General features: G+C 42.0%; 3 protein-coding genes across 7 annotated transcripts; 2 read left to right on the top strand and 1 right to left on the bottom strand.

Annotated features, from left to right (window-relative positions):
* The first annotated feature begins 3045 nt into the window (after positions 1–3045).
* Positions 3046–14003, top strand: CCR6 (C-C motif chemokine receptor 6). Of its 5 annotated transcripts, none has more exons than XM_080388991.1 (4): positions 3046–3142; positions 7460–8509; positions 10113–10189; positions 11032–14003. In XM_080388991.1, the coding sequence occupies exons 3-4, from the start codon at positions 10181–10183 to the stop codon at positions 12115–12117; spliced, it is 1095 nt and encodes a 364-aa protein (XP_080245117.1). In that variant the 5' UTR covers positions 3046–3142; positions 7460–8509; positions 10113–10180; the 3' UTR covers positions 12118–14003. The 5 variants fall into 5 exon arrangements, with proteins under 5 accessions (XP_080245117.1, XP_080245115.1, XP_080245119.1 ...); XM_080388993.1 differs by lacking the exon at positions 3046–3142 and adding an exon at positions 6396–6537 and having other exon boundaries at positions 8101–8509; XM_080388990.1 differs by lacking the exon at positions 3046–3142 and adding an exon at positions 6404–6537.
* A 99-nt stretch (positions 14004–14102) lies between these two features.
* On the top strand, positions 14103–65551 carry LOC308064448 (uncharacterized protein). Its single transcript, XM_080388971.1, has 20 exons — positions 14103–27508; positions 28124–28724; positions 31254–31350; positions 34240–34485; positions 35718–35813; positions 36853–36994; positions 38742–38850; positions 39750–41172; positions 42328–42436; positions 46276–46441; positions 48856–49071; positions 50873–51019; positions 55920–56078; positions 56879–56993; positions 57429–57535; positions 58789–58887; positions 61334–61474; positions 62214–62298; positions 62667–62787; positions 63551–65551. Exons 2-20 carry the CDS (start codon positions 28272–28274, stop codon positions 63738–63740), a joined length of 4221 nt encoding a protein of 1406 aa, XP_080245097.1. The 5' UTR covers positions 14103–27508; positions 28124–28271; the 3' UTR covers positions 63741–65551.
* A 9687-nt stretch (positions 65552–75238) lies between these two features.
* UNC93A (unc-93 homolog A) lies at positions 75239–94936 on the bottom strand. The gene is made up of 8 exons (XM_080388979.1): positions 94161–94936; positions 91547–91728; positions 90522–90751; positions 87353–87478; positions 84260–84477; positions 82984–83119; positions 81272–81403; positions 75239–75745 (listed from the first exon to the last, which is right to left on the bottom strand). Exons 1-8 carry the CDS (start codon positions 94245–94247, stop codon positions 75480–75482), a joined length of 1377 nt encoding a protein of 458 aa, XP_080245105.1. The 5' UTR covers positions 94248–94936; the 3' UTR covers positions 75239–75479.
* Positions 94937–121896: the final 26960 nt, after the last annotated feature.

Genomic DNA, 121896 nt, shown 5'->3' with positions numbered 1-121896 from the left:
ATTGATAATATTCAGCTGCTTCACAGCAGTATTTTAGTATTGCAAAATATTAATATTAAAATATATTAGAATATTTTAGTATTCCAAAAATAGGCTGTTGTCTGAAAGGGATGCTAGAAGCTATTGCTAGTAGCAGAAGTGCTTGTTTGGGTATGTACTGCAATCATCACGGGCCAGGTTAGTGATCTGAAGTCTCATACATGTTTGTAAGGGAATTTCTACTTCTGTTACTCTTTATTTGCTGCTTACATGACTGCCATGATCTGGGTTTGTGTAATGAAGTTTGTAGTCTGCAACATGCAGATTCATCTCTTCAGTCCCAGAGTTATGAGAAAGAAGCACTTAAAAGGCCCACAAGGAAATGGACCAAAATGAAATATCAGCAATTTCCTTTACTGACATAGAATGTGCTTCTACTCTGAATTTGCTGTTTTTCACAAGATTTGAGCCCATGTTTCAAAATGTCAGACTCTGCGAGCAGGAATCTGTGGTTTGCTTCAGGCAGCATTTAGATAGAAAGTGAGTTCTTTGAAAACAGGATCTAGGCTGTCGTAGCATTGTCATTACAAAAAGTATATGCACCTCAGCTTATCAAGAGTAAATGTAGTGTTCCTTACAGCGCCTGAGGGACTAAAAATGATTTAAAAATTAAGCTTGTATTTTCTTTCCATGAAGGTCCAGAAAATACCTTATGAGCCTCATCTGAAGCCCAAATCAAGTTAATTGGATGGTTTCCTTCACTACATTTTGACATGCAAGTAACAGCAAGTTAGCAAAAGAGTGCAAAAATGCAGCTTAAAAAAGTAAAAGCCCCTCTTAGCAGAGGTTAAAAAGGTGACCTGAAAATGTGTGAAGTTTTAATGATGGAAATTGTTATGAATTATGAAATAAATAATACAGTGAAAAGAACTTCACTATTGTGATTAAGGATATCTGGAAAGATTCACAAGATCTGGGCACCTTGCCAAACATCTAAATGTAGAAAACCATAAAACAGTGCAATTGTTTAGCACCTTCCACAACATCATTGCTCACGCACCCTCCCTACTCACGCCCCTGCCTCTGTGCTGCCCTCTTACATTGATCAAAGCTCAGCTCTCCTTGCTCATCAGCATAGGCCAATTAAAACATAGGTGTTCTTCAGCAGCTGTGGCAAGTCACTGAATCTGGACTGCTTCAGACAGTTAAGATACATTGCAGAGCTTGGTGGCTGCTAAGAATACAAGAACTGTCCCACAGACCAAAAGTCCGTTCAGTGCCATGTCCTGCTTCTGAAGATAGCCAAAGGCAGACAACTGGAGAAAAGAACATCTGCCTCATGACTTGTTCTTTGATATCTTTGCAACTTTCAGGAATATGTCTTTTGACCATTACTTCACCCTTGGTCCTCTAACTGCAGCTGCTAGTTTGATTTATTAATAGAAACTTAAAATGGAGATAATATTAGTCGTCTGCTACAATTGCTTCTGTTGGCCTTCTGTCTTTACCTTTTTCTTCTCTGCCCTGAAACTCACACATCTTCTTTCCTCCATATAACTGGACTTTACCAAACCATATTTCCAATGCTCAACTACTTTATGGGTTTAATCATAACCTTCCCCAGATCTGTGATGACAGGGAACAGTTTAGTCCAAACAGTAATAAGGAAGCCAAATAAATCTTAGAGTGAGCTCATGGAAGTTATTGTAGTCACAATCCAGATAGATTTCATACTTTTTTTTTTTTTTGCTTTGCATGCATCAAACAGTGAAGACTGCTTTTCAGCAGCAACAATGAATCACTGCGTCCCCATATGCAGAAACACATAAGAAAAAAAACAGACTCATATTTCAGGATTTTAAAGTATTTCTGTGTTGTTCCATGCAAATATGTTGGGATTTTGTCATAGCTGAAGTCAAGGTCTTGGATCCTATGAAAATCATCTATCAAGAAAGTGAAAGTGCCTGTTTAAATGATTATGTACCATTACTTTAAATCTACTAGTCACATTTTGGCACTATCCAGCTTTTTTTGTTTCATTCACTGGGTACAGTTAGCAGAAAGCAGCACCATACTTAGGCTGCTAGGGAGCCCCTACTATTGTGATACACTCAGTTCTGAAAAAGACAAGCATGACACCTATCATACGGCAATTCTTTTAGACACAGCGTTCTGTTAATTTAATCATGCTTTACAAGGCTGCCTATATTAATGCCATCTGGTGTCTGTAATGAGAACACAAGCTGCAACGGAATGTTCACACACACAATTTCTAAAATAAATAAGTTTGAAGGGTTTTTTTACTAGTTTTTGGTTTTGCTGCTAATGCAAACATCTAAGTTGTCAGAAACTAAGGTTTGGAAAAGAAATATTTATAGCATTTAAAATTAAAAAAACACAAAATGAAACATTTTCATGTCTAGTTCCAACTGACTTTAGCAACAGACCTGAAGAGTGTGCACACAAACAGCAAATGTTTGTGCCAAACAGGCAAATACAATTGCATTTTCCTTCTTTACCTGGGCATGTGCATGTGTTGTGTCCACAGTTCAGGCAAAACATTTGGATAATGTCAGCCTTGAGACAGACCAGATTATTATTTTTTTCTTCAGAAAACAGCTATTACTCAGTTCAGTAATGAACACTTGTCTCAGTTTTGCAGTTCTACTCTAAGTGATCTTGTTGATTTAAATTATCAATGATTAAACTGCTCATCTGCATGACATTAAGTGCACCCTTTGCAAAAATAGGCCAAAATTCAAAATGTGTTCTGAGCACAGTGACAATTACCATCCTACTTTTTGTGATTCTAATGCTAGCTTGATTATTAAAAAATAGTATAATTACGTAGGTAGCCTAATTAGTAAATTATTTGCCTCCAGCTTGCATGTTTCCAGCATAGATAAGGTTAAATATTTTCCTTTGCATAAAAAAGCAGGTTGTTATTATTGCTCGTCAGGAGGAAGTGATGATTATTTCAATTGAGCCCTGTACCTTTAACTGATGCTGTTATTTCTTGGTTTTTGCATTAAAGTGTTTGCATTGGTTTTGCATTAAAGCCTCCTGTTGAGGCTGCTGGTAAATGTGCTTAAGGCAGCCACAAAAGAATGTAACAGAATCACACATCCTCTTTCACCTGCTCTTCAGAGAATTTGCAAATCTGGTAAGTACTAAAATAAAATAGGCAATCTATAATGTAAGTATGTGTGATGAATGTATTAAACTGAGCTCGTTAGTAGGAGTGTAGTTACAATGGTGGATAATACTTAAAAAATACCTATCAGTTCCTTCCAAGTACTGAGAATTTTTTTTCTTTATAGAAATATATCTTCTTCCTGAGTTATTTCTTTATCCATTATACTTTGCTTGTATAATTGAAATCATGATTTTGTATTCAAGTTTGTAGTTTAATCTTACTTTTGAGTACTCACACATTGCTTTCATAGTGAGAAGAAATATGATAATGTGGATCAAGTGAAAAAATAGCAAGCATAAAAATGCAAGGCTTATATATTTCATATTCAGAACATAAGCCTGTGTGTACATGCACAGACATGTGCCTATATGTAGTATATAAACAATGTTAGAACACACACCTGCCCCCTTATATATATGGAAATATATTTTCTATAATTAACTAATACCTTAATGTTAATTAAAGCCATAAATACGCAAGTTATAAATTATAAAGGTGCCTACTGAAAGACTCTTAAAAAGATTTACATTGAAAAGAAAATTGTGTTTATAGGAGTTGTGATTCAACTTCCTCTGCAGCCGGTGCATCTTCTTAATAACTTTGGTGAATACTGTTTCAAAGCCAGAAAAGGAAATCAGCTCAAGAGATTTAAATGATCCTCAATCTGATCTCTGCAATTCTGGTTTCAGTCTGAGTCTTTCTTGACTACTTTCATACCAGCCATCCTCAGGAAGCTTTTGCTGGACAATGGAAGTCCTTTTCTGAATAGAGTTGTGACTGGCGGTGCCTTTGTGAATTCCTGTAGCGTTAGGGAGGGTATGCAGTTCTTCCATGACGAACAGTTGTGGTTCCCTACAGCTTTCTGCTGAGCTAGTTTAAGAACTAGGGAGCCCTTCTTCTAGGGCTAATCTGAAGAGATCTCCTTTCTTAGCCCTCCTTGCAGGCTGTAGGAAACACCTGTGCTCCCTTTCTTCTAAATGCCCCCACCCTGTCTTGTTCCTTCTACACTGTCCTGGTTTCAGCTGGGACAGAGCAAATTTTCTTCCTAGTAGCTGGTGCAGTGCCGTGTTTTGGGTTTTGCGTGAGAACAGTGAGCACACTGATGTTTTTAGTTGTTGATAAATAATGTTTATACTAAGCCAAGGACCTTTCAGTTTCTTGGTCCCTGCCAGTGAGAGGGTTGGAGGGGCATGAGAAATTGGGAGGGGACCCAGCCAGGACAGCTGACCTGAACTGGCCAAAGGGGTGTTCCATCCCATAGAATGTCATGATGAGTATATAAACTGGGGGATGTTGGCCAGGGCCTCTGCTTGGGGGCTGGCTGGGCATCGGTCAGCGGGTGGTGAGCAACTGTATTGTGCATACTTGGTTAGGGGTTTTTTCCCTTCCTTTTGGATTTTATTCCTCTCCCCTTCTTGCTCCTTTTCATTACAATTGTTGTTATTATTATTATTTCAATTATTAAATTGTTCTTATCTCAATCCTTGGGTTTTACCTTATTCTTAATTCCCCTCCCCATCCTGCTCGGGGTGGGGGGGCAGTGAACGAGCGGCTGTATGGTACTTAGTTGCCAGCTGGGGCTAAACCATGACATACACGTTACACTAATGTTTGGGAGTGGCTTTGGCTAAATGGAATGAAGAGTGAATATTTTACAAAGAATATATGCTGTCAGGGTCTTTCTGTGTATTTTAGCCATGTATGTCCTAGAAAGATCTGACTGACAGATACCTAGAAAAGTATTTTTCTTGCAACAATAAAATAACAGTTTCTGGAATAGTACCTTAGACAGGTAGCCTTTCAGTGCTGTGTAACTGAAGAGTTACTGCAGTTGCAGCCAAGAGCAAAGGGTAACTGGAACACCAAGGAAGGTCATGAGTGTCTGACTGGATGTTATCAGGGGAGGGTAAAGCAGCAGATGGAGACTAGAGTTGCTCAAAGATGGTCTGGGGACCACAGCCCCAGCTGAACTGTACAGCTTACCTGCTTGCCTTATATATCTTTGCACTTCTGAGAGGCACTTTAAATGGTTTAAAGCTTTCTTCTGAAGGTGTTCAACTGCTTTCAGGCTGTCAAATTCCTACAGCTGCTAAAAATCAGCTTTGAAAAGCCAGCAGAGGAAGCTGGAGAGCTGGTTAAAGATTTATTTAAAGGGCAGGAAAGCCAGAGAAGCTGTCATGCTTAAGCAACATCATATAGTGTGGGTCTTTACCCATCTGCAGCCCTCTGCCATGAGTCAGAGAGAGTCTCATCCTCATTATGCTTTTGGAGAATGTTCAGTCCTTTCCCTCCCTCAGTTTCCCAGTTATGTCTGGACCACATCTGCCCCACTTTTACAGGTTATCTGTCTGTCTCTCTCTTTCAAAATTCAGGCAATTCCAGAGCAGGGGGCATTTGTTTATCTAGACCTAAAGTCTAAAGTTGCCATTCACAGCCTTTGCAAACATGGGACTTCATGCCACCCAGTCCCTGCAGTCACCGCAGTGCTGGGATGTGCTATTCCTGCGGAGCGGCTAAAGGAGAGGAGGGCTGAGCTCATGCCAGGGAATGCCGAGGAACCGAATCTCCTGCCTGTGGGTTCCTGTGCACGGTTAAACAAGTCATTTAAGCCCAGCTTTGTGCATGTGGCATCCAGAGGCATGTTCCCCATTTTATCTATCTGTGACTTTAGACTCTGTGGTCTGATTTGCAGAAGTCTGAGCCTGGCTGCAGCCAGAGTCAATGGCTTTCCTTTATGTAACTGAAATTCTTTATAACGCTAAATATGCTTAAAAGTGATGGTGGGGGGCACCCAAGCAGGCACGTACTGTATTGACTCAGAGCCCAGGCTCCTTCTCTGTAAAATAAAGGTAGTAACACCTTGTCACCCCAGGGTGTGGTGCAAATTAATTAATTACCATTTGTAAAACACGTAGTTATCAGAGCGATAAGTTGAGATGTTCTCTCAGCCTGTAACACACAGGCCCATGCACTGAACACATGCACCCCGGCGCTCTCCACCCGCCTCACGGGTGCGATACAACAGGGCAAGTGATGCGAAGTGAAAAGTGCTGAGATACAGAGTAAAAAAATAAAAAATAAAATAATAACGGCACAGGAAAGATTAAAGCGCCGCCAGGCGGGGGGGGGGCGCCGCCGGCGGGAGCTTCCAGCGCGCGGGAGCCGGAAGTAGCGCGCGGGCGGTCCCGGGGCGGGGGATCGCGGGGGGCGGGGGCGGCACCCCGGGGAAGGGCCCGAGGTCCCGGCGGGGTGGTGGGCGCTCGGCTCGGAGTTAAAGCCCATCCAGCCGGAGCTGGTGAGGAAGGAGACAGTACAGGTGGTGGGTCTAATGTGAGCGCCCTGACTCTTCTCCTGGGGAAAAGGTAAGTGCCTGGCGCAGGTGTGTGCGGGCTGGTACAACAGGCGGCCGAGTTGCAGGAAAAAGGCTGCCAGTATCAGAGGTCCGGGGCGGAGGTAGACAGGTGGTTTCAGAGCTGTGCTCCTGGAGCAGACACCACAGAGAATGAGGCACCTTGGACCCGGGTGACCCGCAAAAGCAGGACTCCGCTTCAGCGGCCACCCTCCTGCACCACAACCAGGAACAGATGGGAAGCTCAAACAGCTACAGACACCCACGAGCAAGGTCTGCGTGGAGATACTGCCCCAGCAGCACCGTGGTTACTGCAAAAAGAAACGTGGGGTGGGCGCAGTGGGTGCCTGTGTCACGGGGCGCTGAGGCGCCCATGCAGCCACGTCAGGTTTGCTGCCCCCCGGGAGCCAAGGTCCGAGATGGTGCCGAGAGGGTGCCGCAGCTTGTCAAGAGCGCAGACTGCCATGCGCTGCCACTCTTTCACCTGGGCACAAATGACACCATAAGCCGCAACCTGGGCAGAATCAAGGAAGCTTGAATACAAAACTCTGGGGATGCAAGTGGCTATGTACTTTTTAGGAAAGACGGGCCAGCAAGGCAAGGTGGTGGGGTTGCTCTTTATGTGAGGGAGCAACTGGGATGTATCGAGCTCTCCCGTGGGGTGGATGCAGAACAAGTCAAGAGCTTATGGATAAAGATTCAGAGACAGGCCAACACAGGGGATGCTGTTGTGGGTGTTTGCTACAGGCCACCCAATCAGGAAGAGGAAGCCAATGAGGCCTTTTACAGACAGTTGGAGGTAGCCCCACTGTCACAGGCCCTGGTTCACATGGGGGATTTCAACCACCCCCATATCTGCTGCAAAGACAACACAGCTAGGCACACACAGTCCAGGAGGCTCCTGCAGAGCATTGATGATAATTTTTTCAATGCAGGTGGTGGACAAGCTAACGAGACAAGGTGCACTCCTGGACCTTGTACTCACAAACAAAGAAGGACTGGTTGGGGGCAGTCTTGGCTGCAGTGACCATGAGATGGTGGAGTTCAGGTTCCTGTGTGGAGGAAGCAGGGCAACAAAGTAGGACTGCAGACCTGGACTACAGGAGAGCTAACTTTGGCCTCATCAAGGACCTCCTTGCAGGAATCCCATGGGTCAGGGCTCTAGGTGCAGGTGTCCAAGAGACCTGGCTAGCATTCAAGCATCTCTTCCTCCAAGCTCAAGATAGGTGCATCCCTATGAGTAAGATATTGAGCAAAGGGGACAGGAGGCCTGCATGGACAAGTAAGGAGCTTCTGGCAAACCTCAAATGGAAGAAGGAAGTTTATGGGATGTGGAAAAAGGGACAGGCCACTTGGGAGGAATATGGGGTGTGGTCAGAACATGCAGGGAGGTGACCAGCAAAGCTAAAGTCCATTTGGAATTAAATCTGGCAAGGGCAACAAGAAAGGCTTCCTCAAGTACATCAGTAGGAAAAGAATAACTAGGGAAAATGCGGCCCGCTGCTGAATGAGGTGGGTGCCATGGTGACAAAGGACACAGAGAAGGTGGAGTTACTGAATGCCATCTTTGCTTCAGTCTTTACTGCCAAGGCTGGCCCTCAGGTTTCCCAGAGTCTGGAGGCAAGAGAGGAAGTCTGAAGAAATGAAAACTTCCCCTTGGTCAAGGAGGATCATGTTGGAGGTCACTTAAGCAAACCTGACACCCACAAATCCATGGGCTCCAATGCGATGCACTCCCAAGTGCTGAGGGAGCTGGCAGATGTTATTGCCAAGCCATTCTTCATCATCTTTGAAAGGTCATGGGGAACAGGAGAGGTGCCTGAGGACTGGAGGAAAGCCAATGTCCCTCTAGTCTTCAAAAAGGGTAAGAAGGAAGACCCAGGAAACTACAGGCTGGTCAGCCTCACCTCCACCTCTGGAAAGGTGATGGAACAGCTCATCCTGAACATCATCTCAAAGCATGTGGAGGAAAAGAAGGTTATCAGGTATAATCAACATGGATTCACCAAGGTGAAATCACACCTGACCAACCTGATCGCCTTCTGTGATGGAATGAGTGGATGGGTTGATGAGGGGAGAGCAGTGGATGTTGTCTACCTTGACCTCTGAGAGGCTTTTGACACTGCCTCCCGTAACATCCTTGTAGGTGAGCTTTGGAGGTGTGGGGTAGATGAGTGGGCAGTGAGGTGGACTGAGAGCTGGCTGAATGGCAGAGCTCAGAGGGTTGTGATCAATGGCGCAGAGCCTGGCTGGAGGCCTGTAGCTAGTGGTGTTCCCCAGGGGTCACTACTGGGTCCAATCCTGTTCAGCTTACTGATCAATGACCTGGATGAGGGGACAGAGTGTACCCTCAGCAAGTTTGTTGGTAATACAAAACTACACCAGGAGGCTGCGCTGCCATTCAGTGAGACCTGGGCAGGCTGGAGAGTTGGGCAGAGAGGAACCTAATGGAGTTCAGGAAAGGCAAGTGTAGGGTCCTGCAGCTGGGGAGGAACAAGCCCACGCACCAGTACAGGCTGGGGACTGACCTGCTGGAAGGCAGCTCTGCTGAGAATGACCTGGGAGTTCTGGTGCACAGCAAGTTGCCCATGAGCCAGCAGTGTGCCCTGGTGGCCAAGAAGGCCAATGGGATCCTGGGGTGCATTAGGAATAGTGTGGCCAGCAGGTCAAGGGAGATGATCATCCCCCTCCACTCTGCCCTGGTGAGGCCCCATCTGGAGTGCTGGGTCCAGTTCTGGACTTCCCAGTTCAAGGGAGAGAGACAGGGAACTATTGGGAGGGTCCAGTGGAGGGCTGTGAAGACGATCAGGGGACTGGAGCATCTCCCTTATGAGGAAAGGCTGAGAGAGCTGGGCCTGTTCAGCCTGGACGAGAGGAGACTGAGAGGGGATCTTACCAATGTCCAGAAGTATCTTAAGGGTGAGTGTCAAGAGGATGGGGCCAGGCTCTTTTTAGTGGTACCCAGCGACAGGACAAGGGGCACCAGGCACAAACTGCAACATAAGAAGTTCCATCTGCTGCCCAGAGAGGCTGTGGAGTCTCCTTCTCTGTAGACATTCAAAACCTGCCTGGACACAATTCTGTGCAACCTGCTCTAGGTGAACCTGCTTTAGCAGGGGGTTGGACTAGATGATCTCCAGAGGTCCCTTCCAACCCTGGCCATTCTGTGATTACTGTTATGGAGTGTACTGAGGTAGTGCTGTCTATTTGCTTCGTATTTACCTCAATACACTGATTGCCATTGTCATACAGGATTTCTGAAAGTAAAACTTAATTTACTTTCATTTCTTGTGGTGCAATTTGTGAAGTAAAAGCCACTTATTGTCATATATTTTTATTAGCTGTATGAATAAACATTCCATATGTAAGATTGTGCTTTTAATGATACTGATACAAACCATCCACTTTCCCCAACTGCATTGCGCTGCAGAGGTGTGTGATTTGTTGAGATGCCCCTGTGTATTGTTGATATAGTTGAAGTGAATATATTTGAAATTCAAAGAATAAATGTTTTATTTCCAATTGTGTTTTTTCTGTTTGTTCACATTTCTTGTGCTGGTTTCCCAATCCACTTTATTTTCTTTTCAGAAACTCTTGGGAAAGCATTTTGAAGTTATTCTTCACATATTTTTCTTTCTGAGAAGTGTACCGCCAAAATGAGTTTTGTAAGTATTTAATAAACTATGTTAGCACATCAATAAAGCAATGAATCTGGAAGTCCCAGCTCTTTGCGGCTGCTGGTCCAAATGCCCTAATCTCAGGAGTGATTAGCTGAAGGGGGGGGTTCTGACAGCAGAGTTCACTGTCGAAGCACACTGTTTATTGTGTTTGCACTCACCAAATATAACTACAGGTTTGGTGTTTGTGGAGCAGGTAACTGTCTGAGGCTACCCATCCTGGATTGTCTGTCTAGCTGAGTGGAGAGAATTAATCATTTTTTGGGCTTAATTTAGCCAAGCTAAGTTAGTATCAGCTAGAAAGGCCTGTTCCTCTCCCTTGATGTTAAAGGAAGCCTAGACCCCCTACTTCAAATACAGACTTTTATACTGTAGAGTCTTTCACGAGGACAGACTAATCCTTTCTGCATAATGTATTTGAAGATGGAGACCTTTGGGCCATCCAAAAAGATTATCTCCGTGTTCATAACTTAATTAACATTTTATGAAGTTCCCTAGTTAGTTCTTACAAGTCTCCTCCACAGTGTTAAATGCATTTGTAATTGTGGTGTGTGTGGTCAGTGGAAACAGTGTAAAACACGTAGCGTGTGTGGTCTGTCTTGAGATGAGTTTGATACAGACTTGAAGCTGAGACATGGAAAGGACTGAACAGAAGTATTACAGTTATCATAAGGGAAATGTCGTTTCCATTTCAAGTCAGCAAGCCATATAATACTTGTATACTGATTTTTTTGAAAGATTTCCAAATGTATGACTTTGTTATCTATCATCTTTCTACTATATAGAAATTAGAGCACCTATGTGTTAACTGATGATCTTCTTTTTTACAGACAGAGCCTCGTACCACAGATTATCAATATTATTCAGACTATGCTTCTTTAATCACACAGCCTTGTTCTAAGTTGGAAGTCCGGAACTTCACAAAAGCATTTTTGCCAGTTGCGTATTCATTAATTTGTATCATCGGCCTAGTTGGTAACATCTTTGTAGTGATGACCTTTGCTTTATATGAAAGAACCAAGTCCATGACGGATGTGTACCTCTTGAACATGGCCATAGCAGACATACTGTTTGTTCTCACTCTCCCACTGTGGGCAGTGAATTATGCTGCTGACAAATGGATTTTTGGTGATTTCATTTGCAAAATGACAAGAGGTATCTATGCAATCAACTTCAGCTGTGGCATGCTGCTTTTGGCCTTTATCAGCGTGGACCGGTACATCGCTATCGTACAAGCAACAAAATCATTTAAACTCAGGGCAAGAACACTTGCATATAGTAAACTCATTTGTTTGGTTGTGTGGGCATCATCAATTTTAATCTCTAGTTCTTCTTTTCTATACAGTGAAAGTTACAGCTTCTCCGTCAATGAAACCAAACAGATTTGTGATCACAGATTTGACAGAATGTCTGAAAGCACGATGCTGAAATCACTGCTGCTGTGTCTACAAGTTGGATTTGGATTTTTTATACCTTTCATATTCATGATTTTTTGCTATACATTCATTGTCAGATCCTTACAACAAGCTCAGAATTCAAAAAAAACCAAAGCAATCCGTGTGATCATTTTAATTGTAGCTGTTTTCCTAGTTTGCCAGGTACCTTATAACATTGTTCTTCTTTTGACAGCTGTAAATATGGGCAAGATAGACAAATCTTGTGACAATGACAAGATAATGGCCTATGCAAAATACACCACTGAAGCCATAGCATTTTTACACTGTTGCATTAACCCTGTGCTCTATGCGTTTATTGGAGTGAAGTTCAGAAGTTATTTCATGAAGATAATGAAGGACCTATGGTGCATGAGAGACAAAATATACCATAAACGTTGTTCAAAGACAAACTCTGATATTTGTCATTCAAGACAGACTAGTGAAATTCTGACTGACAATGGATCTTCTTTTACTATGTAATACAATTTGAACTGTATTACTGAAGGACTCTTCCCACCGAGCAACCTAAACCAGTGTCACTGTGCCTGTGACAAGTCATTTGGGCTTCTCTGCAACTCTAAGGGAGCTCCAACTATCTACAACTTCTTTCAGGAAAAGAAATAAGATAAAAGAGTAACACTGTACTGTGGAAAACTGAAATCTTATTTACCTCTCTCAACATTCATGCTTTTCTAAAGTGCACTTTCTTAGAATTATCAGGAAAGTGAAGTTTACAGAGGAACCCTCCTTGTTTTCTAGGGAAAATTGCATCTCATCTGTCCTACATCACTGAAATATCCCTAAAGTACTACATAAATTAATCAAGTTATATCCAGGCTCATTCTGTTTACATTTATGTTATTTCTGTTAAATAGGATTTCCAGTAGCAGTAATTAAGTGTAGGTTTCCACTGTGCTTCTGTTACAGAAAGGTCACACTGTGACAATACTGACCTAAAGAGATGGCATTTTGAGCAAAGCACGTCAAGGAAAGCAAACACAGAAATGAAGAAACAGGGTTAAGGCAGCTGACAGAGCTGGGCTTAGGGGTTAGGTCTCGTGAGTCTTTGCCCAGTTCTACACTCCACCTGCTCATCAGGAGTTGCTTACACCAGGGATGAGGCTCGTCAAAGCCAACAGTGACAGGTCTACTAAACAGAAAATTAGAAAAAAAGAAAATTATTAATCAAAGAGAACACTGAAATATCTACTGAAATTATCTTCTGAACAGAGAACAGCGCTTTGCTTGAGAGATGCTTCTCTTCATTGGCACAGGATTCAGATGCTGGAATCCATCAAAGCTGATAAGCTGGTGAATATCTCTGTGAAAAGTTGTTTCTTTCTAGCTGAAATCTCTTCACACTCCGCTTTTAAAAAGGCAACAAACTGTACAGAACCGCAGTTATTCCAACACTTCTTGTTGGAACTTGATTGGTGACAAAACATGATGCATTTCTTGGTATTTAGCAGCCATTAGCAAAGTTTCCTTAGGAAAGGATTTTCTAGCACAAATCTGCATATATAAAATTTGCTTTATTTGCTTCAGAAATTATTAAGGACTATATCTAAAAATGAGACCATAATCTGCCTTAATTCAGACAGAATTTTTACTGAGTCAGCATTTGGCTCACTATGAATATAGAAATATTTATAATAAATGCCATTAGTTTTACCCAGCTGTGACTTTTCAGCAAATCCTCAGTGGATCTTCTACTCATTGAGTGAGCTTCACCACACTGTAGCAGTCATGATGGGATGGCAAGGTAGACAGGAGCAGGAGCTGGAGGGCAGAGGGGCAGGATGGATGAGGGAGGAAGAGCACCATCGTTTGTTGTCTGCTGAAGTACCTACCAGCCCTCTGGAGTTCTGCTGCAATGCAAGCGTAAGTCATGATGGTGTCTGCATTTGTTGTTGTGTGGGACATTACACTCCTACGGCTGTGTCAATTAATGCAATCTGCAGCTTGCTCTTTACCTTGGTGGTTTTGTTATTTTTAAAGTTCATGGCTGAAGAGACAGCAGAGCTGGGATCACTAACCATGTCATTCAGTGGCAACGCAAAAGGTCAAGAAACGACAGTGGTGGAGCTGAAGATCCCTTGAGGAAGGGCATTGATATGGCATGACACGAAACTAGTGCTGCCTTGGCAGGTGCAGTCCAGCCTTGTTTACAGTGCAGTGTGAGGTTTTTAAATATCAGCGCCAGGTGTGATAAGGATTGCATATATTTATCATGACTGAATAGCAACTTAGGCAAGAATATGATACAAAATTATGTAAGTGCAGATGCATGCATTTGCTGTATATAGCACTGATGATTTTCTGGAAGAGGATTTGGCAAATAAAAAATGAAACTGAAAAGGAAAAAATCCCCTCAGATCTAAGAGTTTCTTGCTACATTTATTGCCTTGAGACATTCTCTTATTCAGTGCAAAATCTCCCACACCTGAACAATGTAGCGTCTCTCCCTCAGAGGCTGTGTGAGGTGTGCCGTAGGGCGACATGTCCATGACTGGAGCTCACTGAGTGCTGTGGCGGCTCTTGGGCAGAGCCCCGCAAGGCTCAAAAGACACCCCCACCCTCCCACCGGTCCTGCTGCCGTGCCTGCACTGGCCTTCAGCCACTGAACACCTCAAGCACTGCCCTGATGGCTGCCGGGCTGGGGTTGAGGGGTGAGACGGTGGCCGAGGGGCAGTCCCTGCCCCTGTCACTGTCACCATCCCACCGGAGGGGGCTCACTGACAGACCCTGGGCAGAGAGGGAGGGCCCTGGGGCAGGGCGAGCACACCACAGCCTTCGTGGAGGGGTTCCTGGCAGAAAGGGCATCCTCCCTTGGGGTGAGGGAGCAGGGGGAAGATAGCAAAGCTCTGTCCCGCAGGCTGGGACCTTCCCCAGGGAGAGAGGCCCACCAGGCTGCCTCATGGGTCACCAGTCCCTGGCAGCTGTGAGGGACCCTAGAGATTTGGGAATGATGGTGGTGGGACACCTGCCTCATGCGGGAGGCAACACAGCCTGCCGGCTGCTGTCTCGTGGGAAGGCGAAATGCTCACTGGAAATGATGTTGAAAAGCAGAAAACATACCCAGCTGTTCCCTGATTCCCACGGGTGAGGAGTGTTGCTAAGAGAAGGGGAACACAGTGCTTCAGCTATGAGTTTTGTCAATGTCGAGGCCTCACTAAAAATCCTGCTTGAGGTACAGCCAGTGCAAATGATGGCCCTGTCTCTGGAGAAATGGGGTGAAGGACAGGACGGGCTCTCAAGGGGCTGCTGAGCAGGCAGAGCCTCAGCTCCCACCCACGGCATGCTGGCTTTCTTACTCCAATTTTGAGGGCAGCTACAGAATGGAAGTATGGGTGGCTACAAATGTAATTGACATTCAATACCTTCTTACCATTTTTTGTGAAATACACCATAAGGTAAAAGAGCAAGACCAGTTCAGAGCGAAAACAGCAGAGGAGAGCCCCACTGCTCAATGTGCAGCAGTGGATGGGGTGGCCACAGTGGCGGGTTGGCCAGTGGATGTTGCTGACGGGCCCCCAGATATTCTGTTTTCCTTGGGTGACCATGTCACCAGAACTGGCAGGTGAGCAGGGGTTGGTGTTGGGAGTTTAGGACATGAAAAGAGCACACATATATAGGAACTTGGGTGTTACTTTCACTGCTTATGAAGTAAGTTTTCAGAGCTTGCTATAGATGCTGCTTTTTATTATTATTTTCATGTTGTGGTAGCTGTGCAGTACACTGCATAGCAAATACGTAGTGAAATTTTCTTTTTTTGTTGCATGTATCCCATCTGCTGTTTTGAAGAAAATAGTCTTATTTTTATATAAGTCCTCATTTCCTACCACATTTAAAGAAAGAAAGATACATGCTGCGCTGTGTTGTGTTGCACACACAGAAGATGTGGCTATAAGCTTCGAGAAGACAATGCATATCTTCTTCCTCCACCTGGGGACTGCGTTGTGGTAGTGGCTGCACGTACAAGGTCTCTGCTTGTTAGTGGGTTCCATTCTGCTTTTGATGGCTCCGTGGTGGCCCTGCTTGACCCTTTGCATTCAAGCAGTTCAGAAGGAGGTGGGTCATCAGTACATGGTGTTAAATAAAGGCATAATATCTCAATGCAGACAGCCTAAAGCTAATCCTGTTTTCTGACACATATCATCTGGAAAATGGACCTAAGTTATTATTTAGCTCCCCATAAAAAGTGGCAACTTGCTTCCCTTTAAATTTCATGTGCTATCTTTTCTATTTATGTATTAGTTTTCTTATAATAATAATTACTATGAGCTGGTGAACCTGCAAAAGAGTCACAGTGAGCACAGGAGATCAAAGTAATTTTGGGCTTGCTACGAGCAAGGAAAGGCAGAAGAAAGAAAATGAAAACTATATACAAAAATAAGTAACAGTTGGAGATGATGAGTGAAAACTGAAGAGAAACACAAAAAACCAGTCTAGAGAGGAACATTTTTGTGATGGAAGGTTATTGATAATGATAATGATTAAGTACATAACAGGTATAACTTGGATTTTATTATTTAGACCAAACGCTACTTTAGATCTTTGTAGGGTGATCTTGTTGATGAGAACTGTGAAATTGTGTGTGTGTCGTTGCTACAAAAGCAGCAAGAAGATGGTACTTGAAGCTTTCAGAACTTTTTCAGGTTTGGAAAAAATAGTTTTAGATTAAGTGCAAATGATAACATTTTAAAAATGTCAGAACAGTTTGTCTCAGGAAACATCTAAACTGTTCTGACATTTCTGCTTAGTTTTCAGATAATATAATAAAAGCCAAGGAAATGATTTTACGAAACCACTGAAAGAGGCTCATAATCTGTTTTTTTATGTTGCTGCTGCTGAGCAATCAGACTATTCCCTCCTACCACCTCCTGTGGTAGGAGGCACCACCTCCTGCCACCACCTATGGATTAGGAGCTCATACCCTCTTTGAAGCAGCCTATGTAAAGTACAGCTCCAAAACAAAAAAAAAAAAAGATGTTTCAGCCTTAATTTAGCTCTTAATTCTGTTCTGGGCAGTGTAGTTGCAGGTCCTGCAGGCTGAAGAGGGAATTCAATGGCATTTCTTCTATTATGGGTGAATGAGATTAGACCTGGTGGTAGTGACGTGATCGCTAACCAAGGAATTGTTTCTGTGGGCAGCTTTGAGCATAGTCAAGTTCCTTTTATGAGAAGTTCCTTAAAAGAAATTCTCCATTTTTGGTTGAATGAACTCCATTATCCAACCTAAGTTGACAAGTGTCTGGTTATTATTTAGTCAAGAGCACAAAACATGCTCATTAAAAACTTAATTTGATGGTGAAAGTTCTTACCCACCAGGTTGGGATCCCTTTTCCTACAGGCTGAAAAGCCTGTTGCTTGTACAGTGTTCTAGCTGATATCTATAGACAGTTTTCTTTAGATTGATAGTATTATGTAACCCAACTGTGTATCCTGATCCACCATTCGTATTTTTAATGAAAACACCATCTTCCATTTATTTTCATTGCCTTTTTATTAGAAATACACATTGAATTACTGCATTCTCAATTTGATCTGTACATATAAAAGCTGAGCTAAACCAGTTGAATTAATACCCGTCTGCAGAGGAATGAAGCTGGGTTAATTAGCATTGATAATATACAGCTGTGGGCTGGCTTCAGGGGTGGTGGGTTGGCTGATGTGGATAATGTGCAGCTCTGGCTGGTTCCTGCTAAGTAGTTAAATAGCCCTAAGGAGTATGGAAGAGAAGTACTGAATGAAGAGAGACTAGAAGAAGCAGAGGGACTGGCCTGAAGAGTACAAACAGCAGGACAGTAGAATCTGACCGACAGTAAAAGCCTTATTGCAGCCTACTAGTTTGTGCTGTAACACCCTTCTATCAAAATATTTTAAAGCTCGAACTCAGTTTTAGTATAGCTTTGTCATTCCTAGACATTTCTTTTAGTTAATACAAATTAACTTAATAAAATACATTTAATCTGTAGTAACTGAAACATTTATAAACTTGTGATTCACTGGGGGCTGGGGAAGTAGGGAACACTCAGCTCCTTCAGGAAAAAAACAATGGCTGGACACCAAAGTAAGAGCTTCTCTTCAAAATAGAAAATATCTGTCATCTTGATTGACGTCGGGCATAGACAGCCCTGATACTTTAGTACAAAACATGTTAGTTTTATTTGTGAAGGATTTGTGCTTAGTCCTATCTAGTGGTTATGAATTATAAAGGAAAAAAGCTACCTAATGACCAGAAAGCTGGTGATTATTTTTTTGTTTGTTTCTTAGCCTGCAAAGGATCATCCAGCTATGGTTTTATTGTGATTTCTGGTCCAGTTTCTGAAAAGCTTTTACAAAGGTGTGGAGCCATTAGAGTAGATACAAGTGGAACTCTACCTGCTGTCCTTGATTTTCTCTGCTTGTCTTTTATTAGTATTCAGTTTTTAACCTATGAATTTCTGGTAGGTATCAGATCAAGTTTTGCCTCTAGTCAACGTAATTTGTTATTGTTTTTTGCTAGTATCAAGTATGTTTTTTAAAAAAACAATTTCTAGGTTCTGTATTCCATTACAAAAATACAGAAGAGAAAAAGGTATAGAAAATGTACTGTTAAAATGTGTGAATGATTGTGTATTTATGATGCATGGTTTGATTTCTAAGAGAAACCTATTTATGAAAGTTAAAATAGTCTTATTAATGTATCGTTGGTGAATTACGATATGTTATAATCTGTCTCTAGAATTTTAATAGAAAAATGTAGACACCTTTGTATTTATTTTTCTGATTGAGAGTTAAAACAGATTCCACTCATAACAACAGTAATAAAAATATCGCTGTTTTCAGAGGCTTTTTTCAGTTTATGGTGGTTTTAGACCAGTGGATATATATGTTGATTTTACACTTCAGAAGCAACTGCTAGTAATAAAGGACAGTATCAGCAGGAACGCAAAAAATTAAAACAGATTGAAGAACCTGGTGTACCTTTTACATTGTAGTAATTTGATATGAACACAGTGTTTGCTAATGAAAGTATTAGGTGCTCTGGGACTGTCATAAACCTAAGATTTTTTTTAATAGGTTGATCAATGCAGGAAACATTTGTTTTGTCTTCATTAACCTCTCTTGTTCTTACCTTAGGCTGCATGCGGCTGGGTTCATTACAAGTATTTCTAACCACTATTGCTCTCGACAGTTTTCTTCTTTCTCAAGTTTTCTATAAATACATGTTGTTCTGTAACTTAACTTTAAAATACATTATTGAAGAAATCCATAGAAGTAATGGTTTTAAGATGGTTTTATTGTTTTTACTCCTTTTCACTTTGTTCCTTTTCACTTTTTTCTGGTTTTTGCCTTTATTTCCATAAGGATACAAATTATTGTTTTGTGGTAATGACACAACACTACAGAAACATGTTAACTTGCATAGAATTCTTGCTAAAGTTGCAAAATATTGGACAGAAAACCTCAGTGATAGCTAATTCTACTCACTTGATTTTTGTGTGAGGTAGTATCTAGAACACTTGCTTATTTCAACTTGAACAACATTTAAAATATTCATGCTGAGATTATCCTGAACTGACTTTCTATCTCTTAAATCTCTATAGATATAAGGCCCAAAGACATGCTTTTAATCACTTAGTTTAGCCTTATAATATAATGATTGTATGTTATAACTATATAATGAATTACATATGTCCATTTTAAGCTTTCCCTTGTTGCTTTCCTCAAACCTAAGGTCTGTGGCTAAACTGGAACTGTGTGAGCTTGTTGCCTGTTCTCTCCCCCAGTGCACCTTCTGAGGGGGTGGTTGCTGCTTCTTGTCAGTGAAGGAGGAAGTGAAGAACCTCCTTTTCTCCAAAAATAGGTTTCTTCCTTTCAATCTTTAAGTATTTTTTATCTGATCTTACTAAGTTTATAATGGCGAGCTTTTACTTTACCATGAAACAATCACTGGCGAGTGGGATTATGTCTGAAGGGACAACAGCTACTCCTGTGCAGAATCGGGTGCAGTTATGCCTCATTGGGGTCTCAATAATTATGAGGGTTAGGCTGTGTGCTTATTGTGCGATTTCAACAAGTATTTTTGCTGGCTTTGCTTATGAAACACTCAAACAAAGCTAGATGAGTAATTTTTGTTGGATTTGCAAAACTTAGTTGTAACAGTGCATTATTGTTTCGCACCAGGAAGTGCTGGTTTGTTATGATCCCTGTAAGAAAGGCATTCAGACTCTGTAAAGTATCATTTAAAATGCTGTTTTATTAGAGCTAACGCAACAAGGAGAGAAGAACATAGACATAAAATAAGAAATCCTCGGCTGCACAAGCAAACAGATCTTTGAAAAATCGCACTGTATTATTTATTATAAAGGCATCTATTTGATATGTTTACAGATGAAAACTGTGAATGACCTAGACATATCAATAGATAACATACATTATGGTACACATTTACCCTTCTTTGAGGAGGGTGCTGGACTAGATGATGTCCAGAAGTCTCAATGGTCAAACTTAACCATCTGTTCTATGACTCTACTGATGGAAATAAGCAGGTTGCTTAGCTATCTTCTATTTGGAAGACTATGTAATATGGAAAACACCATCTGTCTTTGTTAACTGTGCACCAGATTTTTCTTAGTAAGTCAGATCATTTTTAAGATAGTGTCTTATCTTAGACTTAAATCAGTCTAATGGCTGGTGCTTAGCAGCTGAATGTCTGTTGGTTTTACTGCATGTAACTACACATTTAGGTGATTTTTCTCTGTATTATACTATTCTATGCTGTTGCAATTCTGAAAATCTGTATCAACAGATTGTTGTAGGTACTGATTGGCACTTTGTCGCTATCTCACTTAGATGGTTACTGAAATCAAAGAGGCTTTGTCCACTAAATTCAGTCCCTGCTCAGCTTGTTACAGTAAGTTTCTAGTCTATATCTATGTATTTTCAATTCCCAAAGTTATTTAATTTAATGAAACAGCATAGTTCCACAAGGAAGGAAGAAAAAACATGAATAGTGCCATAAAAACTCAGCTTCTCTTGTCAGAAACTTCTCTCTCTGGCTTCCCAGTTGATTGCATTATAGGAGAATATTGAAAGACAATTTCTTACGCATTTCAGAGTCTTGCAGCCAGAGCAATTTGTAATATTCACTAAGGGCGAAAACACTCAAGACACTTAAATGAAGATACAGCACAGGTAGAATGAAAATATTGGTGGAGAATATAAAAAAAGTTCTGTATTTTGCTGCTTTATTATATAGTGTGTGATCTCTAATAAAGTAATGGTTATTTGGTGGGGAATGCAGTGAATTAAGGTGGAGTGGTTTTTTTTATTTGTTTGGCCTTTAAGTAAAAATATATTTTTGTGTAAAAAATTCTCTCAAATAATGCTTCATTGCAGAAATGTTCATAGCAGTTTTATCTAAATGTTATGTTTTCATAACAAAGGTTACAGTAACTGGTTTTAAGGGAAAAGGGAGAAGAAGGTAAAATAAAGGCAAAAAAAGGGCCCAGTCTGGACTGAAGTACAAAATCCAAGTTACAGACATTCTTAGAGCTTTGTGAAGGACTCGCAGCAAACCTCAAACCCAACATCTCTTTGGAGGATTCTGCCTGGATGCTGTGGTTGTAAAGAGTCTGTGAGCTTTCTGTCACTGCTTTTGATCATCTGAGAAAAAATGGCATTTATTGTTAGGGCTATAAAACCAGGTTTTTAGGAAACCTTCTTGACTCCAGTTTCTCTTCTGACTTCTACCCCACAAGACAACTTTTGGGAATGCAGTTATCAGAAATGAATATTCCTCAAAACCTGCTTCCTCCTACAAAGGCAGCTAACATAACTAAGACATGGACAAGCTGTTGGGTACTCCAGAGTGCCAGAAAAACTCTCGAGTTATCTCCAGCAGATAACTGGAGCATACAGGAATCCTGTTAGATATGGACTCATTCATATCCTCCTTGCCTCAGGATAGGTGTCGAAGCATCTGAGTGGGCTGAAATGATAAACAGAAGCTACCAGATCACAGTGCAGGATATAGGATCTGACAGCTACAAACATACTGGGTAATGATTTTAGCATATGTTTGTATATGACTCTTCCCATGGACCTTAATATCCTATAGAACCAGGCATCGGGGAAAACCTCATGGGCAAAATGCTAAAAGGAAACATCAGTTTTTATAGGATCTGACATCAACGGAGACACACTCATATTTACGGGGTTCTTGTTGCAGAGAGGTTTATGCTCCCAGATGCCCAAATATTGACTGTCACTATCAGATGCATCTTGTTTGTTTGGGGAAGTTTATCCAGAAGAACTCTGCATGAAAGGAACTTACAGTGAGATTTTAAAATATCTTTACTTAATTAAAAACCAAAGACTCAGCTGTCAAAATAATACTGCTCCTGAAAAGCTGTCTTGCAAAGGAAGTAGAGGTTAGTGATAAGTGGCAGAAAGCTGGTTTTGTTGGTGTAAGCTGTACCCACTTATTGTTGCTAGGGTCTCTCATAGCCAGTGTAGCTCCATTGGCAAAGTGGCCTTCTGTGGACTTTGCTCAAGGTGGGCTGGTAACTCCAGCTGGAAAAGTGGGTGTCACAGTATAAACAGACTGAGTTAATTATGTGGTGTCACCTAGTTCAGAAATAGAGCAGTACTCCGATTTAAAAAGTGTCTGCAAATCATCGCTACTGTCTTCTTGACACGAGTGTGGAGGCTTGGATGTGTTTGGAAACTTTGGGCTTTTAATCAGTCTGAGTTTAATAGCCAGTAGGTTATAAAAAAATGCCACTGTTCATTGATTATGAATTTTTGAATTTTCACGCTTAATATGAACATGTTGTGAGACAATCATAACATGTTGTGAGACACTGATACTATCCTAAGGATCCCTTAAGATTACTTCAGAAAGCACGTGTTTCTTTTAGGTGTAAAATTATTTTCATTTTTACATTTTAAAAAATCACCGGTGTGCTTTGATTTTTGTCTGTTTACTCACTCAGTGCAAGATTTCCCTCTAGTGGGTAAAACCCATACAAATTCTCTGAAAGTATGAGGTAGTGTCTGTACTATCTAGCTTTTGTAATTTTACATCGCAAAAGATGCACAGGAATGTCAGACTTGAAATAGATGTTATTCCTTTCTAGATGTAATCAAAGTTTCTTTGCAGACTGAATGAACAGAAAACACAGCCTCGACCCTTCCTCCAAACGTCTGCCAAAATGTAAGGGAGAGAACTGGGTCTAAGTTCCCCAGTCACAGGTCTCTTCTCTGACATTTTGCCTTTTTTTTCCTTGCATTTGTTCATTCTTTCCGTTCTCTTACAGAGCTGTTTGCTTGTTTTGCATCTCTGTAGTACTACCTGAGTTGGCCTTGCAGCAGACAGGAGAAGGAACCAAAGGATCTGTCATGTAAAGGGAGCTGCGTGCCAAACAGACGTTCTTTCTTCGGTGACTTTTACTCAGCTCCAGCAGTGCAGAGCACTCCTGAGCAAGCCAAACAAGGCAGCTGTTTCAGTGCTTCTTTCCTTCTCTGATTTCTCTCTCATTCCCTCTTCTGGCCCTGCGAGGAGCAGGGAAGCAGGGGTTGCCACTTTGTCTTGGCTGGAAGAGCTGCCTGCCACATGGCACACCGCAGTGGCCCTTTCTAGTCTGTTGTTTCATGTGCAGCCTTACAGAGCTTCTGCTATGTATTTTCTATCTGTTTAATATCCCAGGATATCTGTAGGAAAAAAAAAAAAAAAGAGGGAGAAAAGAATTATTAAGATGCCTTTGAATTGCATCTTCGGAATGTTGAGCAGATTTAACTTTACCATCCTACATTTAACAGAGATCTTATTCTATATGGCATGGTGTGTAAATGAGAAAGAAAAAACCAAACAAACCCTGACCCAAGCTGATTTGGAAGTTTTCAACTGTGACAATAATTCTGCCGTAGTGAAACTTGAATGAGCAATATGCAAGGCAACAGAAATCTCTCCTGGGGAGTCTTTACAGAGGCCAAGATAAATGATATGCAATTCAAGCACCCTGGGACATCCTAAATGGTAGATAGTAAATGAGCTGTGCTTAAATGAGAGTAATTCATGTCAATGACATTATTACGCTGAATTGTGGCTACTGTTACTAAGCTGCTAGCAGTGTACACTCAAAGCTGGTAAACAAACCACACTAACAAGTTACTGGTTCAGGAAGAGGAAGCCCTCACATTAGGCTGTTGCAGCTGGGTCCTGGGGGAAGTCATGAGCTGTCTGAAACTGCTTATCCAAAAAAGCAATAGGAGCAAGTACCAAAAAGCTGAGCAAGGAGGTCACACTGCTGCCACGTGCTTGCAGGCTGTCTGGGGCAGACGGCTGCCCATGTTGCCAGCACCTGGGTGAAAAGGAGAGATTTTAAAAACATAGAAAAATGAGTCTATGCTCTACATTTTGGCTGCTTTTAAAGATTCCAGCTTGCTAGTGAGGCAGCTGGCAGCATCTTGCTGGGAGGACACTGGCACCCATTTGGAAAAAGAAGGGAAAATGCTAGAAATGTCAATATTGAGGTACACAAACTTCACAGAAAATCGTTGCTGCAGCAGAGGCAGCAGGCCAGCTGGGGCTGAGAAGCAGCATCGCTCCACTGCACGGAAGGGCTTCAGCACTGCTCCTTGTGACTACAGTGGCATGAACGATGGTCCAGTGGCAAATACTGAGACAACATGTGTGGAATTAGCCATAGATTAGAAATAATTTGCCTGTGTTTGGTGTCAGTGCTCACAGTAATGAGTTTATCAGTTGTCAAATAACAGCTTTCAAATGTATCAACAATTGTGGTCATATATAACAAGTAACCACTTAATACAAATAAATGGCTATGTTCCTCACCTTAATTAAATGTATGGTTTCCTATTACATCATCAAACAATTGTATACTGCACAAGAAGAATAAATCTCAAAGTATAACGAAAAGCAAGTGTAAACATATCACAAAGCCGTTAAAAACTTAAAAAACCTGCGATCATCCAACACACCATCTAAATGTATTTCTCAGCACATCTCTTAGAACAAAAGACTTGAAGATTATGATTAAATCCTAATTATCACTAGGAACTATCTGGAAACTCCATTTTGTTTAGGTTGATACCAGTCTTGCTTTTCTCTTGAATCACTCTGAGGTGTGAAGAGTTAGATATGGCTCTGGTATTACTGATAGTTTGGTTTTCCCCTATGAAATTCGTTGGTTAGCTAAGTATTTTTGGAAATTATTCAGTACCTTTAAAGAAAAAAAAATGAATGGATTGTTTGTGTTGATGTATCGTAGTTTTCGCTACATCAGTTTAGACATATTCCAAAGCATACAGAAGTTAATGGGAATTAATGGACCAACTTAATCCTTTTTATGTTATTATTGCTTTTTACATTGTATATTTATGTTTACAGAGGCCCAATATAAGCCTGAAGCAGCTGCACACTTATCTGAATAAGCAGATTATAAAAGAAAGTGTCATTTTGTTATGGGGTTGAACTATTCCCAGAAGAGAAGGATCGAGCTCTGCACCTGGGATTGTTAGGTATCAAGCAGTGCAGATACAGAACAATAAAAAATTCATCAGATTTTGGAGAATGCACGGTAAGTCCAGCTTTTTCCATGCTTATTGAATATTTTATATGCTGTGCTGCTTAAAAGAAAATTATCAGCACTGATTTGTGTGTTCTTATTCTGTTTTTCTGTAAGCATCAGGTTTGTGGCTGTTGCTCCATCTTGTTGCTATCTCCAATAAGGAGACAGCTGGAGAAATTCTCCAGGGTTTAGGAAGATTCTTCTCCCAAAAGTCTTTCAGGAAGAGGGCTTGCCTGGGGTGGCTTCATGCTGACAGCTCTTGCGGTGTTGTGTGTCTGGCTCCGAGGCTCTGGCCGAGGCTGGCATACCAGAGTGGCCATAGATAACTTCCTAACGCTCTTTTGGGGAACCTTATTAAAGCTGTCATGGCTTTCAGTTACATTTCTACTTGTTTTCAGGGGAATTTGTGAGGATTTAGCGGTGTTAAAGATCAGGTCACATCTGTGTAAGCATACTGACTTTATGCAAGTAGTTAACACAATAGAGTGTCTTAAAATGACATGGGTGGAAGGCTCTGTGAAAGTGCAAAGCATTTTACTTATTCATTTTGACCAGTATATACTGGAAAACTACCTGAGACAAAACACATTAGTCTATATAGCAGTTTTAAAGTGAAAACAATCTGCAAAAAACAGAGAATCCCCACAAATGCTTTACAAGGCAACCGTCAGCCTGTGCTGTGCTTCCCTGTTTGCTCCTGCCAATGCCAAGGTGCTCAGTGCAAAAGTATTTCTGCCTCACACGGACTGCTTTTGACCTCTTTGGCCATATTTACTGAGGAACTACTCTGCCTGCTGGAGAAGGGGAGGCTTCGTGTGGCTTTGATTGAGTGTTGCAGTCCAGGAAGAATGGCAGGGATCAGGGCTGTGGGTGGGAGCTTCTGTTTACTCACCGATTCCCTGGCAATTCACAGCAACAAGGAAGCAAACATTGGAAAGGTTTGTGGTGCAGCAAGTTTTAGTGTTCAGTTCTTACCCAAACTAAAGTCAGCTACCAGCCTAGCTGGTTGTTGTTGACTTTTATAAACAAATTCTTACCTATGAAACCTCATCCATTAAGACTACACCCCCATGCCTTTCTGAGATTACAGGATACTAAACTGATGGAGAAGATCAACTATGATGGACAGTTGTTGGAATTTTTATTTTTAGTGGGATAAAATCTGATACTGTCAAGTTAGTCACTCGGAGATCTCCTTATCAGCGTCAAAGTTGGAATATCTTCTTGCTGTTGGTGTCAGGGAGTTTTTCTCACAAAATCCAGTTCTTCATGGTTCCTTACCTGCTGTGCAGCGGGTGCAGTGCCTAAAGCGAAGTATGTGTTTGGAGAGACTCTTGGCAAATGTCACCTGTTTCCAAATCGCACCATTCTTAGTCTTCAGATTATATTTCTCTTATTTGTATTTTGGATGAAGCATGACCAGGACAAGGAGTTTCCATGCTCCTGGTGCAAAATGTGGTGTTGGTGGGACAGGCCACCAACAGCCTTTTTGTTGCCCCAGTACTCAGTAGTAACTGAGAGTAACCTTCATGCTGCTCAGCATTTGAACTTTGTACCCTATGAATAACTAAGTGATTTTTATGGGCGCGTGTTGTTTCCTAGGTTTAAAAAAAAAAAAAATCAAACAAAAAAACCCCAACTGACTTGCATATAGCATTATACTCAGAAAAATCATTGGCAGGTTGGAAGTTTTACCTGTTTGACCTGAGGTGGGGAGGCCCAGGAATGTGGTGTTCCCTTTTAAGCTTTGGAAGGAATTGCAATGTAGGGTCGTGGGCTCTACTCTTTTCTTTAAATGTGATTTCTTAGCCCATACTTTCTGATCTGTCCCTGCCCAGTCAGTCCTCTGCCTTCACTATACCACCTTGCTTTGGTGGTTTTTTCACTCCTATTGAAGATTCGTTCTGTAGGGTTCTTATTTTAGCGTACAAGCACCTGCCCAGACAGCCCAGACTTCTGTTGTTTTACATTTGTAGATTTCCAAAAAGTTTCCAGTGGAAGTGCAGATTACTTTAAAGGGAGTTTAAACCTGCAAACAACATGTTTCCTAGCTACACATAATGTATCTGTCAAAGCAGGTATCGAACGTGGTAGGGTGTGTATACATCTTATGCAATCCACTTACATTAAAGTAGGAAGAAGACATTAAATAATTTTCCTGCTTGCGAATGAAGATCTTGGAGACTCTGCATTCCTCAAAGAATGTGAATAAACTACCATAGAAGACAAGATGGGGGAGCTCACTAGCTTCAGCTGCTGAAATATACCCCCCACCCCAATTTTTTAAGGTAAGTAGCAAATGCCTGCCCCCTGCCTCAGAAAGACCTAAAGTGTCCAAGTGCCTAAACAGGCGAAGCAGAATGTTTGTGTTGTGCAGCTGTCTCTGCCATACCGCTCTCAGGGAGAACAGATGCAAGCTGTAGCAGTGTTAGTCTATCTTTCTGAAATAAACATTCTTGTGAGCTACTTAAACATCAGGCGGTTTTCTAGCAATGTTTTCCTTTGTGGTTTTTTTTCCACTTGCCATTTGTTTTCTCTTGTTTCCTCCTGTTATCCCCATTCCTTGCTTTTTGCAGTCATCTTTGCACATTAGGCACTTTCTCTGAATTTAGAGGCTGAAGATTTAACTGAAAGACAGGGTCAGGACACTTTGGCAAATGCTTCTAGTGGTAAACAGGTTTTGGTTTGTGTTGTAACAGAGCCTTACATCTGTTACTGTTTGTCTGAAAGTTTAGGATTTAATACTGAGAGAGCAGGCAGCACATCTGAGCCATTTCAGCTGGCAGAAGTATTGTGATTTTGTAGGTTTTTTGTATTGCATGTAACCTAACAGTATTTTCATGTGTGTATATTTATGTATACTTTTCTCTGTACATAAATAGATATATATGTATGTTTTACAGTTACTGAAGTTGGAAGATACTCTACATTCAGCCTGGGCTAAAAAAATAATCTCTTGCATGGAAAAAAAAGAAGGCAAAGCACAGGATTTACTATGTCAGTATGACATGACACATTTGTTCATGGTGGGTTTTATTGCACATCTCTAACATGGATTGCAGAAAGCAGGGCATGGAAGCAGATGCTTTTAAGGAGGAAGACCATATGTCACAGCAGACAGCCAGTGATCTGGCAAACACAGTGCCATCTTCCAAAATAATAATAGAGAAGGTCATGCCTCCTTTATCCCTGCGTTGGGTTGACAATACAAATGAGTCCTCTAGCAAGGAGCGTCCACTTTTATACAATTCAGAAGCCAGTGGTATGATAGGCAACAGTAATGTCTCCACAGATAACTTGGGCCACAACCAAGCTTTTCAGCATGCAAGGCAATTGTATTCTCCAGCCAGCTCTGATATTTTTCCTCAGAAGTTGACTCCCAGTGTAGCCCAGGATGGAATTCATGATGCAAGTGACACCTTGGAAATGTTCACTCCTCCTCTGCTCCCTGCCTCAGAACCTGGGATGAACCACTGTGCTCCTACCTACAAAAACATGGAACAGGTTAGTTTGCTTTATACAATCATTGAATTTATAACTGCATATTATACATTTCTGATAGTTGTACAGCCACTTCAGGAAGAAAGGGCCTGTAACTTTTGTGTCTGTCTATAGGCAGGAAGCCTTACTGGCAAGCCCTGGGAAGTTCATCATAACCTGGTGTCTGATGCTGTTGCTCTAATGCAGGCGTCCTCAAACTACAGCCCGCGGGCTGGATACGGCCCCCCAGGGTCCTCAATGCGGCCCCCGGTATTTACAGAACCCCCCCGCCGGGGGTTGAGGAGGGAAACCAAGCAGCTGCAGATGGCCTCCTGCCACTTCATCCGCGCACCGGCCCCCTGGTTAAAAAGTTTGAGGACCCCTGGCCTAATGCATCTACGCAGTAAAGTGCTTTTCCCAAGAGGCAATTAAACAATTTTCTTTTGTTTCTCTTGTTTGATAGTTAGCATTACGTACCTCCCTCTGGTGAAAAAGATTGCATGTTCTGGCTCCATGTTCTCATGTGGGTAATGGTTGTGGGGCATGTTCATGTTCTTTTTTCCGTATGTCTTTCTATCAGTTCTCTTCTCATGCTCCATCTCCTTTTTTATCTTTTTTTCCATTTCTTTTTCATTTTCTTCTTAGTTTTGACAAAGTGATGGACAGGCATAACTCCACAGTAACTCTTCCACTGAGTGCTCTATGTTTTTCCCATAAGACAGGAAACAATACAGTGCTTTAGTTGCATATTTTAAAGAAATTTACTTTTTCCAATACAGTTGAAATTATTATTTAGGATGTGTCTATGATGCCAGTCCTCAACACTTCCTCCACTGGAAGTCTATCATCAATTTAATATTTTTTGATGATGGCAAAATCAGAAGTACCTGCGCTAACAAGTCTGCATCGTCTGCCTCTTGCCCTGAGCCCACTTCGCCTCAGGGCTTCTTTTCTTGACACCGTTGGTACCACCTCTGCACAATAGACAAGAGTTAGGAAAACTGTTGTTCTTCAGTCATATGTTGGGAGACCTGCAGCTGGGCTGTGCCAGTGCAGTGCCTCCCAACCATCTAAATGTCCTGTAGCTGAGGAGTGCCAAGGGGGGCATGGAGGCTGCCCTGCAGTTCCCCACTGAGCTTCTCAAGGGGATATTTAGGACCCTGTCAGGAGTCCTCACCACCTTCAGCTTTTCTCTAGTGAAGACTTTAGTACTTTACACATAGGGACAGGAAACTTGTTATTCCTTGATTGCTGGGAAATTATTAGTGTAGGTAAGGCTGCAGTTGCAGATGACTTCTTGTGAGTCCGAGGACTCTGCTGCTTCTTTTCTTGGGTGACATAAACTGGATCATTAAGTTTAATGACCAGAATGTATCCTGTGATACCCTAAACTGTCAACAGCGGGTCATAAAACCTGATACTTGGTCTTGGGCATTCTTTGTTCTTTGGTGGCTTCTGGCATCTGCCTATGTGAATTATGTGAAATGTTCTCAAAAGATTCTGGTAAACAAAAAGTGAATTTGGGGTTTGCTTTGTTACATGGTGCTCCTCAAGTGGTACCAGACAGAGAGGCAGTAGAGGTAAAATGATGCTTCCAGTCAAACTGCTGGGAAGCTCCTGGCACCAACAACATGAGGATGTCTTCATGCTGTAAGTTTTAGTTCTGTAACAGATCTGGTACTTCACAATAGATTAAAAAAAAAAAAAAAAAAGACAGAAAAAAAGACTTGTCTCTTGCACTACTGATCTCTGGTTGTTTAGGTTGTTCTGGTTGACAGGACAGAAGAAACAGATGAGTGGGAGGAGGAGTCGAATAAAGATAAACTCAGAAAAGCAGAAGGCCAAGGGAAGCTGGATAGATGTGTACCTGCAGGGAGGCATGGGGGAGTGCCTGGCCTGCAACAGGACTGAGGAACTAGTGGCAGCAATGTAGTCAGAAACAGAGTCAGTCCTTTCTCTGCCTTAGTGAAGATTTCTGTGGAGGCAAAGGTTGGACTTATTCTTCTCTCCTTTCATCCCTTATTTTAGACAATGCTCGTATTTCCTCTTAATTGCATCTGTACTTTGTGGATATTGACTTTTGAAAGCTGCTTTTCATTGATGATGACACTGGTAATTTCCATTTATCAGATCGTTCAACAAACAATGAAATGTTAGGTCCTGGTACATTTTGAAGTTGTACAGTGAAGCCTGGCTTGAGGGTAGCATCTACTCTGATGTTGTTCTAACATCTTCTCAGTGCAAAACTTCTCTCCCTTTTGTGCTTTATCTTCTGTGGTAAGGAGATCCCAGCACATAGACCAGAAGAAAATGCAGGCTGATGTGAGGCTGAGTAGCAAAACCTGGCAAGGCATGGATTGCCTGCACGCTGTCAGTGTACCCTTTGAGCTGTAAAACGGCAAAAGAGTTTTAAATGCAAATGTCAACATTCTTTATTAACAGTAATACACACTTTAAGAAATACCTACCCCAAAATATGGATATGGTGATTCTTTCTGATTAAAAACCATCCAGAAATATAGTTTAATACTCTTATCTTCATGGTATTTTCAGACTCCAGGGCAGCAGGACCAGGTGATGAGGCAGCAGATGGAGCAGCTGCAAAGGCTGGTGGCTGAACAGCAGAAAATCATTGCACTTTACAACCCAGGTACTCAGGGAATCCCTCCTGGTGCTGCGGCACCCTCACTTGCTAATGTTTGCACTCTAGCAGTGAAATGCGGCAGTTTCTTAAAGAGATTTGATAGTTATTTTCGGGGGGGATCTTTCTCTGAAAGTTGGACTGAAACATTCATTTCTTTACGCACATTACACACAAGCTGTAAACCCCAGAAAACACTTATTTCCAGCTTTGTATATTAAAATTCCAGGAGAACTATGAGGAGTCGTCCTTTATGTTTAATAACAGACCTGTACAGACTTCTGTTGACGTACAGATTTGAATGGTACGGCAGAAAATTATAGTATAGTGGTGAGCATTACAGAAAAGCTGAAATATCCTTTTTTTCTGTACCTATATATAAAAGTCACAGCTTTTACCTAGAAATAGGAAGAGGAAGAAAGTCAACACACCATGTTTCTGTTAATAGACTCTTACCTTTAATAGTACAGCCTGTTCCTCACAGCATGATACAACTCCTTGAACAGCTTCATTTTACCAGTGGCATTGCCAGAAAATGCCATCTGCTCAGCAAATAAAAAAAGAGGAGCCCTCCCTCCCCTTCCTACCCTCTATCCACAGCAGTAGCACATCCTCCTCCGTATGTGACCCCATGGTGAAAGTGCAATTAAGGGAAATCCTGTAGACTTGTGACAGCATTGTCCTGGCTTTAGCAGGGCTGCTTGTGCATAACATCAGGCAGGGAGCATCCATAAAGGCATAGGAAGGCCGGGTGATCCTTGGATTGCTGCTGCTCCTCATATGACCTTCTGGGGAGGCAGCTTCACCTAACCCATGTGGCAGGAGCCAAAGCAGCCGAAGGCATCCCCTGACTGCATCTGTACAGTGATGTGGCATGAGTTTTCTCAGTCTGATTTCAAGCTTCTTTGCTCAGTGGAGGACCTGCAGGGGGTCTCATTCTACTAAGATCTCAGAGGATAGTCAGAAGAACTAGGAGATGGTGTGCTAGAGTTCAGTGTAGCCTGATGGGATCTTGCAAATAGCTTTTTAGAGCTAAAAAGCTACATATTTGTTCAGCACTTTCTTCCTGTGCTCTAACCATATATAGTGTGAAGAAGTCCTCTCAGTTAAAGACAGCCATGTCTTTTGCTGTCCATCCATGCATATATAAAAATACTTCATAGCATACATAGTTTGACTGATTTGGACAGAATCATTTATAAACAAAATTCTACTTCAGTTGCCATATAAGGAATATCTACTGTCAATGGTCAGCTCAAAACAATAGACATTACTTTAGACAGAGTTAATGATAATAATAAAATCATCAAGAATTTATGGTCTCCTGACTTCCCACTGTCCCCCACTCTGGAAACTCTAGGATTTGCCACTTATTAGTTGGCTTTAGGGAAACATGGCCTTACATTATTGCTGCCATAAAAGAAATAGAAATTTTAGCAAGTTTTATCTACCTCACTGATGTATATAATAGCAGTTATTAGCCAACAAAATAAAAGGGTTTAGAAAAGTGGAATTAAACAACATTGGCCAGGTAAATCCTTGCAGGCTTTTAACTTCCCTCTCCTCCCAGTGTAACAAAAATGTAAGAAAACAATAAACCCTAGTCTTTTTAATTTGTGTATATGTATGCATAATTAGATCTGTATAAACATACCATATGGTCTCTGCTAGCTTCAAGTGTCAGTGTTTTTGAAGAATATCTGAGCTCTGGGGCTTTGCTTCATTCAGTCTCAGCTGAATGGGGTCAGAAAACCTCCTGAAGGAATGACATATTTACATACCCAGATGCATTTAGCTAGCATCTAAAGCCACAAACAATATAGTTACTTGCATGATAACTGACAAAAATCTGAAAATTCTTATTTGTTAGTGGAGGCAGTGCAGGCTGAGGGTAGCAAAGGACGTTTCATAATTTGGTCCCATTAAGCTTTAAAGAGGTAAAATATGAAGAATTACTAGGGCTATGATTTATCTTATTATGATAAAGGCAATTGCTTTAATATTGCCATGCATTCAAAGACATAATACAGTGAGCAACAGTACAATCAAAACCTCATTGAACTACAGGTTGTCATTTCAATGTGTCATGATAACACAGACAGAAGTGGCTTAGCCTGCCCGCTAGCTGTGCGGTTAGAGCATCTCTCCAGAAGTAGTGAGTTGGGCTTTTTTTTGTGTCTGTGCCAGCCAGGATTTGAATCCAGAGATCAATCTTTTTCCAAAAAATGGCTCAAATGGGGGCTGAGGCAATATCAGTTGCAGTCACTCTCTTCTTCTTGTTGAAGTCAGATCACAGGACAGCAGGGAATCATGGTGTGGAGAAAAAAAAATAAGAAACAAACCTAGTTTTATAACCTTATAAAGGGGTCTCTTTCCTGGAAGTGGTGAGCCTGGCCTCTGGTCCCTATGCGGAACTGCTTATCTTTTCCACTTGGGAGTCTTCTAATAAAATATTAAATATTTTTTTATTTAAACATAAATATAAAAAAACCCCTAGCTATCCAAAGCTGAAAGGAAAACTTTCTCCTCTTTTGCACTGAGGAGTCCCTTAGAGATATTTTGCAACACTTCACTTTCACCTGCTAAGGGACGTAAGGAGTCCTAGGGGAAATATGTGTTTCACATGCTTAGGAGTACTTTGTAATTTCTTTTTAATTCAGCATCCCCATAATGTATGATACTTTCGGTTATGACAGATAGCTGTAGCAAGCATGTTTTAGAATTTAAATAAAATAACAAAAGCAAAATTTGATTATTTCACTCTAAACATGCAAAGCACCTGGGAACATGAAAGCAACAGTGTTTTTGTGCAATACCAGTTTAGCAAGAGATTTCTAGTTTCTGCAAAATATTTGCCTTAAGCTTCTCTAATTTTTCTTCTCTGCTAATTATTTTTAGGCTTTTCTGTTTCTCCTGGGATACCTTCCCACCTAGTAGCCACAATGCCACCCCTTCCATGCTTCCCGGTTGCTTTCACTCCTGTCCAGTTCCCATCAGAAAATTCTTCCCAAGTTGAGAGCCCGGAGTGGTTACAGACCTCTCCTTCGGCAATGCACTCTGCTTGGGAAAGCAGATCCACGCTGTTTGTTCCAAATGAAAGCAGTTCAGAAATCTCAGGAGAGCACATGCAGCTTTCAGATTCAGGTGGGTAAAAAGCACTGGAAATCTGAAGCTAAGGCTATTGTGCCACTCCTGTGAATTTTTGCTCTTGCTGGTGAGTGTTGCTGATGTTATTGCAGCTCAAGGGAAGGTGTTTTGTCTTTACAGTGGCTTGCTATAAAAGCTTTTAAAATATTTTAAGCTTGGTTTTGCTTTTTGAATCACAGTCCTGACTCTCATACTGACAGAGAAATTTGGCCTTCTAGATATAAACGGAGCAGAAAGTCATTGAACTGGAAAAACTAAGTTATATGAAGTAGGGAGTATGTTATACTTAAGGGGAGAAGCATAAAAAGTAGAAAGTGGATATAGCTTCCAAAGGTGAGAGAATAAGTTTCTTTAGCTAAGAAGGCCTGCTCTTTGTCAGCAATCTTGGTGTTTCTCACATTGATGCAGAGCGGCATTGTTTGGAGGAAAAGCAATGTAAGGTGCTACTTGGTATCTTGTCTTTGCTACACTTTGCCAGCCTTGTCATCTGTGGGAAGACATCAAGGGGCAAGAAAGAAGAAAGAGTGATTTGCAAGAAATCAAAAGTTGATTTCAGAATGAAGAGGAACAAAAAGGGGTGGGAATGAAACTGCTTAAAGGGGAAGATGATGTAAATCAGACCTGCATCCTGGATTCCTTTGAACTTTTATAGCAAGACCTGGCTGTGAAGCTGTTGAGACAGCCCTGTAGTACAATTGAGACTTTAATTTCATATTCTTCAAGCTAGCTCAGAACCAATACTCTCACTGAAAGTCTTGACTCCTTCTTCTGCCTTGCACTATGATTTTCTTGCTGGGTTAACCTGAACCTGGGTCAGTTGCCCAGTGATGTTTATCAGAGCTTCAGAAATACTTCTGCCAGCACAAACTGGGGAGGGGGGTGTGGGGTGCTGTCACATATGAGGACAGCAGAAATCTGTGAGCAAGAACACACTAGGACAGGGGGAGGTATGACTGCTTTTTTTTGGCAGCAGCGCTGACTTAGACCTGCTTCATGTGTGTAAAACTAAGGCGTGAAGGTGCAGAGGCCTTAGTACATCAGGTTAACTCCTGACTGGCAGCTGGTCAGTGCAGTTGCCTTTGAAATACGCTTCGCTTGAATGTGTGCTTGAGGACTGGGCTGAACTGAGACCTTCCTGACTGTTGTGATGAGCGTGGGCTTTTTACTGCTGGAAAAATAAACGTGAGTATACCAACAGCCTGAGTAACATGTCACATTCTTATTTAAAGGGATAAGCACTGAGCCATTGCTTCCGTGTACTGAGCGCCCCACAAAAAAACTTTCCAGACAAGATGCTCAAGAAGAGAACAGAAAAGAAAACAAAGGTGAATTACACAGCTGCTGAGACACATTGTTCTTGCCTTGCATTGGGAAGCGCTAGTCAAAAATTCCAGTGCTGGGACACGTCTCCTATTAGAGCATTCTGGAGACAGCATAGCCCCACACGTAAGGCTGTGCAGAGGCACACATGTGGTCTGTGTCCCTTGCTGCCATCAGCCTACTGTGTCACCTCTGCTTCCTCAGCAGTATTCTGACACAAGGCAGGTGAGAACTTTGCAGAAACGGCACTGCTTGTCTGCTGTCAGACTGGAGATTTTTGGTGTGTAGCTGGGAAAGGCTGAGGGAAGGATGGATTCCTGCTGTTGGACCAGAAAGCCCTTTCACTGTGTTGCAAAGTACTTCAGTAGCACTGGGTGCATTAATGTGACTGTGAGCTATATAGTTTCCAGCTACAGCAACAGTGTGTAGCACAAATGAGCCGGTAAAGGCTTTTTGCTGGAGTTGAAAGGCCAAACTTGAGCTAGAAAAGCAAGTCTCCATTAGCTGACACTTAGAAAAAAAGTTTAAATTAAGTGGGAGCCTTCTTGTTGTAGTGAACATAGACAGTAAGCTTCAATAGGAAGAAGTACAAATTTTCACTTTTGTGAAATGGAATAGGAAATGCTCAGTCAGAAACTTTCATATGTACAAATAGTCCTTGTTAAACTCTTCAGTGAACTGGCCTGCAGGTCACATAATTACAGACACATGAGTAGTTCTAGCAAAGTGTCTCCACTGCAGTGTTCTGCAGCGAACACATTAACCAAGCATTACAAATCTCTAGATGCAAGGAGTACAAATCATACCATTTGCCCTTTCCTTATTTCCAGCAACTAGACTTGAGGATCAGGAGCTTCTATTTTTCCTGGGTTGCACCCTTCCACCTACTTAATTCAATTGTGTTCTATAATGTGTTTTCAAAAACCAAAATCTTGCATGTGCTGTTGAAAAGATAAACATTTCTAATTTATTTTGTGATGTTTATTTTACATTTATTCATTCTATAAAGGCTTTGTTTTCATTGACCTTTTTTCTGCCGCTTAGATAACAGTCAATTAAAAGAAAGGAGTTCCCCTGAAACTTTTTCTGCTGTCAAAGAAGAACAAAGAGAACAAGTAAAGGAGGAGATTTCCCCATCTCCCTTTGGCATTGAGGGGAAGATGAAGACTAGAATCACAGAAGACAGGTGAGAAATTATCTTAGTCAGACAAGCTACAAAAGCATGTTTTCCTTGATTGTACACATACTGTATGTGTTATATTTGCAACACAAAGGCTCTTTCCTTTGCTTGAGAGTGGCAGGTATGCATGGGCAGAGATTTGACAGGTCTAGGGACTGGCAGCTGATCTACCTCTGTATAATAGGATGCTGGTTTAGCCAGTTTAGGTGAACTGGTTTTGCAACTATGATCTTCAAAGGCTAGAAGTAAAGCAGAAGTTGGCAGGGAGAGACAACATCTTTTGTTATGCCATCATTTCTTCTGCAGTGGCCATCAGTTTGTGATGGCAGCATCAGTCTGAGTAGCTCATTCATCCTTGTCCTTGCTCTACCTCTTCAGCTGTACCAAAACCAATGTTTATGTGCCTATATAGTGAACAGGTCAGTGAAGTGATCCTTCTTAAAATTATCTGGAGAGAGGAGATATGTAACTTTTAACTTGGATCAGTTCTCTGATCTAGTTCATCACTGCATTGCAGAAGGAGTTGTACCAGCACACTGAGGGGGTGCTCATGGCTAGGCAGGAATGGGTAGGTTGGATTGATGATGGAAGAAATTCTTGTAGAGTTGTTACCTTTCCTCAGCTGATGCAGATAGAAGTGGCAGCTTTTTTGGCACACTGAGCCTTCCATTAAGTATAAAAGAGAAGCAGCAAACTTCTAAAGAAGTATGGACTGAGAGTAACTGTTATGAGTGTGTTTTATTGCTTTAACCATGTGGGCATTGGGCAGAGAAGGAAAAGAGGGACCTCCAGAACAGAAGGCCGGGAAGAGGTGGCAGGACCATGAGCACCTCTGGGCAATTGGGCCTGTTCACATACACCTTTTTTGGATCAGCAGTGAGCTCCTGAAATCTGTCTCCCAGTCAGCCCCACTTGTGCTTTGGTTGACGTTGTGGTCTCAGCATGAGCCAGTTGACACTGAAGCCCAGAACGTACTCCAGCTCTTCATGACATTTTCGCTATGGGACCGGGCTGCAATTGATTTGAAGTAAATTTCCTTGAAATGTGTATTGCCTAACGTGTCCTCAGCAACATGTTTTGCTTTACAAATCTAATCCTATTAGGCCATGCCAGAGCCAGATTGACAAACAGAAAAGATTGCACATGGTGTTAGCTGTACGTGGGGTATAGAACGAACAGGAATGATGTGCTGCATAACCAGTACCTCTATTACACCCAGAACTTTTTAATATTCAGCAGAAATTATTAGTAAGTGACTAAATTAAGGCTCTAAGCACATTTCCGATGAAATATGTTAATGCATGCTGTATTATGCTTAATTTTGAATCAGCGTTCAATTTGTCCCTCCACAACATTATAGACATTATTTTTCTCCTCTATTACTCTTCACCACCTAATTCAAACCACTCTGTCAGAGAGACAGTGAGTTCTTTGTGACTGTAACCAGCTTTAGTTTGGAGAAAAAGTCTGAAATATTTTTCCTTTTGACAATTTTCTATTTTTAAGGAAAGACTGATACCAGTCAAAAAAATGTTACTACCTAAAAGCATAATTAATGTTTAGTCTAGACAGGATGTTTTAAAATTAGACTTAGATGTCACATAATAGTGGGGGTTTTACTAATATGCTTCACATTTGAAAAAAATTTCAGAGAACATGTCAGTTCTAAACTCAACATCAGCTCCACAAGAGTTATCAAAAGAAAATTAATTGGAGAATGTTACAAGTAAGCGCCTTCTTGTTCCTTGCCTAGACCAATCACACCAGCAGCTGGTATCAGACAGAAGACTTCTGAAGAATCTGTTGAAGAAGAACTCAAAGTAGACAATCATCTTATAGAAAAAGAGCAGAAGGAGCCACAGGTACTGTGCTATTGGTGCATTCACTTTGGTTTTGACAAGTTCTCATGGGCTTGGGTATTGTGTGGGCTCTGTTTTGGCTCATTATATGGCAGCACGTTTTTCCACTATTCTATCATGTGATACTGGAAGATTTTTCCCAAAAGTAAAACCACTGTATTACTCATTCCCAGTCACACTACCCACTGTTTCCCACTGGATTCCTCTCTTTTCACATACTTTCTGGGTCACAGTTTGTGCCTGAGTCTCAACACGCTTAGCTAAATTAGATCTTAAGGTTGATTCTGTTTATTTATTTCATAATAAATGGTCCATGTGGTCTCTTATGTGCCACTGATGCAACAATGGGAGCATTTCTGAATACAATTTTTATACAAGGATTGAGTACAGTAATACTGTTCTGCTTTTTGCCGTATGTACGGTTTGAAATGAGTTTGTCTGACACCTCTAGGTGTCAGACTCAGCACTTCGTTAGTCGTGTTGACTTGGAAGATGCACATTTTGTCACTCAGGGATTTTCTCTGTGCTCCCTGGCAAAATAGCATCTCAGGCTGATGCATTTATATATTTCTGTGTCACACTGTAAAAAACACTCACACTTCCTTTAAAAACAAAGAAAGAAAGAAAGAACTTTTTTCATCTTCTATCATATAAACACTTACCACCATTTTAACCATCTGACTCTACTAATGAATTGATGAAGGTGTCATATAGCGACTGCCTCTAAAAGTTCCTATACCTTCCCTGTAATCTCAGGGCTGTTACTTATGTACTCAGTTATCCACAGCCAGTGTCTTTAAGACTTCTGGTGTCTCAGGTTTTTCAATTAACATAAATATCTTCCTTTTTGGAGAATGATTCTCGAACTGTGATTGTCAGGATTTTTGGTGGTTTTTTTTCAGAGCAAGGCAAAAGTAACACCTCAGAAGGCTTTTCTGAAACGAAAAGAAGGTATGGCAAGGCTTAAAAAGAATAAACAGAAGCTTTTAAAAGAAGACAGCAAGCATTACAGAAGAGCTGGTTTGGATTGCTGTGGTCGTTTCTCCCAGCCTGGCCAAATGGATGCAGGTATACTGCAGCCAGGGGAATGCTCTCAGTTAAATCTGCACATCAGTAGCTCTGTGCAGATAGGTACACATGAAAAAAAAGCAGACTGTGCTTTAGCTGAGTGGGAGATCAAAGCTCAGGCTGACTATGAAGCAAAAGTAGTTGAGCAAAGTGCAGAAGAAAAAGAAGTGATTGGGAGAGATGAAGACACAAAAGAAAATGCTGTTGACTCACCGCAGAGAAGGTGGCCTGAAATCCTCCAGCCATGCCCTGAAACTGTAATAGAAATGAACCTACAAGTAGGTGAGGAAAGGGAAACTCATCATATGGATTCTCTAGGACAAGCAGACAGAACTGATGGAAGACCTGTGAAGGGCACCCCGCAAAAGGACCTCGGCAGTGTGGATCAGCCTCGGAAGGGTCATCTTAAAGAGGGAGAAAAAAACCCCTTGGAAGTCCTGCAAAAGCATTATCCACTTCAGGATTTAGAAGGACACTGCATCAAGGAGGGGGAGTGGAAGGCAGGCCCTGCGTTCACACAGCATCAGAGGTGGGTTCAGGTATGGCCACAGGAACTTGTTTCAGGGGACCAGAGCTCTGAAAGCAAAAGACAAATCCATACTGGGTTTAAGATGGTCAATGGTAAGATAGTAAAACTTACACGTAGCTCACCTGAGTCTGTGGGGGTGGGAAGCTCATCCTCAGCCTTGCAGCAAGAGTGGCAAAGGAAGGGGACAGCTGCCTTGACCTCGCACGTTGCATCTTTGCCCTGTGAGTCAAGCTGCTTGTCCTCCAACACTGAAGATGACCCGAGACCTCACCATGTTCAGTACTGCTCCCAGCACGAACTTCAGGGAGTCGATCACACTGACAGACATTTGGATCTCTCTGATGGTGATTATGCTAGTGATGAGCCCAGTGGAACTGAAAAAACATCTGTTAGAAGATACAGCAGATCACCCCCAAGGAAACAAGATATTCAAGCCATCTCAAGACAGCAAGGTCTCTCCTGCAGCACAAGCAGCAGCGATTCCAGTACTGGGGCTGTCAGGCTGAAAGGGAGCAAGGCTTGCTCTTCTCTTCAGCAGCCCCCGTTTCATCTCACAAGATTGAAAAGGAGAGAGCATGAGCCTGAGTCAAAGAACAAGAGTAGGACCAGGTGTGCTCAGAGCCCACATCTGCCATCCTCAACAGCGGCTGGTGAGATTCGTGCTTTCGAGATTAAAGAAATCCCTACAGTGGAGGAACCACAGAAAAAACTGTTTACAGACACATTAGGTAAGAGCTACCCAAGTTTTGATTTACAATTATTTTCTATAGGGGGAAAAATTTTCTCTTGGATTTATGATTCATTCTGCCTGTGCTCCCTAGATAACATTCACCTCTGTCAGTGTCTCTCAGTCCTAAACTGGGGGGAAAAAAGAAGAGGGGAGAGAGATATTTGCAAGCCCGCTGTTGTCACTAGACATTTTTCCTAAGTCTGTTGCTTGAGATGCACTTTCAGGTGCAGACTTTAAACCCACGAGATGAGTCAGAGGTTCAGAGAGTCCCTGGAGTCAGGAACTCCCCCGGAGTTCCTGGTACCTTAGGTATGTTCTTCCTACTAATGCCTTTACAGTGAGATGTTCATGTTTTCTATTTACCCTTCTCAGAGATAACATGACTTTAACAAAGGCGGGCAAAATAATTTCTCAAATTTGCATGTTTTGTTGCTAAGACACAGAGAGCCTCACATCAGTGGAAAATAATGACTGCCTAAGAAAATCTTCACTCACTTTGTCCTGAATGAGGTCCCGGCTCTTTCGTCAACCAAACTTTCTAGCTTTTTGGCCCAGATGGCAATGAAACAGTATCCTGCTTGAGCAAGATTTAGTCCTTTTTATTAAACTGTTTCTTGACTTTTCTTCTCTCTTGGTTTCCATTAAAGGTCTTCACCCACACTGGCTCCTCATCCCAAACCCACTGGCTGTCTCTTTACGTAGGATCAGTCAAAATCAGTTGTCCTGCCTGCAATAATCTCCGGGGCAGAAATACTCAGTTCTGATGGCTCTCAATTGCTCTTTCACAACTTGCTAAGCACACTCTGTGTCAGGCTGCTGTTAAAAAAGGGTTCCCGAGGCCTCTTTGAAAGTTATACTCAAAATAAGGTTGAACAATCACGTGACATTCACATTCCTGAAAAGGAATTTGGCTTCCGACACCAATATATCCCCAAATCCATTTCACTTATCACGCTTTGTAGGGCTTGGATTGCACTACTAAGAACTGTGCTAGGAATGGAATACTTGCACAATTAGGCAAAGATATATTAATTTTTTTTGATAGATTAAGCAATAAAGTTTAATGCGCTCATGCAGCCTGTGGTTTTAAATACACAGAGAGTGTTCACGTGTATTCACAAAGTTCAGTGTACTAACACAGATGTCTTTATAGAAGAAACTCAGAGCATCCTTACCAGCGGATTAGAGAATGGCATATATAGCAGAGGAACCCCTGCCCTGAACAGGGTGAGAGAACAAGAGAAAGGAGTGCATTTTCACAGGTAAATCTGTATACACCAGAAATTGATTTGTGTGTGCAGCGAGGCAAATATTTCCTTTAGGATCCTTAAAATCAGGTTGCTAATTCTTATTTATTAGCTAGCTTCTTTTTGAGGGCATCTATGTTGTTTCAGAACTCAAACGCTTATTTAGCTGTCTAGATTAAAAGTAAAGCACCTAACTGAAGGGGGCCAACTCTGAAAATACTAATGCAGTTTGCATCTCAAAGCTCAGTAATGCCAAATGCTTTTTGTAAGTTGCTGAACAACTTCAGACTACACTGAAATGAATAAGAACTCAGGATAAGTTGTTTTATGGCATTGTGCCTCTGATGGAGTAAAGGGTAAATATCTCATATTCTCATAACTCATTCACATGACATGCACCCATACTTCTGAGGTTAACAAAAAGTGTATAGCATATATCAATGACACAGCATTGTTATTTCAGGAATACCTGTCTTCAGACTAGAGGATGCATTTGGTACCATATAAATTAAGAACTTGAAAATTCAAGAGAGTTACTTTTGTAATTTGTAATTATTAAATGCTGAAAATTGGTTTGGTTTGGTTTGGTTTTACATCTTCATAGAAGTAAAATAGTTCCTTACCACAAAATCCCTGCAAGAAATAAGATTTGAATCTATGAGGTTTGAAATGGAAGTGCCTTCAGAACTGTAGCTACAGGTTATGCAAATGCCTCTACTAAAAATTGAGCATGCTCACAATAAAATCAAATGTGTATTTTTAATGTGATGAAATCTGCTAGAAATTACTAGGTACCATCTACTGTAAACACAGGAGAGATTATTTTCCTCTTTGCATTTCAAGCCTAGTTCTTAACTAGTGCCAAATTAGCATAATTTATTGATTTGGATTTTTGTTTTAATATGTAATGCAAAGTAAAAAAATATTTTTCACATCTGCTTGTCCATTCCTCTTAGTTTCAAAGACCATGGGATTAGTGCCAAAGGGTATTTCTGAATTACATTTATTGGTTTGTATAATTTCCTCTTATAGCTGCCTTTCAGCAAAATACTTTCAATGACTTAAGAATAAATAGTTTCATTAAGGATCCTTCTTGCTTGTGATCTTGCAAACATATTGAAAGATGATCTCCAACTGACTGTGATAAGTGTTCCAGATGTGAATATTTGTGGGATTTGGCAGTTCATAAAACTGCTAATGAAATTAGGTGCTGCTCTTACTTTTACTGGTGTAAATTTGAGCTGTGGAGTGATGTACTGGTGCAGAATTACTGCAGTGCTGCACTCTGCCAGCACTGCATTCTCTGCCTACTGACAGTGCTGCCTCACAGATGACATGGCTTTGATTTTTTTGTAATAGTGCAGCTTTTTTTAAGAGGTTTCCATGGATTTATTCATGTCATTAGCCATAGTAGCCCCTAGCATTTCCACACAGATGTTTATCCAAAAATGCCTGCTTGGTATAATGTATACATCTTTTTGCTCACTTTTTGTAATTTATGAACTAAAACTAATTGCAAAAGGCAGCTTATCCTCCTTGACTATATTGGCCCTGTGCTGAACCATGCAATCCAAGAATCTGCTTTGCATTTTTAAACCAGTAACCCTATCAGGAACACAAGATGTCCACCACATAGGTAGCATTTCATTTATGCCATGTTGGCAACTCGTGCTGGCTGGAAGCAACAAAAATGATTTTGAGAGAAGCATGGCATGCCTGGACCTGCCCAGTCTATCCATTCTTTTGTTTCCAAGCACTTTGTTTTCAGACCTCTGCAGGCACAAACAGTGTAGGCAAGATGGTGAAAGCTGTTGGGATGTAGTGTGTTGTGTGCATCTGGTGCCTAAAGGAGCCTGAGCAGTGCTCCAGGCAGCAGCCTGTGGCTCCAGCCTTGCAGCACTGAGGTAGTTGCTGCTGGCTCTTGGCATCAGTCAGAGGATTCAGTCTGGTTATTTCCTTGTCCCTTCAACAGGAACGGGCGGGTTGTTTGCCATTTTTAATACATAATTTCCTTTAGTATTGAACCTGTACTCTTTCTGGACAAACAGCAGTAGCCAACACGTTGGAGTTTTTTTCCCCTTCTACATTTCACTAAAAGACTTTGTCTTGGAACAAAGACTTTTGCCTCATGCGTGTTTTTGCCTCGCAGCCAGTATGCTGTGATGTGCCTCACAGAGGTGTGTCTGGGATGCATGCAAAAACCTGAGTTATCACAAAGTGCTTAGCCTTTTTAATGTATTTTAGATATCTGATGTGCATCTAGCTCCTATTTGTGTTTTAAAGCTGGGGCATGAATGGATTTTCAGAGGCTCCAAAGAAGTATGGTGTGTGCTCCCAGTGTCTTTGGTTATTACATTTCCTCAGGCCAGGATCTGTTTTCTAGCCTTGAGGCAAAGAGGCACAGCAGAACACCTCCAGATGACTAAGCTGTCTTACCCTGCAGACCAATGTGGTTGCATCCGAGCTGTCTGCTGGACCTGATCCCTGGCCTGCCCTAACCTCCAGACCTTGCTTGGCATGGCCCGGTGCAGTGCTGCATGGCCAGAGGTCATGCTAGCAAAATAGCGCTCTGCACTGTGCACCTGGGGTCATGCTCCAGCTCTCATTAGTTTATTTGTACAGATGTAAGTCTTGTGTGATTCCGAAGATGCTGGTATCAGCTGAGGATAGCTACCTGGATTTTATTTACAGGGTGCAAAAAACTTAAGACAGTACTTTTCAGTGGAAGGTGTTATGTATAGATCTTACACTTCTGTTCTGGATCATTGTATTTCAGGGCAACTGGTCTGGATATGGAGCAGTGGTAGGCTGGACTTAATCATGTGGGGGCTATATTGGCTAATTTAACTGTGTTAATGTGACAAGAATTAATACTTCTATAGACTACTGCTGAGTCTTTAGCATGCCTTAATGAGAATATTAGACAGGCTTATTTAGGATAAAAAACAACCAAAGGATAAAAATTAGATAATGAATTGTAAAGAGCAGTAGGGTATGGGGATTTCATTTATCCCTTAGTATTTTTGAGAACTTTCATGTTTGTCTGCTGAAGTGCTAAACTTTATCACTGAGAGGAACACATGAGGTCATGGCTGCCTCCTGCAGCTCGTGTTGCTTTTTGATTAATAGTGATGGCCAGACGGTGGCTGTAGGTCATGAAGTGAGCTGAAGTAGGAAGCTAACAAATAATTTAATATCATATTAAAACTGAACTAAGCTGTTAGATCATACTCATACAAATATACTTTGTTTGAGGATACATAAAGATTTATACTCTTCTCCTCTTGCTGAGTTTTTAAGTGCACTTCCAGACCACTCATGCCTTGAGCCATTGAGTTCAAAATCTCTTCTGTATGCTGAGCTCCAACATTTAACTCTTGGAATATATTTACCTATGGAAAGTAAAGTACTTTACCCCCTTTTGTTCAGGTCCATGGCTGTTCTGATTTGTAGTAATGATGGGGCTGCTGGAAATACAGCTCAGTCCCCAGCCTTGCATGATGAAGTGCTTCATAGGTGCAATGCCGGGGAACAAGCTGTGCCTTCTGCGGATCTGCCCTAATTTAGCGTTCTCTCTGAATAGAAAAGGTGTTTCAAAGCCTTGAAGTTCATGGTCATTATGTTGTCAGAAAATTCCAACACAAATTGTTTTCTTCTGCTCAATAGGATAAATTGCATGAGTGTTCCCAGTGATGAAGTACCTAGATTTTGACAGATGCTGATAACTTGTTGCCACTCCCAGCAGTATCAGCATATACGAGACATGCCCAAGCCCTCCAAAAATCATGCCCAAGAAGGGTCCTTCATTATAGTCTTTATGCCAACTCCATATTCTTTGTTTACCTTCTGAACAGAGCGCGAATGGACCAGCTTAAGACTGTCAGGAGCCAGGAGCTGACTCACTCTTTGGAATACAATAGCAATCCAATGCACCCACTGCAGAAAGAAAAAAATGCCCACAGCAAGTTCAAAGGGACAGCTACAGTCACTGGTGAAAATGTGAAATTGGAAGAAATACAAGTAAGCTGTCTTCTGTACAATAAATATGCAGTTCTCATCAATTAATATCCTTCCATGCAGGCACCTTATGGTAGTACCTGAATCCTTCCACTTGCCACAGATGGCCAATTATTCGTGCTACTTATTGAGGACAGCTGTATATACAATTGATGTTTTATGTTAACAGGACATTGCTTTGATTTGTGTTTTAAATGCACATCCAACTTTATTTAAGGAAAAAAAACCCAGGTTGTTCTTTCTATTTCTTAAGAAAGGTTGAGAAATTCCCCTTTTACTTATAATTCCTTGTGCTGATTTGCCCAGATCTGAGCTGCTCCTTGAAAAAGTTCCAACTTCTGCCACAGCGGGCTTTACATCTTCTTCATATAAGAAGCCATTGTGCCAGTGGCACAGAGGTATTGGCCATCATTCTCTATTCTCATCCCTGAGTTGGGAGTTTGTTGATTTTTTTCTTTAAACTATCCTGATCTTTGCCTTTGAGGTATTTTGATCATATCTAGCTGTGTATCTAACAACCTAACCTGCCTAATAACAACCCCGAGTCATTTATTGTGGTTTCCTTTTGGGGATTCTAGAGGTTTGAATCCTCTATTTCAGCCTTCTTAGTGATAAAGTAATCTCTCAATATCTCTAGCTATTATCCCTATTAAAAACAGCTAGACATAATATGACTAAGTAATTTTCTAGAGGAAACACTGATAAAGAGAAGAAAAAAAATGGTGAGCCATGTGAGGCAGCGATAAAGGAGTGGGGGCAGCTAGAAGCTATATTTTCATAGGATTAAAGGGTAGGCAATGGTAAGGCTCAGAAATGTCTGGAACAATGTTCTGCTGCAAAAGGATGTCTAAATCTGATATATTTGACAGCATACTGACAATTTCAATTATTTTCTTGACCAGAAAATTTTCAGAAAAAGTAAACCTAGCAAGATAGTACTTTGCTCAAACTTTCTATACTTTCTTTATTTTTCATTTGTATATTTTTGAAATACATGTTTTTGTACCATACACATTGTAAGTGTTTGCTCGTGTTCCATATTTCTCTAGAGGTAGCATTTACAACAGAAAATTATTAACTGTTTCAGTGAGGTCATTTTAGTATTTTGAATAAAAAAAAATTTAAATGTCCTCTCTGCACAATATTTTGAAACATCAGCTTTCTTTCCACCTGTGATTAAAAAAAACTTGTTAGAATTTCTACCAGGGAGTAACTGGTTCCTGACTAGGTCTTAGCCCTAGAGATGAAGTCTGATATTTGTTCCTACCTGACAACATGAGTGAGAGTGCAAAAATTTAATTTTCCACAAAACAATTACGAAACACTTTCTGAGTCACTTATCTGTGTGATTCTCAAGTTCAGAAGTCTGCTTCTTCTTGAAAATGGCTGATGGATGTGCCAAATTCTAACCAGGCAGCTCACAGCAAAGAAAGGATGGTGATTGGGTCACAAGTGGGCAGATACAGAAGTGAAGGGAAAGTTGGAAAGGGATGAATGTGACGATTCATTGATTACAGTGCAAGCTGCACATTTCTGGCTTAACTCCACCAATATTCCATTTGCAGTATCCAGCATGAGAGCTCTGAAGGAAAAGAACTCAGTGTTGGCTTCAGCATGGGTGAGGGAAGGAGAAGGGAGTAGAGAAATATAATGGAGATGCATGCATATGGAAAAGTCCTCTCCAAAATGCCTCAGATTTCATTACTTTCATTTTACTGAACTCAGTTGAAAATTACATATTTGAAATCCCCTGCTGTTTGTAAAGACCATTTAAATATTCAAGTACCTTTCTCACCACATGAAGTTCTGATGAACTGACACTTTTGCCATTACCCTGCATTCCTGCCTTGTTTTGAGAACATTTCCATTTAATGATGTTTGTTTGCATGATTAGTTTGCATTTCCTGATTTTCCTTCACACAGCAAGGACTTCTCTTGGCTCACTTTGTAACAACTGGTTTGTTTTAAATATAGGAGTTTAGAGGATAGTGGGGTTTTGTTGGTTTGGGAGGGTTTGGGGTTTTTTTTTGGGGGGGTTGTTTGTTTTTTTCTCTGAAGAAATAATTTCAAAGACATTCTTTTTATATTGCAAACCTTTATATCAACGACCTTTATACTGTAGGCCAGGGGTCCTCAAACTTTTTAACCAGGGGGCCGGCACGCGGATGAAGTGGCAGGAGGTCATCTGCGGCTGCTTGGTTTCCCCCCCCACCCCCCGGCGGGGGGGTTCTGTAAATACCGGGGGCTGGACTGAGGACCCTGGGGGGCTGTATCCAGCCCACGGGCTGTAGTTTGAGGACCCCTGCTGTAGACCTTTAATCAGAGCAAAACACTCCATGTTTCCTTCTGGATGGGTGAGGTGAGCATGCCTAGTGCAGAGCAGGGAATGACATCGCACACTTTTTTTCTACTGATAGATATTAAAACAGCAGATTGCTGGACTGCAGGAGGAGTTCAAGAGAAATGAGTCCTGCTGGCACGCTGCCTACGGCAAGCTGAGAGACCAGGTTGAGATGCTGACCAGACAGAACATGGAGCTTCGAGATGAGCTCAGTGTTTCAGGACATCAGAAACAAAAAGCAGAAAAAAACCCCAAAGCTGTGAATTTCATGGACAGAAAATCAGAGATCCTGGTACTGGAAGATATTATCTGTTTAATACTATCTGGAAAATGCAGGAGTAGTTTTTCTTTGGAGCTGGCATGTGTGAATACTGTTCCACCTTTTCTGCCATGCTTAGCCTGAAGGGGGAAAAATCAGCTCTGTAGTGAGCCATGTTAAATTACATTCTTTGTGTGATCCTCTACCACTTTGCCTTAGATATTTGTGTGGGGGACAAGTGATTCAGCCAAACTGTCTTAGACACATCAGGCCTGATGTCTCCCTCCACTACCTGGGGAGGAAGGCTAGATAACTAATTTACATTCAGTACCTAAATTAGACAACCAAAGTCCTCTGAAATGAATTCTACTATTTATGTGTGTGTGTATATATGTGTATATATATATATATATATATATATATATATATATATAATGCCATTCACATTTTCGATAAATCAGCTCTTCAGCTAGGTGCAGGCTGGTTTCTGGCAATAGATATAGTGGGACCTTTTCAATAGATATGGTAGGACCTTTTATTAAATCTCATTTCAGTTCTTTGTGCTGTAAACTTTCTGGGACAAAAATGCTGTCAGTGTCCTGCCTTACAAAGGCACAAGTTGGGATTCCTGAATGGGCATTACAGTGGGGTGAGCAGGGAGGATAATCGGGGTGGGAATTATAGCTGGCTAGTGTGAATGTCTCTGGTGACCTCCTGAAATCAAAATGGTTTAATCATAGGTTTGCAGGTTCTTTTGTAATTTCTCATTTGGTACCCAATTTTTTTATTATACTTGTAGGGTTACTTGTTACATTACTATGTAACTGAGTAACTTCATTTAAGGGAGTTAAAAGAAGGGAGAAGGATGCTGTTACCCATCTCTTTCACAGGAGACAGCAAGTCTTGGTGAAGTTAAATGGTTCAGACTAGAATTCAAAAGACAGAAGTCTAGTTTGACTGGGTCATTTAATTCCCTGTGTATTCAAGGATGGAAAATATGTGCCTTTAAAGAAGGATCAATTTCATCCTATGTGTGTCAAGGCGACTAGAACAAATAATTATCTTCTAGACGGTGCAGTCTGGTGAGATGAATCCTACTCTTCCACAGAGTGGCTCAACTCAGGAGAAAATAAAATTGAGCCATTTACTCCTAGGTATTTCCCTAATTTGCAAATCTAATTTCTGGTAATGTATCTTTAAAAGATGTTAGTACCACCAATTAACCTGTCCTTTGCTTTATGGAGTGAAGAAGTTTTGTTCTTTCTTTTTATTTGATTTTAATGTACTTGTTAATGAGATTTTCCACCTAACACTATTAAGTTCCATTGAAAATGTAATTTCAAGTCACATTTCACTTTATTCTTAGTTTTCCCAAACCTGCCTGTTCATATGGCTTATTCTTTTATAGATTGTGAAGGTCAGAAAAAAAGATTAGTCACATGTACAGAATGAAAAACCATAAAGATTCCAATAAAAGCAAGGATAAGAAAAAGCTAATTGACTTCTGCAGTAGGCCAGATTTCTGTATTATTTCTACTGCTTTGGGACACTCAGTGTTGTAGAACTACTGCTTAAGCCACTGAAGATTTCTGCTGTGTGAGAGTAATATTAGGATGCTGTATATAAAGATGCTAGGATGCCATATGCAAACATTCTTGTGTCTGATACTGGGGAGTTTCAGTCCCTAGCAGAACAAGATGTGGAATTTCATTCATTGTGTTTAAATATAATATTTTTTATTACAACAGAAAAGCAGGTGGCTTTTAGGGTTATATGACTCTACTAGCTGTGACTTGAACTTGAAATTATGTATTTATAACAAATTCTTCATTAGGCTGCAGAAGCTATTCTGCGAGAGACAACATCATCATCCAGACAGGAAGAAAGATCATGGAGAGATAATCCCAGGAGCCACAGTGTCTGTCATGTGGGGCCGAAGACATCTTTGCAAAAACACTTCTTTAGAGATATGAATAACAAAGTATGCATTCCTATTGCCAGAAGTCACTTTTCCACAGTTTCAACTATTTATTTAAGAGAATGTTCTTTGGAATCAAAATCTGTGCAAATGAAAGTATCTGTATAAGCATGGTCATAATTTCTTGCAGTGGGCTTGTGCTGTCACTCAGCACAATTTAGCTTGTAGGTTTTCTTCTGGTTTTGCAGTAGCAGGAAAAAAACAACTTCTCCTTTTCCAGACCTAACTGAATTGCCTGTTATTTGCATGTATGCTCTGAATTCATTATACCAGCCACTTCACAGATTGGTTTTAGAGGGAATCACCATACCCTGCCTCAGCAAACCATAAATCCAGTATTTTGTCATTAAGGGCTTTACTTGCCAATAAGCACTGGTGGCCTTCCACCTGATAAAGTCAGTGGGAAAATCACTTAGCTTTTTACAAATTGTGACAAGTTAACACATTATGTCAAGTGAGGTGCTTGTTTCTGGCTGGTATTTCTATGACTGTTTCTCCACAGCCGGTTTACCACATTTCTTACACATCTCATTGTTTAGAATCAATTGATATCTAAATATTTTGTTGTGCTTTCCTTTCTCTTGGCTTTGCATTTCTTGTTTCTTATTATGAACATCTTTAATATTACAAGTCTCCTTTCTTCCTTTTGTTCACATTTAGTTGAAATCTGTGCTTCAAGTGAACAGTCTCTGAAATTCCTCCTACTTACTGGAAACTAATCTGATTTCACTGGCTAAAGCAAAACTTAGCTCAGATACACACCACTCTCCCTGCCTGTTCAGGGATTGAAATCAAATGTAAAACTTGTCAGATGAGAAAGGAGGCAACTATTCCACTCTAGTGATCCTGACAGTGTGTGTTTTGAAAGTCGCTAGACAGCGGCTTTGGTGAATCCTGCATGGTGCCAGATATGAAAGAGAGATGATGATAAGAACAACTCTAAACTGAATATGCTTAAAAGAGCAGAATCAGTCATGTGTGAAATAGTGGCTTCAAACAGGCTCCAGATATTATGTGCCCGCCTTCAAGACTGGCTATATTTCTAAGCAATATATGTTGTTTGTAACTCAGAAGGTGCAGGGTTTCAACTGCAGGGAATTGTTTGGTTTGTTCTGTACTGATGTCGGATCTCCCCAGTCCCTTCCGCAGCTGGGATGTCTCCATTCCTCTGTTCTGCGGTGGGCAGAGTTACTAACCAGACAGGTAATGGGCAATATACTACCTGCAGTTGAAGGGGCCAGTAAAGTCAAAAAGCTGTCTTTGATAGCTTACCCTAGAAATTTTCAAGGTATGAAAGAGTTTGTTTCATCTGAACATCACAAGTATCCTTGTGAAATGAGTTAAAGCCAGAAACATTTATTCTACGTAGAGATTCCCTAAGACCCATTGAGTTAATTTTCATCCTGTGGCACACAGCCATGTGCAAAAAAATTGTGGCTTCAGCAACGGTTCTGAGAAGGGGGAAGATGAGGACAGCAGACTTTTGGGCTCACCATTCTCTCCACTTTCACCAGCCAGCCAACATTGGCTCCAATCCAACTGGAATCCAGCACAAGCATGAGCTAGACTGGTGGGCATAGTGCCCAGGTGTCCTGAGTGAACTCTGAAATGTTTGACAGAGACACATGTTCTGTACCTGGTCTGATGGCAGAAGGCAGCCTTGCGGTGAATACAGTAGGTGCCAATTGTTTGAATCCGAAATTGAAGGCTCAGGTAAATGGAACGTTAAACCGATGCCCAAAATCTGTGCCAGATCTGTACTTCACTAGCTCCTGTGACAAAGATAAAAAATAAGCTGGCATCCTCTGCTTTCTACCTGTTCTTCTAGTTATGAAGTTTTGCTTTGTAATTAAAATCCATTTGTTTTGTTGTCACCAGCTAATCAGCTGATTAATTTTTATTCTGTTTCCAGTGAAGATAAAACCCAGTTGATCTGCCTTGTGCATGTTTGGAGGCTGCTTCTTCCTCCGACCCTGCCAACCCTTTGTACCAAGGGCTTCCTTTACTGGCAACTCACATGTTTCTGAGGAAGAAAAGTAAAAAGATTTATTGAGATAATTTGATGACTTTGTTTATGAAAGTGATGGAATTGACAGAATCATTATCAAGAACCTCATCATGTGTGATTAACCCAAATACTTAGTACTTGAGTCTTTAAAAAATGTAGAGCTAAATTGCAGTGGTTGCCTGGGTTACAGTGATTGCTGTGATTTATGAAACAATCTCTTAGAATGACATCCATCTGTATGAAAACAGAGACCACATGTAATTCACTAAACCTGTCTTTATTCCTCTGACATTATTGCCTTAAAAATAGGTATGCTAGTGTATTTAAAAATGTGTAATCTATGTGATCCATAAAAAAATGAAATCAGTAGCTTTTACAGTGGCATATGTAGCAAGCTGAAGTACCTTTACTAACGCTGTTCTGCATGGAGGCTCACCCAACTCAGTTGGTTGTTCTTTAAATACATCATGACAAAACTTACCATGTTCATGGAAACACCTCTTCTTTCTTTCTGGCTTCATCCTTCTCCTTCGCTTTTGCAGTCCAATACATCCTGCTTCATGAGCTTGTTAGTTCTTGAAATTATAAAGAATGAGCACGTGCCTTTTCTCGTTATATTTTTAAGGTCTGTACAGGTTTCTGTCCCTTGGCTATGGCACCACCCATTGCATCAGTAAATGTTGACTTCTGGACACACTTTTCAGAGGGGGATTTTAGACAGCTGATGAGACCTCCTTTTCTGAAATAAGCTTTCTAGGCAGCTCTGTGTTAAAATTCTTGCCATAAAGTATTTCCTATTTACAAGTCTTGTGTAGGTAGCTCTTTAAAAGCTTGAATTGCAATGTTCTTTCTAAAACACACCACAGCAAAAAACAAATGCTGCCACATGTTAGTGTCTGGCTGAAGCTGATGGATATTTGAGCTGCTGTGGCCCTCTTGGCACTTTCTGATGACAGTGAGCTGGCTGGCTCAAAACCAACCAGGCTGAAAAATCAGCTCATTTTTGCCTGTTTCTACTTGCTGAGCCAGGTCAGTCCCCCACTGTGCTTCCTGGTGCCACTTAAAGGAAGGGCTAGAAATGTGGCAGGGGACAGAGGAAGAGAAGTGGGACTCCAGCAGTCTGGGCTGAGATTGGCTTGAACTGCTGTGAAACTGCAGCAATGGCTTTTCAAGTTCTTTTACATCACTTGGTAGTTTTAGTCTTGAGATCTTTAGCAACAAAATGATGTCTTAGGAGCTCTTTCCTTCTATTGTCTGCAATTTCTGAGATAATATCTCTTAATCAAAAATAGTTTTAAAAGTCTTTAGTACTATACCACTTGTCTCAAGCTGAAATGCCAGGCATATTTTGACAGTTTGCCTACTCGCTTGTATTTGAAATCATGATTATATTTGGAGAAGTCAGGCATATTCACAGTCTGCCTGCAGAAAACATCTCCACATTTAAAATAGAAATCATATTCCTTTTACAATGAATTCTATTGATTTCTGTACCTTTTAGCATCCTTGTCTGAAAGAGCTAACTAGTTGCCTATCTCCTGCTCAGAATGTTTTATGCTTAGAGGAAAATATTTAGCCTTTTAAAATTCTACAACTTTGTGGTGTTGCAATAGGTTTCCTTTCTTGGCTCATTCCTTGTAAGCACATCCATTTCATGGAATGTCATTTATTAACATAAATAAGAGATCACGATCCACAACAACAACAGATCCCCTAAATTTGTTTGATCAAATGGAGCAAATTTTACAGCTGTCAAAAAATGGCCATAGGGACTGTTATCAGAGAAGGAATTGTGCAGTCTTCCAGTCCTTGTGCCTTGTTAGTCCCCTGTCCCTTGAGCAATTGCTCATGGACTTGGCCAAATTATGCTGATGGTAAAAATATTCTTTCAATGGACTGCTCACACTTACCTTCCCAAGCAGCCACTCTCCAGTGTGCAACACATTTCAGGATCGGAGTACCTGATACCATTTCTATGTTGTTGTTTTTTTAATGTTTCTTTGTTTCTAAATGTCATGTGCTCACTGCCAGTCATTCACCAGCTCGATGCATTGTCTTCTGCTACCAGTTCTGGCAGGCACAGACATCATCTCTTGTCATGTCTGGAACGACTTCAACAATGTGGGCAGTGAGACGGTGCGTTTGTCTCGTGCTGCCAGGCATTTCTACATTAGGTTCAGTACCTTCAAAGTTTTGACTAGACAAGGGTGCAGCCTAAGTTTTCCTGTCATACCAATGTAATGTTTTCTTTGCAGCTTCCAACCCCTGGCAGTCATTGTATAAATCCCAAATACCTCCTGGGGTCATGCAGGAATAGTGTATGTTTTCTCTGTGCTCTGATCTAAGGTCTCCCAGAAAACGTGGGGAAGTGCTTTTGTGTAACTGTGGTCTTTCCAGTTAATCTGCTGTAGTTTGTTTGAAACTGTTTACATCTGATTTCCCTCCTGTGGCTTGCATCTGTCTTAGGGTCCTGCAAGGCTTGTGTCGGCTCTGATTGATGATGGCAAAATGTAAAAAGGGTGGACAACTGGCAAGTAAGAATGAACTTATGGGGGTCAGCTTAGTTGCAGGATCCCCGAGAGGGATATCTTTGCTGCTGTTGGCAGCGTAGTTGGGACTGAGGGATGAGAGCCTGAGAGTAGCTGTTGGCCTCTCACTGTGTGCCTTGGATTAACCTTGACTTACATCGTTGCCCAAGTAAAGAGAAAGGTGGGAAGGAAAAGAAGACCCCAAATAGAGAATTACATATGAAATATGCGTGTGTGTCTGTGTGTATGCCCACATACACAAATACTTTCATAAAAGTTTCTAACAATAGTGCACCTGTTGTAGGATTTTTAATGCTGTTTGAAGATGTTTATATCAGCTTAATATAAATGTATCCAAACCTTTCAGGCAACAAAAAGCTCTGTGCAAAGGGCTGATCCTTTGCAATCAGTGACAAAGGAACATCAAGAAAAGAAACCATCTAACTGCTCCCTTGGCAGAAGCTCAACACCAACTGGCAGGAGGACACCTCACCAGGGAAGACTGACACCTCTTGAACCAGAGAAAGTAAGGGGGTTTTTTTCTTTTCTTTTTTTCTTTTCTTTTTTCTTTTTTATTTTCTTTTTACAGCATTGTTTAGTAGCTGGATTGGGATCCTGGTCCACAAATAGCTGCTGCTGGTACTGTAGGGTTTTTGCCAGAAATGTTCAACACATTGAGCCAGACTATTCATACATTAAGATATTTAGGCATCTGCAGGCCAGGGCATGGGTGAATGCATTGAAACCTACACCCCTTGCCCTCAGAAAAAGTTCAGAGGTGATCACATGCACCAACACTGCATGGACCAGTGGCTCCCTGGGGTCCAGGGGCTGGGAGCATCAGGGGGTCCCATGGGGTCGGGCAGGGCAAGGCCCATCCCACAGGCCCAGCCAGGGAGGAGGGCAGGCTGGGGATGGAAGTCAGGGTCAGGCCAGGATCCCAATTGTCAAAGCCCATAGTGATAAGACAGGTCTAGGGTCACGACAGGGTCAGCCCACGGGCCAGGGTTAGGATCCAGATCCATGAGGTGCATGGCCAGGCACAGGTGTGGCCACAGTGCAACCCAACAAGGACCAAGAAATGCAGCTCTCAAGGGAAGAGTCGGGATGGGGGGTTGGGGGTGGCCCTCTCAGGCTTTTTCCAGCTCCTCCACCCATGTCTCTCCCTCCACAACAGTCTGACCCAAGATTAGACACCCATACCACATCAGCACACAGGCAGCTGAACTCCTAGGAAGGGGAAGTATGCTCTTGGCCATGTCATGGATAGATCCCATGTTACAGTGAAGCATGACTGTATGTCAGGGCTTTTCCATTTTGCTTCAGGTTGGACACCAACCCTCTCCTACTGGGAGAAGAACAGATGACAGGAAATCACCTGGAGCTGTCTTGTATCTGAGTACTGGTTTTAAGGAGCCTAACTCATCTTCCTATGTAAAAGGTAAGATTTGTGGGAACTTTCTGCTTGCTTAGAGTGGTCTGCAAATGACTTGGAGACACTGGTTCACAGCTCTTGGCTCACAGGCAATATGTTGTCACTAAAACTCTCCTGTGATTCTTAGAAGAATGATGAAATTTGTATTGAGAAGAAAAGGAGAGCAAATTGTGGTGTTGCCTGCTTACTCACTGAGTTTGTTGCCCTGGAAGCCCGGAAGATGGGAGAATGGATGTGGTCTGCACTTCACTTTAGTCCAGGACAAAGCACCTTCAGGAGGATGGAAAGCTGTTAGCAAACATTATCAGTATAAGAAGCAATGTGCTGCAAGAATCTGAGAGCTAGCATCTTTAAAAAACCTTCTGAGATAGGTACGGAAACATGTGATTCAGCAATTTTCATATGTTTTCAATGACCCCTTTTACTTTGCTTTTCTTATAGGTTGGTCTATGCCCGTTTCAGGTAGCTCAGAAGGCATGCCCCTGTCACATAACTACAGCAAGGACACTTGCAGCTTTGCACTCTGCAGTAAGAATGAAGAAACAGAGGTATTTCACCGTGTAACTCTGTACAATAACTCAGTGAGTCTGCTATCTTAGTTTTCATATACAGCATGCTAACTCCCATTCAGCTGGGGACAATACTACCCTGGCTTTATTTTCTTGCATCTACTCATGATAAGTAAAGTCTTAAAACAATATTGCAGTGGCTTACAAATGATATAGTAGATTTCTGTATCGAGAATTCCTGCACTACTGTTGGACATTAATAGAATTATGTTGCCAGTTAAAATTTTAATTTAGGTTCAGGAAGAAGAGATTCTTATTCTTAAAAAGACAGAAAAATTGCTAAAACCTCAGAATCAAGTGGCTTTTCTGACCACAAACAGAAGTGGTCATAACTGCATATGACAACAAAGTATCTACAGACAGTTCTGCTTTTCTGGATGCTGAAGCAAAGGTTTGAACAATTTACAATTCTGGCTCTTATGTGACCAGCAGCTGTCTTCTTTGCATTTGTGAACTAAAATAAAACACACTGAGAAAAAGAAAACCCTACATTCCCTTTCCTATGCTATGCAGCAGACACAGCGCTCTAGGGATGGATCTGGCAACATCAACAATTGTATTTGCAGCCTTTTACTGGAGCATATCATTGCCCTGTGGGAAGCAGTACTCTTGTTCCTTTGAATCCCACAATTCACATTACACCGTATCTTCAAACTGTAATTAACATCAGTTAGTAACTGTTCTGGATGCTATGTGCCAGATGTCAATTAACTTAAGGTTCTTTTGTGCTGCCAGACAGTGCAAAGAACACTCATTGTAACGATAAATTGGTAGTGTAACATCCTGAATAACCCTTAAGTTAGCATTACCTACAGCTAAGAACCATGTAATTTGTTTTGGAAGAGCGGGTCTGGCTAATACAGGTACTTTTCTTTGCAAATCAGTAACCCGATATTCAGAGACAGTTCTATTCTTTGTTCTTGTGTTTGTTTATTCTTTCCATTTCCTATAGTGTAGTTTTGCCAGAATGCACTTGTCACCTCATTTTTTTATTTTCTCTATTCTGCCTTTTGCTTTGCAAACTGAAGTTAATTGGAGTTAATGTGCAACATTTCTAGTTATGACTAAAAGATCAAAGTTCATTACAAATGCAAGGCAATACCAAAAAGAAGGGCAGCTTTCCCCTATGTGTATGAAGTAAATATGGGTTTTACACATTTGATTAAAATTAATGGCACTATCTTCAAAATTTCTGTTTATATAACACTGACTGTGATGTTTTCATAATGTAGCCTCCAAAATCGATATTGTCTAGAAGGTCAATGTTTCATCAAGAAAGAAGAAACAGTGAAGAAGAGGTGCAGGAAAAAATAGAGTATCGTGACGGAAAGGTGAGATAAAACAGGATGCAAAAATACTTGAAGAGATCCCCAGTAGGACTGCAGTATAGATGGGAATCACTGCTTCAAGTAGCCGTAGACAATTATGTCTCCCATTAAGTGTGTGTTCCTTAAAGGAGAGCTGAAGTGTAAAGTTCAGACTATGGAAGGTAAGAAATACGTATAGATGGGCTGGTAATCAAGTAACCGAGTTACTTTCTTATCTGCCACACAGATTTGCTCTATGACTTCCACCAAGTCCTTTTTCTTTCAGCCACCTCATTTGTGAACTGGGAGGAATATGTGTTAGTGGGGTAGTGCTGGTGTTTTTTAGTGCCAGATTACAGGCCACTCTTTCCTTGGAAGTTAATCTAATGGTAGTGAGCTGTGCCAGCAAAACGTCATCTGTGGGAGAAGTCTTTCATTATACACAGCTGGCTACACCTGGAGTAACATCAGTGGAGTTGGGCTCCATGCAGCCTGTCCAGTTTGCTCAAGCCACCTGTCAAAATCCTCAACGATTCCCCAGCTGCATCTGGAGATTACTCCCAGCTGCCCCTAGTCCTGGGAGTAGCTGGTTTCATCCCTTCCCTAGAAGTCCCTGTCTTCTAGGAGGGGATGAGTGGGCAATTCCTGCTGGCTTCCCATTGTGTTCCTTCAGTCCTCGCCACAACACTGGATAACACGTTACTCAGTGACCATGTCACCTTTTCCACCCAGCACCTCAGGAATGGTCTTGAAAGGCTGACTCTGTAGATGAGCCTAGGCATTGCAGATCTGGTGCGTTGCTGTTGGGAAAGGCTGTCAGCAAGGCGACTGAGCGAGCTGGTGCTAGTTTCACTGCTGACAAACAGGCACGCTTTCCAATGCTGTCACTGCTCAGCAGGGCCAGATCTGAACTCGGTCTCTTCAATTACACTGCTCCTAGCAGGCTTATCCTGTTGAAACATTCCCTTGATATTGACTGAGTTGCAACTCTGGATAAGGTTTTTAGCTAGATCAAGACAAGACAGTAATTCAGTTTATGCACCTGTTCAGTCCTGGGCTTCTCATCCCACCCTGCCCATACAGGTGTTGATTAATGAAACCATAAGCAGTCACAGAAATGGCTTCTGCAATATAACCGTTGTTCAGGGAATGTTGGTTTGAGATGCCAATTCCTTTATAGCTAATGCTGAGATGGGGCTCTGTGAAAGTTTCTGCCAATCGTGATTGCCTGTGGTAGAAATAGCAAAATGCAGTATCTATTGCTTTGATCCTCAACAGAAAAATAATTGTGAAAAAAGTTCACTCGCACATTTTTACCACTGGATTTAATTCATAAAATTGAGTGGTCAACTAGACTTTCTTGTACAACTAGAGAGAGGTCAAAATGGAGATTGATGCCTTTAGAAGAGATATTACTTCTCATTTGAACTATGTGGACTTCTTGTAGCAATGTCTTTTGTCATAAGTAGGTGTAAGACCATCTTCCCATTACTAACTAGTAATGTTTAAATGAAATAATTTCTAAAACCTAAAATCTTGTCCTCAGGAATCATTACAATGCCTGCTTGGGGAAATACCACATCTCTCTTTCCTTTCCCCAAGCATATTTATTCCATTATTTTCTTTTTTTGTGTTTTTTTTGGTGGGTTTTTTTTGGGGGTGGGTGGGAGGTGTTTTCCCATTTTGTGCAGAGTCTGTTAAAATTTGAGCCATATGGCAGAGCTATACCACATCTTCTGGTTGTCTTCTTCTTTAGACTTCACCAAATTATATTATGGGATTTGATATATGCTGAACAGAACCAGCCACCATAGTAAGTCCAGGAAAACTGATTAACCAGAGGCTATGCTAGGTATAAAGTCTTCTTTGACCAATGCATTGTTTCTAAAGCATGCTGATGGCATTATTGCCCCCTGTTGTTAAGAAGTCTTGAGCAATTTTGCAGATCTCCACATGCAGTCACATTTAATTCTGTAGTGCTGAATGTCCACACAGGGTTCTGTTACTTGAAATGAAATGGTGGTCAAGATAAGTCAGCAGTCTGTGTTGATACAAGTGGTTCAGTCCTTTGGGTTCACACAATTCAGAACCGGGATCTCTTCAGTGACCTGTGTGGAAAGTGTCCCAACAGATGTGAAATAAGTACAGACAGTAACGCACAGAAGTTGGTCAAGGAAAAACCCTATTGTCACAAGGCTGTGCACCTCACCTCTCTTAAGAGAAAAACAAGGTGATGGAGTGAGAACTTGGTCCAAGTGCTAGATGTAAGTTAATTTTGTGAAAAGAAAATTACTTTTAGCCTCTTTTACACACAGATAAGGCAAAAATAATGTATCTGTGCTGCAGAGATAGCTTTTGAAATACAAAGGCATAGCATAACTTACTTCAAGCTCCAATTTAACTGGAAGGCAGTGCAATATTACTCATTTCCTTTGATTTCATTTACATTAGATGCTTTATGTGTTTGAAGGTAGAAGAGGTGCTTACTGATGGACGTCGAATCATCACTTTCTGCAATGGTACTAAAAAAGAGATCAGTGCTGATAAAAGGATGACAACAATTAGCTTTTTTAATGGAGATGTAAAGAGGATCATGCCAGATCAGAGAGTGGTGTGTACTTTTTTTTTTTTTTTTTTTTAAACAAAATAATTCAGTGATTTTCCAGCAAGGTCCTATCATTTTTCTTGATATATGAATTATGGGAGAAATTGATGAGGAAGGGTGTTGGTTTAACAACCCTGAGCAGTGAAACTGCTTCATGTACAAGGACAAAAGTGGAAAGAGATGAAGGTAACAGTCAAAAGAGATGAAGGTAACTGTCAAGGCAACTGCCAAAGAAGGAACAAATGGGTAGCTGGCCAAGCAGATAAAAGAGAGTGAAAGAAGGCAAAGGACAGGGGCAGTCATCTGAAGCAAGGACTGGTTTTTACACATTTGCAGGGTAGTTAGCACAGGAGGTTCTTCCCTCTTGGCATTATGTAAATATAAATAGTTAATAAAGAGAGCTAGAGCAGAAAAAAGTGAAGCCTTGGCAGCAGTGGAACTATTTTAAATTAATAGTGCATGGGTGGGAGCCAAAGCGGAGGTGGGAAGATGACTTTCATGTGTGCACTGTTCTCTTGCATGCTGCAGAGATGAAAGTAGCATCATCTAGACACAGCCATGAGGAGGGGAGTGAATAAGAGAAAGGAACAGCAATGCAAACATAGCTACTTTTACGGATGGCAGATGCAGAAAATGACCTTGAAATGACTTTTTTAAGATGGCTTATTTTTAAGCACAATGTTATGGTTGAATCCGCTTATGCAAATATTGTGAGAATGCTGCAAACACTTCATTCTCCTTCCAGATTTATTATTATGCAGATGCACAGACAACCCACACCACATATCCAGATGGCCTGGAGGTGCTGCAGTTTCCTAATAATCAGATAGGTATGCAAGTGCTCGTAAATGTGAACTCTATGTGCAGGAAGGTTTCTGTTAAGAAAGTGTCGTCTGGTTCTGACACCAGCAGATCGGGTATTTTCTTCTCATTTTGCATTGTCTTTGCATTTCACTTCCAGTGTGCTCCATCACTTTACTGCTCAGTTTCCTCCTACAAAGCAAAGATAATAATGGGATGTAAATGTGTATTTCCTAATTTCGATTATCTGATTATTTGATTCTTTAATTTCTTTAGCAATATGCTAGATATTATTTCCACCCTCACTATGATATCCAAAAAAAGAAATCTGATCTAGCTTTATGTAAAATAACATGAAAGAACACTAGACAGACTTTTTACATCTTCTTTTCCACAGAAAAACATTACCCTGATGGCACACAAGAAATTGTATTCCCCGATCACACAGTGAAACACCTCTATAGTGATGGATTCAAGGAAACTTTTTTCCCAGATGGTACAGTAGTTAAAGTAGAAAAGTAAGTCTCATGTTAATGACAGGAACCAGGCATCTGACACAGGTACAATGATACTGACATTTCAAACTGGTTGGAATGTGCCTGGCTGGTAAATTTCCAGATGAAAGAAGACAGGAATTGTAAGATAAGGAGGGTTTTGCTACAATGAGGCCCTGAAAATTGTTCGCTTCCACCTTGGATGCTAGGTGACTGGTTAGCACTGGCAAAGTGACGGTGAATTATTCGTCATTTAGTTCCATGTAACTTCCCACTGGCCAGGCGGGAGATCACCAGCTGTCTGTGCGGGTACTAAAGGACTCAGGGTGAGGACTCCTGAGCTCCATTCTTAGCTTTTGGGTTCCCTTTCTGATCTCGGGCAAAGCATTTCATGTATTATATGTCTATTCCTTTATGCCAAATGAGGAAAAACAACAGCAGGACTTTGCCTCTTCTGGGCTTAGGGAAAATCCTGTTGTAAGACAGATTTCCTGCTTGCAAAATGCCTTGAGATGCCTCTGTGAAGAAGCCACGTACAATGCAGAGCTCACCAACCATTAGGTATTACGCTATGTGCTGCAGTACCTTTGTGTTGAAATCTCATTGTGAGATCGGATATCTAATGCCATCCTACGTAAATTCTGAGGTGAATTATAACCTGGCTGAGGAAGTTTCCTCTTGACATTATTTTCCTCTTTCATTGTGTCACATTAGACAGTTCAGTGAGACAGGTTAATAACAGACAGTGCCTTCTCGTGACTTCTTCATTCATTGCTATTTCTTTCAGGAATGGAGATAAAATAGTGGTGTTCAGTAATGGCCAAAAGGAGATTCGTACTATGCAGTTCAAGAGGCGGGAGTACCCTGACGGCACTGTAAAAACGGTGTACTGCAATGGCAGGCAGGAAACCAAGTACGCCACTGGAAGAGCTCGAATCAAAGATGAAGAGGGTAATATCATCCTAGACAAGAAGTGATTCCTCCCCTCAAAGGGCTCCAATGTACGTAAGTAGCTCAACCCATTTTCTTGGCTGATCAGAACTGTTAGGAAGATTTAAGCCTTGTGGAAATGAATGGATGGATCTGTAGGGCTGAAATTTACTTTGGCTCAGTGACTGGTGCTTAGTTTGGAATAAACTTACCTGAATGAAACGTCTCTTGAGTGAGACATAAAGGAGATGCAGTCAGGCTCTGTTTGTGTTTTTAACATTAAAATAAATGCCCCTAGTACTTCTCATCAAAGTGTTTGTTTCATGATACTGATCACACTTTCCCTTTTCTGCTAGTTAGTTACAGAAGTGACTATAATTAAGGAGCATGGCATAAGAACCTCAGATCTACAAAGCTTTTTGAATTTCAGTTCAGTGCTGCCTTATGCTGACTAAAACAAATCTACATGGCTTTTTTGTCTCAGTCGGCCATCATGAAAAATGTGGAAGTGATTAATGTTTGGTTGGGTTCTTTGAAGCAGAAGATCCCAGCATGTATCAGGCCTTACCGTGAACTGTATGTTAGACCAAAACTCCTGAGCAGGATTTGAGTGAACAGTCACAGCTCTGGATGCTCCTTCCAACCTAAATTATTCAATAATTATATGATCATAATCTAAGAACTCTGTCTTGGGCAATTGAAGCAAAAATGTAATGTTTATTCCATCCTGGTCATTATTCCAGATGAATCAGCCCTTTATTCTTCCTCCAGCAGTCTTTCCTCAGACCTCCTCTGTGTTGCTTTGTTTTTGAATTAACCTCTCCCACTACCGCCTTTATTCTTCCAGTAATACTTTCTGGGCAGTGAATCTCTCCAACTTTAAGGCTCTCCGGATGGCACATGATACCTAGGGGGATTAATCATTTATCAAACGCTGCTTTCAACTGCCTTCCCCGTAGACTGCCTGTCCATCATCTGTCTTGAATTTTTCCAAAGCACTGAAGCATTTCCCCTATACAGCTCAGCTCATTACCTGCCCATTGACTGGGAAGACCAGTTATCTCCTTATGGTCTTTGGATTCCTGTAGCAACAAGTGCACTTCAGTAGCGTGCTGCTTTAGCCTTTTCTCACACCTAAGTGCAAAATAATTGCAAGATTATGGAATTCGGTCTTTCTTCTCTTCAGTTTCCAATGGATCAGACTATCAGCAAATCACCATTCAAATTACAGACCATCTTTGGAAGAAATAGATTGAATAGAGCAAGAAGTGTTACTAATACTGATCGTACACATGCTTCAGTTTATTAATTTAATTATGATGCCATGAACATCCGTGCAGTTTGATGTTGGCTGGTGTGATAATAAAATTGCATTATTTTTCCTTTACTCCTGTATAACAAAGGAACAGTTTATAAGCCTGTGCTTTTCACTACTGAAATATTTACTGTATGTTTTGTAAAAGAAAACTCTAATTAAAAGAAATGCAAGATAGTGTTCTTTTCAATGTTTCACCAAGATTTTCAGTTGAGTGCTGCCTTACACTGACCAAAACCCACTATGTTGATTTTTTTTCTCAATTAAACATCATGAAAAAGGTGAATGTGATGAATGTTTTTAGTTTGGCTGGAAAACTAGATGTGATACTATCGTTTTCTAAAGGACCACTGTTTTTATTTGCAGGAATTCCTTTTAACAAAAGGTTCCTGTTCTCCAGTTAATACGCTGACATTCCTTTTGTTTCTATAGTAATACACAAAACAGGCTTTGTTTGCAAGCCTTAAAATGCTGTTTGCCAATCAATAATCTGTGCATATTATCCATTCTAATTGTAAATTAAATAAAAAATAATTTTATTTGTGTGCTGCTTGCTTCTTGCTTCATTAAGCATTCTTGACTGTACTTGCAGGAAGCATTTTGATCCTGAAATAATTTGTCCTACAGTCCTGCACAGGTGTAACAGATAGGGGATATGTGCAAGTCAGTCTCTAAAATTATGCATGCAGCGATGCATGTGTGCAAACACCTTGCTGATGTATGCATTCACCCTGCTGATGCATGCATTCACCTTGTTAGCACCTGCTTACGGGGAGGTTATAATGGTACCTAAGTATGGGCCTTGTTCTACTTTCTGGCAAATCAACGGCAAACCTTCCATTGGTGTAATCAAACGGTGGGACTACTGAGGATTTCACAGTATTTTTGCCAACCCCTCTCTGGCTACTGTTTTTACCAAGACATGTTTTTCAAGTAACATTTTATAATACAATAGCAAAGGGTTTATGAAAGTAAAGGCACAAATTTGGTTTGAAAAGGAGGAGACATAAAAACACCTACATAAATGAGAAGCTCTGTCAGGTGCTTTAACTTAGAATCCTTCACAGACCAGTTATGACACATGCCACATTATTTTTCACAGGCTGATTCTCACATCCTATCTCCTCCACCTTCCACTTGCATTAATTAGGTAACCAGAAGCAGTAATGGCTCTACCAGCTATAGTTCATAGTTGTAGGAACACAAATAATCCAAATTAAGTGTGACTGCATTTGGACTTAAACTGTAGTAATACACATACCTACTTTACTATCTTTTTTGTCCTAGAGGGTTTATAGTGAACAAATTCTTATGAATCCTTCAGGGATGTGGCACACAGCTGGTAAGCCCCACTGCTCATCTTTCTACAGGTTTTCTGGCATTAGTGAAAGCATGCTACAGCCAGCATTTAGCCTAAATTTTGATTCAAAATTAAAATAGTGACTTCTGAACAGTTACTCCCATTCAGACAGCTGGGGGCAGCAAAGATGTACAAGGGAAGGGCGGTATTTTGATCACCATCTCAAATGCTTCAGTTCAGTGTTAGTATTTTTCCGATGATCACCAGTTTTAGTGCAAGCAAAACAAAGCTGCCAAACCACTGTACCCATCAGGCGGCTAATGCAGTCTGTGAGACAGAGGTTTGATCCAGTCTTCTGAACATGATATTTGCAGTTTATATGCTGCCCTCTGATAATGAATTTCTCTGTTATCTTGGGAAGCCTAATTATTTCTTTATTCAGAGCTTATCTGAAACAAAATACTGGAGCAGTATATAGATTTTTTAAAAACTACTTTCCATATGAACTACTACAGAAACCTTCCAGTCATAAAATGAAAGTTATTTCATACTGTTGTTTCATACAATGCAAAATTAATTTCTGGAAATGATTGTTGGGAAGCTCACTGGATTCTTCAATGATAATTTTGTGTCATTCATATTATAATGCACCTTTGTAAACTGAGTGCGTGTTGAATGCTCCATGGTGTAAAGTGACCAGTTTTTCAAGTCATAAAGACCCCTTAGTCAGGAAAAGAAAAGAAGCAAAGATCACTAGGAAAAATAATTTCGAAAGACTGGCATTTCTGAGGATGTTTTGAGAAATGCAATTCTTTGTTTTTATTCTGGAATTAGTTTAATATTGCAAGAAATACTTTTAAAACCAGTACTTTAATTTTAATTTTTACATTGGGTATTGTTTGAGTTATCTCTATTTGTAATACAATTCCAGTGCACACCTGCCTCCTGCCAGCTAAAATTGTTGTTTATGATGTCTATATAACCTAACATCAACACAAAAGGTAAATAGCCTACCCTTTTCTTTGTGTTCTGCTGCTCTGATGTTAACTGTTTGCTCACTAATATTTCCTTTATGATGCTTCTGGGTAGTGGCTGTCTGCCATGGTTTAATGCTGTGGTGGTTTGTCACGCAGAAAGGTGAGTTCCAACAGTACAGGTTCCAGTCTGAGTCATCTTGCTCCTTTTTGTCAAATTCAGTCCAGCTGTGTTCCAGTAAAACCTCACAGGCTACTGCAGGGACATTCCCATGGAGATGGAACACCAATGGCCTCAAGATATCTTTTCTATCATAGTCCTCTGCCATCATCTCCACCTTATTAGCTGAAAGAAAACATCATCACCCGAAAGGAAGCAATGAAATTAATGCCACAGACTGTGCTAGCAGTCATCACCTTTGCTGTATTCTTAATACCTGTCACTCTCAACATATTCTCAAAGCATGTCGCCCCTGTGTGTTTCTATGGTCCACGACTGAGAAGTCAAAGGCTGTTTTAGCTGAAAGCTATGTAAAGGCCACTGATTCCAGACAGCTGTTAAGACAGCACAAAGCACTGACTGCTGCAAAGTTCTAGTCTCCACACTATTTACCTTGTTTTTGAGGTAGCTTACAACAGCAGTAGCTGTCCTAAAGCTTATAATTCTTGAATACTTAAGACTTTTTGGTTTTTGCAAATGCCTTCAGCCTAATGGCTGTAACTTTGCCTAGTAAAACTTACCTGACACTGCTGCATTACTGAGACATTCTACCAGCTTAGCATGTTGCCCTGCTCTGAGCAAACTCTCTTGATTAAGATTAAAAGCCCAATGCAAAACTGACGGGAGACAATAGGAAAATGCCTGTTGCTTCCAATGTTTTTTTCCTCCTCTGACATACGCTCATTTATCTCACTGATAATCTGCTGCTGCTCCTCCAGTGAGCTCCACCCCAGTTCCTGAAGAGCAGGGCACATTCTTGTCTCGCGACTTTCCTCTCAAGGCAAAAATGTTCCATAGAAAGGTATGTAGATTCTGAATGAAATACCATTTCTCACTATCTATAGTGGAAGTAGATGATGGTCCACATCTATTTTTATGGATAAAAAAATGTTTTTGGGGTTATTTTGGGCATAACAATTCTCAAACAGTCCATGAAGTATGCTTTTCCCTCCCCAGCTAGTTCAATATACACGAGACTCAAACTAAAACACCTGTCTTAGCCTGTCTGGTGGCATAGTGGACAAAAAGTGCCATGGATCTGTAGATTCGAAAGTGTTGCTGTTTCTCTCAGTTTTAATTTCCTGAAATCCTACAGACCTGCTCATTGAGGATTAGACTCCATGTTTGGAACAGAATGTCTTGGGTGAAAGAAGAATGTTTGTACTGAGGACCATTCTGACACGACATTACCATACAGACCTCCACCTGCTATCAGAAAGTAGCAAGCAAAAGAAATACAAAGTGAGTGGGACATATGCTAGACAAGACTCCTTCACATCCAAAGTGACATCCTTTCTTTCTTCTCAGGTTGAGTTTTAGACTCCAGAATGAGTAGCCTCTGCCTTCCAAACAACTACAGAAACCCAGGGAACATGTCACACCTGTAAGTACTGCAGGCAATATGCAGCTGATTTGGCCAGGGATGTGTCTTCTATGGAAAAATTACAATCTGTTGAAATGGAAAGCTTTTTTCCAGTGAACAAAAATAATCTTTTGCCAGCTTTTTATTTAATTTCAATTTTCTTGTTTTGAAATTTTCAGAATATCTTATTTTCATTTTTTTAAAAGACAATGTTTTAGAAAGTTTTTTAAAATGTTAATTTAGTTTTGAAACTAAAAGCCCAAATGTGAAATGAAATGCTTTACCATTATCAAAATGTAAGTTAACATAATTCAAAAGTTTTGCAAGTTGCAAAGCAGTTTAAAATTCTCATTATTTCATTTGTATGTGGAAAGCAATTTAAAAATTCATGCAGAGTGAAAAAGCATGTTTCTTTCTCCACTATGACATTTGGTATGATGTACCTACATCTTGGCTGTCTAATGCATTCTGCTGCTGCTAACAGGCTCTGAAGAGCTTGCAACTCTTCTACAAGCAGGGTTGTGGAGTCTGTAACAAGTGCGTTACAATGCAGAGAGAAAACCCAGAAGACTCTATGGGGACTTGATGGGAGGAGGGTTTTACAGAAGAGTTTGGGTGGTATTTCAGGGAGGCTGGGAAGCTGGACAGGGGTGTTGAAATATTTTTTTATACTTTTATACTTTACCATAGGACTGTCATGTGCAGGTTAAAAATGGCCCTGGACCATCTTATATCCTGAAGCGAGGGAATCATTGCCTAAAAATGAAAGGATTTGAAGCAAGCTTTGGTTCAGGATGTAAGGAAAAAAGCTTCCGTTCAAAAGGGACTTTAGGCCTCATTAATGGACTGACACTGTGGTCAAAATTTTAATATCTGCATATGATGACTTTCTATATTCCAAAGTAATATGTAATTCTATCTTCCGGCAGTAATATGTGTATTAATCTATGTAGTGATGTTTTACAGGCAGATTTGCAGTGCCCTTCCATTGCAGTTTAAGCTAGTGTTGGAAGGGAGCAACATCTAAACTGCACTGGGATTATTTCTCTGAATCCCCTCAGAGAGCAGAGGTTCCCTTCCTCTCAGACTGCAGCTGAATCCTCCTTATGAGAGCTTTCTTTGGTTGAGGAGTTTGTAGGGAACGGGAGAGAAACATGATGAGTAGGTACTGAAGTGTGGTCATGATGTAACAGGACTTACATAAAATACCATGAAGAGGAAAGTAGTCTTGCAGAGAGTGCTTCCTTTCAGACCCCAGGACGTTTGCTGCTGAGCTTGTGCACAAACCTAGTGTGGTGGCCCTAGGAAACTTTGCTTCCACTGTCATCTTTGTCATCTTTGCTTCCACTTTCTTTCCTGGGAGTTCTTTTTCCTGTCTGTTTATTAAACAGCATTATGTCACATGCTAAAACACAAAACAACAACAACAACAACAAAAAAACCAAACCAAACCAAAACACCTATACAAAACTAAACAAGTTTTATAGTAGCTGGTTTGATTCCTTGAGCAGATTATTAATTTAAGAAAAAAAAATGTGTAATTGAAAGTAGCCATGCTAAGCATTTGGATGAGTCAACTTACAGACTGCAGTTAGCTTTGTCTTTTCTGTACATCTCAACATTGCTATCAGCAGTGTTTCAGTGAAAGGCACTCTTGTACGTGAATCCAGCGTGTCATAAACTGTGCCATCACAGCCTCTACTAGGTAATCACGATTTAAGCTGTTAGTAATGTCTGAACAATGAAGCCTTCTTTGGTGTTTTGTTCATATAAGCTTGTATTAATGGAACACGTTTCATACCTCTGGCATTCCAGGAGTAGTTTGCAGGAAATTGGCCCACCAAACCTAGATATGACAAATGTCAGCTTCAAATTCCCTGGTAATTAACTGCAAAGAAAATCAAATATTGTAAGTAACAACAAACATGTACCCACTTTTAAGGAAGTCATATCACTTATAAGCAGAAGCTCTTGAAATGCAACGATGAAGCAGTAACTCTAGGATTAGGCATTAGTCTAAATGAATGAACACAAATTTAACTCACTTTGCTCTGTATAAACGTGTGTCCAGATGAACACCTATCTCTTCATAGCCTGCATCCCCAGAGGGCTCTGTGTTCAGCCCGTTCTCTAATAACTTGGAAACCCACCCACGTGTTTGCAGACACTGTTCCACAATGCAAAAACTGCTCGGGCTGTCTCTGACCACACTGGAACGTAACACCTGCCTACCCAGTGCTGGCATTCCCGGGGATGCACGCGTGTCACCTTGGGCTTCGTGCTGGCCACAGCTGCTTCCAGTTGCTCGGTTTTACACCTATGGGAGGAAATACAGTCCTTAACGGTCAGGCATTACAAGTGTGAGTTTGCTGGGTCAGGCACTACAGGCGTGTGTTTGCCAAGTCAGTGCAGAATGTCTCTGTAATTAAACTCGGCAGATGGACCAGCGGTCTTCCCTATCGCCTTTAAGGCGTTTGGGGATGGCAGCTTAATTTCAAGGGTCGGGGCATGGCAGCTTAGCTCTGCCACCTGCCCAGGGTGGACTCCTGCCCCCAGGATGGACCCCCACCCCCAGGATGGACCCCCACCCCCGTGGGTCATGGAGGGAGCCTGCTGCACAGCGCCATGAGGCAGGTGTAGATGTCCTGGCAGCTGCAAGTGTTGGTCAAGCCCCTCGACCTCCTGTGTGTGCATCTGAGACCCTCCAGCTGCCTGGACCTTTGGTTCATGCCTTAAGACACCACAGTATTATGTGCCTCATTACTTAATATATCATTATTAATTACTTGAACCTACCTTACATTGCACATGAAAACCATAATAAGTGGGCTCCCCGACACCTACATCCTCAGCAGAGATTGATGTATGGCCCAGCCTCAGTCCATGAAATCTCTGGAAGAAATGACTTGGCTGTCCTCTCTCAAGGCCTCTCTGGCATAGGTAGCCCCACTCAGTGTCCTCATTACCTTCATGTTCTCATGGTTCTCTTGTGTGCAGGCCTGACTCTCCTCCTATACCTCTAGGGAACCACAGTTTGGGACTGAGGATACCAGGGAACACAGGGCATTCTGTAGGTGAGCAATAGCAGGTTTATTACACGTTGCCTGGTTTAGAGCTCTGGAAGGTTTCAGGCATGTGTCTGGAGGGGGATTCATTTAGCTACAACTTCAAACCCTGAAGCCAGTGTCCATTGAGATGGCCATACCTGCTCTCATAAATATCAGACTGATAAAAGCTAGTGTTTCTTTGCAGGATGAACACTTGTTGCTGTGGGTGAGGTAAGAGCTTGTGTGGCAGTGAAACATGGGATGAAGAAGGATGAGTCCACCTACACCCTGCTGCTGAGTGAGATCTCAGCACAGACAGACCTATGCTGCTCACTGGCTGCCAGGCAGAAGCAGGCCCTGTGGGGTCTTCCTTGGCTGTAAAAGAGCAGAGGCCTCATGCCACAGCAACTTAACCATCATTTTGTTTCTTGCATTTCAGTGAAGAGGCGTTCCTAGCTGAACTTCTGACTGAAGTTTTTTTTATATACTATGCAGCAAAATCCCCATTGCCTCTATAGTAAAGAAAATCACATCAATTTTATAACTGTATACTATCCATGCATAATGATGTCCTAAATGGAAATTTCCATTTAGGTCATGTCCAAAACAGATGGGCATCTTTATCTTCACCCTTTCCCAGGAGTAACCATGTTCACTGCATCACCATGTGTAGCTGTGGTTTTCACTACCAAGGTACTGGAGTTTTTCCTCACGTTACCTGTGGGGTGGAAGAGTTGGATTTCCCCCTATTTTACAATTGGGGAAAAGACTGCAGTAAGGTTCTGTGACGAATCAAGAGTGGAAAACAGCTCCCCAAACCACAGGCCACAAAGTCCTGTCTCCCACGCTGACTCTATCTGTGATACTGAGGTTCTCTCCAAGGTCAGAGCACCTTTTTTTTGCTCCTTCGTAGCTCCTCACAGTTTTAGCTTGAATCTGTGGAGTGAGGACTCATTTTCTGGGCTGCCATTGCTAAATTCTACTGCAGACAAATCCTGGGCACACAGAGTACAATACAATTAAGGAGGTGTGCTGGGTGGCCCCTGGCCACCAAGAAAGCACCCACCTAGTTGCTTGCTCGCTCACCCCACTGATGGGATTGGGGTGGGGTGTGGGGGGAGAATCAGAAGAGCAAAAGTGATAGAACTCCTGGGTTGAGATAAAGACAGTTTAATGGATGAAGCAAAACTGCGTGTGCAAGCAAAGCATAATAAGGAACTCATTCACTACTTCCCATTGTCAGGCAGGTGTCCAGCCACTTCTTGCAAAGCAGCACCTCAGCACACGTAGTGGTTGCTTTGGAAGACAAACTCCATAGCCAGGAACACGCTCACTTCCTCCTCCTTTCCCACAGGCTTTTATTGCTGAGCATGGCATTGTGTGGTACGGGATATCCCTTTGGTCAATCTGTCTCAGCTGTCCTGGTTGTGTCACCTTCTAGTTTCTTGGCCACCCACAATCTATTTACTGAGGGGGCAGAGTGACAACCTGGAAGCTGGGAGCTGTACGGCTCAGCAACAGCCTAAACATTGGTGTGTTAGCAACACTGGTTTAGTTACAAAAAACCAAAACACAGCACCATATGGGCTGCTATGAAGAAAATGTACCCCACCCCAGCCAGACCTGGTACAGGAGTAAAGAGTAAAACTTATCAAGCTGTACATCCTCTGAGGAAAGGATCATATTTTTGTTCTATAGCATCTCATGTAGCGTGTCCCGATTTCTGTGTTGGGCTGTTACAAATAATAAATGATTACATTCACACAGATCAAATTTTCACTGATACTGATCTCAAAAATCCTCTTTGCTTCACTTGTCATTGAATATTGCTGTGTAAAAGAGAATCAGAGGAGGATTTGGAGATGAGTTTCACTGTTATCGAGATGAATTCAAGTTTCTGTATCAGATGGAAGCAGGACAGGGTGAGAATCAGCAGCAGCCTAGCGAATCCATCTGTAATCTCGGGGCAGCTGGGATACTGTCAGGATTCTGCAGCCACAGTAGTTATGCCATTTGTATTTCCAACAGAGAGATTAACAGCACGCCTTTGAGCTGACAGGACAAAGGCACTAGAGAAAGGTGGATCTGTGAGGGAGCCACCTGTCACCGCCTTTTCTGCAGGACGTAATGAACTCTTAATACTTAATTGTATGAGACCTGGAAAAGAAGGTTATCATTTGAAACTCCATGAATAAACACAGGTGAAGTCTGAAGGGGGAATCTAGGTGCTTGGGAACAAGAAATGTTAGATAGTAAATTAGCATGAAAGGTACAGTTATTTAAAAGCCCTAACAATTTGGGGATTTTTTTCCACATCAATTGTATTATTGATTTCTATCATGTTGTCACACCATATGGTGCCTCATCCTTCTGTTATGGTTAATAACTGAGAAGAAGTAGTTTCAAATGTTAGATTCATGGCATACAGCAACTTAACTAGCCATGTAGTTTATTTCCAGGGGCAGCACTCATCTTGGAGATGAACAGCATTTGTCTTCAATTCCTTTTCTGCTGTCTGCCTCCCACAGAGGGTCTGATCATAGTGTCATTACCAATAATGATCATGATACCTGTACAGTGCTTTCTCATCCAGATATAGGGACACTGGCAGTAATTGCACTGTAGCATTCTTCCTGCAGTAAACCCACAAAAATCCAAATCCGGAAACAATACAGTATGGATAAAACTATACAAAAGTTGAAATGAGATGAGGGAAATCCTCACCCGAGGCACTGCTAGATGCATATAGGTCACAAGCAGATACTATAGCATTGGCCCATCCTCCTTTTCTCCTTCTCGCTTTATGACTTTCACTGTTATCTGCATCCTTTTCATGGCTGTGTTCCCCAAGTAACATGCCCTGGCTGTTTATCTTGAAAACAGCTCTTTCCATGGATGGGTAAGTGGGAAAGTTCATAATGACTGAAGTGTTTGGTCATGTGGAAAGTATCTCTTTTGGGAGAAAGGTGCTGTAAGTGATGACAATAAAACTGGAGACAGAAAAACCAAAAGGGAAAGAGTGCTGGGATAGAGGGATAACATGGACTGAAACACAGTTGCTTGTTGTCTGCTGACAAGTTTACTTACAGCAAGTGTTAAAGAATGCAGGTTAAGAACAATGTAAATCTTTATAATTGGTGGTTCCACGAAATGTTTTGTATGGTCTGCAATCAACTGAACAACTCCAGTTGCTGTCATCTTCTGATTTCACATGCGGGCTTCAGTTTTGATTGTAAAGCTATGGTAATAGGTCTCATCCACAGATACAAAAATGCGAGGACTTTTAAGAGTCTTGTTTGCATTTATCAACATTTTATTGATTAAAAAAAAAAAAAAGAGAAAACTTTTAGTAGGTCATCTGTATGAAAGGGTGAAGTCACGTAATCTTCCTTTATAAAGCTGAGATGTCAAAAGGTATTTGTACTCCTAAGACATTTGCATTACACTGGCCTTGAAATCTGTTCCTTTACCACCTTTCTGGAGACAGCACACATTGGAAGACCCTTGGAGACATGTCTGTAGGAGCTGGCCAGTTTGCTTTGCCTCCATTGCTCTGACCCTGTTGGATTACATGTGTGTTTCCTGGACGAGGGGTCCCACATTTCCCTTCTTTGTAGCAGTACCTGTCCCAAGGGAGCTCTTGGCTTTGAGGTATTCAACCACTCCATACATCACCATAGACAACACAAGCACAGACAATAAAATGTACAGTTTGATGTAGACTTGCAGTTTGGTGCTATAACCAAAGGCAATGACAAATCCAACTGATTCCCAGAGACGGTAATTTGCAAAGGCAGCCTCCTTGTGTTTCTCAAATAAAGTGCCATAGAGTGCTGGAAGGAAGGAGAGACACACCTTGTGAAGATTAAGTCTACAACCATGTATTTTCTGCAAAGGGAATAAATAGACCACAGTGGGGAAGATAGACCCTCCCTCAGGAATGTCCAAGAAAGGAAAATACAAGCTTTGTCTTAAAACATTTTTATGCTCCTGTGACTTGTTTCAAGTGAAATAACAGACCAAAAAAGATAAAATAGAGACTATCAGAGAAAAAAGGAAGAAAATGAGAGGAAGGAAGAAAGGACGGGCTCTGTTGCAGTTGAGATGGCAGGAAGTTTATTTTTCAAACTATCAGCCACAAAAAAAGATGGTTCTGGCACTGACAAGTGAGTAAGTCAGAAGGAAGAGGAGATGGCCAGAAATGGTCCTTGACACTATAGAGTCTCCATGTGTAACCATTGAGAAGGTTATACCAAGTCCTTACAGGCTTTCACAGAACAGGTGGTTTTGTCTAGGGACAACATGGTTCTCAGGGACCAAATTGCTCTTTCACCGTGGAGCAGAAAGGGTAAAGAACAATAGGGATGTCCCTGCTGCCATCCTTCAACATTTTTTGGGCAACCTGCAAGGACCCTGCATGCACCTGTTCTTCAAGCTGTTTCTTTCACCTACCTAAGAACATGCAGAGACTGTTCATGTAAAATGCATGTTCTTTGTTTTCACCAGAACTTGGCCTCAGGGCCCTCCTAGGTGCAGCTAGCACAGTGTTGCTGATGGTAGTAATGTGTGCTATTCATGCTTGCCGAGTTAAGGGACGTGAACTTACCCAAAACACTGAAATCAGAAAGTTGAGGAGAGTGCTACAACTGGGCTCAGATTTAATATGCGGAGGAGGTTTACCTCTCTGAGATAACTAGGTTTTCAGATTTTCAGCTCCTGGATGGTCTGGCAAAAGAATATCCTTGATGCATACAGAACCTCTGGGCAGCAACTGGAAAACTTGCTTGACATAGAGATATAGTTAAAATGATAATCCTAACGCAGTCATGTTCGGTGGGAAGCTCCCACTGTGTTCAGTCAGCTGCACACCCACAGTGGGGAGTCAGGGAAGGATTCCCAGCCTCTGGGTCCGACTGGTCGGGCACACAGGGAAGGTGACAGAGCTTGCTTTCCCCTGGGTGCTGAGCTAGCATCAGTGGTGATAAAGAAGCGGGCGTTTCCACTGACTCAGCTGTGGTGTACAGGGAGGGAAGGAGAGGAATATCATGAACCTTGACTCTCCTTATCCGCTTTTCTATTTAACAGCACATCTTTTTGAAATATTCAGCCAAAAGGCACAGAGGAGTACAGAGTTATCTAAAAGTCCGGGCAGGCTCAACTAACCCTTCAATTTTATTAAGAAGGAGGAGACATCATCTGTATGTAAAAACTTACTACATTCTAATTACTATAAGAGGACATTTCCTGAGTATTTAATTTTAGAAATGATGGAAAATCTGGACAAGCACATCACAAGATGTACTTAGTTCATTAAACTGGCTGAGTGTAGTATAGTGTGAATTATTTGACAATCCTTCACAGTTTTGCCTAATAAATGAACAAGTACAAGTTGTTCATGTAACTTTGCTGATACACCCTGTGTTATCTTCTGGAAAAGGATTAGTGAGAAGAGTTTAATATAGGAAAGTTACTGATCCCATGACAATTCTGTGTGTAAAGATTCTGGCTTTCAGCTAGAAGTTGTTTTCCCTTGCTATTTTGAAGCCTTCTTTTCCAATCAAAACAACGTAAGGACTGAGTGAGAACCTAGTCCAAGGTTTAGCTATAGGAAGGGCTGACTCGGCAGGAAATTTCTTGTTTCCAGGATTCATTCCAGGAAAGCTACATAGGAGCACAGTGGTGGTTTGGTGGTTTTACTTTGAACTTAAACATTCGTCATTATCACAAACACTGTCAAGTGCAGTGTGGTGCAAGTTGCCAGGCTGAAGTTTTAGCAGGAGCTGCCAGGCTGGCTGAGTGCAGAGGCTGCTAGGTCTGAATTCTTGCAGGTCACTTCCATGGAAGTTATCCTCCCTATTTACCGTTGCCTGTTTTCCCACTCCTTCCCCTGGTACTGGTAGGCATGGGTATATAACAGGACTGCTGGAAATCAATTCCAGACTGATTCATATCCTTTCTAAAGACGCACGTCAGCCTGGAAAAAACTTTATTTTACTGTAGCCTGCCCGATAGCTCTGCGCTAGACAATTGTTACACCCCAAGCACACTTATTGCCAGTGGGGTAACAATAGCATTTGTGTTCAGGTTAGATAAGAGAGGGCACTATACACTCCGAAATGAATCAGCTTTCGTTGGAAATAAGTGAGAGTGTCCACAGACGTACACAAACATATTAGGAAACTTTTGTAAGATGAAGTGACTCACCTACTGGCAGCCCATACATCCTCTAGGGGGAACTCCAGTATTAACTATCTGCAGCAGGCCAAAGCAAGCCATCTTCTGTCACCACAGAATGACTTAAGTATGTGGCACAGTGCCACTGTATTTATTCAGTGGTTAATCTACTGAGGCCCAAGCAGCAGTCATGGGAGCTTGCCGAAGGAAGGACTGCAGAGCTTAGTCCCCAAAGCTGTTTTAGAGGTCTTATCTCACCTTTTAGACTTTGGGGCTGGAAATTTCTCATATGATGTATATCTATATAAAACTGATGAAAAGGAGAAGAGATTTGGTCCTAAATGGGCATTTCAAACTGAAGATCCTGTTTGGTGATGCAGCATTATGGAGTAATGTCACTGCACCTCTCTGATAACGTTTCATGTCATCACTTGATGTTTCATTGTGACAATGTGACAAAGCAAACTGTATAATTCTATAACTGGCAGCTGTGGAACAGCTAAAGAAGGTACAGACAAAAAAAGATACTGTGCAAGCATAAGGAACATTTGGGTTTTTCCCAACTAACACAAAGATGAAATTTGAACAAGTATTTGTCAACAGTCTGGGAATGGAGATGACCTGTTACAGTGCTGTAATAGAGGTCAGTCTTGTCACTTAGCTGCAGAGCTCACTTGCCACCAGGTGTGAAGCGTTGCCCACCATCTGTGCCTCATTGGGAGGTTGGGAACTGCAGCCACTTCCCAGCCACCTTCTCTGACACTTAGGTCCTCTGTACTTACCCCTTTTTTCCTAACAAGGGCATCAGGTCCATCTGTCTCAGGCATGCAGGGACCTTACTGAGGGGATGTCCACATCTCAAAGGACATCTCAAATGTATGTAAATCCCTGAAGAGAGGGTGCAAAAAGGATGAGCCAGGCTTTTTTCAGTGATGTTCAAGAAAAGTGGGCAAGAAGTGGTGAGCACAACCTGAAACATGGGAGATTTCCTCAGAACATCAGGAAAAACTTCCTCACTATGAGGGTGACTGAACACTGGCACAGGTTGCCCAGGGAGGGTGTGGAGTCTCCCTTCCTGGAGATATTCAAAAGCTGACTGGGCATGGTCCTGGGTAACTGGCTTTGCCTGGGTGGCCCTGCTTGAGGAAGGGGGTTGGACCAGGTGACATCCAAGTCCCTTCTAACATCAGCGCTTCTGTGATTCTAAAAGAAGCCAAATGTCTGAGGGCAAGGCTTTCTGGAAAACAGAAAAGTGGGATAAAGGACCCACCTTCCAGTGGAAAAATAAGATATGGCTGTCAAGAGTGTTGGGAAGAAGCCTGATGAGCAGTCAGGAAGACTGGCTGAAGGAGCAGGAAACAAATGAACAGTTTTACTTCAGAGAGAGCAAATCCTCACTCTTGTCCTTCCATGAACCTCGTCAATGAGGGCACTGATTTAAAATTGTACCAAAGGCACAGGACTGTGGGCTGTGATGAGAGAAGGTGCGAGTGTGTCCCTTGTATGTAATAGCTCTCCTCTAAAGGATATGAGCTGGAGCTGCTGCAGGGACAGAGAATCTGGCTGGTCACTTCCTCATGTGTAGAGGCAGGGACCCTACATGTGCTTGAAAAGAGATCACAGTGCCGGGCAAAGGACTGTGGTGTTTTCCCTTTGGCTCTCTAGGAGGGACATGACAATTTATCTAGTGGGCAAAGTCATCTAAGCTGCTGCAGCGACCAGAGGGACCAGAGGGAGGGAGGCCAAGACACATAAGCTAGTGTGGGCCCAGATGTCTAGTTCTGTCACTTGCATATTCCTATGGCATCTGCCAAATACAAATTTGAGACAGAGGAAAATAGTCATGGAATAAGAGGCAAAGTAGTGGAGCAGATGGGAGAGCATTTAACTATCTTTCTGACTTGGGCTATGGCATTGATTTAAAAAGAATGTGACTGACAGTCATGAGCAGACTTCACTTCATCATCATAGACTATAGCTCTTTCTTGCCCATTCCAGCATTTTAGAGTCTTTCTTTAGTGCCTTTAAGAGAATTTCCTCTAATTTTGACTAAGGGAAAAATTTGACTAATTCCTTAAGGAAGTTGGTTTGTATCAGCTCATTATCTGAATTCTAAGTACATAATAATTGCACTATATCATAAAGCAGAAAAAAAGATTGTAAGAACAACCATAATGCACCAGATAAGAAGTACAATGGCATACTTCCAGTAATAGACTCCTGGGATAACAGTGTAAGAAATGAGGCAAGTATGCAGTGATCTTTCCCCTCCAACATCCTCCTGATGCTGGCAATCAAAGACAGGGACTTCTGAATTGGAGATTTCCTCCGGACCACCAGGTTTTAATAGCTCCAAGAACTTTTCCCCCTGAAGTTATGTAAACCCAGCTTAAAAACATTTACATTTTTGGCAATGAATTCCATACTTTGGTTATACATTGTGTCAAAAAAAGCATTTATTTTGAATTCTATAAAGCCTGCTACCCGAGAAATTTATTTGGTGCCACTAGTTCTGTTATTAAGAGAAATAGTGAATTTCTAATTACCTTCTCCATTCTATTAATGATCTTACTGACTGCTTTCCTTACTTATCACTTGTCCAGGCTAAAGAGCTCTATTTTGTAGGTCTTCCTTCAAGTGGAAGTCTCCCATGACTCTGCTCCTTTTTATTGCCTTCTTATGCCTTTTCACATCGATTTTTGAAATGGAGCAGATCAACTACATGGATTTATTTGGTTGCATAATGTTGCTCTCTGTGGTTTTCTCCTTCAATTTTTTCTAATAACTCCTAACAACCAATTTGCTGCTTCTTTTGTTGCTAGCCTTTGAGATGATTTTTTATCCAGAGTGCTTTCCTTTATTGCAAAAGACAGACTAAATGTATCATTCTTGTTAGGTTTCTAATTTTCTTTAAAATATGTATATTCCTCCAGAATATTTATTCTGAATACCTGTTATCGTCTTCTGCGGTGTTCTCTCTTCATCTTGGAAAAAAATGTTTAATGAGTATTTTACTTTCCTATTTCGAACTTGTTCTTATTTCTTCTACTTTCCCATGAGCTGACATATTACTCTTAGAAGCTGTCATAAACCCATTATCATTTTTATGCACACCTTGTTTTATAAATACAAACATGCAGATTTTTATACCTCAAGAAATACATTTCATTGTCACCAGGACTTACCATTAGTTTGTGTCTGCCAAATAGCATCAGATAGGCCCCAAAGAGCAGGGAATATGAAAAACACAGCAAGCTGCTTAGGATGAGGTTTCCACAGCAGTAGTGCTATTATACAGGCGGTGTTTGTAACCGTGGCTGTTGATTTAGAAAGGAAGAAGAGAAATATAAATGTGATTACAAACAGGATAGATAGTGGTAGATAACACTTCTAAATTCTTCCTCCAACTAGAGCACAAGGCGATCTTAAAATCCTTCCAGTTCAATGAGATTTTTTGCTGACTGAGTTGATATCACATGAAACGTAAGACAATGCAGTCCTTTGACAGCCTTCAATTAGTAATTGTGAGCACTTTTCTGAGCTGGGAGATCCTGGGTGCTGGTATGGCTGTTAATCCAAAGGAAAGAACTGCCACTGAGTAGAAGGGGCTGCTGAAAGACTTGCAGTCGCTATGTGAAGCATGTGGGAGCTGGGAGGAAGCACTCGTATGCTCTCCTTACCTAGTCCTTAAGTGTAGGTTTTCTTTCAGGACCGCAGGAGACAGTTAAGGATATCTAGAGGGTCTGGTGACTTTTTGTCTTGCTTTTTAAAAGCAGTTTGTAAATGAGTCATTGATTCCTCTGCCCACAGGTGCACCTTCACAGGCTGAGTACAAAGACCATTAAGCAGAACTGAGAGGTTCAGAGGTCTTGCTTTACTAACAGTACAGTAATAATATAGTAATTTGGGTGTAGTAGTACTATTGGGGTTTTTATACTCTAAAATGCATTTCATAGAGTGAGACATACACCTAGGACAGACACATACAGAAGAATCTCTGAACTAATCACCGTAAGATAAAGGGCTCCAAATTTCTTCTTCCTTGCCCAGGTTTAAAATTTCCTGTGGACTGTGGAAGAAATGCCTAGACTGTCTAAATGCACATTGACTCAGTCAGAAATGTTTCTAATAATACAGATTACTGTGTAGTGGAAGTAAGATATTAGTACACTTCAGTATGCTTAGTGGGTATAGGGACAGAAATTAAATACTTTCTGGTATTTTATATGCCTCCATTACTATGTTATACACTGGAGAGGGAGATGTTCTTAAATATACAAATCTCATGGCAACATGAAAATTACTGTCCCATACATGAGCCCTCAAGCTGTTCTAGCCTGGCATATGATTTAACTTTATTTTTCTCTCTATAGCACAAGTAGTGAAAACAACACAAGGCCAACCTTTAAAAATTTTCCTGAAATTCCCAGACTGGTTGCTAAAATTTCCAAGTTTACCATTCCCTGAGTTTCAAATCAAAAACTTATCTCATGAGCTTCTCTGTTGCTTTTGCTCCATGAAGGTGAGGATGTTTCCCCCCCAGTGGAGAAGTCCTTCTCAGGTATAGTGTAGGCCACAACATCTGTACTGTAAGACCATTTATCATTGGTTGCATTACAGCTATAAAGCATCAAAGCTGTAGGGCACTTTCTGAATAGATAGTGCCCTCAAAAGCAGGGTGAACTATGCCACCAGCAAAGTGATGAAAGGCAGTGACCTCACCGCAGTGCTTAACTGTGCTGCACCTCTTCTCATGAATGAAGTTTGCCTCCAGATTGACTTTGATTTTAATTGACAGCTGGCAGCAAGCTCTCCCTTTGTAGTGCATACAAAGTGGGGAGCACTGGATTTGATATATTACATGGGATGATCACGCCTTCATGTGACCTTTACATACCTATTGCAAATAGAAGTTTTCTACCCGTGAAGTGAGAGATCTTTCCAAAGAGCAGAGAGCAGAGGGAGTTTACAGCTGAGAAGCAGATCATCACATAACCAACATAATGTATGCCCAGGGCACAGGTCACATAGGTCTGGAAGAGAAGAGACAGTGGTGCCACATTTTCTTCAGTGAAAATATAAAGCTAAGATTCAAGGGTCTTAGCCTGAGTATTTGGTAAAGAGCCAGCACGGACAAGATCAAAAGAGCACAGCTAAAGAGTTTGCTGACAAGTCCCTGGTGTATTGACATAGATGGCCTTCAGCAGCGATATTCCTAACCCATTTCCCAATCATGCTGGTGCCATGCAAACAGAGCAGTAACAAGCCAAAAAAATCAGAGCACAGCTCACTATGCAAATAATACTCCTGAAAGTGGCACGAGGAATTCTCTTCCCTTCCCTTCATAGCCCAAGAGATGAAAATTGACAGTCAGCACTATGGTCATTACAGAGCAGCTCACAAGAAATGAAGATGACCTCACCTGTAAGAGCATACGACCAACGGAGGTGGCCACAGAGCCTCCCTTTCAATCCATTCAAACAGAGCAGCAACCACACTCTTCTGTCTGCTTATATGTAAGGTCTGAAAGCTTAAGTGTCAAATAAGCAGCTCAGAAAGGTTGCCCCCTTTCTTTGGAGGCTTTCTCAACCAATGTCTGGAGAACACACCTGCTGTATGCCTAGGTTTGTAGAGAAACTGGAGGAGCAGAGGTGGCTTTCATCATTTCAGTCCTTCAGGGTTTGGACCTGTTGCACTAGTGACCAGTGAGGGCTTTCAGCCAGCCACATTGAGGATTTGCCCTCTTACCGTAAAGGCTGTCAAAATAAAATACGTGGTATGTGTGCTGACTTGCACTTATCCAAACTCTAGGGAAACCAGAAGGAAGGAAGATATAAAAGCTTTGCAGACACTTGGCTTTTCTCCCAGTTTGTTATTTACAACAAGCTGAAGAGTTTGAACCTGCAGCTCTCTGCTGTGGCCTCCGCTGGTGAGTTAAGCTCTCTACAGCATTCTTTTTGAGGCTGTTCCAAGGGACATATTTACTGCTGGCCTCTCCTGTTTGAAGATGTCACTCAGAGTTCATTCAAGTAGAAGTAAGCAGTAATTTAGCAAACCACAAATCACCATGGAAAACATCTTCATTTAACAAGTAAATATAGATCAGATGCAACAGTAAGACACAGAGACACAAAAAACAGTCAGGCAGAAACAGTTTTCATTGTCATCCACACCTTTGTGTAGTCACCAGCAAGAAATCCCTGTTCAAACCCACTGTACATTGTCAGAGGGATTAGAAGACACTGTCTTTTATCTTTAAGATGCTGGAAAGTTGCTAGGAACGTAGACCAAAAGGATGTTGTCTCTAGTATTTCATTCTCAGTCTCTGCTTGGTCCAATTTGATCTGGTCCAGAAATATAACAATCAGCAACACAGCTAGCACACCACTAGCTGCAAAAACAAACCAAAACATTAATGAAAAACTGAGGAATGCTGGAAGAATGATGGGAAGTCGCTTGCTGCTGTTATTGTTCTGACTTAGTGCTTAGGTCTCTGTGGGATGTTTTGGCAGATGCCTTTGATTCCGCTTCAGTCTAAAGGCCATTTCTGTGTAAACACAGTGGGCTGATCTACATTCACATCTTCTGCATACAGCTGTGCACCTCGCAAATCCCCTCAGTTTAGCTGTGGCTGGCCTGTTGTGACAGCCGCTGGACCAGCTGCACGGCCACAGAGGGTGATGGCTCACCCTTCCAGGGCAAGCCCAGGGCCGCAGGGATGGGGAGCTGGCCAGAAGCAGCTCCCTCGGGAGCTGTAAAAAGGCTTTACATCAACACAAGAGAGGAATATTCACTTCCAGTGCCAAGGTTTTCATGGCTAGGGGGAATCTTCCTTCAAATACATGGAAAGAAAAATAAAAGGCTTGCAGTAGAACTGCTGTCTTGGATCCCAGTATATGTTGCTTTTTTTTTTTTTTTTTTTTTTTTTTTAATAGGTCAGCTTGGAGCCGTGCTTTGAGTATGGAATATGTGCTATATTAAATACGATAGTGAACAACTCTGGATGACTTGAAAAAGATGGCAGTTACAGCTTTGAAGCTATAATTTCCTAGCAGAAGCAGTATATGAAAGAATACATGGGGCAGTTAATCATAAAATGGTCATGTATGTATCAGTCTAGGTTTGTTGCTTGTGGAGAGAATCAGTGTGATTTTTTTTCACGTTATCAAGTAGGTAACTGTGTCTCATGATATACATGAAACAGCCACAGATTCACAACTAATTGCTTTGTTACAGATGCCAGGCATGATTATGTTTCCTCTCTTACGTATGCTGACTAGAATTCCATCCTAGTGGAATTCAGAGTAACAGGAGAACCACGCACCTTTTCCCATCTACTTTCCCTGTTTAACATGCTCCTATGATACAGTGTATGGGCATGCTCTTTTCTGTGAACTTTTAATGTCCAGATACATTAGCAGATTTTCAGTAAATTGCCTCAATTTCTTATTGCTTATTATTTCTCATCCATGTCTCCTAGAAGGAAATTTTATTCTCCAGTGTCCTGGTTCTCCACCGTGGCTGAGCTGTGAACCCTTTGTGATGTAGGTCATTTCGGTTTTGCTAGGGTGTTTATTAGTGCTTATGGACTGCTTGCTGGACTTATAAGGGCAAGAGCAGAACATCCACATCTACAGGACAAATATTCTAACAAATATGTCCAATGAATCAGGAACATTTGTAGGAGATAAGTAAATGCATGGCTTAATAGTGGTTGGTATGAACATAAATAGAAACATCCACGGTCCTTGAGAAAACTAAACAACAAAAGACTTATCCATTATTGTCTCCACCCAAGCTGGGCAAAATATGTATTCAGCAACCAAATAGAGGAGACATCTTAAAAAATGTCTGTGAATGAAGTATTTAGCTATGTCATTTCCCTCAAGGTAGGAAAAGACATATCCTTTATGAAGAGCTTAAAAGAAAAATGAAACCCTACTGATGCAGGGTCAGTAGACAGCAGGGCTGCATTCATTTTGCATGAGCAAAGCCTAAGGGAGTGTTGTATATGTTAGTCATCATATTTAAATTTAAACTTGTGAGCCAAACCTGCCTTTAGCAGAAAGGCATCAGCTCCAGCACACTCTGGAAGGGAAGTGAGGGGATATGCTTTGCATTTTCTCACCCATTAGGAATGGAGGCTGGGGAAGCAGGGAGGGTTTGCTGCAATGCCCTTGTCCAGTGAAGGCTGGCTCTAACCAGATCACATACTCGCTGTTGGAGCATATGACAAATTCCATGCATCTGTCTCAGCGTAGAGAGTACACCTATGTGCAGAGACTGCAAAGATATTTTAATAGAGCTAAGGTGACATGTTACCTTGCCAGATACTTCCTATTTATACAGAGAATAACTTGTTTTGAGCTGGATACTTTTTGAACTTTCTTCACAGAATGAATCTTTGCACATCTATTTATGTCTTTCCAATTTTTGATGGCATCAGCTTTCCTTGTCTCTGACTCCTCCTAGCCTTATGCAAGGAAGGCCTATAGCAGCTGTAGCTACTAAATGGGACATGCGCCAGTTTGCCTAGTGCTTCTTTTTATCTTCGCCTTTCACACTAAGGTATTATAATTCAAGCATCACAGCTGACAATTGACTGCAGTTGTAAAATCTCAGCAGGGATCCAAAAACCTTCCCCCAAATGATTGCAGTTCTGGGAGCCGTGGTTCTGGTCCACCTCTAATTACAGTGCAATTTTTGTGCTAAAACTGTTTTACACATGGCAGGACACCAGCCAGGCATCCCCAGGTGACTAGAAGCTGGTGAGTTCAAGTACCACTAGCTGGGCTGCTCTTAGCATCTTGGACCTCTGCCTGCATATATAAATCTGCCCAATGCCATCAGTAACTAGTTCACTATTGCTTATCCTGAAGATGGTGAATTTAAAACTATCTCAAACATAACTGGATAAGCTGCTGTAATCCTCTAAATGCCATGTGGGCATACTTTTGATTCTAGTCTGTAGAGCAACACTGACTTTGGTTGAAACAGTGGGGTCACCACACTGGGTTTCAGATTGATTCCAGATGAAAAGTGTAAAGAATGTCTTGTTCCTTTAAATAAAAATGATACAGCGCTGGAACAAAGCATTTGAAACTATTTAGGAAGGAGTTGTTTACATCTCTCACATATCTTATTTCCTTTTAGCAAATTGGATTGAAGGAGGAAGTTGGAAACTTGATCTGTAAAGTCATACTGGGTTTCACAAAGAGTAGGTTCCCCATCAGTGATATTCATTAAAGACTGTGTGGGTTACTTACCAGTGTAGGTTCCTAGCAGAGTGTAGATTAAGGAGCTGGAGGATTCTGCTGACCCGGTGGTGTTGGTGGTATCAGTCATGCAGTCATATGCTCCGCAGCATGCCAGGTTTTCTTCTGAGATTTCCACTAATTCAGTAAGAACCAAAAGAAAGGCAGGTCACAGAAGAGATCAGATGAGTACACACTATATGTGAGGACATAAGGAGAAGGGAATCCAGTGCTTGGTGATTGATCCTGGTTTCAAGTTCTTCCTAATTAGAGATGCTTAACTGCAGGATCCCCTTTAACACACAAAAATTCAGTTTAACAGAAACAGTTGCTCAAAACAGAACACTGAATTGATGGTTACTTGGAGTCATAGACTAACGCCAGAGGCTGAAATCTGAATTCAAGCTCAGTTTGCAGTATTTAAAGTTCCAGCATGTATCTGTACCTCTTAATCATAATACCCCACAAGACAGTCCTTCAGTTTACAACTCCAGTAAACGGATCGACTTCAGTTCTTACAGCCAGAGCACATGATTCCTCTCCAGATAATTTCTGTATACATTATAGGAATGGAAACCAGCTCAAGGCATCTTTTTGTTTTATAAATTCAAATTATGATTACCCACTAATGCAGTCTTCCAAGAAATCAATTCTTCCTGGCTTTATTATTTTATTACTGGTTTTATTACTCTTTGTGAACATACTTGAAACTAGAACAGTTTGGCAGGGTTTACAGTAAGACCTTTGCTTTGTTCAATCCCACCTGTGTTGTGCTGGGCACGTGTCAAAGCCATACACACGCATGCACTCATGTACCCCGTGTGTCACCACAACACCGTGCCCACTTCCTCCAGTACCTTTTCTGTAAAGAAAAAATACTAACCAAGGTGTAAACCTGAATAAGCTGCGTAGTGGGGGAGGGTGGTCAAAACCCCCATACAATTATTTCTATGCTTTCACTGAAGGATTTGTCACTGGTCCAAGCATAACAAAGGGCAAATACAGTGTACCTTAGCTGATTCCTTAAACAGGACTTGATCTGTAATTTTTCAGTTAAGGTTATTGTGTAACTACTTTTAGTGTGCTTTTCCCCATTGCTTGTGATTAAAGTTACTGCAATGTGAATCACCCGTTTATATAGCTTCATAAACAAGTTCAGGTTCAACATCAGATAAAACCTAATAACATAAAGAAGAAAATCATTGCCTTTTTATAGCCAGTGGCTACTGCTATACAGTTTTGAACAAACAGACCCTCAGCAAAATTACCATATGCAAAAGGTGAGTCACACTAGTGAGGTGTGGAAGAGTGTAAAACAAGTTTTTTATCTGTTCGTGCATCATCTGAAGATGAAGATGTGCATGCAATTAGTGATATGGAAGCTGCAAGGCAGCTCTGTTCCTCTGGAAATAAGGCTGAAACATTGATGAGTGACAAAGGGTAACTCTTGTAATTTATATTGATTACTGTCTTCTGTTGTAGTATTACCTCATACTGTAGCGTGCCTTGCTGTGTCTGATGCAGTGATGCAGGCGTTGTGTCAAGTGTACATATGTCTGTATTTTATGCATTTTGATTCTGCAAATACATACCATATCTTTCCAATTGCTCAGTGAAATTATATATCTTAAGTACATGGACAATATGGGTGGATATGTTAGAAGAGAGCAGAAGAAGTGAGTGGCTGGAGATCCTTACCCCCTCGCCCCCCCAAGAAGCACCCTCTAGGTCTAGGTTAAAGCTGAGTCTCACTGAGAAGGCATAGTTGGGAATTTTATGGTATGGCTGCTCATCACTGTTGTGAAGATATGTAAGGCCTTTGGCTTTGAGAGCTGTTCACAGCACACCACCCAGGAACGCAGCACTTCCTGAAATCCAATGTAATTAATATAAAAGAAATAAAAGAGTTTCTTTAGAATTTAAAGGAACATCCCCAGATGTAAAACTAGGAGGGGATTTGCAAGACTAAAAAAAAAAAAGAGTATTTTAATCCTCCTAATATGATATGTGCTGTGAAGCAGAGGGGAGTAAAATGGTTGCAGTCTGTGCAAACCCCATAGCTGCACCACAGCCTCTGCCCTGCAAATGAAATCAGAACAGGCAGTCCCTCCGAAGACATCGTGTGGCTCAGTGATCAGGTCAGCAGGGCTCTGTTGCACTTGATACAGTCCTTTAGCATTCTGCTTCGATGGTGTTTCATCTACAGTTGCTTGGGTTTAGAAGCATGATTTAGCCTAAGTATCACACTTTGTGACGAGTACTTTGCCATAAACCCAAGGATTCAAAGATTAAAACCTAATTCTAGTTCCCTGACATTTAGTTTTAACCTTATACCTATTTGAATACCCTCCAGAGGACATACTCTTTAACTGAGCCAGGGAAGAGAGGTAACTTCTTGCTATTCATAGTAGCAGTGTATATGGAAATCACTTTCCATGTCCATCCTGTTCTGAATTTGACAGGATAGGGAATTCATGGGAGACTGCGATGACAATACACTGTAGCACTTTGAATCTCTAAAGTGGCATCCAAGTATTAATTTATCTTCAGAACTGCCCTTTTAAAACTTACATCTATTACAAGCATGGGAAACGAGGGCAGCACTGTTAAGTGATTTCTTCAAGCTACATCGGCATCTGCTGTCTGAGCCTGAAATACAGCAGAGGAGCCCTGGCATGCAGACTCCTGCCAACAGCTTCTTCTATTCCTTGACAATTCTGTAAAGCACTCATTTTCAGCAAGCACCAGCATCAGCTTGACTAACCTTGAATGTTTAACAGCAAATTAATCCAATACTACAAGCTTCGTGAAAGAGCTGCTTCAGTGTTTTGCCTTTTGTTTTAATCCACTTTAAATGGAAGTCAGATGTGAAAGACCGTCACTGCCATCCAGCCTATCTATGCTTTACAACACAGGAGTGGAATTCAAAAGGAATTCAATAGACTTCTATTTTTGAGCTAGTTGTCTGAACTGTCTTTATAGCTGATGAAGGGTTGATAGAAAATAGACACTTCCAGAGAGCAATTTAGCCCATGTATTTTAGATATCTAGAGCTAACTCCCATCTGAAGTGTCTGTTTTCACTGACTATGAGGGCTCAGCTACAGAAATCTACCTTTTAACTGTCTAGAACTAGCAGATGTTTATAGAAAGAAGGGCCAAGATTTTTAAATATATTTTACCTTTGGTAGAAGCTTGACTAAATATCAAGGATGAGATAAGATTTCCGCAGATGCCAGAGGACTGAAATATCAGAAAGAAGACCCCAAAGTATTGGTTGATAATGTCTTTCCCATTTTTTCCTGCTTTCTCAGCGTATAAATTGCCAGCAACAGTGAGGTAAGTGCATTTGGCAGACCAGAGTGGTGCTCCTCCTAAGCCCAGGATCACAGAGGTAGGGATTAGTGTGTACCTGCCAAAGAACACTTTATTTAGCATAGTTATTACCCATTAGCATAATAATCATTTACCCAAAGATCCAGAGGCAAAAAGAGACATCAAAGAAATAGATTTCACCTGTGTGTGATTCAATAAATCTGTTACATGGAACCAAGAAAGGGGCAGCCCTAAGAGGTTTAGGATGTGCAAGCACCCCCTGCTGTGTCCAGGGGCTAGGCCTAGGCTGGCCGGCTCTGTGCTTACGTAATGGAGAATTAAATCGCACCTGCCCTTCAGAAGGTGGATCACAACAAATTTCCTTTGTGGAGTTGTGTCCCCTGCCACTGGAGAGCTGACGTTGTTCATCCACCTCTGAAAGGGCAAGGGCAAGGCAGGAGCTGGCTTCCTCCTGTGGCCCTCTGCTCTCAGAGCCACTGGCTGGAAGGCAGCCTTCCCTTCAGTCTTTTCAAAAACAGTCCTAAAAGTAATTTTAAACAAAATCTCTGTTCATTTTTTGTTTGTTTGTTTGTTTTGTTTTATTTTGTGGGTTTTTTTTTTTCCTTTTCTGAAGGGAAATCTCTGCTACACACATGAGCTAAAGAAGCAGCTTCAGGTAGGTGGATGGATGCATTCTTTCTGGCTTTTTGCACATTTTCACCTCTGCTTCACCTGCTACTGGATTTGTTTATCCATGTTTCTTGCAGGTAACACCTTTTGCATCCAACTTTCAAATCCACAACAGAGAGGTAGCATAGGAATTAAGAAAGAGTTTTGCCCTTACTGTTTTTGTTCAAACACAATAGACAGGGTTAAAGTATTTAAATTGTACCAGCTAGCATAGAAGTTCCCTAAGGAGAATGCGATGTAGCAGCACATAGAGCCTGTGATGGTCCACTTGCAGCCCAGCTTCTTGATGAGGATTGGAGGGAGGAACATGGATGAGAAGATGAGTGCAGCATAGATAACACTTAGGGAAGCAACGCCCAGGCCTTCTTCTGAGTGGAGACTGCTCTGCATGGACAAAAACAGTGGCTGAGACAAATTTTATCACAGGGACATGTTATTATGGCATATGGAGAGAGGCTTCAGACAGAAATAGAGGCACACAGAAGCTGCGGCTGTGTAGTACTGTCTCTTTTCCCCAAAGCAGCCTGATTATGGATTCATGGTTTCCCTCACAATGATAGCCCATTTGTCAAAATATGATGCAAAACCAGGTGAGGATTGCTTAGAGTCAAAGCCTTGGTAAGTCAGATTTTAGATTATTCAATGTAATTCATTCGAGTTTCTCTTTGAAAACAAGCTGAGTGAAGGGCAACTTCTTTTCTTGGCCTTTACTTTTTGTCTCAGGCAGGAATATCCTCAGATCTGCGTTGCAAGGGCTGACTTAACAACAGTGGAAGATTATTTACTTTAAACTACGGGTCTGCTAATTTCTAAATTCTTCTGAGGCCAAGGTCCAAATACGTTAATATGCTTTCAGCAGCCCTTTGTAATTGGAAGTAATTGATTTACCCATATTTTCTCAAGGGAGGAATAACATTTTACTGATCTAACCAGGTTTTATATTTTTACGTTCCAAATAGTTCTCCTCTTGGCTTGACACTGTGGAAGTTGCAATGAGAAGATCAAGATGCTGCTTAACAGTGTTTTCCTGTTTGTTTTCATTAAAAGCTGACACAATCCAGTATGACTTTGGAAGGGGGAATGGATGCTGGGAGGGTAGCTTTGGAGAGTGCTGGAGGAGAGGGGGGCTGCTGGCATCTGCACTGAACATTTCCAAACACTTCCAAGCCCTGTGGTGGCTGTGTGGTCCAGCCATGCAGGACAATGGTGGCAGCTGGGCAGCACCCTTGGCAAGGAGCAGGGATCAGGACTGTGAGGTGAGGAGGTGCTCTGTTGAGCAGTGTCAACACATTTGAGAATCAAAATGGTTGTTTTGTAAACAGGCAAAGAGCTTTCCTGGTAACAGAGATCTTATTTCTCAAATACCACATGCCTGGTTTTGTCAGCTACAGCTGACAAATTAGAAGCCAGGCCTTCAAAATCATATAATTAGCTGATTTGTTACTGGTTTCTTTTGTGGGGTTTTTGGGTTTTTTGAGGGTTTTTTTTTGGTGGTGATGGTAGTGGTTGGGAATGGAAATAAATGAATAAATGATGAAAATTTTCAATGTTTCTCCTGCAGGCTACAATATGCTAAAATAACTTATTGCTGATTGCACCTTAGCAAGTCCTCTTTAACCAGCAGAACAAAATGAAGAGAGAAGAGGGATACTTCATGAATTGGCACCACTCCCTCCTGCAGCATTAGGGAGGCTTTATGTTCCAGCACTTAACCTGAGTGTGCACCGTTTCAGGCTATGGGGCTAACTTGTGGCTTCTTGGGTTTGTCTTTCCCCTGCCTCATTAGTCTGCCCAGCTCATAACATCTCCATCCACTTTTGGGACTGTTTTTGCAGAACTTCCCTGAACTCAGAATCTGACAGTGTCAGCAAACAGAAACTGCTCAAGGAGGGGAGAAGAGATGTGCGGAGCAGGGCCCTCTTCCTGGAATGAGGTCAGCTCCTTGTTATTGCAAACAAATACATCATGGTATGTATCAGACTCCACCTTTAAAACATATAGATGCCCACACCAGTGAGAAAATCCAAGCAAATTGATCAGGGTCATATTTTAATATCCTGCCTAAAGTTACTCATGGATGGCTTATATCCACTTATTTGTTATCAGACCAGCAGAGTCTTCTAGTTTGAGAAGTTCCTCCTTGTGATTATCTACTCTGAAGTATTCATAGACAGCAACAGTAACCCTCAGTCTTTTATTTTGGCTGTGCTAAACCAGCGAGATCTGATGGTATCCTGAGCCTTCAAGTCATTCTTGAAACCCGTCTCTGCTACTGTGGTTTAAGATGTTCATGCCAATACAAGCCACAGCTGCCTTTGATTTAAAATAATATTTTTATTATTATGTTATATCACGATGCCAGGAATTATTGTATTATTTATACTTCAGTCATTTAATGGATTTGGCATACATTTTTATTATTCCATGTTGCTGTATAATAATAAATATAAAACAATTTAGAAATATTCAAAACAAACCCTTTCCAGAAATGGAATTTGTTTTTCATTTTGCAATGTCTTCTTTTGAGAAAAATCTCAGAAAAATTTAGTTTTCACCCAAACAACTTTTATGGGCCTAAAGAAGTAAGTCTGACACGATTATTCAAACTGTTTGAGAAGTACTAGAATAAAATATTTAAAAAATGCTATGGATCTGGATGACGAATACTAACCTGCAGCCAGCTGATGTCCTAACCCACCTCATAAAAAATAATTGCACGTGCCTTCCTCCCAGAAACTGTGGAGAGACTGACAGTTTTTGCACTACCAGGTAGGTGGCCTAATGCCCTGCCAGCCAGTGGGAGATACTCCGCTTACCTGTAGACTCTGGAGTCCTCCATAAGCAGTGAAGAGAAGTAAAAATCCAAAAGAAATTACCAAAACATTCTTAAGATTCCTTTCCATGTTGATTCATACAAGACAAAAGGTCTGGCAGTAGACAGAGCTGATCCAATTATTCCAGGGGGTGCACTGAGTTGGAGAAAAACAGCTTATGTTTCGTTGGAAGAGGTCACGTCTCACTGCATTGGTAGTGGGAAAAGTTGTTAATTATTTGAGGATTGGCCAATGAACTTTACTTTTACTGATACTGAAAACTCTTTATGGAATTGTTACTCATTTACCAGTTGTGACAGAGGCAATAACGAGTGCTCCCAAAGGACATCTATCAGGTTTTATTAGATAGGTATAAAAGTCACTTGCAACACTTGGACCAATTTTAGTCTTGCAGTCATACATTATATGGCTCTCTGCTATCACTAGCAAAGGAGAAAAATGCAAGCAGTGAAATGATGCTCTGTCATAAAGATACACTAATCCATAAAGGGCGAAAACTAAAGGATCATACTGAAATCTATGTTAGGCCAATTGCTCAGCTAAGGTTAAGGAAGCATACTAGGAAATGAGATCGATTGTGTTACAGCGTTGTCTGTACACCAGCTCTATACCTAGGCAGTGCAGCGAACCAAAGTTGCTGGCTGCTTGGCAAGCGGGAGAGTCTTCCTCCTTGGTGAACTCTGTGGCTTTGGTGTTTCAAATTGACTAAGTCATACTCATGAAGATCATTATTCCCCATCTTTCCCATCAGCTCAGAAGCCAAGAAGAAGCATGAATTTAGCAGGTACCCAGAAAAAACCCAGCCTTTGTGGGATGCGCTTGCCAGTGCTACCTGACTCAAGGAGTGAAAACTTTCCTCCTAGCCAGCCCGCCTTGCCCTGCGTGCCCCTGCTTTCCCCTGATTTCAGAGCCTGCCCTTTTGAAACTGCATTGTCCTTTTGTTCTTGAGGCACTGACCATCCTGCAAGTCCTCACTGAGTTTTTGAATATTCCCTTTCTGAGCAAAGTCCTCTTTGCCCCTAAGCCTGGCACGTCGAACAGACCCTTCCTGCAGCTGTAGCAGAGGAGAGATTTGAACTTGGGAGCAAAGTGGAATCCCAAAAAAGTCCGTGCTATAACGTCGACAGATTCAGGCGGAGGTGGTCTGTAGGATGTCTGCAGTGTCTGGTGGCAACGCACCGCTAAGACTCGATCTAAACCCCACTAGGTGGCACGGTTTTGCTTCCCACGGGGACACTCGAGGGGGGGGGGGGTCGGGGAAGCTTTAACGCATTAGTTCATTTAATACGTTAAAGAGGTCACAGCTAGTTTCTACTTCGGAGAAAATTCCAGTATGTGATTTTTTCATTTTCTTCTTTTGTCTTATAATCTTCTTGAATGAAATAGCACAGAAAATAAAATCTTCTAATTCTCTGTTGTTAATGGCACTTCTATATTGCAAGCCTAGATAGTGAAATGCTGGCTTTTTATTTTGCAGACTACTATGCTCAGCATGCAAACACTTTCAAGTAGATCACAATGCTGCTCTTGTTTTGCAGTATTTGTAATCCTCTACAAGGCTTATAAATGAAACTGGTGGTAGTTTATCCAGTCTTTTTAGGTTTGTAGACTTGCAATTTTCAGGTCAAGACATTTCAGAAAAAAATTATACCTGGTGATAACATGCTTGTTTCTGTTTTGGATCCCGTAGAAAGAGTCTGCAAAATTTTAGGGGTTTGAGATCACAGGTTTAAAACCACTAGAAAAATGAATGAGAAAATGTAAGAATAATGCTTAACCTAAATAAAAGTATAATTATCACCTGCTCCAGCAGAGGCAAGAACCAAGGATAGTGCAAAGTGCACTCAGTTATAGAAGGCTTTATTTTAGTGCTCTTTCTTGACATTAGCAGTAATAACAACACAGCTTTAAAAAAATCAGCATTAACTGGATGCTATTTTTAAAATGTAGTGTTGGATAGGTTATCTGATCAGCAGATCTGCTGCTTCTGCTCTGGAGGAATTCTTAACTCCTCAGTCACATCCTCTCAGCAGCACAGCCTTGAAGAGTATACTGGGGAGGATGGTGGGGGGGTTGTGGAGGTTTTTTTTCTCTCCTTTCAACTGATCAAAGACCTTTCAGTCTATTCCACATCCCTTGCCCAGAGCTCTGGCTTATCCAACTGCCTGGTCCTGAGCCCCTCCTTAGGAATGTGCAGAGTCTTTACCAAGGTGATCTGATAAGGCAGAGGATCTCTTCCTTTGGTACCAGGCAGTGGAGGCTCCGGCAGGCCTGCTGTGTATCACCCTTGACACCTCTTTCATTCTTTCTGCCAGCCTAACTAAGATTAAGTGACCCTCAGGATCTGTGCACTGCATTTTGGGCCCAGCTTTCCTACAGGAGACTGCAGCCACCAAACTGAAATGCCTCGCAGAATGCAATCACAAAAATGTGAGATAGAAAAGGCTAGTTAATTGATGACTCCATCCCACAGCTGATTTGTTTTCCCATGTTTATTTTCTCAGTGTAAGTAAAAAGGACAGCCTTTGCTCAAAAGATTATAGTACCAGAGGCTAATCTTCGGAGGGGTTTGCGCTTCATAATTATAATTTCCCTATTTACTCTTGGCTGGTTAAATATATTGTTTAGGCAGTTACTTTAACAACAATAACAAAAAAAATTACCCTACACCCAGAACACTCACTGTAGGATTTCTGCCTTGGGAGGCTTTTAACTGATTAGCTCCTTGGTGGTACACGATGATATTCTTTGAGTCTATCTGTAGAAAAGATGAGTATTTTTATATGCCAGCTGGCCAATGGTTTGGCCACCCACATAATATGGACAAGTGTTGCAAGAGCTGTTTTCTGAGCTGACCCTAACTGGCACTGGTCTCCAAGGAGCTGACACTGACAGGAGGTGCAGGGGACATGTGCTTGCCCATGGATGCCTCCAAACAAAAGGATGGGAAGAGGGGAGAGTGCACATAAAGTCTACATGTTCCAAAATTAAACTGATTATTCCCCTTTTTCCATGGTGAAGGCACTGCAGATGTACTAGAGGGGAACATCAGCCTGCTGTCCTGAGCTGTAGCAGTACTACCAGGCCCTCAATGTGCTGTCTTGCATTTGGAGCCCTCAACTGTGGTAAAGCCAGCAGATTGCATGGTCCTTCTTGGTAAGCTACAGAAAACTACCTGGCTCACACTCCCAGCTGGTTGAACCCATGCTGCTGCTGTTTAACCCACCCTGTTAGGCACATGAGCCCTATAATGTCTTTCCAGAGACTAAGTGGGACAGTTGGGACACTCCTTTGACTAAGCTACCACTGCCCCAATTGCCCACCTCCTGGGGCTGTCACACAGAAGACACCTTTCGTGGGCTGCAGCAGTGTGAGTGTCCCGAGGCAGTAAGGTACTTCTCCAGAGAGTGGGGTAACTGTAAAACATAAGGTTGGTGCGCCAGGCAACATTAAATGGACTAGATGTGAAAAATCTTTCACAGTTTGCAGATGGCATAGGAAAGTGTGGCTGAATCCTAGGACATGCCCAGGCACATCTAACTACTGCAGCCACTCTTTTTTCCCAAAGTCCTGTTCTCCCAGGAAATTAGCCTGTCCTGACATACCTGCAGTGTTCTCACCTGCCAGCCCAGTGCCCGAGTTCTCCATTTTGATTAGCCCCTTCAGAAGAAAAGGGGCTAATTAAAATTCAGGGCTGCTTGGCCCAGGCTGTCTACACGGCGTTTCCTTTCTTGCTGCAAAAGCCTGGCCATGTTGCTCTGTTCTTCCCCTCCTCCTTCACCTGCACTGGTGCCCTGCTGATTTTGAAATTGATACAGGAATGGCTAAAACTGATGCACGTGCCTTACGAAACCCAGCCATTCCTGAAGGGGCTTTAGAAAATACTGGCTGTTACATGTTGAGAGAGGGTCACAATTCAGATGTGAGGTTCATAACGCAGAGCTGAACAGATTAAGCAGTAAAAGCTGGTTTTGCCTGGGAAGGGGGTCGGAAGGGACTTGCTGGTCAGTGAACTCTTAACGGCCACAAATCGGAGGAAAATAATTTTTGTTGGGCCAAAGGCTTCAGCAGTGTCAGTTGCTCCTGTGTGCCTTTAAAGGTCTAAACATCTCCCCCTCCTCCAGCATTTCAGCTCTAATTTCCAAATTTCTTGTATTTTCCTTCTCTCCTTTCAAATACCGCTCCTTTTCCATCATGCAATGCATCCACAGATGCTGTCCTTTCATCTGTTCTCCCAAGACCCCTCTACATGCATGGCTGCATAGACATTGGTATGCCATTTCTGTCTGAATCCTACCTGCTGATGTCCTTTATCTTTCTCTGGAGGCACCAAACTGTCAATCTCAATCTCCCTTTATGTCCTTGATGTATGTAGTCCTTCCTTACTGCTTTTTTCCTTTTACTGTTCCCTAGCCATTACCCTGCCTTTGTCTCTCTGCTTCTCCTTCCTTCCCTCATCTCCTGAGTGCCAATGGACTTTTTGCTTCTTAAGGGAGTTACCTGAAAACTACTGGTGGTGTTCCCGTCTCACAGACTGCTACACTACTTTTAGCCTCACTAGCTGTAAGGTCTCTCTCCCTTCTCGCTCAACACTGCTCATAATATCTCATGAGGCTCTTTTCCAGCCCCATCATCTATCACTTAAGGAAGAGGAGGGCACACGCCTTGTTTTCTGGGCTGGGAGCCAGCTCATGGTAGAAGTGGGACCAAATGGAAAAAGAGCAGAGAGGGTGCAGGCCATAGGCTTGGATGAAGTTGTGACTTTTCTATCAGTAGAACCACATGGGAGACTTTCCCCGCAGGACACTTGTCTGCTCTGCTAAATGCAGCTGTCTAAATAACCAATATAGCCTCCATAATAAAGGCAGGACTCAGTTTAGGATAGGATGATGTGGCTCCAGTCCAGTTTCACTGCCATGGTTTAACCACAGTGCCACACAGGTTCTCACTCCCCCACAGTAGGATGGGAGAAGAATTGGAAAAAGGTAAAACCTGTGGTTTGAGATAAGAACAGTTTAATAACTGAAATCAAGGAGAAAAAAAAGAACAAACCAAATCCCAACAATAATAATTGTAACTAAGAGGAGTGTGAGAGGGAGGAATAAAAGCCAAGGGAAACAAGTGATGCACAATACAGTTGCTCACCACCTGCTGACCGATGCCCAGCCAGTCCTCGAGCAGCGATTGTCAGCCCCTAGCCAACTCCTCCCAGCTTATATACTGAGCATGACATTGTATGATATGCAATATCCCTTTGGCTAGTTCAGGTCAGCTGTCCTGGATGTGTCCCCTCCCAGCTTCTTGTGCACCTACTCACTGGCATGAGCATGGGAAACTGAAAACTCCTTGACTTAGAGTTAAGTGCTACTTTGCAACAACTAAAAACATCAGTGTGTTATTAATATTATTCTCGTACTAAATCCAAAACACAGCATTGTAGAAGTGTTTCTCACTAAGAAGAAAATTAACTCTATTCCAGTCAAAACCAGGACACTCACTCAAAAATTGTTATGAGACAGAAAAATAGTTCCCGTAACTGTTAGGCTTCTTATAGATGTTACCTCCTGTGATTTCCATCTCTCTTGGTGGGAACTTTCAATGCATGAACACATCTATGAAAGTGTTCACAGACACTAAGTCTAACCTTGGGAGAGATTCAAGCATTTTGAAGGTAAGCCCCTGCCCCTGTGTGGCAGACGACCTCTCTGCAGAGGACACCTAAGGAGATCAGCCTCTCCGGGCTGACAGCTTCCCCGTGAACAACCCCCTGTTTCTCCATCAGAAACCAGTATTGCATTCATTCTCTTATTAAAAGGTGCTTTCATCTGGTTCAGACTCAGTCTACTCACATTTTACCTCCTTAAAACTGTTGCCTGACCACTGACATTGTACATGTGCTTTGCCCTGCATTTTGGATGTTTTGAAATAGCTGGGGTAAACCCATTTCTAATCCTAAACCAGTGCTGTGACTCAGTTGGTAAGACTTAACACCCTGTTACGATCAACATGCCACTGTTGTGATCTGTGCTTTTGTAACGAAAGGCTCGGGAGGCGGGTCCTGCATATGAACAATAGACTTCTGTATGGCAGCGGCTCTGAAGTCTTAAGAGCCATTTACTGGAAACTGCTGGACTGCATACTGGTTGTTCAGATGAACATGCACCACAAATTCCTTATACACACCCATGACGTGGGCTGGGAGGATAGGATGGGACTGTCAGCAACCCAGACCCTGTCCTCTCACCTTCCTTTTTTAGTTCAGAGCTGGCTGCTCGTGTTATTAATGTCCACTATCAAGCTAGCACAAAAAAAAAAAAAGGTCTATAATGCTTAGCCAGGAAGCCCCTGATTTTGAAAGGCTATTGCAAAGATTTGTGACCAGTTTATCAGCTTGTGGAAACAAAAGGGGGAGGAGAATGGGGCTTGATCCCAGACAGCGGGATAGCTTAAAGGCGTATCAGTGTAGCATTCCCAGCATGTGGAGGTTCTCGCTCTCCAGTGCCTGCCACCTTTCATTTGTCCGTTGGTTGTGCCCATGGGTGGACAAATGATATAAGAGAATATTTGCCACCTATTTACCAACTTGCCATCGATGTAAATATCTGTGGCAGATAAAAGGAAAAGGTAGCATAGGTCTCTCTCTCTATAAGCTTTGCTCCCACTCGCTTCAGCTTTCTGTCACTGAAGATGCTGTTACCACTCTACGAGCAGCAGCTGCCGAGCTGCAGAAGTGTAAGCAGGGGCTCTTGAGAGTGAAACATAAAAAAATGGCTGTTCTGTACAGGCCGGTGTGCAGTATGGCATGAGAGAAAGGAGTTGTTACAGGCACAACAGAAGATCTATTAGAATTAATCAGAATAGGCAATTTTGTTGTTTTCTTTCCTGCAGTAAATTTTGAAAATAAAACTTCTTCCCTGTCCCGGTAGGTATCACTGATTGCCTGGGGCAGGGGGTTACCTGTTTTACCTGGCCTTTTATGCGACAGAAAATATGAGGAAGTTCCATACCCTTCCCCTGTGGTGACAGAGAGTCTCTCGCACGTCTGAGCAACAGACTCTTTCCCTTGCCCAAGTATTGGTGAATCATGCAGCTGTCCATGACACTGTTTCTCTACCAGCTATCCCTGTCCCTTTTCCTCCCATCCGCAGCCCTGCCTTCTCCCACACACATCCCTCAAGTCTCAGGCCCATTAGTCTGCACCTCCTTGTGTTCAAACAAATCAAATTACCTTTTCAGGTGGCTTCCTGTACTTTGAAATTATGGAGTTATGATAGATCTCCCTGGAAACAGGTACCAGAGTCCAGGTGGGAACGTCTTGGCGGTTGCTGCTCTGAACAAGCTTCACATTTCACATCTGCTTCAGGGAGACTAGCAAGCCCTCTGTGTTATCTTTAATCTTGCGCTGATCTTTAAAGAAACTGCCCCAGTATGCTCATGAGGATTGCAAAACTCCTATCCCACCCTTCTCTGGAAACTCCTCTTCGTTTTGTTAGTCCTTATGTGGGCCCTGAACCAAGAAACAATATGTCGGAAGACAGGACAGCTACAACTCCACTCTTGTATATCATCTGAAATGTGAGTAATCACTGTTTTGATTGCATTCTTGTTTGTCTATTCACTTCTCATGAACTGTTGATATTCCACCAAATGGCCCCTGCCTCCAGAGAAGTACTGAGATCACTGATCAGTCAGTCACTCAGTCCATTTCACAGAAGCCATTCAAGACTATCAGTCACCCCCACCATGGTGTGGTGGACACTTAGTGGGGACTTGAAGGTGAAAAGTTACATCCTGTTACCACTAATTCCTTAGTCATTTAGCAGTACCGCAGGAATAGTCACTGCATACAAATAGTTTCAGCCTGAATTGTATCTCTGGAAAGTCATCATTGTTGGTTTTTTTCCTATTAAATCACTCACAGATTCTGTTCCAGGATCCAGTGCAACCACTGGAAGACTGCTGGCTTTGGCAACAGTAGATTCAGTCCTTCATATGCCAGTGGATGGATCCCCTTGGCTTTCCCACATGAGAGAGTTAAAGCTTGGTGAAGTCAGCTTAAGCAGGAGGCTAAAGACTTCCGAGCATTGTAGAACAGCTCTGGAGAAATGTGGAGGAAAAACGGCGAGCTTAGTGGGCAGGAAATCTAGAAGCAATATCTAGTTCCTAACAGACTGCTAACTTCAATAGGCTCTGTGAGAAAAGGCATTTCCATTCTCTTTGCTAGATTCCCTAAGGCCAACAAGCAGACCGGAGTGGACAAAATATGTTTATGGCTACTTAAAAAAAAATATATTCAATATACTTGACTGTCAGAAATTACAAAAAAAATACTAAACATGGATTTCTCCTTGCCAGTCCTCTGGAGGTATGGTAGCTTTAATTATTCAGCAGTAAAGACTGACTTGATTAAGTTTTATCTTAAACATTCTGTTCCAGAGCTAGCTTTTTAAGTGACTATGTGTTTTTCTTAAACAGACAAATAGGAAGAAATCCAGAGTATACTACAGAAAATCTCAGTGCCTCTTCATTGTGAGATGTCTACCCTGCAAGGGAGAAGAAAATTAGAGAATAAAACCACATCATATGGAGAGGGAGCACCAGGGGGTTTACTGGAGTGGTTAGAGAAAAGCCGACAAGCTAGTGGCCTCTTTTTCTGATTACCAAACCCTTAAACAAGAAAAATCTTCACATCTTCTTGTAATGATCAGAGGCAGAAGATACACATTCACACCTCTCTATTAAAAGATCAGAACACACGTGAAGAGGGTTTTAAGCATGCATTAGTCTAGTTTTGTGTGTAAGTATGTCCAGTTCCTTCTGATACTTCACCTCCTTTAAGCTGAACTCTTATTGGGCTTTGAGGCTGTTTTAAACTACAGCCCCTGGGAACAGCTCTGGTGCCTTTGACCGGCATGGGAGTTAGATGGTGTGGGACGCATGGGCTGTTTCTCCAGAAGCCCTCCTACAACGGAGAGGAATGGTAAAAAACAAGTGGGACTTCAATATGAATTGAACAGTTTGTGGTAGCTTTTGACTGGAACCGGAGCTGTAATGAGACATGGCTTGGTACATAACGGTGCAGGCTATAACCTAGCTGTCTGCTGTGCAGAATTCCTCTGCAGAGATGATAACCCAGCCAGAAGGAGTCATCAGCTTCTTGTCCTTTGCATTGCTATTGGAGAACCACCAGGAGCTTAATCCCAGGGGCCAAAAGCATTCTGGGCTTGGTTTTAAAATGTGTATTGCTCAAGCATCTGTTTTGGGTTGCAAGCATTCTTTTACCCTTTACAAGTCAAGGTCATGATACGGGCCTATAATTAATTATACTTTTAAATCTTCCTCCTTTCTATTTAAGTTTCAGGTGTAGGTGCAGAATTCCAATGGAGATCAGCTTCTGCTAAGACAGAGCTAAATTCTTTGGCAGCGTGAGTAACTCAGACCTCAGAGAAATAAATTAAATACTGCAGTCTAAAGTGTTTGCTGAAATTAAAATTCAAAATGGGTGAAAGTTCTTTCATTTCAGCTTTTAAACAGAAGGACGGCTCTCCTAAAGATGTAACCTATGAGGTATGTCAAAGGTTTTTGACATTTGAAATTATAGCTCCAGTACTGAGGGGAGGCGGTCAATTTGTAGCTTTGTGCTTTTTCTCCCTGTAAATGTGAGTAATTTCTTTTAGCCCTCAGTACATCACCAGTATATTGTTGTTTGTGGAGCTGCTTGGATTTAGTAGATGAGAATCAATACATGAGCCATTTACTGACTGTGAAATTGACTTTTATAATTGAGAGACTGCTGAAAATGTATGTATATCTGAGGGAAGCAAAAATCAAACTGCATTATATTATACGTTTGCTGCAGATCTGAAAGAAGGCAGTTGGTCCTTTTGGATAAAAGTCACAGAATCACATGAATATTGGATGGAAGGGAGCACTGGATGTCACCTTCTCCAACCTCCTACTCCAGGCAGTGTTGCCACCAGCACTAAGTCAGATCAGCCAAGGATTTGTTTAGCTCGGGTCTTGAAAAACCTCCAAGGATGGAGCTTTCACAGCCTTCCCCATGCTGTGCTACCCTCCCAGTGAGGAGATGTTTTCCTTTGTGTGATGTTAAAGTAATCACTCATTGTTTCTACTTATTTTCAATATTCTATTAATATTATTCTGATAGGAGAAAAGAAATCCTATCTGCACAAAATATAAAGGCATGGGAGGGAAACCTCTTTCTATGAGGCATCTCAGCTACTTAAAACAATCAGTCTAGGCTCCCTAGATGCACTCTCTATTAATAGGGAAACAGTGGCACTCCAAGACGCAGATTCAGAGGGACCTCGCTAGGTACTGGCCAGAACGAAAGACCTTCTGCTACTTCATCGCTGGAGGCAGTGGGATTGTTTATGAAATCAGCTGGCTCTTAAAGTTATTGAGTCAGGGTGTGTTGTGCTCATTGTGTGTAATAGACTGAAACAGTACTGAAACATAAGTGGAAAAACTGCTGTGAGACCTGGAACAACATAACCTGGGCTGAAGTTAGTGTTCCTGTACCAAGGACCACCCCAACATTTCTCTCCAATGAAATGATACAGGATAGTGGGAGTTTCCTGCGGAAAGTTCTGCTGATGAATCGTACTCCTCAGCAGGAAGCCCTGCTGCTTTTCCTAGGGACAGACGTGAGCAGCGTGTTCAGACACTAGATGTTTATGGAGAGAGTCTGTTATTTTACAGACCGCTTGGATACCTTACATGGCCTTATCAGGGAAAGGAGTAGCTGGTCTACAGAACCCATGACATCTATGACAAGTACACGGTAGTATAAGCACTTGTTAGAAATGGTTGTAGTGCAAAATTAGGCTTATAGTCACAAATAGTGCCTTAAGTCTTCATTTGGGTTCATACCTTGGATCTTTGCAGGTAATGGGCTAGTGCAAATCTCTGGGTTAAAATAGCTTTTTCTTTGGAGGACTGACAATTCAGATACAGATACGGAGTTGGAATACCTAATGTTAGTTTTTGTAGGGTTTATATACTTTTCCTGCAGAGTTGTCAGTAGGCCCTTTTTTCTGGAGTGGAGCATTCTGGTGCTCCAAACGCTGTGGGGTTTCAGGAACTTCCTTTAAGAATTCAGAAGCACTGTTTAACTTGCTGCTCAGGTTTGATGCAGTCTTTCTGTCTGGTGAACATTTTCCATCAGATCAGTTCTCAGGTATTGAACTTATTTGACACCTTCTCTCAGTAACTTCCCTTGACTTGCTCAGCATACTAATTTTCCTCAGTGATTCTTCCATATTTATTAAGGGGATGAGTCTGACCTATGTCACAGCTGATCTTTCTTTTACCCTGCTTATCATATCATCTTCCCCCCCCATTCTCTGAGCCATGAGTCAATAAAGAGAGGAGCTGAACGTAGCAGATATAGTTGACCTGTCAACTTGAACCTGGAAACCTGCTCCTTCAGCATCTGACTGTTTAACAAAAACGGGGCGTGGCAAATTACCAAATGGAGTTCTGTCTGTGACTTTCTGCTTTTCCCTAAGAACTTTCTGTGAAGACCAATTTAGTATCACAAAGTGTATAAAATGAAGAAAAAAAAGCTGCTTTCCAAAGGTTCAAAGACTCCCTTAGAAATGTGTTGGCAGAAGTTTCATGAAAAAAGAAATCAGACGTCATGTTAAAAGCTGCAAAGTCAGCGTGAAGATCCATAAGGGCCAATGCGCCTTCAAAAGGATGGGGTGGGGTAATGTGTAGGTACTGTGTCATGGCATTCTGTGTTTGTATGTACTTACTACTTTGAGCAACTAATACAGAAAATCCTTTATGAACAGGGGCCAGACCAATCCGGTGACCTAATTTGCATCTAATTTACATAAGCTATTGAGTTTTAAAACAAGGGAGGAATTTGACAATTTAGTAACATGAAAAAACATTTTATTTTTGTGTGGCTACTAAAATTGCACTGTATTTAGAAATGAGGCAATCAAATAACAAGTTTTTGATTCTGTTGTTCCCAAGGAGAGAGAATATGGGAACGAAGGAGGAAAGTTGAAAGAGAAAAAGAAATGTGGCATGTGACTTAAAGAGCTCCTCTGGTTCATCCATCTGTCTCATGGCAGGATCACGTCCACCTAGGTATGTTCTTAAAAATTTGTCAAATCTCTTCCTAAAGATGTCCAAGTAAATAAGTGGTATGGACCTCTCTTGGCAATGTGTTTCAGACCTTTTACTCTTACAAACTTCTTCAAATATATAACTTGAGTCATTCTTGCTTCTGTAGGAACCAGTTATTGGGGCCTCACAAATTCCAGGCAGAACAAAGAGGTAATTTCGACTGTCCTGCAGATTACATGCCTGTCTAAAAAGTCTTGGGTGACACTTCTAATATCATCTTGAATTCCAATCCTGTCTTACTTGTGATCTCAGTGTCATATCTTCTGCAGATGTAGTTGGTTCTTTCTCTGTTCAGGCCTTCAGGTCATGAGTGACATCAGTAAGCAGGACTAGATCCAGAACAGATACCTACAAACCTCTTACTATACCTTTCCACTCCAATTGTGAACCAGGCTGCCTAGTCACTGAACATATAGCTCTCTGTGGTTTTGCACACAACCTGCACTAGTGTCACCAACACTCTAGCTGGCTTACGGAAATGTCACATGAACCAGGGGTGGGAACATAATGAAATAAAGATATGTGACTCCTACTGCTTCTCCTCTAGCTACAAAGCCTGTTACCCATTACAGAAAGGAAATTCTGTTGGTGTGACATAACTTTTTTCTTAACAAATCCACTCTGGCTGCTACTTATTTTCGTTTTTCCTTCGACAAATATTTCGTAACAAAAAGACACTAATTCTTTCTTTTTTTTCTTACTCCCCACACCACCACCCCCACACCCCCACCCCGGGAATTGAAATTTTGGTGACAACCGTGCAAATTTTAATGCATTTTTCAATCTGTTTTTAAATACAGAGGTGATCTTCACTCTTTCCCTGTCTGTGGAAAAAACTTTCTATACTGGAAAGAGGGATGGCAATATGCAAATCTAAGGACAGCTAATTAAATGCACAGGTGGGAAGACCTGGCTTAATACAACAAGCCATCTGAAATAAAGGTTATTGGAAAATCACTTGATAGGCATGTATATTGGAGCATGTACTTTCACTAAAGTCAATGAGTCTACTCTGATTGACGATAGCTGAGCATTACTGCCGGTATATAATTAATCTGTGGGGTTTGGGTTTTTTCTGCTTGATTTGACAACCATTGAAAGCCAAAGTACATTAATGAGACTGTATGAATTTCCTGTAAAGGCAGGCGTATCTTCCTAGAAGCCTTGCTGATGAGCACATAGGAGTACTGTATTGCTAGTCTATCCAAAATGATTCAAAGAGTAAACAGTCCATTCCTCTTATATTTCACAGGGAAACACAGGGCAGGAGAAACAGCATATTATGAACCCTTTTTTTGTATTTGTGGGGAATTAGAAGCAGATCCACAGAAGAACATAAGGCTTTGCAACTCTCAAAGCATCACTCTTATGGCGCCCGGGAGAGGAGACCTGGACCTGGTCCCTGCTCCATGTTTTGCTATTTCATAGGATAGTTTTGTTTTGTTTTGTTTTGGGTTTTTTTTGCTAGTACATAGGATAACATACAGGATCCAGTATTCAGTCTATTCAGTCTGCCCATTTCCTCTTCCCCTACAAGGTGAATACCCATGTCACTGGATTACAAAATCATTCACATGCATACTGTTTTTCCCCCCATCTAATGCATCTTCTTATCTTTTTTTCAAGTGGGAAAGGAGGAGATGGATCATATAGCCCATAAGCTAGCAGGCTGGGCACGCTTCTTGCAAGAGGTAAGAGAAATGGGCTTAAGTCTCTGCAGAGAGAAGGGGGAATTGAATTTGTTTCCCACAGCCGGTCCTACAGAGGTGTATTAGGCACGTCTCAACATACTTGGGTAAAGACCCTCTGAGGAGATAGGTCCTATGGGAAGTATCCCCTAGCCTCTTATTGCTAATTATAGTTGTAATCTACTAAAGGCAGCCATCTGGGAAGTGGTACTATTTAAAGAACTTTAAGACTCTCTAGCTTTGGAAGGTACTGTGTAAAATCAGGTGCCATCCTGGTTTACATAGGCTGTGCTCAATTATCCACAAAATTCATGGGCTGTTGGGAGGGACTTAGGTCTTAAAGTTTCCTGCCATCCTTTTATGGGTGGATGATTTGGAATCTTAAATGATAGCTTCCTCTCTTTTATTTTGCTTAACTATTTCAGATTTAAATGCTGAATTATCATATATTTGAGTGTTTTGAACTGGGACTACTGGTAGGTTTTTTTCCTTCCTAAACCCCCCAGAACTTCAATGTGCTGCATTAGAAGAACGCTATTGTTGAGACAGAAAGAAAATCCAGACCCCTCCTTTGGAGACATCACATGCAGTCCCAGTCAACCATGCTGAAGAAAAAGGCAAGGGGGGGCGGGGGGGGCGGGGGGGGCGGGGGGGGGGCGGGGGCAGGGGAGGGAACGATTGAGGGAAGAGAGTCTGTTAGATAGGAAGAGACAAAGACAGCAAACCAAAGGCTGAGAATCCGTGTGCTTGCTGACTACAAATAAACACACTACAGAAGGGGATTTATGTAGGTTAAAGGACAAAGTCGGTGCAAGATCAAGTAACAGTGAAGTAGCCACAGTTAAATAGAGGCTGCATATAAGCAAGCTGTCAAAGCATCAGAGGAAAGACATTCTGGGGTGTCTATCAGAGAAAATGACCCGAGAGAAACGCAGATAATTTAAAAAATAATTGTATCGGTTTATGAAAGTGACAAATGGCACCTGTCAGACTGAATTCAGTAACCCAAGATGTCCTGCTTAGTCCTGTGTCCTATGTCAGCTTTTCAGTAAAAGGTTTATTTCTTGCTACTTTTCTGGGAGGTTTATTTTCTCCTGTGATGGAAATGCATTAAAAATATGGATTCTGATTGTTGTTCAAGTTGCAAACTGAAATATTCAGGTTCAGTGTATATTATTCATTCAGGAGTGCACAATCATGCAGGAGGATACTGTTCTAGCAGCTAATAAGCTGCTGGAGGAGACTGCATTGCTCTCGGCCCCAGGCTGTCTGAAATGATTTTTCAGTGTCTTCCATTCCCTGTGCTCATGAGATCACAAAGACAGCACTACCAATTCTAAATATTCAAAAATATACCCAGAACTCTTGCTGTAACTGCTAACATCATCATTTTGTCTTTAAGACAGTAAGATTTCAAGAATCAGAAGTGTAAGATGTCATTTGCCCCTTGGTTTTGGAGATACAGTCTTCACTTTTTATAGTTATGAGGATAACAGCTTACTGTGTGTTTTAAAATAAGGGCTGAGATCCTTGTACATAGTTCTTGAAACTGGGACTTCACAAAAATACCATGTAGCATGAGAGTCAAAACAAAGCCTCCATCAGCATGCCATCTCTTTTCCCAGGCAAAAACATAAACCAAAGCAACCTCTCCAGAAGGCATTCTGGTGACCTAAGTGGTTTTGTAACCCATCCTTCCTAGCAATGGGTATAGAGGAAAAAGCAGCAACATGGAGGTGCAAGTGAGAGTACTGGTTTGGTTTGGGACTAGGGATCAGGAAGGACCTAAGGGCAAGAGGCTTCCACGTGCAATCTTCCTTACTGGGGGCACCCAGCTCTGCCTTTGCCTGAGCAGGCAATAGAGGAGGGACTATCCTTGGGGCTTAACAAGGAAAACTTGGCCCCTGGAAGAAGCAGCAGGAAGCAGAAAAAAATGTCTGAACCACCTATGACTTTAATTGCTTATTCTTAGTAAACCAGACCCAACCACCACCAGTGCAGTCTAGAAACACTTTTTCCTGAGAGCAGCCAGTCCAGGCTGATGCTCCCCAGGTACATGTAGCACTAGAAGCAGTAATGCTGGAAGCCCCCAGGTTCTGGGCATCATGTTCCAGTTAACCAAAATCAGCCTGACACTCCTGACCGTGTCCGAACAACTGGGGAGCCTGGACACAAAGTTATGTGGCCAATTAGTCAAACATAATGTTGCAATGCTTCTTGACCTTTTAAAACTGGAATGAATTTGCCAAACAGGAAAGAGTAGGAATGAAACAGAACCAGTAATTCAGAAACCCTCTGGGTCTAATCTGTCAATGCCTTGCACCTTCGGCCTCACTTCTGGTCTCTTAGCAGAGGAATTTGTGAGTGTCAGCAAATTTCCAGGGGTGAAGAGCAGAACCCTGTAAAACCTGCTCTGCTGCTTCTGCTTGTGTGAATTAGAAGAATGTGGTGTTTTATCCCCATTTTATACTGACAGAAATGTGTGGCCCTGTGTACCTGTGGCAAGTGCCTGTCCTGGTTGGGTTGTTACCTGAAGATTGATTATGTGTGACCAATGGGCCGAGGTGAGGACCCAGAGCAGCCGTACCGGTGCATGCCTTGGGTCCCTCTGCCCCACAGTTTGATTTCTGACTGTGCCATAGGCAAAGGCATGGGGAGGAATAAGGCTGGGGCAAGAGCATACCGTGCTCCTCTCTGCCACTACCTAGTTGTTTTCAGGTTATTTTCCAGAATCTGACACAGTACTCTTTAGTAACCCTTAGCTGATCAAGTACTCTTCGAGTACTCTGAGTCTTTTGACCACCCAAAAGTACAAAAAAGTTCTTGTGCCCCCCCAAACCGTATCAACATAATGATGAGGGTTTTTTCTGTTTTGTTCTCTGTCTCTTTCCTGATAGTTCCTAATACCTGATTTACTTTTGTAACCACTAACCCAGCACTGAGTTCGTAAAATTTTCGTGGAGGAAAACGGCTAGCTGGGTGGCCCAGCTTTTACCATTGTGTTCTTTGAAGTCATCTGGTCCCCCTTCAAGTTTTCTCCTAGTGATGAATACTTGGGTGAATTAAGGGAGAGATGTAAGGGCTGAGGAAGCCATGGGAGAAAAGGGAGAAGCAGCAGTGACTGTAAGTGGGAAGGCAGCTACGGCTGCGCGAGGAGGGCAGCGCCTGGCTTCCCTTCCAGCTGTCTTCGTTCTTCCCTCAGCAGGTTCTTGAGAAAACTTGGGCAGTTAAATGCAGAGGATGAGGTACACAAATAGCATCACCCCAGCCTCCTCCTCCAGTGGTTGCTGATGGACAGGATGGCTTTTCCCAGCATCTGCTGAAAGCTGCTGCCTTTACACCTTACCCTCAGTTGCCCGGCCCGGGCGCATTACCCTGCACAGTGCCTGCATGGAGCTGCCAGCAGCTCTGCCCCTCAGGAACATGCACGGTCAGTGAAGACAGTGCCAGTGAGGCAGCAGCTGCCTGGATTTAGTATTTTTTTTTTTTTTCCTCACCAAGATTCACATGTTCTTCCTTGATAGCTGTTGCCTTCTCCTCTGGAAATAGTGGCTGCAGTCTCTTTTCCTGTTTGTTCTACTTCGGGAGTATTTGCAGTGAGGTCTCCAGGGCTGCCCACCCTGGCCCCAGCACCCCATTCCTCCCTTGCAGCCCTTGCCCCCTGCCACCTCCCTGGGTGGCCCTGCTGCCAGGACCTGTGGGCACTGCCCAGGTACTCCCAGAGAAAAAACAGAAAGAAAGGAAAAAAGAAGTAACTCATGAATAAATGGAGTTGCATCTCCCATCATCTAAGAGTCATGGAACTGCCTTCCCTGGCTTCAGACCAAGCTGCAAATTATTTTTGCTGGGCTGCCCAGGCAAGGTGGCACAGGGAGCCAGCAAGGGCACCCCGAGCAATGAAACTAGTGGCCACAGTAGTCCCCCATGTCACAGCAGAGCAGTGACTCAGTAGGAAGGGGGCTGCTTGGTGGGTTACTGGCAGTGGTATGAACAACACCGTGATCAGGCAGGGGGTTTCCTAGAAGAAGGCTCCTCCCTCACACTGGCAGTGTGTCAGCCCTTCCCTGCATTGCCCAAACTTGGGAAACTTGTCTATATAGTTTATGGTAGTGAGAGATTACATCTGTGCTTTTCCCAGGGAAAAATAAAAAATAAAAATAAAAAAAAAAATAAAAAGCAATGCAAAACCTGGAGATGGATTTATATTGAAAAATCAGGCCTGGGCACTAATCTGGGGAGATTTGAACTGGATGCTTAGACTGGCTTCTACCTTAAATGAACACAATGAACACCAGATCAAAACTCAGTGAAAGCTTGCATCTAAATTCAGATGTGAACTGTGTGGCTTGTAATTTTCTCTGCAGGAAATTGGTTTTATTTAAGTAATACGGTAGTCTTCTACCTGGGCATTCATTCAGTGAGAGGGACAGTAGCAGGATACCCTGGGGATAGCCCCTTTTTAGTTGCCTGGAAAAAATATTGTTGCTGACAAATTCGTTAAAGCAATAGCTTCCCCTTAAGCCTGTGTGATATGGGTCCTTGTGTGTAGTTACTGACCATGTCTTTGCTGAGAAAGCTCATCATTGGTACTGCACCTTTTGGACTGAGGAAAGGTGAGTACAAGTGGAGCATCAGCGCAATCAGCAGCATGACTGGAGAATGTCCAGCCTTTCCAGACCTGCCGCTGTTCACATGCTGCACTGATATTGTGCAGCTCCTAATATTTTGCTGCCCTAGGCAACCACCTATTATGCTTTTTTGTTGCAAAGCCAGTCTGCCATGGAAACACTTCCAGTCCACCAGCAACTGCTGTGCTGTTAGGTCATTCCAGAGATGTTAAACACGGATTGCAGATGTATGTGTTGGGACCTGAAACGTGAAGTACTGTGTTGCTTTGGGATTAGACTGCCTTCACTCTTGTTCATGCCAGCAGAGTCTGGTGCAAGTTCCCCTGTATCGCCTCAGACTCCGTTTATGCCACGGCAGGTAGAATTGTGCACCCAAGCTCTGCCTTTAATACTTTTTGATGTCTTTTCATGAAATGCAGTATTAAATACTGCATAAGCCAACAGAGTGACCACCCCGACGTCACCAGCAGCTGCCCGAAAGCCCAGGGTGAGTGTGCTGCATGAACTGCTGTCCTCAGGACAGCCAGGAATAGGGAGCGGTGTGCGTCAGCTGTCACTGCAAAGCAGGCAGTGACACAGTGGCATTGTTTCACAGGGCTGAAAGCTTTACTCATGAGCAGCAGCAAAAGGACGGCAAGGGTTCGTTCAACCCACAGGTTCTGCACATGCTCAAATCATGGCCTTTTAAAGCCATGGTGTCTGACCTCAGTGACTCAACACGAGGGACACCAGCAAAACAGAAAGGAAATACCACAGCACCACACCATTGTTTCCAGGCGAGAGGGTTTCTGGTAGGGAGCCAGGTGCTAACACCCTGCCTCACACGGAGCCGATGGGCCCTGCGGGGCCAGGTGCTGCGCACTGTTCGCCTGTCAGAAGCTGGCCTGCCTTCATGCAGACCAAAATAGGCTGTACGTTTCTGTGAGCTGAGCTCTGCCACTCCACTTGCATGCAGGATATACAGTATATCTGGAATAATTAATTTTTCAGTCTATTGTTACTTTCTTGTGGATCAGACGGTCGCTGCTTCTGAAGCCTGTTGACTGTATTCAATACCTCTTCCTGTTAAACTTCGTTATTCCGGCCTCCTACTTTTTTTTGTTTGGTTGGTTTTTTTAGGGCCTGTCTTTTCATTTTCCCCTTGAACTAGAGAATTTCCCTGGAGTATGGATGAGTCACAGATACCATATTTCCTCTTCTCTGAAGCACATCTACATTTTTGAAGAATTACAGCTGACAGCGATCAGTCATACGATCAAAAATATCATTTCAAGGAGGAGAAAGGAGAAACAATGATGCTGAAATCAGCCTGAAAGGTGAATGACTGAAAGAGGGAGAGAGAGAGAAGTAAGACACCATGAGTCTTAGAAGGGCAGCCAGATGCAGGCACTCACTGTGCAGCATTTGATGGCACTGCCTCAACTGATAATGTTCCTGTAATCAGAAACACTCTGTCATACCTGTCAGCAGCCATTCAAGCATATTACAGGCAGCTCTAAATACAAGTATCAGAAGCAAAAGGGATAAGCATCCAGAAATTCAATTGATTTCCTGTGCTCCTAGCCCAGCGCCTTCTGAAATGAAAGAAGGGTAGTTTATAACGGGACGTAAAATATACTGCCAGCCCTTCATTACCCCATCAAAACCATTGGACTGGTTTTAGGTGGGATAGAGTTAATTTTCTTTATTGTAGCTGGTATGGTGCTGTGCTTTGGATTTGCAATGAAAACAGGGTTGATAACACAGGGATGTTTTAGTTACTGCTGAGCAGGTGTTACGCAGTGTCAAGGCCTTTTCTGCTTCTCACACTGCTCTGCCAGCGAGTGGGCTGGGGGTGCACAAGGAGCTGGGAGGGGACACAGCCAGGACAGCTGACCCCAGCTGACCCAAGGGATATCCCGTACTGTATGGTGCCATGCTGAGCAATAAAAGCTAGGGGGAAAAGTTTGCCAGGGCTGCTTTGCTTGGGGACTGACTGGACATCGTTTGGCTGGTGGTGAGCAGTTGTAGGTTTTGGGGGTTTTTTTTGCTTCACTTGTATTTTCTTAGTTCTGCTTTTCTTTGTTTCCCTTTTTTACTTTTAAACTGCCTTTATCTCAGCCCGTGAGTTTTCTGTCTTTTGCCTTTCCAATTCCCTTCCCTATCCCGCTGGAGCCAGGGGGATGTGAGCCAGCAGCTGTATGGTGCTTAGCTGCCTGCTGGGGCTAACACACAACAGCCACACAGCTCCAGAGGTGCTCCACATGTTCTGGCTCTCACCTGAAGTATTGCAGTAATATATTTTTAAAGCCTTTCATTTTTGTCTCAGAGGTCAACTGAAAATGGAGGTTCCCAGCTTGTCTTGTGTCCCATGCTGTTTCCTTGAAGCAGGTCTTGTGGTTTTCTTTTTCATGTTTCTGTGGGATTTTTTTATTGAAGGCTTTTGGTGTTTGTTTGGTTGGGTTTTTTTACATAAAACTGTAACAAGTATTCATTTCATAAAGAAATCTGCTAGTGAGGTTACTAAAGGCTAAAGTTTATAGGGCTACTATAGCTTCTGTCTTTTCATCCCCAAATTGTAAGGCTGTGCGGGGCTTAACAATGGAAGTCCTATCTATGAGTATCAAAGTGAAAATCACGCTTCTCATAATCAGTCATTGACATGACAGCCTAATTCCACTGTCTCTTTCCGTATATTTCAGTGTCTTACATGAAAGTCCATCAAGTGCTCATCTGTACTACAGAGTGTTTGTGTAACCATCAGTGATGGCATGCTGCAGTCAGCTGGAGCCCCAGAGAGGGTCATTCTGACCTTCAGTCATGACTAGACGAAGATCATGTTACAATCTCACTGCAGGGAACAAGTTACTCCAATGTATCTTTTGTAGCTTCAGCAAAAAGTAGGCTCCATAGCTTCTCTTTTGAAGAAGCATTGGTAGAAAGGGGTCTGCTCATTGCATCTGCCTCTGAGATCTCACTGCACAGCTGAAGGATGCAGCTAGGAAGATGCAGTGTGTGCAGCCATCCTGCTTTCTGGCCATCTCCTCATTGCCAGCATCATGCCTTGTCTCACCTGACAGTAACCAAAATGTTACCAATTGTTCTCGCTACTCCCAGGCAGTGCACAGGACTGAGGACAGGCGAGTGCCAGCACTCAGATGCTGCATGGTGGGAGGCTGGTCCTCTGGAGGCCTGCTTGGTGGGGAACAACCTGGGGTGGGAAGGACAAGACAGCAGTAGAGAGTAAGGTACTCGTCATCCATAAAAAATTATCACTGTGGGCTTGCTTACTTGTCTGAAGATCTGCTGATAAATCTCAAAATATTGAGAAAAACAGTGATGGAATTTATTTATTTATTTATTTATTCTATTATTATAACTATTTATTGCTTTTTCTTTGTATAGTTAGAGCCTTATTTACCAAATCTGTGTCGGATGAGACTTTTTGCTCCAGTAAGTGATCTGTCCCTCATTTCCTCAAGGACTATCTTCACCACCTTGCAGTTCTGGGGAAAGTGTGACCCTTTCTTCCCTCTGCGTGTCTCAAAGACATTCCCATGACGACAGGCATTAAGGCAGTTCTAGGTGGATGGCCTTCCAGCCCTCCATTTATGTGTGAGGGGCAAGCTGGCTTAGTATGAGCACTGCAAAATGGGTAGTTGCCTGAACAGTGTTCAAATGGGGTCTCCCTATCTGAGAACATAAGTGGTCCCCAAGCAGACCCAATGAAGTTGGTAGCACTCAGCTAACAGCAGATGGTAGGATATTTGAAGGAAGGACTAAGGAATGAGTAGATAAGAGAGTGAGGCTTCCAAACTACTTGCACATGGAAAAGTATTGCCTCTGAAGTTTTCACAGCCATTTGCTCCAGCATCATGGGTTACTGTGGAGTAAAAGCACAGATGCTTTGGAGCCAGCCCTGCCTGCTGCGGTTAGTATCTGGCAGTGGGTTATGTTATTAAATGCCCAATGATAGCTTCACTGATGTTGCAATCATTCCCTGACAGATTTGAAATTTTGCTGTGTTTGCTAAAGGGGATGTTATTTCCACAGCTGTCCAGGTTATCTCCACTGCTTTGCTTTAACATGGGTGAGTGTGTCAGCCATGGCAAGACTAATGAGAGATACCAGATCCACAGCCTGAGAAACTAAAGAGCTGGAGCTCCGGCAAGGCTTGTCTTTCCTGACAGTTCCTTGTTCAAAACACTTGGAGGGAGGCTATTGTCTGACCCAGTGAGTCCCTGCTACTGGGAAAGTCCCTCTGGACCAGAGGCCATCAGTGGCATTTAGGAGAGTGCTTGAGTTCAGAGCTGACTGAGGAACAAAGGGACACCTTCTGCTGAGCTTGTCATTTCTTGGACGTGGCTGAGAGCTATCTGTTCTTTCTTCCCAGTAGCTTGCTCTAGTCAGTTTTGCAGAAAGTCTTAAGATTAGCATAACAGCAGTGACTGTAGCACAGGTCTTTAAGATCAACTCAATACTTTCAAACTTCAAACGACCAGACATCTGGGTACCTCGCTAAGTGCTAAGTGTGGATTAGCCAGTTTCAACTGTGTCCCCAGACTGCGTATTCTGACAGTTCTTCTTCAATGAAAGTATGAGGCACGTAATCTCTGGAGCTCACTGCCCCTGTTAAATCACTACACATCTCTGCCTTTTCCTTTTTTCAAAAGATAGCAATGACCATTCATGGACCCCATGGCAGTGCTGCTTTTTTCCCCAGCATTTCACGATCCAAATTAAAATTCATCACCCCTGTTCTAGAGCCAGCAACAGTGAAAGCACAAGTGAATACCAACTACCAGCCTTTCAGCCACCTCTGCCCATACTCTTGTTCAAAGTAGCTTTTGGTAGTACAGGAGCAGCTGGTGTCTTATCTACATTACATTTCCTTCTTGACAATGCTGAAGTCGTAATTTTGGGAAGTTTGAAGAAAATAAACCCAAAGTAGACAAGGGCAATCAGTTTTTCTCCTGGGGTTTGAACCAAGAGGACCTACTACTGCCAAATACAGTTGTCATGCCAGTGTAACTTGATACAAATCACTGGGGTTACAGATAGTGCAAACTGTATGGGAGGGGAAAGACAAAGTCTTTGCCATAACCACATGTCCATTGTCTTTGTTGTCTCGCTTGCTTTAGTGCTGTGAATACCAGTAAAGGGCTGTGATATGAAGGAGAGGACTCTGTTAGTTTGAGATGAGAGAAATGGAATTGAGCAAAGGTTTGTGCAATGCAATACAGCAAGACTCAAGGCAGAGATGTTCACATCAGCACATAGAAATGCCAGACTCCCAGGAGTGACAGCAGAGGTGCTTGCCAGAGTTTACTTTCAGGTACTGAGGAGGCAAGATGACAGCAGGCTTCAGTGTGCCCTGTTTCATTGCTGCTTTCAACCTCCTTCATGTTTATGTCTCCGTGGCCTGTACCTCTAGTTTTGTTGCCTTGGTTCCTTGGAGAACATTGTGTCTTCTCCAAGAATACACACCACGAGGCTTAGCAGCCAGGATAAGCTTTTCTACCTGAGGTTGCTTTGGATGACACCCCAAAAGGGACAGCTTTTGCCTCTGGCCTTTTGAAAAGTGCCCCTGTGATAGCTGATTTTCCTGATTCTGCCAGTACTTTTGGAGCATTGATTGTACAAAGGCGTCAACCTGCAATGGAGTCAGTTCTTGCCTTTACACTAACACTTACCAGGGGTGCAGTGATGTTCTGCAATTGGTGGTCAAATGTATAAGAGGAATCTTTATAGTCTCATGGGATGCCCGTTTGGCTCCTTTTGTTAGGCTGGCCATTTCTCACACTCACATATATGTGTGTCTGCCTGTATATACAATCCTGAATGAATTCCTGGTGATAATGTACATTGAAGGTGTACCTGGATACTAAGGGAAAACCTCCAAACAAGAGCTCAGGTTTTTGGAACAACTTTTGAAGTCTTAAATTTTGCTTCCATTCTGCTTTGGAATAAATTCAAAGCTTTTCAATGAAAAAGAAAAGGTTTTTAGTTCAGGCTGTCTCTCAAGAAATGGCTAGAGTCCACCTTAGAGCTTTGCGACCTTCTGTTACAAACATCATTAAAATCAGTATATCTTGGTGAAACATTTTGTCTTTGGATTAATCAGCATTTTTATGGAATGGCCGAAAACTGGAGAAGTTCTTATTAGTTGTGCACATCAATCAAGGTCTCTTTAAGATGCCTGTTTACTCTGTGTATTGTATTTGTTATGAGCTTAAAGATGGTCAAATGGTTTAACAGTTCAGATTGAAAGACTTTTTGAACTTCCTGCTCTGCGCAGATTCTATTCTTCCCTTTCAAGTGGAAAAATTAAAGCAGTGATTAACAAATCTACATCTGAAATTGGGAGATCTCCCTACAGACTGCAGAGGCTGCTTTATGCAGGAAATGTTGTTTCCAGTAATTGAATACGGTGATATAAATTATAGCTGCTCAGCCAAAAGTTTGCACAAATCAAACATAATGCCTCTGATTAATTAGTTTTTCTGTTTATCACAACACCACAATCTTCAGGCCAAAGATGCTAGTTCCGCTTTTATTTACAGCCTTCCAGGAGGCAAAAGGCTTCAGAGAACGGGAATTGCTTGGCTTCTCACATTGCTGCCCATCACGTTGCAGCACTTGTCATTGTTTGCCCAGCACTGTATGTCCCGTTGCTGAGTTAGCTGTCCTCTGATCCTGGGACACGTGTAGCATGTGCACGTGCATAAGGATGTGCCTGGACATGCATGGCAATTATTTGGTGGTGTTCTCTGTCTGAAAGAGATAAAGATAATGGATTTGAGTTTTTTAATGTGAATTGGGAAAGCAACTCCTGGATTCTAAGAGTGAGGGTTTTGTAGATGATTCCAGAATTTGTTTGTGGTTTGGTGGCTGGGTTTTTTCTGTATTTCCCTAGCATTTAATGTCCTCGGGTAATAAAATCCCCATGTAAAATTGTATTGCTTGTTCTGGAAAATGGGTCTGGTTAGCTCCAGTGAAGCAGAATACTGATATGATAGTCTATTATTGTTACTTTCTACTTTTTAAAGCACTAGCGTTGTGTTTAGCATTGACTGAAACACAGGAGATAATGGGCAGCCTATTGACTGTCTCTGAGCTCACTGCTCAGACAGGGGTTGGGATGGCAGAAGGTGATCTGTTCAGTTCCTCACATAACTCTGCCGCACTCTGCTGCTGAGCACTGTAGCCCCATTCTCATGTCATAGGTACAGTTGTCAAGCCATCTCTGGCTTTGTCAAGTCCTTAGTCATTTGGGTTCTGGAGAAGGGAAGAAATTAAGCTAAAAAGTGAGAGCTCTGGAATTTTCCTTTACTAAAGAAAGTAACATTGTGTGAAGTGCCCTGATATATGTATGGTTTTATAGTCCCAAAATACAAAGCATTGTTAAAAACCTGACCAGAAAACCTGATTTGCATGCAAAACCAAAGTAATACACAAAATCTGTGCAGATGCTGAGAAGCAAGTGAGCTGCCTTCTCAGAAGCCAGGCTGCCCTCCATCCTCACAGGAGACGAGCAATTTTGATGCTTGTGGAGCAGGTGGAACGGTGAGTGTGGAGTGCCAGGAGCACATCTTCCTTACCATGCAGCTTGGTGACCTGCTCCTTCCCACTACACGGCTGTCACAGAGGTTCCTGGAAGAGGGGAGGACTCTCTGGTTTGCTTTGTGGAGGCAAATGGCAGTCTTGATTAAGCTAGAGCACTGAAAAATATCAGGTAATATCGGCCTTTTTTCAAAGAGGGAGGGAAGAGATAAGGGGGAAAAAAGGGGGGAAGGGGTGTGAATGGGAAGGTCTGCTGGCACCTTTAGAAAAGGTGGAATGCTGTTCCATAGAGGAAATAAACTAAGATGTATAACACTCCCTGTAACATTTCACTTCTTGATCAGGCAAGGCCTTTTTGAAGTTAGTGGGAATTTTCCACTGCTTTCAGGGGATTTTAGATCAGGCCCATCCAATTGTTTGGGTTGCTGATGTATATACGGCCCTTTACCTGTTGATTTTAATGAATGCTGCAAGGGAAGAGTATCGGTTTCCCCCTCACTCAGAAAGTACATCGTGTGATGTAGCTGCACCCTAACGTGTTGAAGTGAATGGGTGGTCCCAGCAGCCCGGTGTTTAATTACCCATACTAGCTCTGAGTTTACTTCAGCAAGGGAGTTTGTGCAGAGGACATGGCTACGACACGGTCCTCTGGAAGCTGGACCCCAGGAAGCAATAATCTGTCCTGCTGAGCAAGGGCTGCTTTGGAGCCAGCTACCGTGCCGGGAGCAGAGGCATGCCCTAACCCTACCCATACAGTACAGGTTCCTTTTTGGCACCTGCAGCTTTGGCAGAGGGCTCTGCTCTGTGCCAAGCAGAGGGTTAGGGCATTTTGTTTGCATGGTTTGGGGTGGGGTTGAAGTTGTCCTCTGTTTTCAGAGGAGAAAAAAGAGAAGCAGTGGAGATGTTTGCAGAGTATGTTAGCAGCAAGGTCAAGCCTGTGGGTTCCCATCGCACTGCCTGTTTTCAGTTTCCAGACAGACTATTCTGAGTATCCTGAGGAAAAACCTGTATTGGAATCCTATTAATTCTTTTAAAAACACAATACGAATAACTGAGTTTTTATTTTTAATGGCTAAGAAACAAGTGAGAGGCCCAATGTCTATCTAAATGTAGAATCACTCAGTGTTTTAATGTGCCCAAAGTTCGAACTGAACCTTTGTTGTTCCATAAGGTCAGATAACGCACTGAGGGGGCCAGGTGGGTGTTACTGGCTTGCTGCTCCAGGCTCTCCAGTGCTGAAGTACACTGCTGCCATGCTTTCCTACAACTTGACTATTCTGGCTTTGCAATGTCCCTAGTTTGGAATTCTTCATACCGATATTTTTGTATGTCCTTTCTGAAATGCTGTTACTTGGGATTTTAGTAGACATTGCTGAGTTCAAATCCATCCAACAGCCACTGAAGTGAAAAGACTATCTCTTTGGATGCATCCACTGTTCTGACAAAACACAGGGGACTGGTGTCATGACTGGGGAAACCTGCTGTGATTTCTTAGGACTTCTGGGTAATGAGTATGGAACTGGTTTTAATAAAGTGCTTAGCTGTGTAGTGAGTTGAGCAGAATACCCCTTCCTCTCATTATGCAAGAGGTGAAAAACAAACAGAAACGTTTAGGATTAATGCCTGTGCCGGGACTGGGTCAGGCACCAGACTGGCAGGACAAGAAAAGAGACTTTGCCTCTGGAGAGGAGAGGTTCG

The sequence above is a fragment of the Falco punctatus genome (genome assembly GCF_963210335.1).
Source record: "Falco punctatus genome assembly, chromosome: 5".
Classification (NCBI taxonomy): domain Eukaryota; kingdom Metazoa; phylum Chordata; class Aves; order Falconiformes; family Falconidae; genus Falco; species Falco punctatus.
Note: the sequence above shows the minus strand (reverse complement) of the source record. Positions and strands in the feature narration are given on the sequence as shown.

Bases quoted from the DNA above. Each gene is read 5' to 3' on its own strand.
- LOC308064448 (XM_080388971.1), top strand. From the start codon at position 28,272: ATGGATTGCAGAAAGCAGGGCATGGAAGCAGATGCTTTTAAGGAGGAA. The intron at 46,442-48,855 runs GTAAGCTGTCTT...TTCTACTGATAG, and splicing joins TGAAATTGGAAGAAATACAA to ATATTAAAACAGCAGATTGC. The intron at 51,020-55,919 runs GTATGCATTCCT...CAAACCTTTCAG, and splicing joins TTAGAGATATGAATAACAAA to GCAACAAAAAGCTCTGTGCA.
- UNC93A (XM_080388979.1), bottom strand. From the start codon at position 94,247: ATGGAAAGGAATCTTAAGAATGTTTTGGTAATTTCTTTTGGATTTTTA. The intron at 87,479-90,521 runs GTAAAATATATT...TTACTGAATTAG, and splicing joins TAGTCAAGCTTCTACCAAAG to TGGAAATCTCAGAAGAAAAC. The intron at 84,478-87,352 runs GTAAGTAACCCA...TTGTTTTTGCAG, and splicing joins TCTGCTAGGAACCTACACTG to CTAGTGGTGTGCTAGCTGTG.